The sequence below is a fragment of the Mytilus galloprovincialis genome, chromosome 1 (genome assembly GCF_965363235.1).
Source record: "Mytilus galloprovincialis chromosome 1, xbMytGall1.hap1.1, whole genome shotgun sequence".
NCBI lineage: Eukaryota > Metazoa > Mollusca > Bivalvia > Mytilida > Mytilidae > Mytilus > Mytilus galloprovincialis.
In genome coordinates, this window is record NC_134838.1 from 40812015 (window position 1) to 40956193 (window position 144179).

At 32.3% G+C, this 144179-nt stretch overlaps 1 protein-coding gene and 1 long non-coding RNA gene across 2 annotated transcripts; both read right to left on the minus strand.

Annotated features, from left to right (window-relative positions):
• Positions 1 to 30439: 30439 nt before the first annotated feature.
• LOC143074493 (histamine H1 receptor-like) lies at positions 30440 to 103332 on the minus strand. The gene is made up of 2 exons (XM_076249930.1): positions 102952 to 103332; positions 30440 to 32257 (listed from the first exon to the last, which is right to left on the minus strand). Exons 1-2 carry the CDS (start codon positions 103231 to 103233, stop codon positions 30758 to 30760), a joined length of 1782 nt encoding a protein of 593 aa, XP_076106045.1. The 5' UTR covers positions 103234 to 103332; the 3' UTR covers positions 30440 to 30757.
• Positions 43490 to 45898, minus strand: LOC143074507 (uncharacterized). The gene is made up of 2 exons (XR_012977902.1): positions 45686 to 45898; positions 43490 to 44324 (listed from the first exon to the last, which is right to left on the minus strand). It is a non-coding gene; the product is annotated as an uncharacterized LOC143074507 (long non-coding RNA).
• Positions 103333 to 144179: the final 40847 nt, after the last annotated feature.

A 144179-nucleotide genomic window follows, 5' to 3' on the forward strand; every position in this document is an offset into this window, starting at 1 on the left:
CACACTTCACTAAAAATTTCACAATAGTATATCTGGACTAATAATATTTTTGATAAATTTCATCGGAATTATTGGAAAAAAATACACAGTTCAATTGAAACACCAAGCTTTTTCTTTACAAAATTATTGATGTCAAACAAATTAAGTATTTTCTCTAAGATAAAAAAACAAATGGAACCAAATACTTTTTTACAATCAAGCAGAAATTGTTATCATGTACGACTTATGGAAAAGTTTCAATTTACTTATGAATAAAAAAAATCTGTATTAGTATAATACTTTTGAAACCATAGTACACGCAAATGTTTTTTTTTTTTGTTATACTGCCTATAGAACAACCATGTACCTGTCATCTTTATATACTACATAATTGTATAACTACTCAATGGAATCATGTATTACCTACCAAAATCGGATAGAGACTGAAAAATAGTGATCCCGCGTCTGCACCAAGTGAAATGAAAATATTACTTTTCTATAGCTGACGACAGGGGACTCTTAGCAAACAAGGGGTTGAATATATCGTGATTTTATTACAGGTTATCCATTAATGCCGATATTTTACCCTTCGCTTTATCGTAATTTTACCACGAGCTGTCCCTTTATGCAAAATATTTTACCCTGACCGATAGCGAGGGATAAACTATCGGCATGAAGGAACAACCCGTGGTAAAATCACGATATATTTATACCCCAATGAATTATAACGATTTTAATAGGACAAATACGGCAGTTCTTTTGGATGAAAGCGCTCTAGGTAAACAGGTCGGGACCACTATCTTATATGGAAATGTATAAATTAGCATACTTATGTTCTCGCACATGTAATTGTTTATTTACAAGTGACGCAAATTATTTTTACCTAGGTTTTTGACCAATCCACTAAATGAGTCACAATGCATGATGGACTACTACGTGTTTACAATCAACCAAGAACACGTGTTATTTACTGAAATACAACACATTTTTTCGTGCAATGCGTGATTCACAATTTCGCTTAGTTTTTCATTTTGTGTATCCTCATTTATAGTTCGTGATATAAAGTATTACTCCCATGCTCAGATTAACGAAGAGTTGTTTCTATGCGAAGAAAAAAGGGTTTGAATTACCCGATATATAGTCATTAACATGTTTGATGATGGCACAGATATTTCATGTATTTGTCCACCACACAGCAACGAAACAACAGCGAAAAAACACAATTACCCACGAAGCAAACTTTCTAGTGTAAAGTAAGCCGTCGATAACAGCCGGTGCTGATATTCACGAGTACAGCAATTTTCGTATAGATTATTAAAGGCAAATGTGTGATCCTTGAATTTTGTGTTCGTAAAAAAGGCGAAGAAATATTTACATACATGGCAGTGTTAACAAAATCTATAAGTATTTATTTTTGTCACATTTCAGTATATTGGACTTCCAAACTGTTCCCTTTGTGTTGAATGTAGTGAAGTCAGCAACTGTGGTTTCATTTTGTTCGTTTTTTAACGGGCTCGGACATTTGCCAAACTGAATAAAATCATTACAGCTGATTTCTTATACCTGCAAAGTAAAACTTTGGTTGGCTTGCTTGCTTTGTTTGTATAGTTGTTTATACAAGCTTTGAAAATAAGATTTACATCTTTAAACAATATATATATATAGGCATAGTTTAACTTGTATATTTTATATTTTGTACAATATAAAAACAAAGCAAGCAAGCTAACCAAAGTTTTGCTCTACATTCATTAGGAAATAAGCTGTAATGATGTAATCCATATGTATGTGCGACAAGGTGGAAAATTTGATATGTTTTGTGAAAATTGCAGCGTTGGATCTATAATAAAACAGAAGATGTGGTATGATTGCCAATGAAACAGCTGTCCACAAGAGACCAACATGACACAGAAATTAACATTTATAGATCACCGTGCGGCCTTCAACAATGAACAAAGCCCACATCGCATAGTCAGCTATAAAAGGCCCCGATATGACAATGTAAAACAATTCAAACGAGAAAACTAACGGCCTTAATTATATAAAAAAAAAAATGAACGAAAAACAAATATGAAACAAATAAACAAATGACAACCACTGAAATACAGGCTCCTACACAATATATGTTTTGTTATGGAATAGATTTCTTCTCCTTTTATATATTGAATTGGGCGGTTTTTTTTTTTTTTTTTTTTTTTTTTTTGTTTTTTTTTTATTGTTTTACACAAGTAATGTTTGGGTCATTTATATCTTACTTTTCAGCATTGAACCTATGACTGCTTACTTTACTAAATTATGTCTTTGTTGAAAAGATGTCTCATTTGGCACTCATACCTCATCTTCTTATTTATATATACAAAGCACGTTTTAGAAAAAAAATAATAGGTAATATGGCACGCACTATGATCCAGAGACTTTTAATATTGGAGATATTTTATATATGTCAACAGGACAGCAGCCGAACGATAACAAACCTCTGAGGCATATTTTGTGATAAAATTAGCAACAAACGGATATTATCGATGGATGAAACTATAAAAAAATGTATTGAGCTATAAACCGTACCCGCTCAGTGGCGGATCCAGGGGGCGGGGTTCCGGGGGATGGACCCCCCTTTTTTGGGACGACCAGTGCATTTGGATGGGGACATGTAGTCTGAACCCCCTCCCCTTTTGTCCAGTGTTAGGACCCCCTTTTTAAAATGGCTGGATCCACCCCTGCCGCTTTCATAACACTTGTTTTTAGCATACTGAAGATTATGATGTTCCTCAGGCTACTTTTAGTTCAGGTCCTGATAAAAAAAAATTACACATTCAGTACAGAAAGAAGAGTTTCATTGAAAGTATTCGTGTTTTTCTAGGCAGAAATGATTTTGGAATGACATTATACCGGTTTAAAAGAGCTCAAATGATTTTCTTATTGGACAGTGGTCACTTCATTGGATATTTCACTGTTTCATGTCGTGAAATTAATGCAGGTTCAATTCATAACAATGCACAAAACCGGTTCAACTATTAATGCAAGGCAACAACAAAAAAGTCGAATCGTGAAGCCAGTAAACAATTTTTTTTTAATCTGAGCATGCAAATTTAAGATTACGTTATATATTTTACATTAAGTATATTTGCAGAATAAAAACATTGGTAATTAGAGTCCCAGACAATATATTAGTTGACTGTTTCCCACTAATTCCACGTGTTTTAAGTAGTAGTTTACTCGTAGTAGCCCACAATGCATTGTAGTTCATTGAGTCGATTGGTCAGTTTTTCAAGGCCATATTGGCCTTGTGTTTTGGAAATTACTATGCAAATATATGACGTCAGAAAATCTAGAGTTCTCGACCTGATAAATAAACGCACTATCAAATTGGCGTAAACGAACGGAGCAAACTGAATAAGTGACATGCTTAAAATCTCTACAATAAAGTATTTAAATGACAATTTACCTTATATGTCTTAAATGTATAAAACAAAATATGGCTTATAACACAGCATCGTTTTTTAACAGTCGCTTGTTGTGATGATTTTCGGTTTTACAAGCGTATATTTTCCCGTAAAATGCTTATATTCTAACGTCATCGTTTTATGACGCCGGGAATCTCATTCATAAAAAAGTATATGACGTGGGAGTACGATCGGAACAGCCCAGGCAATATATTCAAATTTTAACACGGGTGTGTAGTCAACGGGTTTGAAGGACGTCATGTTAGAATTGCTAATTTTATATACGCTTTGATTCTTTTGGCTGACCGATATTTCTGCTGCAAACATTTAATGAATGGCTATTATCTATTTTGAATTTATTGAACCAATAAACTAATTTTTGACTCTTCACATTGAATAATCCGCGAAGCGGATTATGTAAAATGTGAAGAGTCAAAAATTAGTTTTATGGTTTAATAAAATCAAAATAAATTATTGCCATTCATTATAAATAAATTTCTATCAAAAATAAGGCTCAAAGAATCTTTTATATTATTTATATTAACAATAACAACGTACACACATGTTGGCGTATGAATACACATCGTCAGAGTGGGCGTGTCGCCATCAAAATTGACAACATTGAAAATAAAACTAATAATTTTAACCAATCAGAAGACAGTAAAAACACCAAATTTATTTATTGCTATTTATGTCGGTTAAAAGCTCAATAGAGATTATGTTATGTCCTTGTCAGTATATGCCTATTCTTAATAAAGCTTATCTATTTAGTATCGACATACCTAACTGAATCACACGCATATTAAAACGGTATACCTTTCGTATTTTTTTTTTTTTTATCGATTCCAGTTAAAATAACTGTATTTCCATAGATCATCGTATAAAAACAATAAAGTGAATAATAGAAGAGCCAATTCCAAAAGTAAGCATTGACTATCGACAAATGTAACTATACTATCATATGAAATATAGCACTTTCACAAGTTTTCCTTTATTCAATTAATTTGACGATTCCATCCATACAATAAAGCTACTGCGCAGAACAGAGAAGTCAGAGTGATGAAAGAGTCGCATTCATTATAGTTTTTAACAATGCATCTATCCATAAAACTGTCTGATAGGTCTCACAAGCTAAGTCCTGGCAATATTGAAAATTGGACGCGCTGGACAATGATTAGTATAATTGATAGTTGTCAGTGTATGTCATGGAAGACATCAGAACCGTATAATGTCTTTATGTATATACATACAATCAGGAAACATATTTCATTATAGGTACATGCTGATGAATTCGCTTGATTGATTTCTCGATCAGAATTCAGCCTAAGTCATTTTGTCTCGATCAGTCAGATTTTCTGAGTTTTGTTTTGTAAGAGATTTTTGTTTTTAAATATTCACGTATCAAACGAAACCTAGTGTTTTACGAATCATGTATTTGAAAAATGGAAAAATAGATTAATTTTGATCGCTTTTGCTACATTGAATTACGAAGTCGTGGCATATTGGTTAGGTCAATGATGAGTTTCAGATCAAAAGTCATTACTTTGGGACTTTCATGATATTTAACAATTTTTAAAAAATTGTCCGTTAATAAATTATGAAACTAAATTTTCAACTCCCTCAGGCAAAGATGCACCTGAATCACTGGGGTAAAGCTGATGACCGTAACTGCATTTACGGTCATCCCAAGATGTCGAATGAAAAATTAGGTCAGTTTCTGTATTGTCTGTTAAAGTGTTTCTATTTCATTTTCTTTACATAGCATACATTGATACGATGTGAATTTATGAAATATTCACACGGAAATCACAAATTACTACCGAGAAATGTGCATGAAACGGGAAATTCTATTTGAAACAAATCGCTAAGATGACCGTAAATCATCATCAAAATATTTTCAAGATGACCCCAGTGTGAATTGTTTTTACTATCTTGTTAGATCCTTTTTCAGTTTCGCTACAAAAGAGGGACGAAAGATACCAAAGGGCCGGACAGTCAAACTCATGAATCTAAAACAAACTGACAACGCCATGGCTAAAACTGAAAAAGACAACCAAAAAAACAGCACACATGACACAACATAGAAAATTAAAGAATAAACAACACGAACCCCCCAAAAAAACAAGGGATGATTTCAGGTGCTTCGGAAGGGTAAGCAGATCCTGCTCCACATGTGGCACCCACCTTGGCCTTCAAATATTTGACTAAAGGTTATTTCAGAAAAGCGCCTTGGACGCAGGATATGTATGTAGTGTTGTTCCAGAGTTTTCTACTTATATTTGATATGTTTCTCTCATTTTAGGTTTGTAACTCGGATTTGTTTTCTCTTAATCGATTTATGTCTTATGAACAGCAGTTTAGTACTATTGCCTTTATTAATTCCATTTAATTGGTTATAACAAACCACTTTTGAATTTTGAAGCATTTAGAAAGCTTAAAAGAGCCAGTTGTTAACAGTTGACGGAATGTTTAGGTATGAACGCAAAGATGAATGCGTTTGGAACAATCATAACACACACAGAATTCAATTACATTGAAATAACTCTGATTGATATAAAGCGATATTTAATTCTCATTCGTTATTTATGAAACTCATTATCATTTTTCAAAGTGATACTGTTTAGCTGACTAGAATGATAATGATTATGATTATTGTACACTTTTTTCACACAATTTCAAAAACTCAGATGCGTTTGTGTGACTTTGATATATTCCTTTCATTGCTCTGAAAGTTCAGTTCTTTTTTTTCTCAGTATGATGTTCAAATATTCTTATAATTAGTGCAGGCTGCATGGTTAAAAGAACATATGAAACAAATACACATTCTTTATCCTCGTTAACTTGTTTATTATCAGTAACAGTGTTGTTAGAGTGTTATGTACAATAAATATTAATTAAGAAAGGTTGATAATGTACTAGTTCTATTGCTATTGTTGCACTGAAACCTACATTTATGCCAATCATTTCTCCACTTTACATAACATTGTATCACCAGATAGATCTGTTTATTTATCTCTATTTAATTATTCCATTAATGTAAAAATTTCTATACAGTATCTTACTTCTGAACATACAAATAGGGAAAGGCGTAATGAGAAAACAATATTTAAACTTAATGAAGATTTAAGGTTTAATATCAAATAGTTTCATAAAACGCCTCTTTCTTTGTAATTAGTAATAGTTAAGTAATCGCTTATAATCTTATGGGTATTAAAACACTTTCACATTATTTTTATAAATAAAACGTATCATATATATTCTTTGATATTTTATGTGATATTTATAAATACGTGGTAATCGATCAATCAAATTTACATGTGCTACTTAAATTTGTTACAAATCTCCTGTTTTTTCTCATTTAATTCTTAGTTCGCAACAAATATACACGATAGTATCTCTATAAGACTATAATTAAGTTTTAGTGTCACTTTTAACAATTTGTAGAATAATCGTCTAGTCCATATAATGTACTTATATTTTAGCATTGGATTATGTTATTCGTTTCTGACTTTTTATGACATCTTGATACCAATCCATTGTTCCAATTGATACCTAAGTCGTCGGAAAACAATAATTATCAAATAATTGTAATGGGCTTTGGACTAGCCTTCAGTGTCTACGAGTACTAAGGTTTCGGTGCCCTGTTTGCATTGTTTTATGTTGGAAGGATGTGTTCATCGTTCCGGTCTCTTGAAGATAATTGCAATTAATTTCTACAGTTTGTTCCTTTGCTGTGACTTCACTGTTCCATGTAAAAGAGAGGGTTTAGATTCAATGCATAATGTGTCTGTCCAAAGTTGTGATCATGTAGTTTAGAGACTTTCGTTGGCTTAGATCTTGTCATATTTGTTTTTCGTAAATTGCTTTTATACAAATTTATAAGTTCTAAAATGAGGTCTATATAAAAACGTGACAAGTCAATAATACATCAACGGTGTTATCTAGCTTATTTTAAAAATTAAATCAAACTGACTTCTAATAGAAAAGTAATTATTAAATATTCAGCATTGAAAAAGATGGAAGCGTTATTGGATTGAGCGCTTTGTACCAATTTTATGACTCATTGATGAAGCAGGTTAGAGGGACAGGTGAGCGCTCGCATACACGTTGAAACTGCGCGACACTTTTAATTTGCCTATCATTATAAACAAAGACAACAAACTAGTGCATGTTTGCCATATTTGTTTTACGTTCATTGTTGTACTAGATTTATTCATGCCATTGTCTTTCCTTTTTGAACTGTTGAACTGTAATGGTTTACATGTTAAGCATCTGGTCTTTATAAATAATTGTCAATCAATATACATTTCCTTAATTTCGTATAAATCAGATAATAGTTTATTATACATTTTTAGATATTTAATTTCTATGATTGCTTTCTTTTCTAATTTAGCATGTACCATTTGGTAATTACAAACCTTTTTAGATGCCATCTTTTACAAGGTCGTATCTTCAGAAAACGGAAACACTTTGGTACCAATCTAACAGAAAATAGACGAAACGTCATTTTAATGGGGTGTGAAATATTATAATTGTCTGAGGTAAACATCAATAGAAATTTATTTAGACTGCAGAGTAAATACCTAGATTTGGTGTCACGATATCACAGTAGCATGGGTTCGAATCCCGGCGAGGGAAGAACCAAAAATTTGCGAAAGCAAATTACAGATCTAACATTGTTGGGTTGATGTTTAGACGAGTTGTATATATATATATATATATATATATATAGATTGCCTAACAATGTAATTTTAACACACTATTTAGTATGTAAATATAAGAATGTTTAAAATATTTACAAAACGATGAAAATAAACGCAATATTTCGCTAGACCAACTAGCTTTATCAAGCGTGCATCTATCCAGGTGAAATCGGATGTAGATGATAAGAAACTTTTGCAGCTCAACGTCTGTGTTGCACTGAACTGCCTTCAAAATAAGAAAATTTTGCAGCTCAATGTATATGACCTCTTGCATTTAGCTGCTTTGAAAATAAAAACATTTTGCAGCTCAATGTACATGTTGCACTTGGATTTAGCTACCTTAAAAATATATAATTGGTAGTTGAAGTTAGCAACGTCCATTGGCCAATATTACGGGATAAAAAGGACGATGCTTTGTTTTAAATTATTCTTTATCTTTCCTGTATCTTTTTTCGTCTTTTTCGTTAAGACCATCAGGTTCTAAAGTGTGGAGTTGGTGGATCCAAAAGTTTTCTCTTCTCCTTCTCGCCGTGGTGTCCCATTCGGTGTTGACTTCTATAATTTGGAAAGTGACATTATCAAAAGGATGTTTCGTTGAACGAAGATGTCTTATGAGAGGACAGTTTTTGTTGGTTTTGTACGATGAACGATGGTTATTGAGCCGAATATTAAATTTGTCCATTGTTTCTCCCACATACTGAATGCCACAAGTGTCACATGTTAATATATAAATTGAGTTCTCCGTTTTACAGTTGGAATAAGAGTAGATGGTATAATTTTGTTTAGTAACGGAGCTGATGAAAGAACTGCTTGTATTGGCAGCTTTACAACACAAACAATTCCTTCGACCACATTGTTTGTAGCAACCGGGCGATGGAGGCCATGACTGGTGGTGAAGAATATACTTTTTTTAGATTTAAATCATTTTCTATAATTTTCCAATGCTTCTGAACAATGGATGACACATTTTTAAAATCAGGATGGTAAGTGAGTACAAGGGGTGTTCTGTTAGCTGCTTTATTCTTATCTTTGTACTCAAGGAGTTCTTGACGACTAGTTTAGTATATATTGTCATTGCAAAAGGTAATGCATTTATTGGACAGTTAATGACATCTGTTCACTCAATCTGTTTGATGTGAACTGATGGATAATGAAGTCTAGGGAGGCACACTTTATTTATGAGGTTTTTTTTCTTTTGGTGTAATACGACCATTGATTATCCCCTATTAGTCTTGCTAAATTTGCAATTTCCAAAAAAGTGTTTCAAATAAAGAAATACTTGCCATGAGTAAAGTTATATCCTGTCCAGCATTATAGACAAAATTTAACAATATATTTCATTGCATATAAAAAAATAACTATCACTGGAAGTTAAACAATCAAATCTTTTTACTTGTGTGTTCAAGCTTTAGTAATCATGTAACCTCAAGTTACCAAAATATTCTATAGAAACCCCAAATAACAAAATAATGGTGCTTTGAAAATACCCAAGATAAATGGTGATGACACATAATTTTCTATTTCAATGAAATGAAGGATTAATTACCGACAACTATCAAATTCAAGGGAATATTTTTTTCGACCTATTTTCGTATGAAACGTACTATGATTTGGTGACATAACACCTTTTATCTAGCTTTAAGTAACCTCGAATACTCTTATTTTATTGAAAGATGATTTATGTGTATTTTTATGTTAGCAGTTTTTGTGCCTCGTACCGAATTCATCAGTTACGCTAATTGCAATTGTGTGGTTTTCTTTAAAAAAAAGTCAAGATGACAAGATATTTTTTTCAAAATAAATGCAGTTAATACGTACATGTACCTTTATTTTTCACATTGAATTTAAAAATACCGTTGAAAAGTCTTTTTACATTAACTGATCAACGTAGACGAAAGTCTGATGAAACCAGTATTGTTTTTAAACTTAAAAGTACTACTACAATATAGTTCTATATATTTACAGGAGTGATGTTACAAAGAAGTCTTAAGCAATCACCTCAGACAGTCATTCTCTTGACCACTTTCAACAAATCTATGTACTTCCGACAGAACTAACAGAGTTATACTCAACGGAAGATGTGGGAAAAATCTTGAAAAAATGAACTATTTGTTAATTTATATAAATCAGTAACTGTGGTTTTTCAAATGTACTTTTGGATGTAGAAATAGTAATGCATGTTTAATGTGTATATACACCATCAAGGCTTACTACCACTATCAACCAATCAATCAAAGGTTTAAAAGTCAAACTCAATCATGATTCGCTTTATGTCTAAATTATTTTCAGAATTTTGCTCGTTCATGTTGTTCTTTGAATTCCAAGAGGGTCAGCATTAAGTGAACTCATCAAAGACAGATCAGTGACCATAAAAAAATAAATGTACCGAAATTAAGTATGAAGTTGAAGATCATTGAAGACCCAAAATACAGAAGTATTTTCCTTATCCAGTTACAGTAATCTATTCTTTGAATAGAAAATCCATTATAATTCGAAAATCTCAATGTTTAGTTAACTGTAAATTTATAATCATGACCATATCAATGATAATTCATTTCAAGACAGAATACATGTGTAAGTGTTTATTACTGAGCTGGTGAACCCTAGGGGAGGAAACCTACACCAACAATGGTAACGACCTAGGGGTTGTAAAAAAACTCATGATAATAGATAGAAAAAAGTACTTTAACATTGTACAAGGAAGTAAAAATAATTTGTAGATCGGATTTTTGTTTTAAATAATCGACTGATTTGATGGGATGAAATATCATAACAATATATATTTAGCTCGTATTATATACTTTTATCAGTACTATTGCACAAATATTTTTCAATGCTAGTGAAGCAGCAATGTAAATGCGATGGAATTATTTATGTCGACTGGTTTCAAGTAAGCTGATTTACACTGTGCACAGCAAAGGGTCAAAGTCATTCGATGCGTTCAGCTAAGGACGAATGTACAAAATTGGCAGTTTTCTTTTTATATATCTATTTTATTCTGGGTTCAAATAAACTGTTAATTCTCTTAGCAGTTTATGTGAATTAATAAGGCTTATAATATGCAATCTTTAATTTTTAAATGTTGTTCAATTTCACGTCTCATAGACGCTTATATAATACTTTGCAATCAAGTTGCATTATCAACAGAAATGTTAATTCAAACTATTTTTGCAGTATTATAGTTAATTTGAATCGTAAATGAAAGTCTTTATTTTGTAATGGGCTTGCAATTATCATGATCAGAACTGATACGTTTTAGAAGATGTTCTCTAGATAACGTGAATTCCAATTACACCACAAGTTATACAAGGACAATAATAACACTTTATATAAAGTAGAGACTACAGTTACTGTTGATTAATTTACAGAATTTCATAATTGCCATACGCAATGTGACTCCGTGGATCGATAAATTATTATCTTTATTATTTCTGCATTTAAATGTGTGTCATAAATTAATATCTTGTAAATATTTATTGATATATGGAATCACTATTAATATTGTTTACAATCGTCAATTTAAAATAATTGAAATCTCTCTTAGCTCTTCAACGAACGGATTCAAATATCTCGGGCTATTTGTTGTCATTTTGTGAAAATTTCATAGCAGGATTCCAAACGTGCGCAGATGTCTTAAACTTATACAAATAGCGTTGGTATATGAGAGTACAATGTCTAGACAAGTAATATAATAACAGAGACTATCACTATCAATCATTATGATTTGCAATCGACATTAAACCTAAGAAGACAAACACGCTAAGATGTAATGAAATACAGAAATCCACGACTTTCTAAAGTTCAAATCCCATTTGTGTTTTTTCGATCAGTGGCTTGACAAGGGCATACAAACAAAACTTTATAAATAAAAATATATACTCATGCAACAATATATTAGATCTTCAACTAGCTATCAAAGGAAAAAAAAAGATTTATTTCCAAAATAAAATTGTAGAAGCGCGCAGTTATTGAAAGCAAGCTCTGCTTACCCTTCCGGAACACCTGAGATCACCCCCTGTTTTGGTGGGGTTCGTGTTGCTTAGTCTTTAGTTTCCTACATGTATGTTGTGTCTTTTCAATCCTGGTATCTATGATGAGTTTATTTGTGAGTTTGACGGTCCCATCTTGTATCTTTCCTCCCACTTTTTAAATCCTAAGCCTTTACTTTTAAAGCATGTTTAATTCATCTAACAACAAATGGAAGTTTTAACTACCTTGATTACCTATACATCCCTTGTGCGGTCGGTAATTCATCCACACGACGTGCAATCCCATTTGTACTTACCAAGCACCTCCATTTTTTAAAATAAATAATAAGTTCGAATAATTCCACAAGATAAAATTAATAATTTTAGAGATAAAAGAGGTATATTACAATATTTAACCTTCTATTTACATTACGTAAATAAAATTTTCGTTTTGATCTTTTACTACCAAACACATATGCTATTATTTCCCATTGAACATATCTATAAATCAATTTTAGATTTTAAAATTATGTTGTTAAGGAGAATAACTTACTAATAATTGTTCTGTTCAACAATAGTTATGATCATTGTATATGTAATTGTATTATTTATAGTTTATGTTTTTTATAATAGCTTAGCGTAATGGTTTGCTTATTGTGCGTTTTGACAATACTTGTATTCCTCACAATATATTGAAATTCAGTATCATTGATTTCGAAAAAACATCTGCTTATTCAATCTTCATTAGACATCCATTTATCTTAAATTAAAAACATATATATATATATACATGTAATTATAGATCATTCTGATTAATATTATTTTGAACAATATACATTTTAAAGAAAGGAAAAAAAAAATCGTTATTAGTAGTTAATAACACGAGTACTACGTGTGCTTTTTTTGTTGGTGGACACGGACTTGTGTGTTGTTACATATAAGAGACTGATTATTTAAGATACTCATTTAATTATAAAAAGAAGATGTGGTATGATTTCCAATGAGACAACGTCCACAAGAGACAAAAATGACACAGAAATTAACAGCTATAGGTCACCGTACGGCCTTCAACAATGAGCAAAGCCCAAACCGCTTAGTCAGCTATAAAAGGCCCCAAAATGACAATGTAAAACAATTCAAACGAAAAAACTAACGGCCTTACTTATATAAAAAAAAAATGAACGAAAAACACACATGTTATCCATAAACAAACGACAACCACTGAATTTCAGGCTCGACTTGGGACAGGCACATACATAGATTAGTCTATTCATACACTTCTTTTCATTAAGTATTTTCCATTTACAGTACAATGTGAATGACAACATACATGCATATGTTATATGTTTTTTTGAGTAACGGAACTGCGAGGAAAATACAAAACGGAAAGTTCCTAATCAAACAGAAAAATCAAAAGCTCAAACACATTAAAAAGTATGGGTAACAACTGTCATCCTGACTTGGTACAGACACTTTCCCATGTCGAAAAGGATGATTAAACCTGGTTTTATAGCTAGCTTATCCTCTCACTTGAAACACTGTCGCATAAAATGTCATTGCATTAACCATTGATTCGCCAATACTTACAGAAGAAAGACATACTTGTTTAGTTGTTATGCTAACTGTTTCATATAATTAAATTCAACTGAACGATGACTTAATTTAAGTTAAAGACAATTTTCCAAGATGTATATGGTGAAAGATATAACCTTTTATTAAAAACGTTTATCCCGATTTTCATGTATCGTATCTATATTTACCGGCTATAAAAGCCACCTTCTCGTAAAAGAAAAGATGTAATATCATGTTTTTTTACCAGATTGAAGTCGACAATTTTGAAAAGAATAATTAGAAAAAGTTGGAATTTTACCAGATATCTTGATATTTCTACAAACACATAGATAAATTAAAAACAATTACCGACAGCAGTCCGATAACAAAATATCGCACAATTTTACATGTTTTGTATACTTTTGCATTGAAGAATAGACGGAGTTTAGTATGATGTCCATTATCACTGAACTAGTATACATATTTTTAAGGGGCCAGCTGAAGGACGCATCCGGGTGCGGGAGTTTCTCGCTACATTGAAGACCCATTGTTGGCTTTCGGCTGTTGTCTGCTCAATGGTCGGGTTGTTGTCGCTTTGACACATTCCCCATTTCCTTTCTCAATTTTCTCTTCTTTACAAACGTCAATTTATGTGTTTCGTACGATGTAAATCCAAATACTAGTTTACTCAATATTTTCAAAAAATCTACCAAAATATGTCAAGATGTTTTAGAACCTCAAAGTCGAATACGGAATAAATAGTATATTGTGAATATAAGGTTTAAACTCCATCATACAAAGTTTACTATTTTTGTATGCCCTTTTGGTCGTCATATATCTTCCTTTGTTTTCAGGTCTTAAATATTCTTTAGTTTCAAGGTCGAGGGATATGAGCATTCCTGATTAAGGTTATTCAAGATAGTTTTCTTTAAGTTCTTCTTAATTGAAGTTGAAGGTAATTTTCAAAGATATATAGAGTTTAACTGATAACATTTCAGAAAACGTTTATGCACGTGATCGACAAGTTTCATGAATCGCATCTAATGCACAGGCTTTTAAAACATACCATACTCTGTTTGTAACTCTGTTGAATTTGATAATTGTTTACATTTAAATTTAGAAAGTTAATTTTACCAGAGATCAAAATCTGTCGAATTATGCAAAAATAAATTAAAAAGGAGTGACTGACAATCGTCCATTGAACATTTTCTCAAAAATGTTGATATTCACAGTGTAAGTTGGAACCTAATGAATAGATGAGGTCAAAAATTAAAATTAAATGTTCTACATTGAAGGCAGATCCCTCACCCTAAAATTAATGATAAGTGGGATAGGGTTAAGAATGAAGATCACAATTAACAAAAGGACTTATCAATGATGCATCAAGTCCAAAAGAAATATGTATATCAAGAGCTGTTTTCTTTTAAATTTATTTCGTTCACATTATAAAATCGTATCATTGTTCATGATTCATATCGATTTTTTTTATATTGAAAACAAAATTTAGTACAACAATTGAGCACATTGTTCAAAAGTCATTGGTCGATTGAGAGGAAAAACAATTCTGGGTTACATACTAAAACCGAGGGAAACACATTTGGTTTGGTTACAAGCTGAAATGTTTAGACGTGCTCTATGTTTATTTTTATTTTGTGATATGAAAATTGCCAAATATCTTTCAGATTTAAGACATTTGCAATATTAATATTAGAATTTCAAAGTACTGTTAAAGATATAGGAAGATGTGGTGTGAGTGCTAATGAGACAACTCTCCATCCAAATATATATTCTGATTATAAGCTTTCAAATTCCTTTTACAAAGACCACTTAGGATGGCTATGGTATTTCAAAGTACATGTATACTTAAGATGACCCATTGGTGGACTTCGGCTTTTGTCTGCTCTATGGTCGGATTGTTGTCTCTTTGACACATTCCCCATTTCCATTCTCAATTTTATTGCTATGTTTACGTTATTTTGTTTTAATGTTCCTAACGTTTTCATGTCTTATACATCCTTGGCATTCAATGTTTAAAGGATTTAAAAGTTCCTAATGAAAATTAATCCAGGAGAGCGCACAATATTATATAAATTGCAATTCTTATTTAGTAAAAGTAGTAAAACAAATGATTTAGAATCGTTTGGATTCAAAATAAAATTAACCAATTAACTTATTATATATAAAGATCGCTTTATTCTCTTCTCTTATGAAGGACAAAGGTCGTAGATTATCGTAATAATTTCATGTATGATCTCATAATACATGTATCACGAATTACAATCATTCATTACTAGATGTAAATTTTTCATAACCGATTTGAATTAGACCAATATCAATATGTTTTTCTTAACTCATTGTAATTTTCTTCAAATATTTTTGAGATTTTGTGTATAGTTTAACATGAGATTTTTTACAAAAATGAAGATTGCATCACGCTGTCTGTTTATCTGGCTTATTTCAAATAAGATGTGGTACGTTCATTAAGTTATCAATCACAATATCATTTTAACGGTTTGTGGGATAAATTGATAGATATCATCAGGCATAGGTAATATCATAAGTCAAAAGTTCAATTTGAAGCTGCTATGACCTCAAGTGATTACTTATTTTAACATCGATACCAATTATTTGTCAACACGTCTTTCCATTCATTTGATGTATTTTTTCTATTTTTAAATAAATGTTACGAACAAAGTAAACTAACAAAAACTCTTACTTATAGGAGTTATATCCAATTATTGGTGATCTTAACTATGTTCAATCTAATTAAAAACCGATCTTTCATCGCTCCTGTTTCTGATATGTCGCGTGGGAGATCTAACGAAACCGGCTTTGAGGTCACATGTGAGTGAACTAAAAGTTATGAATTTATAAAGATATGCAAATGAGTTCACGACCTATTAATAAGCCAATCAAAAAAGTTTATGAATTATTTTGACTGACGATTTCGTCGTAAATAAAATGAGTTACATCCCTTTGCCTTACGTTAACCTTCCAAGATCGTGGAAGACTCAATTTCATTGGTCGAAAAAGACACACCTACGAGGTCACTCACATGTGACCTCAAAGCGGGTTTCGTTAGATCTCCCACGCGACATATCAGAAACAGGAGCGATGAGAGATCGGTTTTTAATTAGATTGAACTATGTTTCTACCTAAAACCTTTAGTAGTAAAATAAAAAAAACAATAAACGACACAATGATCAGAAAGACGAGATCAACAAATAGGTCAACATAGCCGTAATTGTCAATGAACCATTCATATGACAAAAAACTTAAGATGACAGAGAGAAACTATTAACAGCAAATATGATTAGCAAGACAAAAAATTAATGCCGAAATTGTCAGTTGATTTTTAAAGAGTTATTACCTTTGAAAGACGTTATGGTACTATTTTCTTTTTTCAAGCAGTCTTTTGTAGTAAATTGTAAATTAAAAACAAGAACAAAAAGGATATTTTAGATTCGCGTTGAACACTTGTCTACCATGTTATAAAGTGGCCATTGAAGAAGATGTTTATACATGTACATTCAGAGTGACACTGGCTCGTTAGACCATATGGATGTCATTTCACTTTTTCGTCATGCCGTCGTGTAGTCTGACTCTCTTAGACTTTATCTGTTTCTTATATACATGTACCCCTTGCACACATGTATGACTCTTTTTTTTATTTAACATATGAAACATATTTGTATGTTATCTATCTAAGAAGTGTGTATCACTGAACTCTCAAAATCAGTTTGCATAGTACAATATTTAAACTCGTTCATATTATTCGTCCTTGAGCATTGCATTTCCAACGCACGATAAGATTAGGATAAACGACACAACCAAATTGGAATACGCTTGAATAATTTCAATTAACAGTTACTAGGTTATGACTTTCATTTTAAAAATAAACTTTGACATTAGCAGAGAAGAAAATTTTAAAAATGAAACCAATATGATCATCTAATCTAAAGTCATTAAGGTATATTTCAATTATGTCTACATGTTATGATTTTAATTTAATCTGACCTTTATAACGTTTTAGGTGATCACACAAAACTAATGATGAGTCGCGTGAATAGTTCCGGTGATAAATTCTGCAAATGGAGCCATATTAAATAAAAAATAAACGACAGGGCTTAACATGACAACTTTTTCATAATATAAACATGCAGCCCTTGAATGAAGGTGTCAGAGTAGATTGGCAGACGCGGGGAAATTTATCACCAGACGGAGTCGTAAAGGATAGTTCATGGCATATAAACGTTGAACATATGACGCACAGCCCTATATTTTGACCTTTGAAAAAATTTAAAGTGCATATGAACTTTCAATTCTAGGATAAGATTTCTAAACTTCATAGTAAAAGTGGTACAGTTTTAGCCGTAAAAGGAGTTCCTATAGGAAATGGCATTGTCAGTATTTACAGAAATGCAACCTATAGAGCTGATTTAATTTGATAATTCTATATGTTATCAACGGCTTTAAATTAGCTCTGAGTAAACAGAGTTATTGAACACTTCTCTGATGGCTGCAAATGAATTGTATATGACAGAATGACGACCATAAAATTATTGTATTATTCTACGTGATTATCAAAGGATATTTTGAATGAAAAATGGTTTTATACTCGACATTGACAAATAAGAATTATGTGTTTTTCTATTATAAAGCTGTTGTGTTCGCTTTGGATATTTCTCGGAAGTTTAGGTCTATGACAGAAAGTAATTATTTATCGTACGGACGTTCATCCTCAACTGTTGACTTATTACTGGCACTATTAACCTCTCATATCAAAAGTTCAGGCATCACAAACATAATAATCCTTTCAAAACCATTCACTCTTTGTCAATAGGAACATAATAATTAATTAAAAATCAAAACATCGTTCAATAGAATGAGATGAGGGTTTACTGGGTAAAGGTCAATGAGACAGTAACCTAAAACACGTTTAATCCAAAATTAATCTGGAGTTAAAACAAAGGATTACTAACAATAGATAGATGTGTAAACCACGTATTTGTCCACAAACAAAATTAAAATAAACCACGTATTTGTCCACAAACAAAATTAAAATAAACCACGTATTTGTCCACAAACGAAATTAAAATGATGAGTCCGGAAAAGGAGAAAAGGTCTCAATTATTTTAATTCAACAAAAAAAGTCGTAATTTTATCTGATTATTCACTTTTCAAATACTTAAAAACGCAAAATTATTTAAAAGATAGTAGAAGAATGTATCTTAGAACACAAATGCCGCTGCTCAAGCTTGCTTATAATATTTAAAAATATTTTTCAGACTGACGGTCAATGGTTACACTTAATGCACCCTTTCACTAAGCGGCGGGGGCGTAAAACATAATTAAGTTCAAAGATGGAAAGTTAAAAGAACATTAATTTTCCAAGTATACATGGTTAAATAAATGCATGTCAATTTTCTTTAAATTATTTAAATAACATTTTATAAGTTATTGTTTCTCCTAAGCTTCATAACAGGTGAAATAATATGAAAGGCGCCGAAAAGACGAACTAGTCCACACAAACATTACGCAAAAATACGTTATAGATAATGCATATTTAAGGTTTTTCTTGTCGTAGAACACACCGAGGGATGACAGGATTGATCAAATGAAAGACCGACCATAGGGAGGTCTTTCTTTGAGCAATCCTGACACCCCGAGGTAAAACTTTTGAAGGGTTACTTTCTGTTTGGAATAACCAATCTGTTTTTTTGGCATACAACGTCAGTCGTTGCAAATCACATTAAATTTCGACTTCAACAGAAACATGTAGTATGAAAATAAACTCATCATAGATTCCAGGATTGAAATTTTAATATTTACGCCTGACGCGCGTTTCGTTTACACAAGACTCATCAGTGACGCTCGAATAAAAAAAATAAAATAATGTTAAAATGGCCAAAATAAAGTACGAAGTTGAAGAGCATTGAGGACCAAAAATTCCTAAAAGTTTTGCCAAATACAGCGAAGGTAATCTCTTCCTGAGGTAGAAAAGATTAAGTATTTCAAAAATTCAAACTTTTGTCGTCAGTTAATTTATAATTATGAACATATCAATGATAACTAAAGTCAACACAGAAGTGCTGACTACTGGGCTGATGATACCCTCGGGGAAATAAATCTCAACCAGCAGTGGCATCGACCCAGTGGTTGTAAATAAACTTGGCATCGACCCAGTGGTTGTAAATAAACTCATCATAGATTCCAGGATTGAAATTTCATATTTACGCCAGATGCGCGTTTCGTCTACAAAAGACTCATGATTAATTGCAACAGGCAAACTCAGAAGTTTTCAAAACTTACAGGAAGGTTTTGTTTTAACAAGCAGCTTATTAACTTCACCTGTAGAACTAACATAGGCGTGTGCTCCACCTTCGACACACACAAACAAATGAGGTAAACCATACCTTTCTGCTATGAAATTGCACTAACTTTAAGTGCGGTACTGTTATCTGAATTTAACAGTACTTTTGTATTTTTATCATTAAAGTCTGCCCTGACCTCATGCTGACCAAATACTGATATCGGAAATTCAACAATATCATCTGTGAAAGTAAGACCCGTCTAGACTATATGATAAAAGGTTGTGCCTTATATTATCGGATAACCAAAGAAAGACAGCTGCTGGGTAAGACACAATGACATCCTTAAAATAGTATAATATGATTACTAAATCATTCTTTATACATATAGGCACTGTGATGATTATTGTCCTTGACACAGGCAGGTCAAATCTTTGGTTTTACTGAGGAATAGATACACCGCCATTGTATATATATACAATGACGGTGTATCTATTCCTTTACAGTGCCCGGATATCTAATATATATGTATATATATACATTCCTGTGACCTACAAATCAAAAATTGTAACATTTTTAAAGCAATGTAGAAATAGAATTCTTTTTATGTGAATGCAGTAGTTTGTATCGATTTCCCCTTTCACATAACATATTCTTATCAGCTATATGAGTTAAAGATTATGGTTTATCTCGAAAATATATTCTTATCAGCTATATGTGTTTAAGGTTATGGTTTATCTCGAAAATATATTCTAATCATCTATATGAGTTAATAAATAAAAGCAACAGTAGTATACCGCTGTTCAAAACTCATAAATCTATGAACAAAAAACAAAATCGGGGTAACAAACTAAAACTGAGGGAAACGCATTAAATATTAGAGGAGAACAACGACACAACATTAAAATGTATTACACAACGGACTAAGCATTAGACAACATCCGATGAGAATAACCAATATAACATCATTAAATATTATGGTTTATCTCGAAATTTGTAAAATTCAAGTCTAATGAAAAGCATACGAGTTACTAAGTAATTATAATTGACTGTTGAGGGCTCAGGATAACTCACTCCCTAGTTTTGATAACTATTTCAAATCTGTTAAGAAGTAATCGGAAAAAATATCGTTGGACTTGCCTCCCACAACCCCTGTAAAATAAAAACAGAAATAGGAAAACATTCATTACTTTTAACAATAATTACGAACTATTATATTATCCTAGGATATTTCGATTGATAGAATGAATTTGTTTAGTTGATGAAGTGTTGCACCTAAATACAAACCTTTCTATATATGTGCAGATTTTGTCAGCTGTAATAATAAATTACTTGTCAAAGGTTGATATTTGACATAGTTTTATAAATTATAGTTTCCTCCATGAAGAAACTCGCTCTGGACAAGTCAACAGAAAGTAATGTAAACCAGTTGCAATAATATTCTTGAAAACTTATTACATAATTTTGCATTTGCTACAACGCTGATATTCACACACATTATTTGTCACTCTGTCATGACAGTAATGAACACTTATTTACTGGATTTGAGGACAAATTCAGGATTGTATCTTGAGACAGCAGTCGTTTCCATAACAGTCTATGTCTCAGGGAAAATGAACTTGTTATTGTCCGAATTTCCATGTAATAAGCGTTTTATTATACAGAAAATACGGGACTTGAAATATTTGCTTCAATGCAATTTTTTTTTAAATTATTAACCAGTTTATAGTCTTTAAGCTGAAAAACGTTTGCTTCAAGAGAATAGTTAAATCTTGTAAATAGTATTTAAAACTGTCAACCGATTTTTTTTTCAGACAATTTCATGAAACTATTAAATTCATTCGTCTATAATTTTATGAAGAAAATACAAACTAAGGTAAATGTTCTTGTTCATCTCTTTTTCATCATTTTTATTATTTACAGCTATACGTGAGCATCCCTTATTATATAATACAACATAACTCATCGTACGACTCAAGCACCTCAAACATAATGTGTAAGAACAATTCAATCTTCTTACCATAACATAATTATAGTATTCGTAGGCAGACAATTCGCCAGTTAAAACAGTTTGGATGGTGTCATTCTTGAATAGATAAAGCGAACAAGAAATATTGTTATTTGTGTTAAATGGATTCGGTCTTTTGTCATTCTATCAGAGAGAAGTTTGTCGATGATCGAAAGTAAAGCCTAAAACTGATTGAAACTGTCACAGAAATAATGGAAAATAAATCGCAGAAATAGTGATTGCCTTTTGGTTTATGTTCGTTTTATGAATATGACAGTATTTAGTTTAACTCTAGAAATAAATAAATGAATGAATAATTTATTTTTTTTTTTTTTTAAACATGTAAGTTATTTGGACTTCTACACGTTGTCAATAATGACAATATTACTTGAATACGTTTGAGGTATGATGCACTGACACAATTAAATATTATAAATATTTCAGGAAACTTGATATTATGTCGAAATAGTCAGTATTTCCGAAATACGGTAGTATTTTTTGTGTGCATGTACTCGACAAAATCTAAATTTAAAATAAGAGTAGGCATTTAAAAAAAAACAATTCTATTCACGAAAGGAATTTAAATTTCAAAATATGTACAGCCAAGAAGACAAACGTTTACATACATTGTATCTGTCGAAGTGACGATGTGGGTATATAATTTTTATCTTACAAAATAAAGTAACATTTGGCATGAAACATTTAACTCAATGAAAAAAAAAGCGGAAACTCAACTTCAGATGCTTTAAAACAATAGTTTTGTGTCTGCTTTTAAGGTAGTATTCTTTATTTTAAGCTTATGATGCAATTTTGAATATTTTATGTAAACTTTAGTTTACTTAAAAATGCAGTACTTTTAATATTCGACTTACATCGAAAAGGAGAAGGGCTTCCTTTTTTTTAATTTTGCGTATAGTTGTTCTTTTATTACTCACAATTACTCGAAAATAAATTCATATATGTGTATCAGCAGTGCAGCATTTGTGAAATGAGGAAACCGATCGAATGACTAGATTACCCAGTTGGAATTGAAAATATTTTCAGTGCAAAAATTTGGCAGGTATATTTTTATTTCGCCCAAAACGTTGAAAGTTGAGAAGCAGCAAATATAAAAAGAGAGTAGATAAATTAACACTATATAGGAAGTCATGGAATTGTAAGTGAGAGGTTAAGCAAGCTATAAAACCAGGTTAAATCCAACATTTTCTACTTTTTAAAAAATGACTCTACCGAGTCACGAATTTGACAGTTATTGACCATTCGTTTCATGTGTTTGAGCTTTTGATTTTGACATTTGATTAAGGACTTTCAGTTTTGAATTTTCCTCACAGTTCAGTATTTTTGTGATTTTACTTTTTGATATTGTTAAAACAATTTCAGCGTTGACATTTTGAAAGGTGCAACCATCATGGTATACTACCTCTCCTATTACCGGATGGCTACTTAAACATAATCAAATCTTTGACATTCTTTTTACTCAAAGCAACGTGCAGTATTTATCTTCTTAGTTAAACCACATTACTGATATTGTTAAGTAATAAATAAAACTATTTATTGCTCAATGCTCATAGCTAAAGTGTAAAGTGTCAACATAAAACGTTTCAATGTCAAATATAATAAAGTGATTTGATTGTGATCATCCAGATGCCCCTTTTAAGAAGATTTACAAATAGTTTAAGTTGTATAATTGTCTTGCTTATCTCATGTATTCTTAAGCCTTGAACTCTGATTGAACCAAATAAATATCGACTATGTACCATTTATTTTGTAATATGGTTAATAACAGCATACAACAGACATGTTCAAAAACAATTACTTTTGTCATTGCGTTCCAATTTGTTATAATCAAAGCTAACCAGATTCAATAAAGAACAAAATAAGAAGTGTTGATACAATAAACTTACGTTTACTTATGTTTGGTTAAGGTTTGTTAGTTCATAGTGTATCTTTAATAACAGACATTTCCTTTTCATGTATTTGACATATCAGCCATTCGTGTCAAGTTCGTCCAGTAGAAAACTTAATTACCACAGCAGAATATCAAGAAACAAATATAATTAAACCATCAGTCGTAACAAAATTAAGCACAATACAAGATTTTCGACAGAACAATGGATTTCCAACAAACATAAACACATTAGAAACAAAGATGCCATTTTCTTTGATCCAATAAATTCGATAGAAGTAATACAAATAAATAGTTCTAAATAAAAGAATTTTTACTCCGTTGAACCTTATGACGTCTGAATCCTAGCTATGGCTTTTGTATTACATGCCTTACAAAGAAACGCATTGGATTTCAATGTTCGTCATTATTAATAGTTTTACACTTTTTATGAGAACTCTATTTCAAATCTATGTGTATATATTTATTTAAATTAGGGGAGAGTGTATAGGGTCTATCTATCTAAATGTCACCATTTTCATAAAAGACTTTAATTTTAACTTTGATTTGCTGTAGCACATCCTCGTGTTTGGTCTGTAGTGTTATGTGACTTACTATGTATTTTGACATTCTTAATCAAAACCCAAAATCTTGTTCAAAGTTATGCTGTCTTTGGAATACAAAATAATTTATTGTGTTAAAAGACGACATTCGTTTCAAAATGTCACCAAAACATCCCATGTAGGTTGCATTTCTGTAAATATTGACAACGCCATTTCCCATAGGAACTTCTTTTACGGCTAAAACTGTACCACTTCAACTATGAAGTTTTGAAAAAAATCTTAGCCTACAATTGAAAGTTCATATGCACCACAATTTTTTTCAAAGATCAAAATATAGGGCTGTGCGGCAAATTTTCAACGTTTATATGCTCTGAACTTCTCAGAGTTTAAACTAACACTAATTTTCTTAACTACCCTTACCTCGAATGAAAGGTTACCACAGATTTCAATGTGAACAATATGCACATGCAAATTTACTGGTAACATTCACAAGTTATATCTCTGTGAGATGGAACACAGAGAGCATAACTGGGAACCAGTATGTAAACAAAATTAATTTTCTATGAATATTCAAAGTCTCCCCAAAAGAGGCGTGTTTTGAGAAACAGCTGTATTACAAAGTGCAACCTGTATCATTAAAAACATTTTGATTTGATAAAAACATACAAAATAGCTGAAAAAGTTTTCAGTATATGATGTTCTCTATAATATTCAAATCCGACAAAATATGACAATTTTGGGATTTTATACATGAACATGTGAGTGACAAATACATAGAAAATTGACAAGGCCTCTTAAAATATTTGTAAACATTACGAAACCATTGCTTAAAACTTATATTAAATCATCACAACCTGTCAGTTTTGAGTTGTTTGTTTCCTGAATTCCAGAAATTTCACTTGAATTACAAATGATTGAACTCCTTTAAGCGGTTAAGTATTTCGTAATGTATTTACTGTTTGTGTTTTCTATTGACATAAACTTTTATTGTTAAGTTTAATTGGTGTTTAAATGTGGTATTTGTAAGACATTGCATAATGGTTATATTATTCATAAAACTCATTTATAAAATCAATAACACTTCAGAAATGTGTTATTTAAAGTCCCGATATATTGTGCTCCGTAATCCAGCAATAGGATGTTCAACCTAAAAGTATAGATTCAGTCGGGAATAATGCTTGACAATTATAGTGTGTGATAACATTGTGTGAGGGAATTCGACGTTTGATGTACCACTGTTCACTCCAGTGCAATTTATGACAATACCACTGCATCAATCAGAATTATTTTTTTTTTTTTGCAGTGTTTTAAGAAATGATTTTGCTTTGTTGTCGCGTATTATTTGTGAAACATTCAATGTTTTAAAAAGGCGAATTTTCTGTATAAAGTCAATGATTATGTTGACTTTTGAAGGCCAAACTTTCTACAGCCTTAAATACGCTAATGAAAGATCCAAAAACTATACCAATACATAACGACATGTTTATGAAATTATAACAAATCTATTGATTAACAAATTTTTACTCGTTATTGCAAAATAATGAACTTAATATATCTGACATTTTCTCCCTACCCAGTTTACCCCTATACATTTTATGATGTGGACTGGTCATTGTTATTGAATCGTAGGCAATTTGATTGGATTCAGTTGTTATTAGTTTACCTTCAAACTTGTTTATGCTTTTCATACTAGACTATTGATTAATTAGAACGTGCATGAATGTGTACGGTAACTAAAATGACCTTCAAACTGGACACTGGACGAGTCAATATTATGTTTTATCAATGAAAGTTAAGGTATGAAAGGTAAGAATTGCCACTTATTCGATTTTCACCAAATTTTCGGAATATACAGTTGAAAGGTTATTTTTTAAAAGCCTATTGTGAAGAGTAAAGAGAAAGTTTACAAATAATACGTTTTGTTCCATTAAACAAGTCATTTTCGTAAGAGAAATACCGAAATATATTTTACGCACGACTACGGCAGGTAAAATTATTATTTATCATAATAAAAAAAAGCATTTTTCAGTCTCATTGGAATATGTTGATTACAATTAATCCCAAACTTAAGAAGTAAGTAACTAAAGTCAAAATATGTCCGATCTGCCTATTTCTGCACATCAAAAGTCAATACGATCGTTTTAAAGTCAATTTCGTCTACCTCACAAAATCTTGTTAGGCACTATAGAAAACGTTAAAAAAGAATTACAGTACATACTCTATTCGAGTGCGATGTTGTTGATATAAATTAGAAGTAAACAATGGATCTATAAATACGCATGATACTTCGATCTTAAAAATACCTATTCTAGGAGCGGCTTGAGTTAGATGTTCATCCTTTGTTTCTAAAAATCGAAAGGACAACTTGAATAGAAGAACAAAGGTAACGATCAAGCGGATTTGAGAAGAAGAAAAAAACAGAATATTATCTAAAACTGACGTGTCCAAGATGCTTGATGTTCTTGATTGATAAACATATTTGTAATGTGTGAAGGACTTTTCAACAAACATTCATCATTCTTATGAGAACAACTTCTTCTTTCAAATTTGTTCCTTGTTTCCTGACTTCATGCAGGAGCGTTTTAGGAAGAATCAAAAGAAGCTAGCATTATCCGTTAACTTTACTCTCCGCTATACGAATAATGTCCTCGTACTTAAAATATTTACCAGTTTAAATAATTTTCAAGACCGTACTTTTCCTATCACAATTTCATGCATGGAAGATGGTTGAAATGGAAGCTATTGTAAGTGTTCCAAGTTGTGAATGATTTTCGTAAAGCATTACGGACGCCACAACGAACTGATATGTTTTGATTGACTTAACCATAATGCCGCTATGTTTTCCTCAAATGTGTTCTACCAAATTTCTGATGCCAATTGTATGGAATGTTCTATTAATCCTTCAGGAGAACCAATAATTAACATTGCCATTAAAGGGGGAGGTTTGGCATGCCAAAAAACCAGGTTCAATCCACCATTTTTATTTTAAAATGCGCATGCCCTGTACCAAGTCAGGAAACTGGCCATTGTAATATTATAGTTCGTTTCTGTGTGTGTCACATTTTAATGTTGTGTCGTAGTTCTCTTATATTTGATGCGTTTCCCTCAGTAACCCGGATTTGTTTTTCCCTATCGATTTATGAATTTCGAACACCGGTATACTACTGTTGCCTGTATTTAGATCAACTCAGTTTTTTTTAATTTCGTTGAGTTCGTGTTGTTCAGTCTTTAGTCTTCGATTTTGTGTGTTGTATACTGTTGTTTGTCTTTTGGTCTTGTATAGTGTTTGCAATTGTAAACATGTCATATCAAAATAAGAAGATGTGGTATGATTACCAATGAGACATATGCAACTAACGAGTTTGGATGGGCCTTTATTATCTTACGACTCTCTTTAATAACGGCAATGATTAAAATTTTATTTTTTTTTTCGTGTATCTCGTAGTTATATAAAAATAAAGTTATTCTTTTTATTTTTTCTACGTTGAAAATATCCACTCATAAATACTTGACGCTTGGTTCTGAATCGTGCCTTCCTGCATGGATAGATCAAAATGTTGAAATTACAACCCTGCGCAATAGAACCAGCACCAGAGGGGTTGTATGATTTATATATCAGTACGTAATCAGAAATTGCTTTCTGATACTGATATTTGATAAGTCGATTTTGTTTTTGAACCTACGTTTTGTGTCGTATTATACAGGTTGAATAAAGCAGATTTTCCTTATTCTTATTGTATTTTATTTTCACTATTAGTAGGCAAAGGAATGGTTTGCCTGAATGATCGAACAATTAATCCATCCCTTTCATATACTCATACATCTGTCTCATGATAAGAAATTAGTCACTGATTTCTTTCCTTGTTACTATATGTGACATACAGTTTGATTTGGGACAATGATTTTAAGATGCCTCAAAAAATCAAAACTGAAATTTACTGTTTAAAAAAGAAAAATAGCTGTTTAAACAATATTTAGTTTTCAGCTTCCATCTAAGTTTGCAAAGTGTCTGTATCAATTAATGTCTGATATACAACACTCGATCCTCATTTGATTCAATTAAAATTGTTTGAAAACAAATCCCCTGATATAATCTGTTTTCTAGACTTTGTATTTCGAGTTAAAATGTAGCACAGCAGTTATTACCTCACCAATGTATCTTAAAGCTGAGAATTTAAATCGAGAAGGGTCGAATTGGTGTTTTATTCATGATGCAAAATCAAGGACAATACAAAACCTAAGGAACTCGTACTTATATAAAACCAGGTTTATCCACTAATTTCTACATACGAAAAAACCCAAGTCAGGAATATGAAAGTTGTGTTTGAGTTTTTAATTATGCCATTCAAATGGTGACTTTCCACTTTCCTCGGTGTTCGGTGTTTTCGTGATTTTACTTTGTATCGGTGCGTTTCAAATTCACAGTCATAGCAAGGCTCCAACTTCACAAAAACATTAAGACGACCTCAATCACCAGTTTAAACTCATGTTTAATTCTTGAGTTCGAGCATGCTAGATCTTCGATTTGAGGTAAAACAACAGAAAATCACAATATTGCCGATTACAATCAAGCTAAACACACATACCAAAAGTGAAGTATTATACAAAAGAGGAGTATATTTAGATAACAAATGATTGTCAAACAATAACCAGTGCTTAAACTTATCATAAATACCAGGATTGAATTTTTATTTGCGCCAGACGCACGTTTCGTCTATAAAAGACTCATCAGTGACGCTCGAATAAAGAAATGTTAAAAAGACCAAATAAAACACAAAGTTGGAGAACATTGAGCAATGTTGTCGACCAAAAATTTCTAAGACAATTTGCCAAATACAGCTAAGGTAATCTGTTCCTGAGGTAGAAAAGCCTTAGTATTTCAAAAATTCAAAGTTTTGTAAACAGTTAATTTCTAAGTCCGACCATATCAATGATAATTCATATCAACAAAGAAGTGCTGACTCCTGGGCTGGTGATATCCTCGGGGAAAAAACCTCCACCAGCAGTGGCATCGACTTAGTGGTTATAAATAAATGACACAGAAAACTATTTCCTGCCTAAAATTTCGATGCTATAATGTAAATGTTTCAATTTGATTGTGGACATTTTATAACCGAAATAATGAGGATTTTCTAGAAAAAAAAAATCTTTTTTCAGCTGTATTACGGAAGTTTGGGTTATCACTACTCTTAAACTGTGTGCTTGATTTGTCCTTTAATTTGTACTCCTTTAACGAACGGCTATTATGAGTCTTTTAATTTTGCAAAATGTCTGTATCAAATAATGTCTGGAATACAACACTCGATCCTCAATTGATCCAATTCATTTTTTTTAAATTGTTTAAAAAAAAATCCCCATATAAAATCTATTACTCTTGACTTTGTTTTTTGAGTCAACATATAGCACAGGAGTCGTCACCTCACCAATATATTTTCAAATTGAGAAAGGCCAGACGTGCTTTTCGTCTTCAATAGACATCAGTGACCCTCAGATCATAAAACTTAGAAAGTAAAACAAGTAAGAGCTTTGAGGACCCAAAAAAAGATTACCCAAATACGGCTAAATATGCCTAAATAATCCTTAGTATTTCGAATAGTTCATTCATTGTTAAGATATCAATGTAGGCAGCTTAAGGCGGGAATGTGACATTCATTTCTTTAGTACTCATTCTTCATTGGTTCTCTATATACTATTGACAACAGGGTTATAGACAGCTGCGAAATTGTAGCAGAAAGTGCCTACTATGTTTTAGCCTATAGTTGCTTAAAGTTGTTGACCAATGAATAGTCTTTTTTATGTTTTTTTGTGTGTGTCTTATAAAGTGTCGTTCCTGCTTTAAATCTAAATTCGGTCACAAAACTATTTTGCATTCTTGGTTTTGATGTTCATTGATGCATGTATGCATGAACGAATTGTTCATCGGATTTTGTCTAATGCTTAGTCCGTTGCTGTGTGTGTTACATTTTAATGTTGTGTCGTTGTTCTCCTGTGATATTTAATGCGTTTCCCTCAGTTTTAGTTTGTTGCCCCGATTTTGTTTTTTGTCCATAGATTTATGAGTTTTGAACAGTGGTATACTACTGTTGCCTTTATTTATCGATATCTTTTGAGTGTTAATTTCAAACGAAACTAACTTAACTTAAGCTAAAAGATATCTATAAAGTGATATGTATCATGAATGCTATTACACATTCGAATATGTATGCTACTTTTATGAACACAAATTTACATGACTTAGTGATCTTGTGATATTTTTATGCAAATTGACCAGTCAGGATTATGTTTTAGATTGTCTAGTCCAAATGCAGCTTACATGTGATTAGCACCATTTTCATTTTACCAACGCAAATTAATCATATCGCATTGTAAAGCTATTTCGTTCTGTGTTATTGACATCAGGTCTATGTCTGGGACGCGATTTAAATCCAAACATCTTTCTAAATTTCCTTCGAAAATTTGTATTGCACAATGGATAAAGAAAAGGATTAAGTGTCGAATTAAGATATCCAATCCACGTCATTGCGGTTAGAAGTCCTGGATCAATACATCCATCACAGAATGCGACAACGAGAAATAAAATAAAGTATGGTAGAAAACAAAGCGTAAAAGCTCCCATGATTACTCCAAGCTGTCTTGCCGCTTTTATTTCTTTTGTCAATGAAGAACTTCTACGAATATTACGAAGACGGTGTCCAATGTTAAGTAATTTTGAAATGCGTCTATGCGAGTCATCGTTCAGTGTTGTTAAGCGATTTTTACCGTTTATATGGGCTTTCTGACTAGCAACTGAGGTATGGTCCATTATGTTCGTTGCCTGTCGAATTTGTTTCAAACCATTAGTGAGTGAATATAGTGACTTCTTTTTCTGTGTTAGCGGAGGCTCTAGCGACCTTACAGACTGTCGATCTTCACTACTAGAACTTCCCGTCGGTGTTCCGGAAGGAGGAGACTGATCTATACCTATATCACAGGCATATGATGTAGGTCCACTCTGACATGAACCATTCATTTGTTTTTTGTAATAATATCGCTCCAATTTTTCTGTTGTGGAATCGAATACACCCTCATCGTAAATGTATTCAATACGTCGTTTAGGAATATATCGCGTGTTAAACTCAGTGACATGGAATTCTCGATAGGCTTTTGGTATCACATTATTACGTCGACGAGTTCTATAAGTTGTTTGTTGACAATTATTTCCATGAACTGAGTAAAATCCACTTGAAAAATGCATTTTTGAATCTTCTTTGAGAGAAGTTGTTAAATTGTTTTCACTGCTATCATCTAATGTTTGGGAATCTAAGCTTGGTAAAAATTGAACAGTTGGATGTTTTGATGTGTGTCTCTGCCCAAGTTCTAATGCTGAACGTTTTCGAATTTCATGAAATACTTTTCCATAAAGACATATCATTATAGTAAGTGGAAGATAAAAATTAAAGAAAGCTGTTATTACTTTGAATGCTGAATCCTTTGCATATTCAGTCTCACAAACATTGGAAGGTATACTTCTTATACCACCGAACACAAAGAAATGCCATCCAACAATTGGAATTATCCACAGTGATGACAAGAACCAAACAAAAGATATCATAAATAACGCCCTCTTTTTCGTTCGTTTTCTAATATACTTCAAAGGTGACTTTACAGAACAGTATCTATCAACACTCAATATAAACAAATTAAATATAGACGCCGTGCTGGCTATGTAATCCACAGATATCCATAACTGGCATAGTCCTACACCAAAATACCATTGTTCGGTGAAGATATATATAGCACTAATTGGCATAACAAACATACCAACAATTAAATCGGCCACAGCGAGGCTTACTATGTACATGTTGCTTACCTGAAAAGATAAAAGAATATATATTTAACCAATTTTTTGATATATAAAAGTACCTTTTTTAATTACTATTATTTGTATTCAAATAATACCAACAGAAGTTTATTATGACGTCATAAGGAAAAAGCTTTTATTAATTTATGAAGAAACAAATAAAACTAACAAAAAATGATAAATAAAGGAACACGAATCAAAACGTTGGAACATTTGTTAATCCGGAAAACTTTAACCCCATTCGGTTCATTGTACTACCAAAAATGAAATTTGATATTGAACAAGATTTATTAATTTTCCAAGAAAATATATGATACAAGAGTGTTTTTTTTTTTTTTTTTTTTTTTTTTGTCTATTGTCATACAAAAACAATTAGACGAAGAAAAAAAAACTTTCGTCTATTTTAATTGACAATGCAAAGGTTTCCTTTGGGAAGTAGTAATTTATAACTTAATGATAATCAAACATAGTGTATTTTCATGTTTTAATTTTAAGTCATTCCATCAAAAAGAGCAAATCGCCTGCGCTCAAATTGCAGGCTTAATTGTTATTAAAAATATTCCAACAGACTTCTCGCAAAGTTCTTAACTGTCTTGATTATAATTGATCTATCAACAATTTCATTAACAAAAACATCGCAACATCAAATTTGATTTTTAGTTAAAAGAAAACTGTTTACTTGTTCAGTAATTTTCTTAATACGATGTTTAGACGGTTAATTTTTATGCTCAATTTTATAATATTCAACTAAATATATATTTTTGAGGTTTGCTAAAGATAATCTGCAAAAAAGGGAAACCATAAATAACTAGAGATCACAAATAGTTATCAAAGGTACCAGGATTATAATTTAGTACGCCAGACGCGCGTTTCATCTACAAAAGACTCATCAGTGACGCTCATATCAAAATATTTATAAAGCCAAACTAGTACAAAGTTGAAGAGCATTGAGGATCCAAAATTTCTAAAAAGTTGTGCCAAATACGACTAAGGTAATCTATACCTGGGATAAAAAAATCCTTGGTTTTTCCAAAAAAAATCAAAGTTTTGTAAACAGGAAATTTATAAAAATGACCACATTATTGAAATTCATGTCAACACCAAAGTGTTGACTATTGGGCTGGTGATACCCTCGGGGACGAAACGTCCACCAGCAGTGGCATCGACCCAGTGGTGTAAATAGTTATCAAAGGTAGCAGGATTATAATTTAGTACGCCAGACGCGCGTTTCGTCTACATGAGACTCATCAGTGACGCTCATATCAAAATATTTATAAAGCCAAACAAGTACAAAGTTGAAGACCATTGAGGATCCAAAATTTCTGAAAAGTTGTGCAAAATACGACTAAAGTAATCTATGCCTAGGATAAGAAAATCCTTAGTTTTTTCAAAAATACAAAAGTTTTTACAAAAATACGAAATAACATTACAACCAGACAGTGGTTGAATGGGATAATTAGGTCTTTCCACTTTTCTATGGAAAGACCTATTGTTTTTCTTTTTTCCGCCTTATTTTGTTCTTGCGATAAATATTTGTTTCGCAATATGTCGCTTAGATATTTGGTATATGATATCGAACAGTTTATGCGCTTTTGAAATTTACCCTGCGTAACCCAATACTTTTCTTTGTAGGAGTTATCCCCCAAACACTGTTTTCCTTGTGTCCACTATTCCTTAGCAACCGTAAAAGATTACGACAAATTTATTTTATTAAATTCCTCATTATATCCTTCGCATGATTTGTCCTATTTTGACCGAAGCAATATGAACGCTCCATATGAGAGTTATTTCCCCTTATGCATTTAATATAAGTGATATGCATCTCTATCTTGTAAACCATAAGTGATAGAGACCTAGGATCTTTAAATTTGAGGTCCTTGGTCTAGAAAAATGAAAATTAGGTCAAGGTCAAAGGTCAAGATATTAACAAATTATTTTTACTAAATTGTTAGTTGCGACATGTCCTAACACGTAAATTTTGATTGCAAGGGTACGTTGAATATAAAAGGGATTTTTCTCCCCTTTTGTATTTAAAAATATGCGTATGGTGATATAACTCATTAACCAAATATAATTGAGACCTATGGTCTTTTAATTTGAGGACCTTGGTTTATGACCTTGAAATTGATCTCAAGGTAATAGCTTAATTTGACGTTCTAGATTTTGACCTTTGCTTTTACCTCATATGTATACATGATCAAGCCATGAGACTGTTATCAAAAGGTATCAATCCATTTACTTGAAAAAAACAACCGGAAGTGATCTTGGGTTACCGGAAGTAGCTATTTTTGTACTTTATTAATATAAAAGTATATAGAACCAGATATTTTTGGAATCAGTGTCAAGTAAATATTCAAATATTATCGGAGGTTACATTTTTCAAACCGGAAGTAACAAATTATCTCCCTTCTTTAAAAAAAATATTGTATAGAAACCATATATTTTTGGAATCAGCGTACAATAAGCTATCATTTGACGATTGAAATGACATTTTAAACTTAATTTTACAACTTTCATATTAAAATACAATGTTTTTGGTGGAAATACCTTCAATAGTTCTCTGAACAATTCGTTTTTAATTCTCAATATAATTTTAATGAATCAGATAACAAATCCTTATGTCTAGATTACCAATGATTGCAACGCAACACATAAAGAACATAAGCTATGCAAACATTGTCTAAACATATATATCTTCATTCTTATAAAGCCAACGTAATACATCGGTACAAAGATAACAAATTACAATATCAACAACACAAGTGAGTGAAATGTAGAAAAATCTACTTTTGCTTATTAGCAGTACATAACAAACAGTCAGTTGAGCATGCGTATATTTTTCACAACATCTATTTATAATATTCAAAGATTGCTCTAATATTAAAAGTACAAATTGAGAATATATGACGTGAGAATGTCATATTTGGTTTTGTTGTATAACAGTCTAACCTACTTGCACTCATGGCTCATTTTGTCCAAGTAAATGATTGTTTCTTTATAAATCTGGCAGAATGATGTCAAGTATGCAAAATTACGGAATTCAAACAATCTTGACAACCCGGGCTCTGGAGAAAACGACCTTTAAGAACTAAACTATGTACAGAAGATATTCGATTAAACAAACGAAAAAAGAAAAAAAAAATAAGTGCTTAGGGACAAGATAGTGGTTGAATTGAAATTAATCGAAATATAATTGTTAATTAATCGGATTACAACTCGTAATTTCCTTTATAACTAATCATTAAAACACAACAAAGGATTCGCTAAAGGTTATGCACAATGTCGTGCCGAGTGAACTGTACAAACACAAATTTTGATTATAAACCAGTAAACGACAACACGTGTAACTTTACATTTTTTTAAATATTGATCAAAGTCAGCTCAGCAGTTCGTGTTTTACGTCATTTAATTCTACTATTTAACGATTACAGCAATTTCAAAAAGTACAAGTTTCAAATAAATGACATGAAGATGTTTCATATGGCTTAGTTGAATTATAGTCTAACCTATTTGTACTGACGTCTTCCTTTGTTCAAGTAAATGATTGCTCCCTTATAAGTCTGCTGTGTTGATATCAAGTTTTCAATGTTACGTAATTCAAACATTCTTGGCAGCTTACGCTCGGAAGATATATATTTCCGTCTTTTTAAAAAGACCTTTTAGAACTATATTGTATTTGAAAGATATTTGATGAGGCAAATAAAAAAAAACCGCTAAGGGACAAGATAGCGGATTATTCTATAATAAATCAGATTACAACTCGTAATTTCCTTTATTACTAATTATTAAAATACAACAGAGGAACAGCGAAAAGTTATGAAAAACATCATGCCGAGTGAATTGAACAAAATACATTTGAATTATAAACCAGAAAGCGACGACAAGTTCACCTTTAAGTATTTTTTTAAAAATAATCGAAGGAAACCCAACAGTTCGTTTTTTTTACAACATCTAATTCCAATATTTAACGATTACAGTAATTTTAAAAGTACAAATTGCGAATTTATGACATTAAGATGTTGCATATGGCTAAGTTGTATTACAGTATAACCTACTTGTACTCATGTCTCCTTTTGTTCAAGTAAATGATTGCTGCTTTATAAGTCTACATTGATATCAAGTATGCAATTTTACGTAATTCAAACATTCTTGGCAGCTCACACTCGGAAGGTATCTAATTTTGTCTTTTTAAAACGACTACATTGTGTATGACAGATATTTGATTAGTCAAAAAAAAAAACGTGCTAAGGGACAAGATAGCGGATGACTTGAAATTATTTTAAAATAATTGATAATAAATCTGATTATAATTCGTATTTTTCTTTATTACTAATTATTAAAACACAACAAGGAAGAGGTTAATGTTATGTTTAATTTCGTACTGGGTGAACTATACATAATCAAATTTTGAGTATAAACCAGTAGTCGACAATACGTGTACATTTATGTCTTTTTCAAACGGTGATCGAAGTCAGCCCATCCGTTCTTGTTTTTACGTCATCTAGTTCAAATATTTATCGATTGTAAGAATTTTAAAAGTACAAATTGCGATTTATGACACGAAGATGGTAATGTTGTATTACAGTAGTTAAACCTACTTGTCCTCACGTCTCCTATTTTTCAAGTAAATGATTGCTCCCTTATAAGTCTGCTGTGTTGATATCAAGTTTTCAATGTTACGTAATTCAAACATTCTTGGCAGCTTACGCTCGGAAGATATATATTTCCGTCTTTTTAAAAAGACCTTTTAGAACTGTATTGTATATGAAAGATATTTGATGAGGCAATAAAAAAAAACCGCTAAGGGACAAGATAGCGGATTATTCTATAATAAATCAGATTACAAATCGTAATTTCCTTTATTACTAATTATTAAAATACAACAGAGGAACAGCGAAAAGTTATGAAAAACATCATGCCGAGTGAATTGAACAAAATACATTTGAATTATAAACCAGAAAGCGACGACAAGTTCACCTTTAAGTATTTTTTTAAAAATAATCGAAGGAAACCCAACAGTTCGTTTTTTTACAACATCTAATTCCAATATTTAACGATTACAGTAATTTTAAAAGTACAAATTGCGAATTTATGACATTAAGATGTTGCATATGGCTACGTTGTATTACAGTATAACCTACTTGTACTCATGTCTCCTTTTGTTCAAGTAAATGATTGCTGCTTTATAAGTCTACATTGATATCAAGTATGCAATTTTACGTAATTCAAACATTCTTGGCAGCTCACACTCGGAAGGTATCTATTTTTGTCTTTTTAAAACGACTACATTGTGCATGACAGATATTTGATTAGGCAAAAAAAAAAAAACGTGCTAAGGGACAAGATAGCGGATGACTTGAAATGATTTTAAAATAATTGATAATAAATCTGATTATAATTCGTATTTTCCTTTATTACTAATTATTAAAACAGAACAAGGAAGAGGTTAATGTTATGTTTAATTTCGTACTGGGTGAACTATACATAATCAAATTTTGAGTATAAACCAGTAGTCGACAATACGTGTACATTTATGTCTTTTTCAAACGGTGATCGAAGTCAGCCCATCCGTTCTTGTTTTTACGTCATCTAGTTCAAATATTTTTCGATTGCAGGAATTTTAAAAGTACAAATTGCGATTTATGACACGAAGATGGTAATGTTGTATTACAGTAGTTAAACCTACTTGTCCTCACGTCTCCTATTTTTCAAGTAAATGATTGCTCCCTTACAAGTCCGATATATTCATATTATGTATGCAATATTACGCAACTCAAACAATCTTAGCAGCTCGGGCTCGGAAGAAATCTTATTTAGTCTTTTTAGACTTAAACGTGTATCGCGCTTAGGGGACAGTATTAACAATGAATTGAAACTATTCAAAATATCATTTTAAATAAATCAGATTACAACTCCCACTTCCGTAATTACTAACTATTAAAACTCAATAAAGGAAGAGCTAAAAGCTATAGAAAACGTGGCTGAACTACACGAAATCATGTTTTGATTATTTTCAAACAGGCGACAACACGTGTAAGTTTATCTATCACGAAATGTCAGCTCAGGGTGAGTATTTTTTGTTTAACGTGGCTCGGCCCTTTAACAGTGCGCATATTTTAACGCATGTTTTTTACGACGACTGCCTTGGGAACGGTCGCTTTTAGGGGTCTTCTCAAAAATAACTTTGACGACCTTGGAACGCGGGCGTGTATGAAAGCACCCTTGACGATGTAAACAAATGATGCAAAACGTTCTTCAAAACAGGAAATATGTTCGATCAGAAATTCAAAGCGCTTTCTTCACATTGAAAATGTTTTGCCAATGACGCAATGATTAACTGTAAACAAATGATAGCGATGTAAACAACTTCATGTCATCGTATAGCTTTCAAAAACATGTAAACGTGTGACCCGTATCAGAGACATATATGTGTATATATGTCTCTGTCCGTATAGTATGCTTTAAAAGCATCGGGGCGGGTTTATTTTCAAGCTATAATCCGTTTGGCGTTTTATAACAGTTTGTTTCTGTCATAACTCTATTTAAAACTTGAAATATCTTTATTTTCAAGTATTTTTTGGAGTTTATTCCCGAGTATGCGATATATTTTTCCACTGCAAAATTTTGATAATTATAGTTAAATATTTTTTTATTTTCCCCAAAACAAATTTGAACATGCCAATTTTCTAACAGACTTAATACTTGACAGGCACACCTAACATTTTAATTTAAAGATTTGTTTACCTGCACGAAAATCATTTGAAATTTTTTCTCGTATCACAATTCCATGATTTCCGGAACAATAGACTAAGTCCTATAATCTAAGACCTCGGGGCCAATGTTTTCTATTTTTATGATACTTTTCTTCTATTACTTATTTTGCTGAATTGTTATTTTGTTGATTTGCAATTTCCTGTCGTATCTATCAATATGTCAACCGAGTTCATATTAAAAAAAAAAAAAAACAAATATCAGCATTAAAACTAAAATAATTGAATCAGAGCACTGGGTTTTATTAAAATAGACTAATGGATCCAGCAACTTATTTAACTAAAATGATAATTTGTTTTCCTGCAGAAATAAAACGACACTTCAATAATTTGCTGTTTTCCGCCTTTTCATGAAGATGATAATTAATCAATCGGGGCGGATCCAGCCATTTTAAAAGGGGGTTCCCAACCCAGGACAGAAGAGTTAGGGTGTTCCAACTATATTTCCCCATTCTATCGTCCAAAAAAGGGGAGTTCCAATCCCCGGAACCCTCCCCCTGGATCCACCACTGTCAAAAGTAACCGGGACTGGCCTAGTATTCCAACCTTATATATCGGTCTATGATATAATTCCTCAATGCTGCATTCTTTGCGGAGAACCGCAAAATTTTTGGTTTCACGATGTCGGGATTTTGCTAGGACATACACACGCAGCGTGCCGGACAGTCTCAAATACTACTAAAGACTTTATATATAAAAAAATCTATACTACTACTAGGTTCAGGAAAAGTTTGGATTGTAATTTAAAAACTACGCCCAGTACACAGGAACGCTCTATTAGCCGGTGATGTTGGCAAACTTTAACTTCTATCTTAATTTTTGACATGCTCTTTTAAAAGGTAAGCTAATAAGAAAAGTTCTTGATTAAAAAAAATATAGTCAAGTGATGTCATTGCGGCAAAAAAATGTGAATGACAATTTTGTTTTGAACACTGATTTGATCTTACCGTGGCAAAGAAATGCATAACTAATCATCGATCTATGCGTGATGATAAAAGGAGATAATGTTTTTTTTATTTATAATATTGAATTTTAAATTTGAACTTTGGTGGATAGTTGTTTCATTGGCAATCATACCACATCTGCTTATTTTCATATCGTGTGGTTAACATAGAAATATGACAGATGATCCCTTGATTAGACAGGGTGTTCAAACAGCTGGATATATACATACGAAGCCTCGTAGGGTAAAAACGGGGAATTTTGCCTATACATGCACCAAGCATAATTGTCCATTCATTTTCTTATGGCAGTCCATATATCTAGCTCCTCTTACTTTGCATAACTTTCATAATTGATACTTATCTGCATGTTCTCATCCGTATTATGCTTGAAATATTTGCCAGTGATCATTCAGTATGCAAATTAAATTTTCATTATGTGCAATCATATAAAACAAGAATGTGTCCATAGTACACGGATGCCCCACTCGCGCTATCATTTTCTATGTTCAGTGGACCGTGAAATTGGGGTCAAAATTATAATTTGGAATTATAATTAGAAAGATCATATCATAGGGAACATGTGTACTAAGTTTCAAGTTGATGTAACTTTAACTTCATCAAAATTACCTTGACCAAAAACTTTAACCTGAACTTCGCACTATCATTTTCTATGTTCAGTGGACCATGAAATTGGGGTCAAAACTATAATTTGGCATTAAAATTAGAAAGATCATATCATGGGGAACATGTGTACTAAGTTTCAAGTTGATTGGACTTCAACTTCTTCAAAAACTACCTTGACCAAAAACTTTAACCTGAAGCGAACGGACGCACAGACGGACGAACGAACGGAGGCACAGACCAGAAAACATAATGCCCCTCTACTATCGTAGGTGGGGCATAAAAACGTAATTTCTGGTACTTTTATTTGTTTGACTATGCGATATATCAGTTTATGGTAATTGTTGAAGTCCGTTCGGGGACATAATTGTTATCTTCTATGTAAATTGGTCTCTGGTGAAGAGTTCCCTCATAAACAATGATACCCCATCTTCCTATTTGTATACCCTATGCAACGAAGTGGCGAAGGGTATAATGTTTTTAACCCGTCCGTCCGTCCATCAGCCAGTCTATCAGTCCTGTTTCTTGTCATCACAACTCTCAAACCGCCCAACAAAATTTCATGAAACCATTTCAGATAATAAGGACATACTATGCAGATGTGCATATCGACAGGAATTTACGAGTCAAGTTTTTTCTATGAGTTATGCCCCTTTGAACTTATTTGCTTCAATATACTACTGCATGTTTGTCCTTGCAACTCCTGTCAAACCGCACAATAGAATTTTATGAAACCTTTTTAGATAAGGACATACTATTTAGATGTACACATTTTTTTTTCTAGGAGTAAGGCCCCTTTGAACTTATTTGCTTCAATATACTACTGCAACAGTGTGTCATTGCAACTCCTCTCAAACCGCACAACAGAATTTCATGAAACCTTTTTAGATAATAAGGACATACTATGTAGATGTGCATATCGACAGAAAATTATCCTGATTCAATTTTTTTTCTTAGCTATTTTATTTCTCCAGTGGCAATGTGGGGACTGACTGCCAAAGCAGGACCGGCTTCAGTTATTCACAATATAATCAACCAATGAGCCTGCACCCCATGTCGGACTTTGTAACAATCATCCCATCAACCAAATATTTTGAAACATATTTAGAATTCAAGAAACAGACAAGTCCATGAAAATGAGTTTAAGTTCAGATAAACCCTGCAAGACAGACATATTTGTTTTTCATTCATTCTTTTTTTACATAAATCACCATTAGTTTTCTCATTTGAAATGTTTTAAATTGTTCACTTGTCATTTAAGGCCTTTAAAACCAACTATGCAGAATAGGTTTTACTCATTGTTGAAGTCCATATGGTGACCTACATGTATAGTTATTTCTGTGTTATTTGGTCTCTTGAGTCTTGTGTCTCATTTACAATCATATCAAATCCTCTTATTTGATATTTTAATTTGTTATAATTACATTAGATGTATGTTTCATTATAATATTTTATTCTGATTGGCTAACTGCACATCACATGTTATTCCGTAAGCAGTTGCATTGCTCAATACAACTTTTCATTCATGATAACACGTGCTCCAACAATAAAGTGCACAGGTGAATTAAATAATAAAATATATAAAATTCGTGTTTTCATAATCATAGCTAAATAAAAGGCTGCGCTTTAGCGCATGATACGCCCGTTGCTCTTTTAACTTGTCTTTTATTGGAAAATCCCCCCTTTTTTAAGCATTAAAATTCATAACACGGAAATGTAAAATCTGAAAGGGAGCTTACATCAAAAGATATAAACAATTCACCAAAGTTTCAAGGACATTGGTGAAAGCCTTTTTGAGTTATTGTCCGAAGTGTTAAAAATCCCCTTTTTTTATGAATAAAGCCCCATAAATCCAAAACTTAAAATTTGAAATTTATAAAAATTGAAAGGGAGCTTACATCAATAGATATAAACAATTCACCAAAGTTTCATGGACATTGGTGAAAGCCTTTTTGTTATTGTCAGAAGTGTTAAAAATCCCCCTTTTTTTATGAATAAAGCCCCATAAATCCAAAACTTAAAATCTGAAATTTATAAAAATTGAAAGGGAGCTTACATCAATAGATATAAACAATTCACCAAAGTTTCATGGACATTAGTGAAAGCCTTTTTGAGTTATTGTCCGAAGTGTTGAAAATCCCCTTTTTTTTATGAATAAAGCCCCATAAATCCAAAACTTAAAATCTGAAATTTATAAAAATTGAAAGGGAGCTTACATCAATAGATATAAACAATTCACCAAAGTTTCATGGACATTAGTGAAAGCCTTTTTGAGTTATTGTCCGAAGTGTTGAAAATCCCCCTTTTTTTATGAATAAAGCCCCATAAATCCAAAACTTAAAATCTGAAATTAAAAAAAAACGAAAGGGAGCTTACGTCAATAGATATAAACAATTCACCAAAGTTTCATGGACATTGGTGAAAGCCTTTTTGAGTTATTGTCCGAAGTGTTAAAAATCCCCCCTTTTTTATGAATAAAGCCCCATAAATCCAAAACTTAAAATCTGAAATTAAAAAAAAACGAAAGGGAGCTTACGTCAATAGATATAAACAATTCACCAAAGTTTCATGGAAATTAGTGAAAGCGTTTTTGAGTTATTGTCCGAAGTGTGGACGACGGACGGACGGACGGACGGACGGACGGACAGACGGACGGACGGACAACGGTATACCATAATACGTCCCGTCCCGGGCGTATAAAAATGTAATTATAAGTATTGAATGCTTCTTTTTGTAACTTTATAGGGTTGTAAAAGCGTTGACCGTGCGTACATTTTTAGAATGAAGCGCTTCCGCGCTTCATACAAAATGTACTTCGGTCAACGCTTTTACACCCCAATAAATTTACAAAAAGAAGCATTCAATTCTTAAATAATACATTTAATAATCATTTCATACACCAAATATACATGAAGATGACATATTTATTTCACAATATAGCATATTAAAAGAGGACTTACTGTTGACCAATGAACCATACAAGTGATTATGTGGTCAATGACATTGCCAGACAGAATTGTAAATTATTGCACGCAAATAGTTTATCTACTACATGTACCTTTTAGTATTTATTATTTTTGAGTATATGTCCGACATGTTGACGACGGACAGTCAATGGTATACCATAATATCCTGAAAACGAGCGTAAAAAGCCTCAACTAAATCAAATTTTTGAAACGTGATTGATTTTATTCCTCTAATATCTATATATATGAGATCAAATTTATAAAACATTTATTTATATAATTAATTTCAATGTACTAGTATACATGTAAGAATTGTTGCCATTTATACATCATGTACATGTACAATCATTAGCTGATCAGCTCTATATTTTCATTATTTTTATTCTCCTTCACTGTTTTTTTTTTTTATAAGACTCATATATATGATCTGTATTCATCATTGGGACAGGTAGCAATATATATAGGTGAAGTAGGTCCTTTTGATTGGATTTTTTTAAAGGATTTTGACAGCACTAAAGCATATACATGTAGTTCCAATTTATAGTTGATCTTAGCTCCTTAAGTGGATTGTGGCAACACATATTGCATATATACATGTAGAATGTTGTTCTTAAGTTTCAGCACTTTACGCATAGTTTCCGGTTGCAAGACTAGAATATGATACTGGCTTCTCATGAAATTCTGTCAGTACTTTGCCAATAGTTTCCAAGTAAAGTTGAACATTCCAAGATCACTCTTTCCATTTGCAATGTACATGTACAAATGTACTTGCAGCCTGAAATTAAATATCAGAGTAATTCTGTCAGAAAATCAACAATTATTGACATTCAAAAGCATATAGATGTACACTAGTTCATAATGCCGCTTGCACATAAAGAATGAAAAGAGTGACACCACTCAAGTTGGAGAACAGAAACCTAATTTGGGAGGTACATGCAAGTTTGATAAGACTGACAATGCAAGGGTAACCTTAAAAGAAGTAGAATGGTATAAATTAATATGTGTTTATTTGATAATACATGTTGTAGGTTCGTTTTCATGTGTTTTTGTTTTCCCTTGAGAACACATAAAATATTTTTTTATAATTTAATTTGGTTGAATATATATCGAATTCCTGAACAGAAAATAATGAAAATGAGACACAAAAAAATATAACCAAAAAAATAAACCTGTGATAATACTGCTTCTATTGGTACCAGGATGCTCAAAATCAATCCAAAATATTAAAAAAAAATGTAGTTTTATATACAATATACATGTACAGCTAAAAATCTCAAGTGACAAATACTTATGGCCACACTCTGTACATGTTTAACCCTGATACTTCTGTTACTAGACCTTAAGACATATTGGTATACCTAACTCCCTAGGGGGAGGGGGGGGTTATGGTAAACAAATTGTAATTGATCAAGACGAATCCTTCAATATGGTGTAGGGTTTATCATTTACAAATTAGGCCAATTATATCATATTCTCAAGAAAATAAACAAGTCAATCAAACCCCTTGAGGACCTTAATTGAGGGATGGACAGGGGAATGAGGAATCAGAGAAAAGGGGGTATCTTGGAAATATATTTTGTCATTTTTATTTGGTCTTGGAACAAGGAGATGGAAGTATTGAAATAAAAGGGGGGGGGGGATTTTAGGGTAAAAAGGGAAGGGAAATATAGTTAGGGCTAAGCCTAAGGAGTAGAAACTGTTCCGAGGGAAGTTATGGGGTACCCCACATACATATGACCCTGACTCGGCTAAGAAATTATATATTACAAATGATGATTTAAAAAGACTAATTCATTGACACTAACGGTAGCGTAAAAATGACAGTTGTGGTGCTTCATAGTAGATGTCACCCTTCCTCTTCGGCCGTTTGCACACGGATATTTTTTAAAACTGGCCAGACATGTTTACAACTTGTCTGTAAAGGGTAAAATAAACACATAAATAAGATACCAGCTATAACGATCTCTAACATTAAACATGGAACAGAAATTGAGCCCGTGCAAGGTTTCAGTCGCAGTGATTTTCAACAGTAGCGAGTATTTTGAGACAACCCCCAAGTGTGTATTTTTCGTTATACTGATAACATTTGGCTGCCTAATATATCGAAATCTATGTTTTCTTATGTAATAACTCTACCTTCATCGTTGTATATTCGCCACAATGTCTGTTATGCATGCACATGGTCGTATTCATCAATATAGTATGCTGCTCGGCAATGGCGACCTTGAAATTCCTCTGGTCCGATAATGGCGCCAAATAAGAGGGAAGCAACTCGCGCCAGACAAAATTACCGTATTTCACCAAAATAATCAAAATTTCGCTATTTTGATAACAAACAGTAATACGATAACCACATTTATATTCAGTCATCGTTTATTGACATAATTACAAACATTATTTTATTAAAGCCATCAATAAAGAATTCACAATTAAGTAATTAATGGAGTGCATTGAAATCAGATCTTATGGGGTAGAGGGGTTAAACAAAAGCTCGTAACTTTTTTAAAAGCCTGGTGACCCCCATTTTATTTTACCTTAAAATGTTCGAAAAGTTCATAGCTTTGACATATCTGTTTTTAAAAAAAATCTACCGGGGAAATTTTACGAAAAATCGATTAAACCAATGTTTTTTGCCTTAAACTGAAATTAGAAAATGCAAAATTTAGACATTAATCTGAAAATAAAAGGATTTTTAAGTCAAAAACAACCAAGGCAAAGGTATTAATTTCAAATTCTAATGTTCATACTGACTTGGTTTTAAAAGTCTTTGAATTTGATGTAACCGTTATTGTTGAAAGGGTGGGCATGTTTGGAAATAGGGTCAAAATCGCACATTTCGCTTCAATTTGAGGGGGAAACGAGCCAGGTGACCCCCTTTTTTCTTTGCATTTTTGGATTCAAAATAAAAAGATCTACAAAATATGTGAAAATAAAAAAAATCTACCGGGGGTCCTTATTGGGGTGAGCCACCTTAAACCATCGAATTCTAATATTTAACGAGTGTAGTATTTTTAAAAGTACAAATTGCGAATACGTGACGTAAAGATGTCATACATGCGTTTGTATAACAGTCTTACCTACTTGTACTCACAAGTAAATGATTGTTTCTTTATAAATCTTGTATATTCAGTTCAAGTTTGCAATGTTACGTTATTTCAACAATATTGGCAACTCGTGTTTAGAAAATTTCTATTTTTATCTTTCGAACTTTTAGAACTAACTTGTTGACAGATATTTGATTTTACATACACAAAAAAGCGCCTTTGGGACAGGATAGTGGATGAATTGAGAATTTTCTGAATAAAATTGTTTATAAATTAGATGACAACTCCTAATTCCTAAATAACTAGTTATTGCAACGCAATAGAGAAAGAGCTGAAATTTATACAAACAACTGTTCAAAAAATGAGACCGAATTTTATATAAGCCATATCAATTCATTTGGTAATTATCTTTTTAATTCATTCTTTTGTTCAAATAAGGTTGCCTATTGACAGTTGTTTTGAGTTTAATATCAAGTATGAATTAAAATATTACTACAGTTTAATTAACCAAATTTTAGTTTGACCGAATTGTCACATGTACTTATGAAATTATTTGATGTACTTGAATGTTCTGTTTTCTGCGAATCTATTTAAGGTAACAAAAGCGAAGAATGTTTAAACCAGGCCCTTTTATTGCGTTATACATTGCAACACTTGGGGCTATTTCATTAAGAAAATAGTATGCTGTCAGATGCACTATAAAATAAGAACAAACTGTCAAAAGTTTTGAAAACAATTATTTCGTATATAAATATATGGTTTCCTGCACAACTATTTGAAGAAATAATACAGAAAAATTGATAAATATCAGATAAAAAAAAACCGGGGGATATACAAATTTTATTATACATGTAGGTAGTACTTAACATCAGGCACTCCATGTAGACACTTTTCTGTCATTTAATTTGATGAAGCCAGACTAGTATTTTTCCAAAAGCACTTGTTCAAATTTGTACTTCTACATTTTTGGAACTTCATACGGAATTTCCAGCAATAAAAAGTCCTCTGAATAAATAATAATGCTATAATAAATTCAATCTTTGGGCAATATCTTTCGTTTCGGTTTCAGACAGTAATTGGTTACAATGATAATTTCCAATTAGCTGTATCCAAGTTTTTTGTTACTTTTTGCATCGAACTGATAGATTTGATTGATATCACATTTGCTCTGTACTTGAGAAACAATATGCTATTAACAGTCATTTACGGTTGATAGAAGAGACAAGACACTACAAACGATACCAGTCTTTCGCGGTTAAAAAAGCATTTTAGGTTGACTGTGCTTAACTAATTTTTGCAAGATACTTTTACGATATTTTTTTCTTTAAAACTTTGATATATGGTAAATGCACTGTTTGTATGTGGCGCAGTTATCGTTTTAAATTGAAAGCTTCATGTGATAAGGATAGTATAAAACTAGATTCTTCGTTCTATTCATGTGTCTGATATTTCTCTTTTGCTTTCAAATGTTACATTTCGTGATAAATAAAACTTTCATGTGTTGTCGCCTGTTTGAACATAATCAAAACATGATTTCACGTAGTTCAGCCACCATCACGTTTTCTCTAGGTTTTGGCTCTTCTTTATTGTGTTACGTGCTGTCGCCTACAGGTTCATAATCAAAAGTTTATTTTTCACAGTTTACTCTGCATCTATAAGCCCTCCCTTTGGTGTGTTGTGATAATTTTTTATCAAAGGAAATTACGAGTTGTTATCTAATTTATTAACGATTATTTAGGAATTAACTTGTATTCATTCACTATCTTGTCTCTTAGCGTGTTTTTTTTTTTTTTTTTTCTGCTTAATCAAATATCTGTCATACACAATGTAGTTATAACAGGACGGTTTACAAAGACAAAAATAGATATCTTCCGAACGTGAGCTGCCAAGAATGTTTGAATTACGTAAGATTGAAAACTTGATATCAACACAGCAGACTTATAAGGGAGCAATCATTTACTTGAACAAAAGGAGACGTCAGTACAAATAGGTTATACTGTTATTCAACAAAGCCATATGAAACATATGTATGTCATTATTTGCAACTTGTACTTTTTGAATTGCTGCAATCCTTTAATATTAGAATCAATGTTTTAAAAAAAAACATAAAGGTTCACGTGTTGTCGCCTACTTTTGAGTTCAGTATTTTGTGATTTTACTTGATCACGTTTACAGGTCACTAGTCTTACATGTAATGACACATGTTAAGATAGTCGGCAAGATAAAATCGTTACATACTGTGCTAGTGACCTAATAAAAAAATATGGGGTCAGTAAATTCGGTATGGTGATTCGAGCTTTGCTCTTACCCCACATGGAGTTGACAAACCACATGTATATCGTATAAGGTCACTATCACACTATGTAAATAATAATATCAAAATAGTAAATAATAATATCAAAATAGCATAGCTTGTAAAGATTTAGAAACAAGATAAACAATAGTTCTAGCTATTATTGGTACCCATAGACGTATTTACATTTTTATGCAAATGTGTCCACCATTACGTAAACTTTAACATCATTATTCAAAACATTTGACGTCACATATAAAAGTAATTGTTGCTTGACGTCAAAAGGTGATTCGGAGTAGATCTAAGGTCATTCGGAGGCAAAATACAGCTAAATACCAAAAGTGTAAATACTATACCAGCTTGATCCAGATATTTTATCTTTTAACTCCCCCATAACAAGATCTGTCAGTACAAGGAAATAATGAGATCATTATAAGAATACATCTCTGACACGTATGAATTAATCGAGAAACAACATTTATAACCTAAAAGAATCAATTTTTATCGCCGTGATTCAAAATTTGAATAAAAATTGATTTGATCTTTATATATTTTGCGTTAAATTAATTTGTAAACAGGTAAGGTAGTTTTAATTTTTGATAATTTTTATGATGTCACTATAGCGACAACTTACATAAATTATAAGAGAAAGAGATTGGTTTTAAAATTCAAATTGATTTACACATATAGATTTGATCATGGAATAATTTGCAGTTTAACGTCCATCGTTTAGGCGAATAGCGTTTCAAGACAGAACTTTTATCACTTTATGAGATTATGATTTTGACGATATGTAGATATTGCCATCAGATCTATCTACAAGAAAATAAATTTCATAGAAGTTTTGTTTCAAATTGCCTGCATCAGAAAATGGAAATAATCAGAATCTTTTTGCATACAATATCCTAGTTGTTATCTAAAGCTGTCAGGTTTGCCTTGACAAATTGTATATGCAAATTTCCTATCGTGTCTTTATTTTGAAATATTTTAATAAACAGGGGATGATCTCATGTACTCAGAAAAGGCAATCATACCTTGCTACACATTTGGAACCCGTCGTGATGCTTATTTAATTACAAGTCAATATTCGCATTCGATTATGGGATTAATTTGTAACTACGAAAAAAATGTAGTTTGTTAACGGTCGCTATATATCTGCATTAAGGAGTCCGTCTTGGTTGACAACAATGGTATATCTGTAGACATAGATTTTAATGTGTAATATTCGTCAAGTAAAGCTTTCATCCCATCCATTCCTAGAATCTCAGCATTTCCCGCATGTCAAGAACAAAATGATAAATACTAGGCAGGGAACGCGTATTACTTTGGAGCAACATAAGTAAACCGGTTTGATTTGGGGGTTCATATGCCCGAATCTGTAATGTTTTTGTTGGAAATTACGCACAGAAGAGAACGTAAAGCGGCTTTATTTTATATCTAACGTCGTTTACTTATGACGTTGTACTTTAGTCATCAATACAAATTCATACAGTTCAGACGTCTTTCTTATTACATATGCAGTTTTAATAAAACCACTTTACGATATTGGTACCGTGACCAGAAGAAGATGACTTCAAAGCTATACGAGGGGGACACAGAAGCGCAGTTTCTAGGATTTTAAGAAGATTTGAGGAGAGAAGTGAAACAGAAGAAAATCCGGAAGAGGACGAATTGGAAACTATTCTGGATACATTAAAGGAAAAGCAAGATAGTCTGGAGGATTTGGATACACACATTTTAGATAGCGTACAAGAGGAGGATATAGAGCAAGAAATACTTGACACAGATGAGTATAAATTTAATTTAGAGACGAAAATACGTAAAATTCGTAAATTTATTCACGTTCAAACATCTAATCTAAATGCAGCCGCTAGAAGTTTTTCGCCGCACAATGAGACACTGCAACCCATTGAAAATGTTGGCCCCGTATATAACATAAGAGATGACTCACAAAATACTGGCCTCAATTTCACGTCTTTGCGTTCAAATTCAAGCGTCAATAGCAGCAACTTTCATAAATTACCGAAATTGAATTTACCTACATTTGATGGAAACGTACTTGAATGGCAATTCTTTTGGTATTCTTTTGATTCCGCAATTCACAACAACAACACACTAACCGAAAATCAAAAGTTCAACTACCTAAAATCTTTACTAGAAGGAGAAGCGTCATATACCATTGCCGGATTTGCTCTTACGCACACAAACTACAACAAAGCTATCGAACGCATACATGAAAGATTCGGACAAAAGCATAAGATAATCCAATCGTACATGCAGGCACTATTAGACATTCCCGAACCACACAAATACCCTTTCACAACTAAGAAGTTACTATGACAGAACAGAAACATACATACGTGGACTAGAATCTCTTGGACAAGCCTAAGACTCGTATGGCTCGTTATAAGTACCAGGCATACTTAACAAAATGCCTGGTGAAATACGAAAAAACTTAACACGTGAGCACGGTTCATCAGATTGGTTTCTCGGTGATCTAAGGAGATCTATCTTTAAGGAGCTGGCCATTTATGAGTCTGGTAAAAGTACAGAAACAGGTGAGAGTCCGAGCGCTACAGCTACGTTCTACTCAAACACAAAATCACGTACAATCTGGCCTAAAAACACTTCAACCAATTCAACACAGAAATATCATACCATAAGCTGTGCATACTGCAAGGAACCCCACTATTCGTCAGAATGTACCAAATATACGGATCCAAGCGACCGCATGACAATTGTAAAAAAGGAAAGACTAAGCTTTAATTGTTTAGGGCGACACAGTGTAGCAGATTGTAAATCAAAATCAAACTGCAAGAAATGTAAAAGACGTCACCACACAAGCCTATGCAACAAAGACCACGATAAAGAAACTGCAACTACAAGTAGTACATGTACAGTACAAACACACAACGCGGAGGAAGCTGAGACAACAGTTTTATATTCATCTTTAAATTGTGATCGCCGAAATGTTTTATTAAAGACCCCAATAGCACCACTAAGCTAAAAAGAACAAACGATTGATGAAAAGATCCGTTTTGACGAAGGCGCCACAAGGTCATTTATCACAAGACATTTAGCGAGAAATTGGAGTTAAAACTACAGGAATTGAAGCCATTACGCTATCTAGATTTGGACACGATAATAAGAATAACTATATTGAACATCTAAACACAGCAACAGTGGAGATACAAACTATCTATGGCCAAGAAATACCAGTCGATGTTTTGAGTGTACCTAGAATGAAATTCAAAACAGTGTGGCTGTGGCCATTGATTGACACATTAAATTCATCCATTGACTGGGACAATTTAGGTGAACGTTTGTATGTAACGACCACTGCTCACTATGTACTTTTTAAAGACACTTAAACTATGGGGTCACCAAAGGTTCTCAACACCTTAATAAAGTTATTCGAAAAATTAATCAGAAATAACACGATGTTTTGATTTATATCAATTATATAAATCAAAACATAAAGGTTATTCCTGATTAATTTTTCGAATTATTTTTTAATTAAAGGCGTTAAGAAACCTTTGGTGACCCCACAGTTTAAATGTCTATCGTAGGTACGTCGTGAACAGTGGTCGTTACAGACAAACGTTCACGTAAATTGTCCCAGTCAATGGATGAATTTAATGTGTCAATCAATGGCCACAGCCACACTATTTTGAATTTCATTCTAAAATCGCCACGCCATTTAAGACTAACATTGAAACTGCAAAAAAGTTGCCGTATTTGCAAAACTTAAGATTGGCACACACCGTAACTGAGGATACATTATTTGAAATTGGACTGCTTGTTGGAGTTGACCAATATTGGGATATTGTCGAGGATGATATCATTAGGGGCTAGGGACCAACAGCAATAAAGTCCAAAGTGGGATACCTACTCTCAGGGCCACTCAAAAGAACCAATTCAATCAACGAAACACACTTTAGTACTATCAATTTAGGAGAAACGGAAGATACGCACACTTACGAGGATACAACAAAGAGGAACACTATTAACATAACATTGAACATATTTTTACAATTGTGGACAGTTCAAGGACAAAACAAAAAACTACTGGTCCATTGAAAGTAAATGAAACAGACAATTTAGCTTTAATGTGGACAAGAGACATTAACCAAAACAAATGCTTTTACGATGATTTTACAGGAATGGGAAAATCAAAATTTCAGTTCAAACAGCTCAACTTATATCAAGAATTGGATTACAGAGAGAAACTAAAAAGAAAAAAGAACGTGAAATAAATGTGACACCGTAATATAACAAAATGTGGTAAAAGTTTTGATTTTAATTATGGACTTTAAAGATAATTTTATTTTATTATTTTAACAGAGAGACTTTAATTATATTACAAGTTTTAATTTTCACTTTTCGTGGGCCGGAGAATGTTGGAAATTGCGCACAGAAGAGAACGTTAACGTAACGTTGCTTTATTGTATATCCAACGTCGTTTACTTATGACGTTGTACTTTAATCATCAATACAAATTAATACAGTTTAGACGTCTTTCTTATTACATATGCAGTTTTAGTAAAACCACTTTACGATGGTTTTGTATGTTACGTTTTTCTTTTTATCGTCTTGGCATGTTTCAGTCGTGAGGCATATGCACTCATTCTAGATACCATGCTTCAACTTATGTACACCAAACGAGCCTTCTGTCTACCAAATACCCAATAGTGACGTTTGAATAAAAACAGTTAAAATGTAAAAATAACAAAAATACCGAACACGAAGGAAAATCCAAAATGGAATATCACTTGTAATTTTTATTCTATAATTTTTTATTTTTTTTATTACTGATCTATAGAATTTACAAGATATAGTATAATAGCTAACGAAACGACTTTTAACAAATATTGCATGGAAATATACAGAGAATGTTAGCTCTTCATCGTTACCCCTTGTTCCTGTTGGGTTTTTTTTTCATAGATTGTAGCATGCTCAAAACACATTATTGTATTTGTATTTTTTGACGAAAGGTCTTCCCATAATTTAGATGATATATAAATTATGTTTTAAATGGACCCATTCTTGGGAATCAAGGAGTTTATCGTATCGGAACAAATTAAAGATAAATCAGATATCGGTGATGACTAGATAAATCTGAGGTTATTGAATAATTACATCTATATTATATTTGTTCACAGATGATTTATTATTTTAATTTCATAGAGTTCCTGTTGCAATAATAATGTAATATAGACAGATATAAACCGTGTGGCGCAGTAACGGCTGTTTTGGTTTCGTTTGTGGCTCATTATTAGATTTCATATTTACTGACTTACGTACCAGTGTATTTATGACAATGTGTCTCTTTCTTTGAAGTTGTTTGGTTTCTATCTATTTTTTTTATATCTATAACATGTTCAGAAAAAGGATACCAGCCATCACCGAAGATGTAGGACAGAACACAAAACTAGCATTTGAAACTGCCCTTCTAAATAGACATACAAACTGCTATATACAAAACATAGATGTTCCATATAGCCGACAAGCCGAAAATGTGATTGTGTTCACCCAGTCTCTCATGCGCACACATCTCTTGCGTTGGGGGCCTCAATAGAGAGTGTTTAGATAGTGCATCTACCGTTTCACGTCTAGTATATCAACACTAGAGTTGAAAATCAGCACATGATAGGTGATTGACTCCGATGTTAATTACTAGGATTTTCAGCTTCCCTGCTAATAAACTCATCATAATGTCAATGTTTCTCTAAAACTGACCGCTACGATATTGCAAATAGCTTATTAAAACCCCAAAATCAATCAATCAATTTTGGTTTTGTCTCATTGGCAATCATACCACATCTTCTTTTTTATATTGTTTCTGTATTCTATGTCTCGCAATAGTAAAACACAGTATAAAACCAAATGAATGACCACTAATTGTGTAGGGTTTTAGGTTTTAAAGTAAACTCGTGAGTTGTGTTCTTTTGTATAATGATGCAATTTGTCATATAATGTAATCTTGCAGTAGATGTAATTATGTTTCTAGAGTAAATTTGAGTTAAGCGTGATGGGTCGGTAAGAATATGACACCCCCATGTACGTAATGCTAATTTGAACGATTACTTGTTGTTTATCATGTTTATATATATAAAAGAACCAAATCAATTGAACTTGAACAATGAAATAAAATGCGTTTCCTGGAAAGAAGGTTAAAAGTAAATCCTAACTAGAACGAAATATTTGCAATTATTAAAATTTATCAATGTCAAGACCAAAGTTATAGAAAACATGTCATCGACTTGACTATAAATGGGAGAAAAGTAAATATTTGTCTTTGATGTCTCAGGGCGAATTGTGGATCTTTTCAATTCACTCTCTTTTATTCAATAATACGACCTTCGTCTGACAACTGATGTACAATATGGTTCAAGATCAATGTTTGCTGCAAATAAAGACAAGTTGATGTATCGAATCTTTCAATGTAGACTTCATCAATCATTATGCTGTAGCATTTTATTTACTTCGAAGCTTACATTATGTAATATATTTAAGATATTATACTAGTGGAATAAAGTTCAATTGTCTTTAGGTTTAGAATTTGAACACTTAGATTGCATATTAAACTTTTTCAAAAAATTTAAGATCATGTTAATTCTACCACCTGAAAAGAATGTCTGTTTTAGTATACAATTATCAGTTGAGATGTCGCAGTGACACTGTTAGTGTTAATTATGATCACTGTCAGAATACCAAATACTGAGCAAGACCTTTTATTTTGATTTCTAGGAGGCATTCATGCACAGCTTTATCCGGTTGAAATTTTGGCTTTTAATTAGGTAGACAGTAAGTTTGCTATCGCAACGGAAAATAACCATCACTTTCGCATCTGGTGCAGGAAAATTGGTACCGTTAATGTTATTATTTCAAACACGTTTGAAAGGACATTGAAAATATCCATATACAAATGTACATACATGTATCACCAACAAATTCTTTGAAAATCATTCGAATATGCTATTGAACTTACATTTATGACTTTTTCTAAGAATAGTTCTGCTCGCGGTCAACATGAACATTTGGTTTGAATTTGATTTGTGTCAATAGCTAATTAAAAATTGTGTGAGTTTGGACGGCTAAAACATGTTTGGCATATGCGTCATTTCCTTAAGTCTTTTAGCTACTGAGGTATTTTAAATCATGTGTAAAATTCATAACATACGTTGATAGCACCATGCCGATAAAATAGATATGTACTGCCTAATCAAGTATTCAATATCCGCACACATCAAAGAGTACAGATAAACAAGAGGACAATACTTCCGGGTAAATAAATGGTTCAAGGTAGTAGATGTAAAAATAACATTGATTTACCTTACTCGTTCACGTAAAAGATGTGTAATTGACTTTCAAGATATGATTTGTGTCAATAGCTAAAATTGTGTGAGTTAGATTGAATCTAGCAATACTGCTAGAAACATGTTTGGGATATGCGTCATTTGATTTAGTCTTTTAACTTTTAAGGTATGAATGTTTGGAAAAAGCACATTAACTCTATGCACTTGAAATTCCTATTTATAACAACTTATTTCAGGATCCTTATCAAACAAAATGTCCGTCGAGACTAAAAATGTTTCCTTATACTCTGCTTCTCATTCAAGTCGATCTGCTGCTACAGAATTACTAAATATGCATTGAATATTTGCTGCTAGACATTCACCACACAATCCATTTATCAATTTACCAATTGTAATAGTAATCTATCTGTATTATTTTGTAAGAGATAATGACATCAGTATGTTCGTTTTCCATTTAAGTATTTGCTACAAAAATCTTCATTACAAGTAAAATTTAATACATTCCAAGTAAAATTCTAGAGATTTAAACGACAGAGGAATAAAAATTAAGACATCTACGTGGTATTTAAAAACACAGAGAAAACGTTTGTTCTAATTGAAAATATTAATAATCGTATGTGCATATACATAATTCATAAACATCAATAAAAGTATTATGTTTATTTAATTGATATATACACAGGTAAATTATTATTTGATTCATTAAACACATGTTTATTTGTATTTTATCTTAATTAATTTCATATGAAACTTCTTTAATTGTAGTGTTAAATTAAACAGGGAGCAAGAACAGATATCTAAAGAGAAGATTGCTTTTAGGAAGTTTTAATTATACAGTGTTGATTTAACTAATGAATAAAAACATTATGATAGGGCTGTAACATACAATAAGAAAAATCATTCAACAACTTATTTCAAAGTTGTGGTTGATTGAATACTAAATAGAATTCAAAAAATGTTAATAAAAAAAATACAAGAAAAAACATACTTTTGATAACACTTTAAGCAAAAACCAAAAATGAAAAATAGAAATTAAACGTTAGGAAGACTCTAAATAAGTGTCATATGTAACTTATTTATTTACCTTTTTATCATTAAATGTGTTCTTTGTGTGTCAAGTGTTACAATCTTATTAGATAAGATATCGTCATACATTCAAAGACGTTTGATAGCGTCTTGAAAAGAGCTATGAGTACCCCCTGAAACTGAAATTATTTGGTGAAACAAACATCTTTACCGCCTAATTTGAAGACGTAGGCAACAAGTGTGACTGAAAGACAATTACATAATTAACAAGATTGTAGAATTTTAGTTCAGAAAGTTCGTTTAAAAGTACGATGTAAAACTGTTAATCTCGATAGGGAAACATTTCGGCTAATGAGTTTGAATGTCCCTTCTGCCCTTCTATTGGACATTGTCGTCTCCTCTATGACTTTTTAAAAAATAGAATAATGCAACCGCAAATACATTTGATGGAACAAGAAATTGGCACAGAAGGGAACACCTAAAAACTTTTTTTAAGGACTTTTGACTCAAAGTGCTTTTGTCTATGATTATATTGTGTTCATAATATAAGTTTATATGATAAGGTAGTAATTTTGCTTGGATTTTGAAAAGCACCAGCTAGTGTAAAGAAAATATAAATGATTGTAAATAAATATGTCAACTAACATAAGGGTTTGAACAATTTCAAAAGATATTTAAAAACAATGCTTTAAAATGATTAAACAAAATTTGACAGATTTATCAAAGAAGGGGCATAAACCTAATAAAATATCAAAATATCAAAGAACCCATGCAAAAATTAAATTATATCAGCAGTAAAAACATTCAGAATTATTTACATTTTGTCCTCAGGATGTTCTGCATAATTATACATAAAAGTGTAAAATTTGTAATATTAGTAAATTTATATAAGCAAATTGATTCCAAAAACATTTTTTTTATACATTTGTATTTAGTTTAATACAAAGAATAGATGTGAATAACGTTTTAATTTAAGAATTTAAGAAAAATTCCTTAAACTCTTTAAAAACATATGATTTCATTACAATAGGATTTAAATTTCCATTAAATAACGTAAGAATCACGATATTTACATAAAATTACAAGGAGCATTTGTCCTTCCTTTGTGTGGAATACGTTGAAAAAGTTTCTAGAACTAGCATACGAGAACTACAGTTGCTACACAGACAATTTAAAATCTTCCTTTTATTCAATCAACTTTAAGATTAGATGCGCAGAGTTTGTCATGCAGTCATGAGCTTAGTGGTATTTTTATAAGATTTAAGTCTAAAGCATATAAATTCGTGACATTAATGGGAATAGATATGTACAAATATACAACCATCTTTAAATCCGACAGATTATATATGGTTGTTTTAAACCTTTCAGACGTTGAAATTGTCTTTATGTAGTAATATCATTACGTTATATATTGTTTCTTTCGACATAAAAGGCGACATTTATTTGGGCTTATCTTATTCTGACATCCAACTTGAAAGTATCTTGTAAAGTAAGATTACAAGAATGCATACATGTACTTATAATTACGAAAACAATTGCGTTGTTGAAAATCGAAAACAAAAAACAAATCAGGCTTTAAATTATGGACCCCGTTAATCTTACAAGCTCCATATGGAAGATTATGGAAAAGTTAATAAGGAAGAGAATTATAAATGGCATGTACATTATATTGCTTATTCAATAATAACTGATACTACTAATTCTTAATTCTGATTGTTTTTTTTTACCTTTATCTTTATTTAGTTAAAGACAATTTTAATTAAATAATGGACGATATCAAAGTTGATGCATGATTAAAAGTGCAAGGCCATTGAACTTATATCATACCAAAAGAAGACAATATACTGATTTTAAGAAAGATTTTAATGTGGTTCCAAATAGATGTTTTAATGCATTTGGAAATGAATTAAGATCTTAAGGAATAATTGAACAAACGCGTACATGTAGCTAAATTCAGAGCTTTATCAATGGTAGAAGACAAAGAGTAAAAGTTGATGGTAATTACATATTGTAGATTTATGACATGGTTCTAATTTGTCAAAAGAAGTTCCCTTAAAACTCAATAGTTATATGTCTTGAAATGAAATTGTTCTGTATACCATTTAGCTTGGGTCTTCCTGTTTTCATACATGGTTATTTGAAAGAAACTCTTTTTTCAAAATTCACAGGACTGTGAGTGTGTTTTTTTAGTGCTTTGATACTGATATAATTTGTAACATATTCCTTTACCTATTAAAATTCTCTGACTTCCTAATGCGGCAGTGACATAAAATGAGTTTGACTATTCTATTAAGGCTCATTGTGCAAAGCTTTCGAGCAGTTTTAATTTAAACGAATTATGAAATGTTATTAAATACGGACATCAACGAATTTATTCATACAAAATTTAAGAAACTTAAATTTTTTATCAAATCTAAAAATAAAATTGAGAATGGAAATGGGGAATGTGTCAAAGAGACAACAACCCGACCAAATAAAAAACAACAGCAGAAGGTCACCAACAGGTCTTCAATGTAGCGAGAAATTCCCGCACCCGGAGGCGTCCTTCAGCTGGCCCCTAAACAAATATATACTAGTTCAGTGATAATGAACGCCATACTAATTTCCAAATTGTACACAAGAAACTAAAATTAAAATAATACAAGACTAACAAAGGTCAGAGGCTCCTGACTTGGGACAGGCGCAAAAATGCGGCGGGGTTAAACATGTTTGTGAGATCTCAACCCTCCCCCTATACCTCTAACCAATGTAGAAAAGTAAACTGCATCTTCCATCCAAAGATCCGTTACTGTAGCTTATAACGGGCAACCGTTTAACCACAGAATTCTTATGATGTAACTCATGTCAATTGCTGTCCAAATATAGTACAATGTATACGTATAACAAGACCAGGTGCTTTATTTCAAGAAGCCGCAACAACTTAAGCAGTTACAACAATAGTGTTTCTACATTTAAAAACAAAATATCAAGAATCAATAGATGTTTTTCTAAATTGTAAAGTATTACTCTTTTTTTTAAATTCATATTCATAACTCCAAACTGATGCGTATAAAATGCGAACATTTCATTAGTTATACATGTATCAAAACCACAAGGAAGTGTGATGATAAATTTCATAATTCTCTCAAATGTACACCAACAGAAATAAAACTGAGAAGAAAACTTCATACACGGACGTTATGAGTATAGCAATAGAACACACCCGCCACATATTTCGGGCCCGTGACTGAATACAAATATTTTGTTTAGCCTGGATATTAACTGTTTGTATTGACATCTGATAAAGTCATGATGATTGTAAGGTGCACAGTTTTCACTGCTTACATATCTTTCTATCTGAACCCGTCCTGGTTTTCTTACACAATGAACTAACCATAGATTAAATTTAATTTTTAAACTAACTTGTGAAACTGCGAGCTACTGCTCACTGATGATACCCCCGCTCTAATATGTCGGTAAACAGGAAGTTGTTAAGTGATTAATCTGAAATCGCATCACACGGTATATCTGACTTATATAAACCCTGAAACCAAATTTCAAAAATCCTTGTATTGTATTTTATCTTACCTCCTACACATTTCTAGGAATATGATTGGTTAAAAGCGTCCGCGTTGAAACCGTGTATATTTCATATTAGGTTAGTAGGGAGGCGGGGCTTATTTCATACACTGTTAGAAGTGGTATTACGTCCTTTTATATTCCAAATTAGGTTCGAAGGGAGGCGGGGCTTGTTTTATACACTGTTGGAAGTGGTGTTACGTCCCTTTATAAAAACACAACGGTACTGAGAAAAAATCTTAAAGGTTTCAACAGACATAGAAATTGATAATTAAGATTGAAATAAGTTCATAAAACAATTTTAAACCTAACAAATTGTTATTGTTGGCATCTGTTTTTGTATGATCAATGGAAGTAGTTTCTTAATGCTAACAGTATTGAAGACTTGCTCATTTTGATAGGTCACTAGTTTAAATTTCACATGTAAAGATATTCGGTAAGACAAATTCGTTACATAGTGTGCTTCGCTCTCACCCCATATGGAATTCACTGACCCCATATATACCGTATTAGGTCACTAGCACACTATAGTATTTCCTGAGAAAAATGTGACGAAAATTTTCAACTTGGCTATTATGTGTAAAATGATACAAGTGTTCGGTAAACAGGAAGTTGTTGAGTGATTAATCTGAAAACGCATCACACGGTATAGATGACTAATATAAACCCTGAAACCTTTGGTTTCAGAAATCCTTGTATTGTATTTCCTGAGAAAAATATGACGAAAATTTTCTTCTTGGCTATTATGTGGAAGAGATGGAAGAAAAGAGACCTGCTTTATAATGTACAATTATTGTGTGACGTAAAAACGCATCACATGGTTAGATTGGATGCGCAGACTTGTAGTCATGACCTTAGTGGTACTGTTATTAGATTTAAGTCTAACGCATGTAAATTCATGACATTAATGTGAATAGATATGTAAAAATATACAACCATCTTTAAATCCGACAGAGTATATAGGCTTGTTTGTTTTAAACCTTTCAGATGTTGAAACTGTCGTTACGTAGTAATATCATTATGATAAATTTATGATACTTGAAACAAAAAAGGCGACATGTATTGGGGCTTATCTTCTTCTGACGTCCAACTTGAAAGTATCTTGTAAAGTAAGATTACAAGAATGCATACATGTGGTCCAAGGACACAGTTATCGTCCTTTGGTTTTCGTTGTCTACGAATATAGTTCCTAGTGTAAACAGTGTATAACTTGCATGTTTTATTTGATACACTTTCCCAATTTATTTCTTGATATCAAATGCATGAAATATTAAGTAGGGGGATGTAATTACATGTCAAAAAAATTTGAGTGCCGAATCTTTATGTTAAGTAGTTATTTGGTCCAGTTTAAAAAGGTCAAATTTTATCACGGTTGAAGCTGTCAAACTGAAATTTACACCCCTTAACACAGAATTGACAATATTTTGAGTTAGAGCTGGTAGAATTTTCTATAATTTTGATATTATTTGTCTCACTGGTAGTACACTACACTGTAAAAATCTTTTTGAGAAAGAGCAGGTGCGATTTTTTTAATTTGAATTTATTGTCTAAAAGAAATGCACTACGAAATAACTGTGTTCTCGGGCCATGTACTTATAATTACGAAAACAATTGTGCGTTGTTGAAAATAGAAAAAAAAAACAAAAACGCTTGAAAATAGGGACAAGCTAGTCTTACTGTACCAGCTTCATATGGAAGATTATGGAAAAGCTAGTAAGGAAGAGAATTATAGATGACATGTACATTATACTGCTTATTCAATAATAACCGATACTACTAATTCTTAATTCTGATTGTTTTTTACTTTTATCTTTATTTAGTTAAGGACAATTTTGATTAAATAATGGACGATCAAAGTTGCTGCACGATTAAAAGAGCAAGGCAACTGAACTTATATCTTAGATAAAAGAGAACCAAAAAAGACATATATACTGATTTTAAGAAAGATTTTAATGTGGTTCCAAACAGATGTTTGATGCATTTGTAAATGGATTAAGATCTTAAGGAATATTTGAACAAACACGTAGCTTAATTCAGAGCTTCGAGCTTCATCATTGGCAGAAAGCAAAGACTTAGAGTAAAAGTTGACAGCAATTACAATGTACCGTAACATATTATAGATTAATGACATGGTACTAATTATCAAAAGAAGTAACCTTAAACTCCATTAATATATATCTTGATATCAAATTGTGCTCTATAAAATTTAGCTTTGGTCTTCCTGTTTCCATATATGGCTATTTGAAACGTATATTTTTTGCAAATTCACAGGCCTGAGATTTTTTCTTTCTAGTGCTTCGATACTGACATGATTTGTAATTCAAACTTTTCCCTAAATTGTATGACTTCCAATTGCGGTAGTGACACAGGATTAGTTTGACTATTCTAATAATGTTTGAATTAAAATGAATTTTGAAATGTTATAAGTAACGGACATCAACTAATTTATTTATACGAAATTTAAGAAACTTTTTATTTTATTAAATCAGCATCTACCATCTAAAGATTTGTTACTGCAGTTAATTACGGAGACCAATTTAATCACAGAGATAGTATGATGTAATTCATGTAAATTTCTGTCCAAGGATTGTACTTTATTTTAAGAAGCTGCAAGCAGTTATAATAATAGTATTTCTACAATTAAAAACCAGTTATCTAGAGAAAAATTGAAGATCTTTCCATATCAATATATATAAATTATTGAATTTTTTTTTCACCAACGGTAACACCAGCCCAGTAGTCAGCACTTTATAAATTAACTGTTTACAAAACTTTTGGATTTTTTAAATACTAAGGCTTTTCTACCTCAGGAATAGATTACCTTAGCTGTATGTGGCAACACTTTTGGGAAATTTGGTCCTCAATGCTCTTCAACTTCGTACTTTATTTGGCCTTTTTGAACTTCTTTGGATTCGAGCGTCACTGATGACAGTTTAAAAGACGAAACGCGCGTAATTACAAAAATTAATCCTGGTATCTATGTTGAGTTTATTTGATGAGAAGCTACTTTCGGTTTACTCAAAGTTACATTTGACGTCGACGCATGTTTCTTCATACTGATACAATAAATAGATGTTTCTATTATATGTTTGCCTGACGTAAGGAAGAGAACTGTCAAATTCCGGTTTAGGAATGGTCTTTTTACACTGATTCCAAAAATATATGGTTTCTGTATACTTTTGCCTGTAATATGGAGATACTAGGTGCATATAACCTTACAAATAGGTTTTGTGAAATACACTTAAGGTCTGAAATGAGAGGCTTATATATACATATTTAAAAATGTTTCGTTTCTAGGTACTTTTCCATGAAATAAGTGCAAAAATAGCTACTTCCGGTCTACTCAAGGTCACTACCGGTTGATATTTATCAAGATCACTTGTTTACCAACAGTTTCCAAAAGATCCTATGGCTTTATCATGTACCAGAGTTTGAGTAATAATCAATTAACCTTAAATTGAAACATTTCAGGTCCAATAACTCTTACAAGATGTCATTAAATTGTTTCAGACCAAGTGCATCATATCTAAATCACAATTAGGCAAACATTTTGCACTAGTTCTTTTATATATATATATATATATATCTTTAAAAGTGACGAGAGATCAAGGAAGAAAGAAAAGTCAAAATTTAGAAATTAACCTTGACCTTTGATATTGACCTAGTTTACGATTCTTTGAACCAAGAACCTCAAATCGATAGACTTTATGTCTCTATTACTTATGGTTTACTAGTTGCAAATGCATTTGGCTTTTTCAAATGTATTAGGGGAAATAACTTTTAACATGGAGTCTTCCTATCGCTTCCGTCAAAATTGACAAAAAATCCTCAGGATAAATTTGTTAAATAAATTTGTCGCTTTCTATTACAGTTACGGAGGAGATCTTACCACAAAGAAAAGTGTTTTGGGAGATAATTTTACAATTAAAAGTCTTCGTTTAAACAGGGTCAGTCTCAAAAGCACAATAACTGTTCGATTTCATATGCAAAAAATCTACATTTGGCGAAACCACAAAACAGGGCACGTAACACAATTTGGCGAAAGAAGAAAAACAATCAGAACAAATACAGTAGGTCTTTATACTTTTCTAATTAAATACAAAATGTCACGAATCAACAGACAATGTTCTAAAATGCAAAATATCACTCTTTTTATAGACTCATAAGTTAATTTACATCATGCATCAACACCACAATTAAGTTTGATGCCAAATGTCAGAATTATTGCAATTGTATGTCATAAGAATAATATGAAAACGTCATACACGGCCGTTAAAAGTAAGCACTATTTCGCGTGTCCATGATCGAATGAAAAAAACATGTTTTTTTGTAAACTCGGATTTTTAATGTACGCATTGTCATCTGATAAAGCCGTGCTGATTACAAGGTGCACCGTTTTTTTTTTTTTTGTTTTTTTTTTGCTTAGAAATATTTCTGCTTGAATCCGTCTTGGTGTTATTACACTAATTATACTAAATTAATAGTGGTAATGAAGTGAAAGAAAACAGACTTGCTAAATCATGGACTAAAGTATGAAGTATAAGAGATCAACTGGCTAAACATACTCATTGTTGATTTTGTTGTCAAGGAACGGACGATTAACAGTAAATCATATCTTTCGGAGCAAATTTATTATAGAAGAGTAAACTCAAGATATTCAATTCTCTATCCTTTAAAATCCGTCTTAACAACCAATCCTGTATATCTTAATCATTTTTAAAATCCTTCAGAATTAGGTGATGTGAATAATATGCCTATGTGAATAATAATATGACGGTTCTAGTTTGACTACATTTCCCTCAAATTGTTTTTTTTGTCGTGGAAGACTATTACAATTTAACCTGAAACACAACAATTGATTGTTTAGACGTCACTAAAGTAGGTTTATGCTTTCACACGAAAGTTTTTAATTAGTATAATAGATTAACAAACCGATCATCCTTCCATTTTAATTGATGACGCAAATTAAGCTGACAAGAAAACAGTTTATGGTAAGAAAAACAGCTGATTATTTAGGATACAAAAATAACACTTGATACCGTTGGTGCGCCAGTAACACATCTGCAAATGCGTACTTTAATTTCAATTACTAGTACCTGGGGTTAGAACCATAGAACTTTGATCAGTGCTCGAAATACAATAAAGCGTGCTCGAAACATGAAATCTAGCACTTTAGTTGGTTGACTTTGGAGTATGATTACAAAAAATTATGACTTCAAGGCCTGATATTCCTGTATTTTTTATGACAATTTTAAATAGTAAGGTTTCTGTTAAGATCTTTTGTGAAGTCATTTCATGTTTTGTTTTCTTGTTTTTCAGTTTTCCCTTGAAAAGATTTTTTGTTTAATAAACTTTTCAACATGGTCTATTTTCATTTTAGCGGAATGTCCGGGAATGACATGCACTTACTCGTTTAAACTACTTCAATTTATATACAAACGTTGTAATATTTATATCCGTATCTGAACAAATATACCATTTTGTACTTGAATAATTGTATATAGAAAATGCAATTTTCCTGGGTGTTTTTTGTCCTTTGTTCTTAAACTCCCCGATATTAGCATTCAAAAGAGAAAGGAGCAAACTGATTGATATACATTTTTCGTAGATTAGAAAATGTCTCCCCTATCAATGAGTAAAATCATGACAAATTTGAAATAAAGATAGATAATTATTTGTGTGAAAATTGTATTCAAGCTTTCAGAAAATGCTGTGCAAAAGCATCGAACAAAGGATAATTTGTAATCCTAGAACCTATCGAGAAAATATCTCACAACGAAACATTCAAGCAACAATCTGGCAGTTCTGTTAACAAATGGATCAATTTCATACTCCATAAAAATAATAAATAGCCGAAGGACAAACTGTCTTTTTTGTTCAATTTTATTATAGCACGTATCGTTTAAACTTAAAATATTTTGTATTTATCAAATCTTTAAATGAACAAGAAGGTTAGCTGATGCATTGAATTAGTTATACCGTCTGATAATAAAACGTATCTGTGGCGCTAACATTACCCTGATGGATCCGGGTGCCACATTTAGGTCAAAACCATAAATGAAAATGACTGTTTATTTGTATGTTTACAAATCTTTATAAAACAAGGAATTCGAAAGTGCAAAGTACTTGATCAAATAATACAGCTATATGAAACAAGACCCTTTTCTTGCAAAAGGTCAATATTCTCCAATTTTCATCGATTTCAGATAAAATTTTTGGTTTATTTTAGTGATTGGGATTGTAACACAATTTTGACTCCTCTTATGTCTGTTTGTTATGTTCACGCATCATTGTCAATATAATGAAATTTGATGCAAACGCCATACAAGTGAGCGGTTAAGCGATATAAAACCAGGTTCGATCCACCATTTTCCACATAAGAAAATGCCTATACCAAGTCAGGAATATGGCAGTTGTTATCCATTCGTTTGATGTGTTTGAGCTTTTGATTGTGCCATTTGATTAGGGATTTTCCGTTTTGCATTTTCCTCGAGTTCAGTATTTTTGTGAATTGACTTTTTATATAAAAAAAATAACCGTCTTTCAATATGAACCCACTGATTGCAAATCATTAAAATTTTAGAAAACCTTAACAATGAGCTCCCAATGGACAGCACTTAAAAGCCCTTGCTTTTCATTATCATTTATTTTCTAAATTGTAGTTGTAAACTTAAATGGCATTGACATGCTAACCAAAAACATAATGTTGTGGAATAACATTGTACACTTCCTCATAACTACAAAGTTAATACTTTTTAAGCTACATGGATCATTTCATATTATGGAAATATTATTTCACGAAAAAAATAACAAAAGAAGGATATTCGAAATTTCATCGTTTTTTATTTTTATTGTAAAATACTGATTGACCAAGAACAAGACATGAGTTCTCGGTCCAAGACCGGTTTCATGTACAGTAACTGTTAAAAATATCCTTGCTATTTACTTTAAAAGCATTCTACTTGAAATTATATTTATTTTGTTTTTATTGTTTCCGTCATTTCATCTTGAACGAATGTCTAATAATGAAAATAAAAGAATTTTAAACAATGTATCATGAATTTATTAAAGAGACAAAGAGGTTTCTAATTGTGTATTGTAGCACACTAAAGTGCGAATACATGTATCTCGTGTACAACCATTCACACCATCACACATGATATATATAATGTATAATTGTTTGAAAATATTCGCTTGTAATAAAATGTACATTGGAGCGCTAGAAGACTGTTTACTTTTGAGTATAATATTTGATTATCAAAGACTCTTCATTACTATACTATTATATAAAAATCGAGGAGAGGTGGAATGATTGTAAATTAGACAACCATCCACCAGAGCTAGATTAAAGGAATATATATGTATATAGGAAACAAATATCGCAGGTTATACGGCCTTCAATAATAATAAAAAAAAAACTCCATACAGTATAGCCAGCTACAAAAGTCCCGAAATGACAAATGTGAAACAATTCAAACGAGAAAACTAGCGGCATAATTTATAACATCACCGTTTACGAAAAACAAGTATGAGCCACAAACCACCTGATTTGGGACATGTACAGCAAGCATGCTGCAAGATACATGTGTGTGAGTCGTTAAACCCTCCCCAAACTTATCAGGACTTTTGTGAAAGTTTATGAACTATTTAACATGTTTAACCTCACTATGCCCCTTTTGAATGCCTATATATTAATTGTCCATCACGACTATCAGTCTATACTTGTTCTGATAGCTTCGTTAATCATATTCCAACTTTTTTTCGTTAAAATAGATTTTAAGAAACATTTGATAATAGTAAATTACTTTTTTTTTTATCTTTGAAAAAGCATTGACAGAAATTGAAGATGTTCATTGTTTTAATTCTTTTTGAGGTACAAGTTATGAAAATTGTAACTCCACCCTAAAAATTCAGAAGTTTCTGTGCATTTGATATTCTTCTCATGTACATAAAACTAGCTAAATGTAAAATATGATGTGTTATTTAAACTAAATCATGCTGGTAGTTCCAGGAGTTAATGAAATTATCTGCTACAATATAACAACAACAAAAAAACAACATTCAAGGCTACCAACCATACTACTTTATCATCCTTAACAACCAGTCAATGTCGTTAAAAACTTCCTAACTGTATTCAAGGTTACAAAACTGCATGATTCTAATCATTCGAATGGTTTTTTTTCTAAATTTTTAATTCGATTTTGATAGGCTCGATGACAAATTATCTATATTTAAAAGAAAGGTGAAAGATACCAAAGAAATATTCATACTCATAAAACGAAAATAAACTGACTATGTCATTGCAAAAATAAAATTAAAAAACGATCAAATGATAAACAACAGTTTACAAAATATTTAAAAAACCTACGACAGAGCAACAGCAACGCCGCCAAAAACTGGAATGTTCTCGAAAAGGAAGCTTTGGAGTTATTAATAGAGAAAAAAAGGATCACTCTACAGCTTGCTATCACAAAATTACAGTTTCTTGTTTACATCCGACACATTATTTTGTCCATAATTCTTTAAAGAGCTACTACCATTGTGAGGAGTACATCACCTGTTCCTTAAAGTATAATATTATGACTTAATGTGACAAGTACTTACAGAGCAGACATACATATAGCAATAAGATTCTTTGTCACCTTCCTTATTATACCAGCGATCATCAAGCCTATCTGACCAAAAATAACCATTTAAAGGCTATTTCAGAAACAGTAATTAGGTAAACTGTTAAGTATACACCACTACACCCCTATCATTCAAAGTATCGGAGCGATTCGGATGTACATTTAAGTGTATCGAAACGAAGAAACTTGTCTCTGAAAGGTACATTATAACTTATCATTACTAAGCTGGTAAATAATTAAGAAGTTCAACATATTTAGCGTTCTTGGTAGATAATCAATCAAAGTGGATCAGTTTAAAATCCTTCTAGATCCAAGGTTATAAATTGTTTTCTTCCGGAGAGTCCATATCAGGCTTTTACAATGTGCATTTACGCAAAGAAGACCTTATATACGAATAGTTTTTAACAAGGTACACCAAAAAACTGTTTACAGCGATCATACTTGTTTTCTACATCAGAAATGTATTGGACGAACTCGCGTCCAATGTAAACAGGCGCCGAAATTGGCGTTTGGCCCCTGCCTGTGTACACAAAGATGTGGCAGTGAAAGCTTCAGGATGAAGATATCATTATACTGTAACCCCAAAGCAAACTTAGTGCGTGCCAAAAAATTTAAAATCTCAGTCATGCACGCGTTTGCTAAATGTTTTTGACCAACAGCTGGAGATATTTATAAGGGCAATGCCCGGTTAAATAAAGCAAGTGTTATCATCAACCTCCGAACTCACAACAACATTATATGTATTACAAAAGCCTTTAAATTCATCACTAAGGATATATTGCACACGTTTGGACAAAATTGATAGATACGACCACCAAGGTCCTTGTCTGCTGAAACCTCTCAGATTTTTCCTTAACAATGTGTTGTTTTTACAAATGGATGTAACACCACTACTAATCGTGTATTGAAATAAACCCTGCCTACTACCTCATATAAAATATAGAGGTCTCCAGCGTTTAACCAATCCCATAGCAGAAGCATATAGAGGTCAATATATTGTCAAGACGAGTAAACAACTTTGAACATGTCTTGGGGTTAAGATTTGAGATGCATTTTTCTTTTAAAGTTTAATATATTTTAGATATTAAATGCAGAAAACCAGATATTGTAAAGAAATATTACAGGTTTGCTATAAATAGAACTTCAGACAATAACATGACACTACTTTTATGTGTTTACAATTTCTTTATATGAAAATAAAAATTACAAGTCAAGTACATGATAACTTAATACAAAAGATTCAGAATATTTACCAAACTTAATACTTTAACAAGTTACTATAGGATTAAACGTCTTCTTAAGGGATTTATTGGTGTATAAACTCGACCAATTCACTCACAAACAAATACAAGTCCGAAGGACTTTTATGAGATGTTTGTGAGTGACGTGGTCAAGTTTATACACCAATAATTTCCTTTAAAATGGCTTTTAATCCTTATAAGTCTTTAAAAATATAATTTTTTTTCCACACTCGTTACCTCTATCACACCAATAAATTCCTTTAAAAGGGCGTTTAATCCTTATAAGTCTTTAAAAATATATATTTTTCCACACTCGTTACCTCTATCACACGTAAAGTGTATATTTATGTCATTGAATAGGCCTGGAGCATGCATATATTTGTTGGTTAACGCAAAAATATGTACGCAATGAAATTTGCTATCTGGTTAAAAAGAAACTGCAAAAAAATCTTATTATCATTTAAACGAATATTGTTTTATTTTTGTATTAATTTATTTAAATTAACGATTAACGATTTGCTAGTAGTACATGTATTGTTGGTGTATAAACTCGACCAATTCACTCACAATCAAATACAAGTCCGAAGGACTTCTATGATATGTTTGTGAGTGACTTGGTCTACTTTATACACCAACAAATTCCTTTAAAAGGGCGTTTAATCCTTATAAGTCTTTAAAAATATATATTTTTCCACACTCGTTAAGTCTATCACACGTAAATGATATATTTATGTCATTGAATAGGCCTGGAGCATGCATATATTTGTTGGTTAACCCAATATGTACGCAATGAAATTTGCTATCTGGAAAAAAGAAACTGCAAAAATCTCTTATTATCATTTAAAGGAATGTTTTTTTTTTTTTTTTTTGTGTATAAATTTATTTAAATTAACGCTTAACGATTTGTTTGTAGTACATGTATACGTAACTATACTTATTGCCTAACTTGTCTGCATAGTGGCAGTCAGTTTTTAATTATCAAGGAGTACTTGGAGAGAACCATCAACCTTCGTCCAGAAAATTATCAAGGATCAAAGTCGTACATGAACGGGCTTTGAACTCACAGTCTCGGAAATTAGCAGGCTGAAGATCAATGAAGATGAAATACAAAGAACCCTATTAGAATGGAAAGATCTGAACTGTGCACGAAACAGATTTTGGTCAGGTGATTTCGATGTTGAATCTAAATATTTAAATAACATACTGCATATTTTAAACAGTAAAATAACAAAAATATCGAACTCCGAGGAAAATTCAAAAAGCCGGAAAAGTCCCCAATACAACGGCAAAATCAAAAGCTCAAAAACATCACACGAATGAATAAATTTATCTTCATATGTTCAACGTCCTTGAATCAACAATAATTTCAACTTTCTAAACAAATATTGCATCTATTTGTACTCTGTATTAATTTAAACAGAATATTCCGGAAATTATTCTATATTTTAAGTAAAATGTAGCAAATATTCATATATCCTTTATGATATCGCTACACTCCAGTCAAAGTTGTGACACGTTGGTTACATAAATAGTAGTTTCCGTTAAAAGTCTTTATACGGAGGTTTGAAGATGTAATCAGAAATTACATCATATAATGGTTTTACGTGACTGTATTATTATTTTAGTTTAAATTAAAGGCAAATACATCCGGTGATATTCCTTGTCCGTTGCAACACAGCTTTCCAGTTTTCTCTTCAATCCATCTTTTTGGCTGATGACACTAATACGTCCGACGACAACACACAGCAACAACAATTATTATCCATGTCAGCATAGGAGCATGATCTTGTGCCTCAATCAGGTTTGAGGTGCATGTATATACATGTACGAAGATGAAAATTGTATTGTCCATTATATTGCAACAGTGCACTATGTAAGTACAGCACTGCTGCCAAATATTTTTTCTAGATATAGTATCTTAGTTTTAAACTTCCTTAGATACAGTTAAAACTTTCAAAAAAAAAAACATTATTGGTTTCCAAAACTAGAGCAACAATGTGCAAGTTTCAAATTAAGTCCAACATAGCTTATTTGAATTAACACTTTGTGCTTAAATTTTAATACCCTTCAACTTCGTACTTTGTTTGACTTTACATTTCTTTTAATCGAGTGCGACTGGCAAACCAGATAACTAGTCCTGTATCTTTGATGAGATTTTGCCAATCCGGCATGTTAAAAAACCTTGTCTGTATTGTCAGGTCGACTGTTTGCGTAATGACTCTATAGTGCTATGGTAGAGACATTAATTCCGACAGTTCTGAAAACAAAAAGCTACATTTCAAAGGTGCCATCACATGTGTTTCCGTTTATCGTCTAAAACATTTCACTTTAAAATGTGAGACATGAAGCAAGCTACAGAAAGTGGACTACTTCATGTTGTCTAATAAGTTAAGTTATACACCGATTAATTTTAAGATACGAAAGTCTGGATTAAATAACAATCTGTTTCCAATAAATACAGACTCTTGCGGATTTTTTTCTTTTTTCAGAAGTACATTTTCATCAATGTATTAAGTCATCACATATAGATTGACTCTTGTACCAGTTGTTTATAGTTGTTAATATCAGACGTATATTGCTATCGTTACAATCGCATATCGCTTATTTTGTCTCTGATCGAATATGTAAAGATGACGTTAAAGAATATCTTACTAAGAAATTCCTTTCAGTAGAGGGGCGTAAAGTTTTTAATAAAGATGTTCCCTCTTTGACAGCGTGGAACCAGATTACCCAAAGTCTAACACGATGTGCTTTTGATATTTAGGATATAATGTAGATATAATGAAGATCACCCACCACTGCCGATTTGCAGTTATGTATAAATGATTTCAAATGTTTGATTTGTTCAGTTATTTTAATATTACAACCTCCATGCTGAGATACCTCCAAATGTAAGTATCTTGTAATATAATGTGATTCAGCTGGTTAGATTCCGTTTCTGTTTGAATGTCAGCTCATTCGCAAATTATTACAAATTTATACTATAACAGAGGTAATCAATATCAACGAAAATTATAGTTACAGGAATAGATGTACATTTTGTGAAATAGAAACAAAGAAATAACTGAATGAAAGAGGAAAAGAAAGACACAAAATAATAAGATTTATGAACATGCATCTTAATTTAATTGTTTTACGCGTGTATTTTCGAATTTTCAAATTTATCTATTTTTCTTTCGAACTTAAGAATAGTGTATAGACTTCGAATTCATATATTTTGAAAGACACTATGTTCACCCCGTTGAATATGCTGATTTTTTGTTGTTGTTCTTTCCCTCCTGTTTTTGGAGGTTGGAATCGAGGCTATGACAAGTTTAATCTCCTGTTTTTGGAGGTTGGGATCGTGGCTATGACTAGTTTAATATCCTATTTTTAGAGGTTAAGATCGTGGCTATGACAAGTTTAATCTCCTGTTTTTTGGAGGTTGGGATCGTGGCTATGACAAGTTTAATCTCCTGTTTTTGGAGGTTGGGATCGTGGCTATGACAAGTTTAATCTCCTGTTTTTGGAGGTTGTATTCGTGGCTGTGACAAGTTTAATCTCCTGTTTTTGGAGGTTGGGATCGTGGCTATGACAAGTTTAATCTCCTGTTTTTGGAGGTTGGGATCTAGGCTATGACAAGTTCAATCTCCTGTTTTTGGAGGTTGGGATCGAGGCAATGACAAGTTTAATCTCCTGTTTTTGGAGGTTGGGATCGTGGCTATGACAAGTTTAATCTCCTGTTTTTGGAGGTTGGGATCGGGGCTATGACAAGTTTCATCTCCTGTTTTTGGAGGTTGGGATCGTGGCTATTACAAGTTTAATCTCCTGTTTTTGGAGGTTGGGATCGTGGCTATCACAAGTTTAATCTCCTGTTTTTGGAGGTTGGGATCGTGGCTATCACAAGTTTAATCTCCTGTTTTTGGAGGTTGGGATCGTGGCTATGACTAGTTTAATATCCTATTTTTAGAGGTTAAGATCGTGGCTATGACAAGTTTAATCTCCTGTTTTTGGAGGTTGGGATCGTGGCTATGACAAGTTTAATCTCCTGTTTTTGGAGGTTGGGATCGTGGCTATGACAAGTTTAATCTCCTGTTTTTGGAGGTTGTATTCGTGGCTGTGACAAGTTTAATCTCCTGTTTTTGGAGGTTGGGATCGTGGCTATGACAAGTTTAATCTCCTGTTTTTGGAGGTTGGGATCTAGGCTATGACAAGTTTAATCTCCTGTTTTTGGAGGTTGGGATCGAGGCAATGACAAGTTTAATCTCCTGTTTTTGGAGGTTGGGATCGTGGCTATGACAAGTTTAATCTCCTGTTTTTGGAGGTTGGGATCGTGGCTATGACAAGTTTCATCTCCTGTTTTTGGAGGTTGGGATCGTGGCTATCACAAGTTTAATCTCCTGTTTTTGGAGGTTGGGATCGTGGCTATCACAAGTTTAATCTCCTGTTTTTGAAGGTTGGGATCGTGGCTCTCACAAGTTTAATCTCTTGTTTTTGGAGATTGGGATCGAGGCTATGACAATTTTAATCTCCTGTTTTTTGGAGGTTCGGATCGTGGCTATGACAAGTTAAATCTCCTGTTTTGGAGGTTAAGATCGTGGCTATGACAAGTTTAATCTCCTGTTTTTGGAGGTTTGGATCGGGGCTATTACAAGTTTAATCTCCTGTTTTTGGAGGTTTGGATCGGGGCTATTACAAGTTTAATCTTCTGTTTTTTGGAGGTTGGGATCGTGGCTATGACAAGTTTAATCTCCTGTTTTTGGAGGTTGGGATCGAGGCTATGACAAGTTTAATCTCCTGTTTTTTGGAGGTTCGGATCGTGGCTATGACAAGTTTAATCTCCTGTTTTTGGAGGTTGAGATCGTGGCTATGACAAGTTTAATAGACTTGTTTGTCTTTTAGTTGTTTTTCTAATGGCGGTATCGCTTTGTCATACTAAACCTAAGAGTTTAAATATACCTTAATTATATTCCGCATCTCTTTTATCGTATACCCAACATCTCCTTTTTGCATAGTTCTGACATTTCAGGCTCAATAAATTAATGCTCACAAAACGCATCAATGTCGAGATAATTAAAGCAGCGGCATATGCAAAAACAGTAGGTAGAATGCGATTGAGAGGATTAGTTTACGTCAATGTCACGAGGAGGAACAGGTTCTGACATTTCAATGGATTCTACCGCGGCAATACAGATGCATAATGTTTTAAATTTTGAGTAAGAGTTATCTAACTTTACTAATTGCGAACCATAGAATACTTCCGCTATGAATTATCTATCATTTAACAGAAAGATTTTAGATAAGTAACACTATTCCTCATATGATTTAGTCGTTGACAGTTCCTACTGAAAACAGTTTTATTACATTATATAACATGAAACGTTTGAAGTGCTATTTCATATAAAATTACATTGATCTTAATACTTTTACGAAAACGTTAAAGATTAACGACGTAATTGTTTTCTAGACTATTATTTTCTTTGGAAAAGTGCAAATAAACGGAAAGGATTGAATGTCTGTAGGAAAAAAGACAAGAAAAAAAGGTTTTTTTTCAAAAAATTAAGTCCTGTTTACTCTGTTAACTTTTCGCTAAGTGTTTTCCTCACATAATTCATTGACATTTTTTTAAGTATTATAGATCGTCTAAGTTGTATTTAAAAGCTTCATTGTTTCTACGTTTCTACATATGTGTTGGTTGGTAGAGTAGGAAAGGATAAGATAATTGGTTCTTTGTTGTATGCTCATACGTTCAGTGACAAATGTTTCATGCACATTTAGAAGCTAAAATATTTAAACTTAATCCACAATGTATAAATGGTCTATAAAGACAGTCGGTTGACGGAATGAAAAGCGGGAGTTAAGACTACCACTTGGAATAAATGTACAGGCATATAATATGTTCGATAAGGCAGACATTTTGCTTCGCAGCAAACCACATACAAACCGTCAAGCTAATCTTGCAAGGGTTGCGTAATGTTCAATGAGCAAAGTACTCAGCAAATAAAATATCGAATGGACATTCACGAATGCGCACTTTTACATACGACACAGTATCTTTATTGAAAAGGATCCCATTTAGTCCGGCATCACGAACGAAGTCCGTTAAAAAATCTACCATCTTTTAAAAGGATATTATACCGAGATAAAAAAATGATGTAAAGTTGCTTAAAATTGTAGTATATCTAAATGGTAATATTCTATTCATTAAAATTTCAAAGTTAATGTTAAATTTTAAGTGATTCTGAAATGTTAAGGGTGGATGATTACCTGAGTAAATGGTTCTATTTTTAATTTAGATTTTAACCAGCAAGTTGGTAAAATGACCCTATTACTATTCAAAACAATATTGCTCTCTTAAATGTCGGTCATGACCCCCACGAATGTCCCCAGAAACCATGAAGGGGGATTCTTGTGTGAGAAAGTAACTGAAATTTCAAAGTCTTATTTCGGGAATAAAAAATCTGCCCATCAGTTTGGATAAAATTGCATTGAAGTAATGAGGGAAATAATGGGGTTTCCGTTCAATATGGTGAATATGGACTAAGTAAGTTGCATTAATAAATATCCACTTTACACTCAATGAGTCGATAAAATACGGACATCACCCACAACACGAACACAATATTTTGGGCATGTACAACGGCATTTTTATCTTGGGAACTGTTTAATTCAACTTTTAACCAACAATTTATTTGGTGTGGTATTTTCATTTTAATTCCAATTCCAATAGGACTATCAAGACGTAAATAAATGTATATCTTAATGCGATTTCATTTCAATCTGACCCAGTCCTCTAGTTTTGCTGGTTTTTTTTATGATTTAAAAAAATGCAAACTTTATTGATTTGAAATTGCAGTTAGCATTATATTATGCTAATAAACCTGATTAATATAAATATTAAACAATAAATTGTAATGATATAATATATAATAATTGATGTTGGAATTTTATTAGTATTTTATGAGCAATCTACATAGAAATCGACATTTTCATTACGCAAATTCCGCCTATTTATGACGTACAATTGATTTCATGTTAGATATTAGTGCTAAACAATTTCTGCTGAGAAGTTCTTAATTATGTTTTATATCGAAGATCTGTAAATATTAGAATTGCATGTTGCTTTAAAGAAAATATTCTAAATGATAGGAAGTAACTTCATATTGTGCATGGAGCGCTTTCGTTTTGTTTAATTAAAAAATGCATTTTTTTTTGTTAGAACGAGGAATTAAGTATAAATGCATTTTAAGTGAACTGACATTTAAAGCATTATACATCTACATGTATTTGGTCAATTTAAAGATTACTTTATCATAGAAAGTCTTTTTAAATTAATTTAAAGACTAATTCCTTCCCAGATATTACAGAAAAAAAATAATCTTAATGTTCGATGGTTTATGGGACTTGATCACGTAAGGTCATTGGAGAAATGACACAATCTTATATCTAAACAGAAAACTTCAATCAGGATTAAACAGTTATTATGAATCCCATACAAAACAAAATTGAACTTATTTTTTTCTTTTGCACGTGTATGCATTGAAGGTCGTTGGTTACCAAAATGAATTAATTTGTGTCCAAAAGATATTACATAAATTTAAAACTGATTTGGGTCTTGGTTAAAGAAATGTGTTTTTATAAAAAAAAAAAAAATGATAAAGACTCAAATTTTACCAAAATTGCTGGTAATCTGTTAACAAATAAGATATTGTTAGAACATAAAAGTACATTCATGTATATTGAGATTTGATACTATATATTATATATGAATTTGAGTTAAATTAAAACGTTTAACTTAATAGTCCTGGTGCGAAATGCATTCCTGGGTTATCGTACCTACCTCTTTCAAGTTCCACATCTTTGTCAGATGTCATGCTTAACAGTTGTACAACAAACCAATGTAACTGTTGTTATAGCATTCGGGAAATTATCAAGCGAATGTATAAGTATGTAGAGCATCTAGATGTGTCTTCAATCATGCAACAATTTTAATACATTTCTCATTTACAAATACTAACTGTTAAATGAAAAAAAAATATGAAAGCCATTGCATTTCAGAAGTACGACACACGTATCTATCAATATACAATAATTACATTAGATGTATGTTTCATTATAATACTTTATTCTGATTGGCTAACTGCACATCACGTGTTATTCCGTAAGCAGTTACATTGCTCAATACAACTTTTCATTCATGATAACACGTGGTCCAACAATAAAGTGCACAGGTGAATTAAATAAAAAAATATATAAATTCGTGTTTTCATGATCATAGCTAAAAAATGTAATTATAAGTATTGAATGCTTCTTTTCGTAACTTTATAGGGTTGTAAAAGCGTTGACCGTGCGCACATTTTAAGAATGAAGCGCTTCCGCGCTTCATACAAAATGTACTTCGGTCAACGCTTTTACACCCCAATAAATTTACAAAAAGAAGCATTCAATTCTTAAATGATTTAATGAAAAGAAAGAATGCATGATATAATTGCACCATTTAGTTCTTAGTGAACTAAATTACAGGACATTTCAATAGTCGAAGTAAAATCAAGATATTTGATTACAGCTACATGTAATCTGTTCTTTCAGAATTCAAAATGATTACATAATAGCACTGTGGTTTCTTAATGTGTTTCAAAAGTACCATGTTTCTAAATCGACATTTTAATTTTTAGTACGCATAACATCAGTGTAATCAAATGACTCAGAATTAAACACGCGAAATTACTTGCACTTGAAATGGTGGACAAGTTTTTTTTAGATTCAAACCGTATCATGATTACAATTTGTATTTGCTTGGTAATCTTTTTTCCATAAAGTCTCCAAAATGAAAGAGTGAAGCTGCACCTTTTTGATTTCTACAGGCTTGATTCCTATATGATCCTATATACAACGTATAACAAAGAACAGACAGACCAAGTCACAAATTCAAAACAAAGTTAACTAAAAAGACATACGAGTTTAAAACAAAGCTTATTAATCTTTGCATTTAAAGAAATAAATGTAAATAGACAAAAATATATAACGACATTGCGTGTAATGCCTCGTCAATATGAACAAAATAAGCGTGTTGAAATTGATGTTCACAGAACAACGGATTTTAGTCACTATACAAATCATTGATGAATTTGATGAATCAAATTATGACTGACATTTCATGTTTCTGTCCAGTTTTACAGTTGGTATCGGCGATGTTATAAAATTTACGAAAGACGCATTTACATGTACAAATGTAAAATATAGAGATGTGTTTTTATCCTGTAATTAGGTGTTCTACTATACAGATACAGCCCTACAGATATCGCTATGCTGTATCTGCATACTATACAGATATCGCTTTAAAGCTCCGCCCACTGCCGGACTGAGTATTGTATGAACCTGCGTGACCTCGGAATGTGTATTGCAGTCGAATTCCAATGACGTATCAATTGAGAATTAACGATTACTTTTATCGTTCTGTTTGTTTTCAAACATTTCTTTAGAGCAATAATAATCACACCAATTTTCTAATACCATACACACATGAACGCTAGTCTTTTCTGCAATGACAACTATCGATTTCAAAACTTAAATGTGTACGATTGTGTAACAAAAACAACCATGTCAATTTCAGCTTAGTGAATGTCGAGTCTGAAGCGAAGGACAACTCGTACACTTCTGTTTCAAATTGGACAATGTTTTTCTATTTGTTTTTACTGTTGAAACAAGTTGTTATGTTAAAATAGATAATTATTCACCTTGAGCGATGTATTATTGTTGACCATTCGAGATTCTTTTTTTTTTTTTTGCGAACCCGCCTTCAGCTGAATGAGTGATTACTGTATCGTCCAGGGATTGCAAACGAAAATAAATGCAAAACGTTTGTTTTTGTGTCTTTCAAAACACAAATAATATACAGAATTAATTGCAGGATAAAGACAATAACTGTTTAGTGTCTTTAAATATCAGCTGTATTTGTACTCGGCTCGAAACAGGTGTAATAGCTCGCTAAAAGCTCGCATACACCTTATTCCCTAGCCTCATACAAATACAGCTGATATTTAAAGACACTAAACAGCTATTGTCTATATTTCCATCATTGTGCTTTACTTTTATCACTGTCCATGACTTGTGAAAAAGACGTGTCTCATTTGTGGTAAAATTGATAGGGTAATGAGAAGATAGAGCATAAAAACGAATTAGCACGAACTACAATGTAACTCTGATGTCGTTACCTTCGTAAATGAAGACTCAGAAGTGTAAATTTATTGTGCTAAAGATGAACTACCATACTGTCTTTTTCTAATTTAATGATTTAGCCATGCACATGGGAAAATAGAGCGATTGTTTATTGTACAAATATTTAAAATTAGTTGCATTCACGAATACATTTTCCAATTAATACACTTCTTTTACAGCAGTGATTAGCTGAAACTAGGAGCTGCGATATCTTGAATATAATATGAAGAATCTCCTCGACTTTTAATGAAATATTGTTTTCTGTTTAAAATACAAAAAAGAAATACACTGTATAACGATCGATGTGTGAATGAAAAAATGAAGATAAAATATATTTTCCAGTAATTAAATAAAAATGTTCAATAGCTTTAATAATGGCAGTATTTATATAATGTTATCTAGATTTTGTAATCACGGTCTTGGTGTTTCAAATGAACATATTCTTTACGAAACAATCACTTCAGCAACAAATCTAGACAGTGTATATTTATACAATAGTTGCATTGAATGACCTTAAAAAAAATCTTGAAAATAAATTAAGCAGACGAGTCACGTATTATTCGAATCCTTTATATGTCCGCCGTTTGTGGAGAAAAATCCGCAATTATCTCTTTTGCATTAACTAGTACGCTTAAGGAAACAGTGGACGGCATATCAATTTGCGTCTTCCAATTCTTACTGATCTTATCAATTACATTTTTTGTCATCTGGAACTTATAATCTAGACAATACATTGATTATAATTATTGATATCATAGCCAAAAGCTTTTCTTTGTAGTCATAAATAATAAAATTTATGATAACAATTACCGTTTACAAAACCTGCGTTTCTAAAAAAAAGAGTTACAACTTAGTGAATGCCCTAATCATACATTTTTTTATCGGACCAAAATTATCCACCAGTCATCCACGTGAACTTCTAGGGCCTGTTTATCGAACCTGTCCTAAAATCGGTCGTAAGAATTTCTTAACAGAAGTTAGGATAAAGTTAGGACCGACTTACGACACGTCTCAGTATGCGAATCGAAGCTATCTTAAAATTGTCTTAGCTAGGATGTCCTAACAGCTGTTCTTAGTATTGTCGTAAAGAAAATAGCAAATTAAAAGTGAAAAAAATGAAGATATTGTAACAAATTTATCCTATTACTATAATTTCAAAAAAAATATTAATAATTATAAAATAATTATTAGTTTTAAATTAAAGGTAATAAATAGGTTTCTATATTATAATTGTACATTTGAACTCTATGAAACAAAGTATACGACATAAAAAATAAAACTATCACGGGTAGTAAGGTCGTCATATTGTTAGTACAGTGATTTTGTCATACATGTAGTTTGGATAAGTTCGACATGACGGTGTTAAGTGTTTTTGATGACAATCAATGCAAAAATGTAAACATTCGGATATTTTGTAAAAGGAACTTCTGATCAATAATTCAAGCTGGTAAGTACCTTTGTATAAAGTAAATATGTTAGTACATCACAAGTTGTATCATATAGTTAATGATTTAACACAGAACAAAGCTTGCGAATGTCAAAATTTAAAAGTTGCTAATTGGTTTAACGTGCATAAAAAAAGTTATTATCTTTCTGTCTGTTACATCACATATTTCTTTGTGATAAAATACTGCCGTCAATTATTCTGAAAAATACCTACTTTTGCACTCAATTCAAAATTACTGAAATATCTGTGTCATGGTTTGGTTCATTCGTGTCATGGTTTAGATCGACATGTTCGATATGGTTCAGTTATGTAATTCTTGTCGTGTATAATGAAGAGTTACTAATAAAATTAACAACAATTGTTTCATTTGAAACACAAAAGGGCATAAGAACGTATATACAATGTAGTAATATGTTATAAGTTGATGCAATATGATTGCCAATGAGACAACTGTCCACCTAAGATCAAATGATGTAGATGTTAGCAGCTATGTGTCATCAAGAGGCCTTCAACTTTCAACAATTATCAAAACCATACTTCTTAGCAAGTTATAAAAGGCTGCGACAAAATTAAATGTATAGGAACTCCAATAAGAAAACCACCAGCCTAATTTCTGTTCAAAATAAATAGCAAAATATGATATACAGTTACAAACGATATTCACTGCACACTTAACTTGAGACAGTATATACAAAATATTGCGGAGTTAAACATGTTTGTGGGCTCCCCAACCTCTTCTACGTCTTAACCATGGCAGACATGTAAGATTTACCAGATCGGTTTTAAACAATAAAATCAAAAGTTGATTTATTGGGACCTAGTTTCAAACCAATGACAAATTATAAAAAATCATGATTACAAGATAGCTTCCTATCAAATTTCAGGATGGAATTCTGCTGCCAATATTGTGAGCTGTACAATAGTTCAATAATCAAAGGTACCAGGATTATAATTTAGTACGCCAATTTATACATATTTTCAATTCTAGGACACACCATACTAAATCATTGCATAAAAAGTAAAATATTTGAAAGAATTAAGTGATACTATACACGATGTATTTGTAAAATATTACTGCCATTGTATATAAAGTGCGAATCAAGTTTGTTCATTTTCACTGTTATGTTCACTGAGTATGACGGGGAAAACTGCGTTTGTTTACTTTTTGAAAGTACGAAATAATTGATTTAAATGTATATTTTAACAAGTTTAAATAAAGATTAAAGTCCAAACAAGTGTAATTTAAGCAGCTGAATTCATAATAGCGTTGACTGGATGCTATTCATTTTAACTATAGTTGCGATGAATTATCACTGAAAGTGCAATCATTTCTGCTGTGGAATTTTTGCAGGTGCGATGAATTTTCATTATTATTTTATATGATTACGTGCAACAACTGAAAATAGTCTTAAAAAATGACTTTAATACTGATGATATTTAAACAGCAAGCTGGTCGTAGATGATCACTTGAATATACACGGGTTTAACCAACTTATGGTTGATTTCGGACATTGTGTTCTGTTCATCAATATGTTTTCTGTACTTAATTTTATGGGGTTTTTTTTTCGTCATAGTTCTGTACCGTTCGTAAGTAAAACATCGAGAACATAGTTATGAGAAATTCAAACATATATCAAGGTGACTCGATTGTTGCTCGAACTTTCTTTACTGTATAAGATGTATATAAAATGGCATTACAAAAAAAAAAATATGCAGCCATCCAGACGTCAAATGTAAAGCAATTGTTTGTGCGAGACGAAAACGTTACCACTCATCAATCGTGAAATGAAGATCTTTATGTGACTTCTCTTTGATTTTCATAGATGCATCCATAAGAGCTATTTTCATAATGCTTGTAGTTAAACGGTTTGGATGGCATGTTTGCTTTTTTAGTATAAATGTGTGCTCTATCTCAAGTGCAATGTCTAGGCAAACATGAATTCAAACCAAGCAAGCAAGTCTTAAGTATGTTCTGTATATTTAGACCGAAATCGTAAACTGCTTTTCCGGTAGCAATCATTTGATTTTCGGGGGGGGGGAGTCACTTGAAATGGCACATTAGTTTATATATCTGAGGGTTTTTTGGAAGAAGATCTATATCAATGTTTTATTGAAGAAAATGAGTATAGTCTCATTTTCAAAATTTTCCTATGGGCGGGGGAGGACCAAAACCCTCCTAGCAGGCACGGATCACTACGTGAAAAAAAAATATTTGTTTTTGATTGACCCTGGTAAAAATTACAAGTTACTTTGCCTGGAAAAAAAATACAGGTTATTTTGCATGGAAAAAAGTTACTTTGGTTCCATGTTTAAAAAATCCAAAGCCCCCCTCTCCCCTCCCCCCATGAGAAAAGCAAATGGTTGATACTTTAGCTGTCCAAGATATATGTATACAATGATGGCGTGTCATAGGAAAGGATATATTTAATCTTACATATAGATCTGGGTCTGAACAAATTATCAGAGAATATAGAATTGACAATATAAAAAAGAAGATGTGGTATGATTGCCAATAAGACAACTCTCCACAAGAGACCAAAATGACACAGAAATTAACAAAATATAGGTAACCGTACGGTCTTCAACCATGAGCAATAAATGCCATTTTTACGACATTTATTGATATATTACCTCAGACTTTCACTCACAAAGTATGCATATATAATCAATCCTTCTGACTTCATAAATTATGTTAGAGAGTCAGCTAAATTACGACTTTATATGATGAAAATTAATTAAAATACTTCTGTGAAAATGCATCGCATAAACTACAGTTATGTAATGAATCGCTCTACAGTGAAAATGAAATGTTGATATCATCATTCAGCAATAAACATGAATCGCATCCCAAAAACAACAAAACGGAATTTGATTCAATATCAACGAGCTGAACAACAAACCATGTTTAAAGTTATACTACAATAATTACATTAGATGTATCATGTTTCATTATAACACGTTATTCTGATTGGCTAACTGCAGATCACGTGTTATTCCTTAAGCAATTGCATTACACAATAAAACTTATCATTCATGATAATACGAGGTCCGACAATAAAGTGCACAGGTGAATCAAATAATTTTTTTTTACAAAGTTCGTGCTTTCATGATCCTAGCTAAAAATGTAATTATAAGTATTGAATGTTTCTTTTTGTAACTTCATAGGGTTGTAAAAGCGTTAACCGTGCGTACATTTTTAGAATGAAGCGCGTATTGATTTGTATAATGATATCGAAAGCTTGTTTAAAAGAGGGACGAAAGATACCAAAGGGACAGTCAAACTCATAAATCTAAAACAAACTGACAACGCCATGGCTAAAAATGAAAAAGACAAACAAACAACAGCAAACACGACACAACATAGAAAACTAAAGAATAAACAACACGAACCCCACCAAAAACTAGGGGTGATCTCAGGTGCTCAGGAAGGGTAAGCAGATCCAGCTCCACATGCGGCACCCGTCGTATTGCTTATGTGATAACAAATCCGGTAAATAGTCTAATTCGGTAGGTCACATTCATGAAAGGGAAGGGGATTGTAGTTACGACGTAAGGAACATATCCGATATCATTTGTGAAACGGTTATTCCATAACGGTCAACCAACTCGTGATGGCGTCCGTAAAATTTACGAAGGGATGATTTCAACTTCACCATTTGGAACTCTTGGTTTAATAGCTTCCTTGTGAGCAGCAACCCTCTATCAAGAAAATCATGATAGGAAATGCAAGCACGGGAATATCGTATAAATTGGGAGATATATACCCCGTATGCAGGTGCTGCTGGAATGTTGCTACTTAGAAATGGAAAGTTCACAATTAGAAAGCTGAAATCATCTCTTTTGTCGTAAAGTTTTGTTTTCAACTGTTTTAAAAGAGCAGTGACTTTTAAAATTATATTGTAGAAAACTTACGAAAAGTACATGTAACATGACATGTTTAATTTAAGCTTTGAAAATTACACCCACTAAATTTGGTTAACTTGACAGGCAGTTAATATATAGTGTAACTTCGTTCAATAACTGGCGCTATCAAACAAATTTTCAGTATTAAAGTGAAACACATATATGTATTTATTTCGATCTAAACCATGACAAACTTGACCAAACCATGACGAATTTCTAGACTCTTAACCGAACCATGTCAATCTCTTAACCAAACCATAGCAATTCCGATATCTTGCTTATTCTGCAATAATTTCGTGAAACAACAATTCCAATGTAGATCGTTTGACCTCCAATACAGATTCAAACATCTTATTTGCTTTTCATCTGCTCGTGTGAATAGAACTGAGGCAATAGTTTAGGAAAGTAACATAAATTAACCATGTCAAACTTATCCAATTTATGACAAAATCACTGTACTAAACGTTCCTCGATATGACGACCTTACTACCCGTGATTATGTTTTATATCAATATAAGAATTGAACAAACTAACTGTAAATAGTTAAAAATTTAATATAAAATAGGTAAAATCATTTGAGTGAGCTGAATTCGAAGTGTCACGGTTTCATACTAAAAAGTTCAAAGGAAAATCTCGTGCATCGTTGCATAGTTCATATAAATTTGGGTACTTCAACCAATATATAAGCAAAAGACTAAATTCGAATTTCACCGATGCAAAACTATAAACTCTCCTCGACGACGTGGAAAAGAGTAAAGCGTTGCTTTTTTGGTTTTGCAACCACTGATGGTGGTGAAAAGAGGGCTAAGGATTAAACCATATGCTATCATTTGATTATTTATGAGGGGTGGAAAAGGAGGCCGGGGTGATGACATTTGAGAAAGGCAGGAATTTAAAAAAAAAGCAGGATGAGCAACTTTGAAAAAAGTAAGGAGGATAACAATTTATGTTAACAAAGTCAGGTCAAAACTTACAAAATAAGGCATGACCGTGTCGGGTGAAATATAAAAAGGAAAGACAGAGATTACAACAATAAAAAAATCCAAGCCTCTCCCCCCAAACCCTCATTTAGTTCCCCGCAATAAAAATCAAATGAAAACAATACCGAAGTCATATTTGTTTATAAAAAAATTAACCATCCTTAATATTTCCTAAAGTTCGGACCATCCTAAGACCATCTTTAGACACCTAAATTGGTATTCTAAAGTTAGGACAATTCCTAGGATTTTCCTATGTTGCGACATGTTTAATAAACCCACTTTGGACTCAGATATGTCATAAGTTGGTCTTAGGACACATCCTAATCCTAAGAGTGCTTCGATAAAAAGGCCCCTGGTGAGTAAATCCTGGTTTAAATTAAGTGGTAAATGAATCGTATCTTTATGACAATTTGAATTTTTCAAAGTGGTATATTTGAATATATGATTAAAGTTTATATGCAATACTTTTGAAAGTAAAGGCAGAATTAAGAGTAAATAATGGTTTTTTTTTTAAAGATGTCTACATTTTTGTATAATTGAAAATATTTAAACATAGAAAACTTGAAAATAAAATCAAGTTAAATTAATTCCAAATGCACTTGCAACTTAAGTGCATATAACGCTTAAAGTGGATCTTAAAATCTTTTCATAGTAAAATCTAACACATTCTTTCTGGTATAAAAATTTGATGTTGACTTATTTATTCAATAATCACAGCATCTGCAGAAGCATACATAACAAACATTACAGTGTTGATTTTGCATTATTTGTTTAATCATCCTGGTAAGAGTTGGAGCAGAAAAAAGTAACAATTCACGTGTTCTTTTCCAGTGCATTGATTCGAAGCCAGCAAGTGAACAATTTGATGGCTTTTTAATTCCTTATTTTATAAGTATCTGAATTGTTTTCTCATTTAAAAGACGACCCATGTGCAGAAACGTTCTCGGCTGTAATAATATGTATTGAAATTGATGTGTGTCAAACAGTGATTACTTGATAACAGTCAACAGCTTGACAGTTTGACGTAGACGGCATTTGTTGATGACAGTGGCAAATTTAGAGAAACCACAATGTCATAGGGTAGAGATAGTGGTTTATTCTAATTAAATGTACCGTCAAAAACATTGAGACTAATTGTTTTCAAAATATCTCATTATATATAACGTTTATATTTTCACGTATAGCTCAATCGAAGAAGAATTACGTATTAACCATAATATTAAATCATAGAAACATAAGAACATGGGCAGACAATTCTACACTAGATACAACATGACGTAGAAATCATTATGCATACTTGTCCAAGGAAAGATATTTTAATTGTTTAAAAGTACAACTAATTCGTTAATGAAGCGCCACACAATTGTGGAGTGGTTTGCGTCGGCAAGTGTCACATTTAGCAACGAATATTAAGTCCGTTGTTTCAAATTTAAAAAAATCAAGTTGATAAAAAGACAAGCGAAAAAGCGAAATAGAAGTATTTTGCACAACTGCTTTGACAAAGCGTTTAGATTTACAGACCAAATAGTTCAGATCGAAGAAAAGATTTTGGTGAAATTTGACAAAATAGTCCGGATTTAACCATAATTTAGGCCAAGGAAACATAGATCGCAGGTTTGGAAAAACTATATTAAAGTCGATATGTAAAATCTTCTGACCAACACATTATGTTAATAAATCTCTTTTCAGTCGACACATGCGTTTTTGTCTCAAGTCCAAAAAATCCCCAAAAAAATGCCTGCTTACCTTGATTTTCGTGGAAAATCAAAATGGGTTCTATTTTTGTCGTCATAAAAGGAATGTAGCAATTAACGTAAATTTTCAACAGATAGAAGAACCGGTATTTCCTGTTAAGTTATTGCTTTAGTTATGATTTATTATGAAAAAGGCCAATCATATCCAGAAATCAACGCCACTTTGCTTATTTGAATATTTTTATTTATACTTAAGAAATCGGATAAGGGTCATGGAAATTAAATTGAAATGATAGGGAATTTTGAAAAAGATGTCTGTTTTAACTTTAGTTTAAGTGATAGACAAGTTGCGGGGGCAGAAAATAAATATACACATCAATATACAAGCCAGTCCAGTTCAAACTATTATCACGTGGTACAATTCTCATTTACAAATTATGAATATTAATTAGCAAAAGTACTATTAATTTCTGGCTATGTAAATCCTCATTCGAAAATGGGGGCATAATCGAACCTACTTCCTTTTTCACAAGTCGTACTCTTTTGCCAAGAATTAGTCCAATTTGAGGGAGGTAATCCAATCTTGTCATTAAATTTATTTCAAAGACTGATAACTCGAGCATACATTGTTATCCCTCCATCCCAGCGTGTGTGGTTAAATGTCGAGGTCTGGCAGTTAGTACTTTGTACTTTTTGTCTCTTATCTTAAATTCATGTTATAAACATACACAACAAATTTTCTGATTATATCATGGAAATTGGTAATATATCAAGAACCGACTCTGTTAACATTTTGAATATAGTTTTCTAAAATCGTTCGTAAAACCCGTTCTTATGAACGTAGCTATAACAAGTTCTTGTCTCTATGACACATTCCCTATTTCCATTCTCTATTTTATTTCAGTTTTCATGCGTTAACTAGTTGTAACAATTTACAACGTGTCTTTTGTTTTCAAGTTTTATATTAATTTTATTTAAATTTAATTTTTCATTATCATTTTTTTTTTATCGAAGAATGCATGATAGGGATTTGTTTTACATATAATTATGTGTGTTTGTTAATACCACTTAACATTTCGCTTGTTAAATTTGGAGGTCGGTTTTTTGTCCTATTTTTTTACTTTTAATTCGTAATTTTAATCTTTGATATAAAAGTTTGCCAGTTAAATAGTTATAGCTCTCCATTCGTTTGCTCATTCAATAAATTGGCATTCCGTCTACGCGAGCAACATTCAACAAAGTAGTCGCGTAACAAGCATAACACAGTTGTATTTTGGGTTATGATTAAAGGATGATGTTAACGTCAATGAAACAGCAATCCAACGACTAAAATAACATAACAACGTCTAAATGGCATTATTCAGTCTACATATATATTGTTTTCTTATTCTATCGAAATATATCCCTTTTCGAACCCATTGTATAAAAAAAATCAAAGTGTGGTTGCCGGTGATCTCAGAAGATGATAGGCCGAGTTACAGAGTCATAACCTTTCTCAGCTCCCTGAAATGATCAAAATGTTCTAACCGGTGTTAATGAAATTGACAACTTTGTGGAAAGTGGAAGTCACTCGAAGGGGAACAAAGGTGACAAACGCAACCCCAATAATTACAGACCAATAACTATTGTGAGCTGTTTCGGAAAAGTCTTTACAGCGGTATTAAATGAACGCCTTAAAAAATTCTCAGAACAAACATCTCTTCTTAAAAAAAATCAAAATAGTCCCCGAGAGAAATACTCAACAATTGATTGCGCGTTTCTTCTGAACTCTCTAATTGAAGTTTTACAACACTCAAAAAAGAAACTTTTTTGCGCATTTGTAGACTTTGAAAAAGGCCTTCGATACGGTTAATCGTAATTTCTTATGGTTTAAAATGTTGAACAACAATATAAAGGGGAAAATGTTTAATACTATTTTTAGCATGTACCAGAATATTAAATCCAGCGTCAAATTTGTGAACCTTTCGCTTGTGAAATCGGTGTCAGACAAGGAGAAAATATGTCACCGTTTTATTTTCTTTATACTTGAATGACCTAGAAGACTATCTCATCTCGGAAAATGTTTTAGGTATGAACACAATAAGTAAAGATATAGAAGAAAAACTTTGAACTTTAAAGAAATGATTCATAATTCTCTATGCAGATGACACTGTAATCATGGCAGAATCATCTGACCAACTGCAACATGCACTTAACAAATTTAATAAGTATTGCGAAACCCGGAAGATGCGAGTAAATGTTGCTAAAACTAAAGATCGTAATTTTTTCAAAAGGAAGAACTACAAACCCTCCACTTTTCCGATTCAACAATCATCATATTGAAACTGTAAAACACTTTAACTACTTAGGAATTATTTTCAGCAAAACAGGCAGCTTTAAACAATGCAAACAACATCTAAAAGACAAAGCAACAAGTGCAATGTACGAAGTTTTAAGGAAGGGAAGAATTCACAATTTATCAATTATAATTATACTATTCTGCTATATGGATGCGAAATATGGGGTTACGAAAACATAGATATACTAGAAAGAGTTCAAACTAAATTTTTTAAGCTATTTTTACATCTTAAGTCATCTACTCAAAACGACTTCATTTATGGAGAACTGGGTCGGTATCCCCTAGAAATAGATATAAAAATTAGAATTGTATCTTATTGGACAAAGTTAATTACCGGTAAAGAAAGTAAGCTCGCTGCTGTAATGTTTAGATACCCTTTCAAGTTTAGTTAGCACAAGAAGCAACATTTCGATCGCGATCGTTAGACAAGATTAAAAGTATTCTAGACAATTGTGGATTCTCTTACTTATGGTCATTCCAAAACACATCACCTCACATTAAATCGATAATTAAACAAAGACTAGAAGATCAGTTTACACAGTCATGGTCAGGAAAGGTAAACGATTCGCCTAAAGCCCTGAATTATCGCCTATACAAGACATCACACAATTTCGAACACTTCCTTAACGTACATTTGTACTTGATGATAAAGATGTAATAACAATGTCGCGGTTTAGGACAATGAACCATAAACTGCCGATTGAAAATGGTAGATGGCAAACATTCCCCGAGAACAGAGAAAGTGTCCGTTGTGCAGAGTTGCTATAGGTGACGAATACCACTATGTAATACTGTTTTAAAATTTAATGCTATTATGAACCAAAAACAGAAATCTAAACTTCGAAAATTGTGCCAATTTATTAGAATTATAAATGACAAACTGGATTCTCTCTGATGTTAACCTGTCGGCTATACTGATCATACCGTTGTAAAAACTCATATTTTATGCTTCCTCAACAAATGTACATATATACAATGTAATGTAAACTAATGTGTTTTTCTGTATACCTTTGTCCAACTTAGGTGATACCAGAATAAAATTATATATAGTTTAGAAAAAAAGGTAAATTTATCTTTTAATCATTAGAGAAACAGATTATTACATAGTAGCGCGTGGATTATCCGATTTATCCAATCTCGATAGTTAACTCATAAATTTAATACGCAAACAGAAGTTATTCAGGGTCTATAACCATAAAAGCTCAATACTTAATACAATTTTCAAACTTTAATAAATTTTAAGCCTATGAACTCAAGTTTTGAATACTTGTACGCAAAATCTACTTAAAAGGGTTGTGGGATACAAGAGAAGATGGAACAATACGTTTTCAACTATTTCTGTAGATCATGATATATAAAGAAGCGTACAGTTGGTCATTAGAGTAGCCTTGGTTCTTCGTTGATTGATATAAAATAATAAATCATATTTTATATTCTTATTCTTGATGGCGTATCCGTTGGGTCTGTCTTTAAAAAAAAAGAAAAAAGAAGAAGACACTAAGGGGACACTTAAGGCTCACAAGTCGAGAAAAAAAAACCCAAAAAAACTAAAAAACCTAAAAACACGACAACGCCATACAAATAAGGCGTAAATTAGTAGACATATGGAATGGAATAAAATTTACATACAAATTGTTTCCATCGAGAGAAAAAAGGGGGGGGGGGGTCTTTGCCAAAAGCACCAATGAGAGAATTGTTATCTGAATTTTTCTTTATGAAGATATTGGCATAATAAACAACTCTAATTGAATAATCACGCTATGTTTCCACACCAAACAGTTTAATTATGCATAGTAAAGAACGGAAAAAAAACTCGATCAAATATGGGATGCGGTGATTAGAAAAAAATAGAACAGCAAAAAAAATCAATATTGTATTGATCGACTACCTATCTCCTTTATATTTTACATGTACTCCGCGAGAGGTTATCAAAGATTTTACCTTATAATATTACAAATGTGAATATTATTTATTTCATAAAAAAAGATTTTATAAAATTGTCATTCCCCTCTCTCATATCCTCTGTCTTTCCCATCCCACCACACCTTGTCACTCCTCTATCACATTCAAACCCCTTCATGTGCTCTCTCATACACACGAACACACTGTCCACTCAAACCCCTCCATGCGCTCGCTCTTCTCTTCACTCAAACCCCTACATACACTTTCCTCTCCAATCAAACCCCTCCATGCACTTGCTCTTCTCTTCACTCAAACCCCTACATACACTTTCCTCTCCAATCAAACCCCTCCATGCGCTCGCTCTTCTCTCTCTCACACACCCACTCTCTCATCTCCACTCAAGCCCCTCCATACACTCACTCTGTACTCTCTCACTTCTCTCCTTTCCCTACATACACTCACCTCTCCACTCAAAACCCCTCCATACACTCACTCTGTACTCTCTCTCACTTCTCTCCTCTCCTATCCCTACATACACTCGCCTCGCCCTCTCTCTCTTCTCCACTCAAAACCCCTCCATACACTCACTCTGTACTGTCTCTCACTTCTCTCCTCTCCATGCACTCATATCCCTACATACACTCACCTCGCCCTCTCTCTCCTCTCCATGCACTCCTATCCCTACATACACTCACCTCGCCCTCTCTCTCCTCTCCACTCAAAACCCCTCCATACACTCACTCTGTACTCTCACTTCTCTCCTCTCCACTCCTAAACCTACATACACTGTCCTCGCCCTCTTCTCCACTCCTATCCCTACATACACTCGCCTCGCCCTCTCTCTCCTCTCCACTCAAAACCCCTCCATACACTCACTCTACTCTCTCTCACACACACTCAGTCTATACTCTCTCTCTCTCTCTCTCATCTCCACTCAAACCGCTCTATACACTCAATCTGTACTCTCTCTCTCTCCACTCAAATCCCTTCACACACTCTAATCTCCCTCTCTCTTATCTCCACTCAAACCCTCCATACACTCACTCTATCCCACTCATAGTCTCTCCTCTCACGTACTCTCTCCACTCTCAATACTCTTTCTTCTCGCACTCTCTACAATCACACACACAGTCTCGATCTTTAGCCCAACCCTTCACTTTAGCCAGCCGAACTCCTAACTTAAAACCAGCTATTAACACCCCTCGACCTTAACCAACTGCAATATTCACCCTTTTTACCCTTAACAGACTTCACCATCATACCCTTAACCCTCTAAACCCTTCGCATACCTATCCGTTCATACTCCTAACTATACCTACACATAACCCATAACCCTAGTTACCGCTACCGCCAAAAGTACACCCCATCATTTCACCTGCCCTACACGACCCCTACTCCTCTCCCAGTGAATGCTTTGTATACGAATGTTTCCCATCCACATGAGAAATTTTAAAATGACAAACATTCAAATGGCTATGACCGTACAAAGTTCTACTCCTTCAGGACTGTGGACACCACAATCCATCGGGGAAACGCCGCTGGCTACCATTACCTTGGAAAGGTTGGTAATTGTCCCTTCAGATAACTTTCATTAGGTACGAGTATAACACTCGTTATATAAATATAAGTTAGAAAAATCTATGCTTTTTATTGCAATGAAAATGTCATACTTGACCGGTCTTTTAACATTTTACAATTTGCAATATATACCTATATGAAGATACAACTTTTTTTGTTTTCATTTTCATATCACTTTCTTTAATATACTTGACCCTTTTTATGTTCAGTTAGCTAAACAATTTCTTACATTTAGTATGCACAAAACATTTTAAATGGGATGAAATAAAGGGTGCTAACTGTGACAATCCTTAAGTCCGTGTTAATATATAATGTAACAAATATTTGCTAATTAACAGATTGTATGTCAAAAAAGTTCACTTGTCATCATAGTAATCACTGAACTGTAGAAATATCAACTGAACATTAATATCTTAAATTTTAATTTATATCATAAGGGTTTTTCGAATGAATTAAAAGTGGTTAATATATAACATTTTTTATCTGACTCTCAAAAACTCTGTTGAATAATTGATATCAGCCCCTGTTGTTTCTTTCTTCTTGTCTTTTTTTATAGCCCTTTAATTCAGCAATATTCGTTCGATGCCTACTTTCGTTAAAGACCAAACAGCCTATTTATTTCTACCAGTGATTTTTCCTTAAAATTTTGTGTGAAGGTATTTCATGATTTGAGGAACAAAATATGATGAAAAAAATTGGGGGTCACCGACTTAGTTTTGTCGCTATAGCAACCTCAGTTTCGTGTTTTCCCGAATATTAACATATATTTGCTTCTTAATTAAACTCTCCAAAAAATCCTTTATATCAAACCTACAAGCATGATTCTTGTTTCACGTTAAACAGTAGATTTGTAGCTATCAAATACAGGTTCAAGAATTTAAGACTCATATTGTTTTGATCTTTAAAAATATGTTTTATTTCATTCCCGCCAAAAATAAAACGTAGAGATGAAAAACGTTTCCAGTATTAAAAAACATCTACCAGTGATTTCTACATAATAATTTCAAGAAGGAAAGTGCCATGTGCACTCTACAAAATAAAGCCAAAAAAAGTGTATGTCACCGACTTTTCAAAAAAGTTATGAGTAATTTTCATGTTTTTTCTCGTTCGTTTTGAAGAAAAGAGTTGTCTTTCTTCAGAACATTGCATCTGACGTCATAGTACAAACTTTCCTTGCTGGAGCACTATTTGAAAACAATCGCAAATTGGACGTTTGAAACCCACATTTAAATTTCCAAGACTAACAACTATATTCACCTACTTTATTATCCGATAATACAAGAGATTAAATGCACGTGTCAGTATCAGATCTTATGATGTTGTTGCCTCACAATAATAACCTTCAGAAACCCCATCCGTCGGAATGGAAAATTGTTTGAAATAACCTTTCTCGCCGCTTTTGTTAGGAAAATCTGTTTTTGTCCTCTGCCCCTCATAAGCAAATTTATTGAAAAAAAAGAAATGAAAGATGGCACTGGCTAACTACAGAGTATTTGACTATATCAGACTATATAAGTGTGTTTTTTTTATCACGTCAATTTCAGAAGTTTGCCGTAACGAACTCATTTACTACTGTTGACAGACCGGATATACAAAAGCATGGACGGACTTCTTTATACCATTTTATTTCCCGACTAAGATGAGCGTATAGAAACTATTCCATCTAGTTTGTGAACTCATTATTTCTAAATATTTAAGATATAAGGAAATCAAAATTTATAGGTATAATATATGAATTAAAGTTTTTGATTCTAAAACGTTATACATCTATCATGAAATACAATCCCTGTTATTGCTACCTCACGTGTTTTGAATAAACCAGAGAGTAATATAAGTTACAAAAAGTTTTAATTCAAAAATTAATTTAGAAATAATTTTCTGTTGAAAACTACAAAGTAAGATTTCTCAAATGGGATAAAATATTATAAATCTAAACTGCTAATTTTGGAAATAAAAAAAAAGTCAAAATTGTTGCCGGCATTGAAAATCGAAATTTGTTTTCAATCTTTCCGGTCATAGTTTTAGCTAAATGAAACGGGGGATTTTATGTTGGATATTATCCTTGGAAGCAATTGTTTTTGTCATATTAAGTTAAATTTACAACTGTTTTATATGTTTTGCCTTACAGCTAATTTTCTAATGCATGTAGGGTGAAACTTTGGTTGGCTTCCTTGCTTTGTATGTATCAATGTTTATTCAAGCTTTGTAATTAATATTATCTTCATATATAGGTATGTAAACCTTATATGATATTTAAATTCAGTTGGACATTATCACAAAATATACAAACAAAGCTAGCAACTAACTAAAGTGTTGATCTACTTACATTAGGAAATTAGCTGTACGATCAGTGGGATCAGGCGAAATGTTTACCATTACTTCTTAAGACAATTTAAAATGAAACAAATGACAAACGACAATGACCCTTTGTCATAATTATAAGATTTTGTCAAATAAGCAGTATAAATAAATTTTAAATTCATTGCAAGACCTGACATTATTTAACGATAATCATCCAGACATCAGTTACATGCATACGTTGCCAGTATGTCAAAACTTCTAGGAATAATTTTTTATCGGCCTGACCTTCTGAATACTCAATTTTAAAAAACTTTGAAAAATTGACATTAAAATTAAAAGGATCAAATCACAGGGAACATGTGTACTAAGTTTTAAGTTGATATGACTTCAACTTCATCTAAAACTACCTTGACCAAAAACTTTAACCTGAAGCGGGACAGACGGACGAACGGACGGGCCAGAAAACATAAATTGAACATAAAAACTATCACCTATCTAATAACCGGTACCCTGTACACAATTGAAAGAATAAAAAAAAAATGAAATGCAGATCGGCGGAAATATAAGACAAAATCTACGCATGTGAAAGAATAAAAAAAAAAAAATGCAGATCGGTGCAAAAAAGTCGAGATCAAAATTTATATGTTATTGTTTTTATTAGAACGAATGTTAAATATAGTGTCTGTATCCATTTGTGTTAAATTTCCACAAGCTATCAGCTCGACGTTTAATTCCTCTTTTCTTGGGAGACGTACTTTTTTAAAAGCGTGCACCATGTTGGAATCCGTGAAAAACGCGAAATAGGACGTTATACTTTGACGTTTTCTCATTGCTAGAAACAACGTCATAGAGATTTTATGTCACTACCAAGTTGCGTTAGTTGATGCGCATAAACAATAGGCTGTTTGGTCTTTAATTTCGTGCTTTCATGTGAACCACAAATTTTATGTTCAACACATAATCTATATTTAAATATCCACGAAAATAAATGAATTTACAGTTGTCAGGTTTGTGATTTTATCTGGTAGGTCGTTGATTTGCGCTGTTATAATGTATTTCGCACATTGGTTATTTTCAACAAAATAATCCAATCATTAATAAAAATCATAATGATTACTTTATTATGACTTTTATCAATTATAATTGAAATTATTGGTTCTAACACTATTGGTTTATACAGTTTTACTTTTTTCACAACCAAACAGAAACTCCGCGAACCTTTTTTTTTATGTTTGCGAATGTCAATGTTAAAGGAAAATTAGCTACGAGATAAAACGAAAAATCCAAACATGTTTTTCTTAAATATGTTCCATCATAAATGAAAGTCAAAAAGTAAAATAATAATTCACTTTTTGCAGCCAGTTTGGTTAACAAATTAGATAAAAAAAATATGACTATAAAATTTAATCCATTCAATTCTAGCAAGAAGAAAGGAAATACATAATTTTTCTCGGAGTTCGGTATTTTGTGATTTAACTTTTTATCCCCCCCCCCTTTTTTTTTAAAGAGCAAGTGAAACAAAAGTCCGGATACACGCCTCCTGATATGCAGTATTTTGTCTTCTTCGTATTTTATTTTGCATTCGTTATCTTTTTTACCTCCTCTCTCTTTCAAAAAAAATATTGCATTATTCTGAATCCCTTTGAATTTTATATCCGTTTTCAAAACGTATTTATTTTAAAACCTTTCAGTAATCACTATACAAACATTTTAAGTAGCAACACAATTTACAACAAGAAATGAGCTGTCAAATTGAGAGCAAACCCGTTTTTATGTATTTAGATGGTAACTGTTAAACTAATAATCATGGTAGCTAGTACGGATGAAATAAATGCATTCTGATGTATAGCATGTTCAGGCTTGTTTGACCTGACGCGTTGTCATTCTATTTTCTAATCTATCAAGGAACAAATGTCCTTAACAATAAAAAGGAAAATATGCAGTATAAAACTTCAACTCCATTTTGTCATTTATAATAACATATTACATTTGAAAAGCATTGGATGAATAGTTCATAAGTAATTGCATGGTAACGTTATTGGATGAACAGTTCATAAGTAATTGCATGGTACCGTTATTGGGTGAACAGTTCATAAGTAATTGCACGGATACGATATTGGGTGAACAGTTCATAAGCAAATGTATGGAAACGACTGAAAGTGCCATTTTCCAATTTATCAAGGACCGTAACTCGTTCACGGTAAAAGTGAAAATTGTCAATATTGAACTTGACCTCTCTTAAGTCATCAGTAACAAATTAAAATTAGGAAAGAGTTGGTTCAAATGTTCATAAAAGAGAGGTGAAATAATAAAATAAACGGTACCAATTTTCTTGCACCAGATGCGCATTTCGACAATACATGTCTCTTCAGTGATGCTCGTGGCCAAAATATTTAAAATCCAAAGCTTATATAAAAGATGAAGAGCTATAATCCAAAAGGTCCAAAAAGTATAGCCAAATTCGTGAAAGGAATCAGAGCTTTGCATGAGGGAGATACATTCCTTAATTTATAATAATTTCTAATATTTTGTATCAGCAAATGAAAGATACCAACTGGACATTCAAACTCATTAGTCGAAAATAAACTGACAAGACCATGGCTGAACATTAAAAGACCAACAGACAACATTTTTCAATCTGCCATGGACCATGACTCTGGATGTCATCAATAACAAGATATCTAAATGTGGAAATCAATAATTGAACGATTTATAAGTCACGTCACGGAAAAAGCATCAAGTGCCATTTTTCAATATATAAGGGACCAAAAGTCATGAATGGTATAGGTCAATTTTTAATCGTCATTATCGAAATTTACCTCAATTTGGCATCGGTAGCAAAATGATACAGTTTTAAAAGTATTGGCTGAACGGATCATATTAATTGTTGCACTTAAATGTTTGGCAGTCGCCACATGCCGTACGTCACCACTTTAAAAACGGTTACCGATTTTCCGTTAAAAAAAAACCAGGTTACATTCTAGTACGCACTAATTAGGTGACTAAATAACCTCGATAAGTTCTCAATAAATATTTGCCACAACGTACCTAACAAAGCTGAAAATTTGCATGACATTTTGTACTCCGTGTGTTCCGATTTAAACGATACAATTCTTATAGAGGTTTTTTGTTCAACTTTTCAGAATCCGGTTCAGTGATTTACATGACAATGATTCTAGGAATAGCACGATTTGATTACAACTTGAATGTTAGACATATTTATTTTTTTTGCTGATCAAATATAAGGCATAATTTATACATTAATTTTAACAAGTGGAATTGTGATTTATCTAATAAGTACCGTACGATGAGGTTAAAAATTATAAAGGGAATTGTTACATATAAATGTTTTGAACTTCTAATAAGTAGATTGTTTGAAGTTATAATCCACCAGAGAATCGAAACCTTCAATTATCCCTACCGTTGTTTGTGAAATAAACAAACCGAGTCAACCACTATTTCTGTAATGAATAAACTTGCAGTATGAAAACAAATATTAAAAATAATACTTGTGCAAAATCAGAACGATCAAGAACTAACATCACATGATGTACAATGTATATGATAAGACACTAACAAAATAAAAGTCGGAGGAGATAACAGTCACGATGTTATGTGGTCTGTTTTTTATATCTCTTTAATTTATATTGATACGGCAATCCATGGTTTAAAGATGCACTCGATTATGTTATAATGTTATGTAAATCTGGTTTATAGGTGCACTCCTTTATGTTATAATGTTATATTATTTATAACTAGTATTACATTCTAGAAAGATATTTCTTTTTTCACTCATTGTCATATAAAAGAATATTAAGTATTATTACATGTATACTATTTTTTTCTGATTATACAGTTCACTTTTTCAGCCTTCTGCTTCCCGGACAGTTGGTTTAAATGTAAACGGGAATCCACAGTTTGCATCCTGGGCAACTGAGGAAATTGTAAACAGGAAATATTTGGAATAAACAAGTATCAATTTAAAAAAAAAAAAAAAAAAGTCGGAAAAGGAATAATTTAATATCGAAAATGTTCCCTCTCTAAGACAAATATCGGACACCTTGATGGTTGACTTGGAATATAATATAATAATTCCTTGACTGTAGTAGGACTGACTACCAAAATGACATAGACATTAACAACTATAATAGGTCACCGTATGAAGGCCGTACGGTGACCTATAGTTGTTAATGTCTGTGTCATTTTGGTCTTTTGTGGATAGTTGTCTCATTGGCAATCATACCACATCTTCTTTTTTTATATCATCATAGATAGATACAATGTTCTAGGATTGAAATTGTGTATTTTCGCCGGATCTTCGTTTTTTATATCATCATAGATAGATACAATGGTCTAGGATTGAAATTGTGTATTTTCGCCTGACGCGCGTTTCGTCTTCAAAAGACGAATCAGTGACGCTCGAATCAATAAAAGTTCAAAAGGTCAACTAACTTACGAAGTTGAATAGCATTGATGACCAAATAGTCTTAAAAGTTTTGCCAAATACAGCTAAGGTAATATAATTCCTGAGGTAGAAAAGTTTGGAAACAGTTAGTTTATTTACTGTAAACCAACTTATTTTCGCGAATACTTTATTTCGCGTTTATACCCAGCTAGTCAACTTCGCGGCGATTTTATTTCGCGATTTTCTTATTTACTTATTATAATGTAGTTGAATAGGGAAAGATCCAAGTTATTCTTTTTAGCGACGATTTAATTTTGCGTTATTTTTCTACTCGCGAAAGTCGCGAAAATAAATCGCTCGCGAAATTTAGTTGGTTTACAGTATTATGACCATATCAATGATAATAAGAAGTGCTGACTACTTGGGTGCTGATCATGCCCTAAGAGAATAAAAACTCCACCAGCAGTGGCATCGATCCAATTGGTTGTAAAAAATCTCATCATAGATACAAGAATCCGGCAACGTTATTATTTTTTTTTTTACATCTGACCCATTGCAAAGAAAATTACTACCTCTATTCAGTATATTATTAGTAACCTTGTTTTCTAGTAGCAGTCCAAATTTCTGCTCTCCATCTCTTCAAATTTACATTGCATAATCTATTATGTTTATTGTAAATGTGTTCTTGTTCTGATTGTGAATGAAATATTTTCAATTTGAATTCAGAGCAAGCAACAATGAATCAATCAAATATAGTGAAAGAGCTCAAGTAATATGAATTAACATAGATAAAACGACAAAAAATAAAATAAATAATTTGATAAAAATTGCCATGTTTTACTTTGAACGATTTGATGAAAAAAATAAGATAAAATAGAGTAGGTTGCGTGCATGTCTTTGATTCAAGTGGTTAAATTATCAAACTTTCGATCAGTAAAATCTAACAAGAAACATACGAATGGAATTGAAATGTCATACATCTTAATTAAATAACAAGAATTTAAGATTGATTTGAAAATATCTTAATTTTCATCAGAGGAAACACACAGGTTGCTTGAAAAAATAAATTTAATGCTTTTTTTTTGTTTTTTTTTTTAAAAAAACCCTAAATATTGACAAAACACTTTTAGTTATAAACGTAAAGTAAACGTAAAAAAGCAAAGAATTGCAATAAAATTTTAATAAATCGAGATTTTGCATGGTCAATTATATATTGCAGATAGCGATAGAAGAAAAAGAATCATCTTGAAAGTAACATGAAGAAATTTCAAAAGCTGCTGCTTTTTGTTTACTAATGACAACATTTAACCAAGTAACCTCTTCATTTCTTTCATTTTGAAATTGTGTAAAATTGGACAAATGTATTCCCCAAACATTAATATTTCTGAAATGGGTATCATACAGGTATATGTAAATAAAACAAATCTCTGTGTGAGCAAGTAAAAACCCAAACGCACACGTTAGGCTCGTGGGAAAAAACTATTCAATTCTTTATAACTTTAAACAATAATTTTAGCAGTAGTACTATGTGTGTTTGTGTACTACTTACCGTTTGTAATCGTCTTTCTGTCCTGACAGCATGAAGCACCAAAGCGTTTCCAACAAGGGTCAACAAAGATAAGATGGTTAAGGTACAACCGAGCGGTATGTCTCGCCATAGCTCACGGTTACTTTTTAAAGTAAGTATAGCTATCGCTGTCGATATGTTAAAATCGTTATAGGATCCTGTCGTATTGAACTCGTCAAAAATTTGAAACGGATTGATGGAGGAATTTTCAAAACCAAACAAAGATATACTTGCATCAAACTCCGACGTCCAATTTATTGTCATCGTTAGAAGTACATAAATCCTTTTCTGAATGCGTATACTTATTCTCTATATATTATCATCCATTCATATATTCTATTAGATTTTAAAACTAAGATTATACCAAACATGTCTCTTTTGTTTTATTCCTTTCTGAATTTAAAAACTTTCTCCAACAGTTGCTTAGTTGTTAAAACGTCTTTTATACAGCAACTAAACAATCAATTAAGAAGCATTAGCATTTCAATAAGGTAAGAAGTAGTCTATATGATGACATTCCCAACAACCAATAGCGGGAATCTGTTCACAAAAGAAATATTGCTTACAATTAGCAAACTGTCCCGTTGTGATTGGCGTTATATTACCATATCAAATCGACCCCTTTTAACAGCAAAGCCACATCGATCACACAAAAAGATATTCTATTCCATTACTTTACAGAATCGTACAATATGACATCGATTCACTTCATTCATAGATGTATATGTATGATAACTAATAGAAAGTGGTGCTGAAGGTTATAATTATCCAGATGATTGCTAAAACAAGTTTTAGTACATATCAGTTGACGTGCATGAATCGTTTGTCCAATTATTTTCTTATTGTTTTTCAGCATCAAAAAATTATAGATATCAGTAACTGCGAGGAAAATTCAATCTTTGATATTGTATAATTTATTGAAATATTATATCTTCTATTATACTGATATCATTATTATTGTTATTCAGTCATGTGTTCTTATGATATTTATACATGTTGTAATTTTAATTTTTTTGTTTTATTCTGTAATTATGCATGAAAAATTTTCCAACTGAAGTTGAGCAAATAGAAATTGGAAAAGTTTTAGTGAGGTTTGTTGGGTTGTGGTTTAATTGGTACATTTACAAAACTAAATAAAGGGGTACAGAACATAAGCAAAATTTTGCTTGTACAAAACTGCTGCAAACATTTTCGATATATATGTAGGCCATCATTTTATACAGACAGGTTAGTTACACCATAGAGGAAAGCGACGATGTAAGGCTTCATTCGACTATCGAAAGCTGGGTAGTCTAGTTGGTCAAGTGGTCTTGGGACTGTAGCATTTTTAATAAGCGTTAGGTTCAAACCCCACTGAGGGAAGCTTATACATATTTTATCGCAAAGAAGAAGGAAAACTAAGATATTTTGAAGTTTTCAGACGACTTATTGTCACAATATGGTGATAGATAGTCCATATAAAAAAGATGTGGTATAATTGCCAATGAGACAATTCTTAAAGAGACCAAATGACACAGAAATTAACAACTAGAGGTCATCGTACGACCTTCAACAATCAGCAAAGCTCATACCATATAAAAGGCCCGAAAATGACGAATGTAAAAAATTTCAAACGAGAAAACTAACGGTCAAGATAGTCCAGCATTCTTTCGCTGTTTAAAACTTATTGTTGACATTTTAAAGTTATTTTGAAAAATGCATTTCTGTCGGATAATAAACTGAGGTTTTACGAAAAAAAGATATTATGTAATTAGTAGTTAGAGTACTTCGTGAACATGAAATCATTTACACTGGGTCTGGAATAGAGTGGTACGTAGTAGATCCATTCGACTCCAATCTACATCGACTATAGGATAATTAGGTTTCCTGCTTAATGTCGGTGGTTATATCTCCTGTCCTTCTGGCTTTCACTACCAGCAAAAGGTTGCCGATACTGTACAATTACCTCTCGTGTCCTCTATATTGCAGCAACATAATTGATAAAGCTACTGCCCGAATGACAGTTGTGCATTTTGAAATTGTCCTTTAAAAAAGGTGAAAATAATCATGCAAACATTTTTTATACTAGATTACAATAACATAATGTCGTTTATATAGACAGAATCAATAGGAAAAAAATCGAGAAATCAATGAAACCAAGAAAACAATGAAAAAAGGAAAAACAAACTAAAAATGAAACAACATAACACAAGAATATTGTATAACACGTAATTCTGCGGATAGACAGAACGTGAAAAATAGATGCACATTGACCCCTTGTTAGGTTGAGGGTCAACGCAGACAAACGTTCCATCAATTTCTACATTGTCCTATCCAAAGCCCTAAGGATACTGCAATTCAATGGTTGTCGTTGGGTTGTTGGATATTCGTTTTTCGATATGATTTTTTTTTTTTCGATTACTTTTTTCTTCCTCAAATTTTGTTATGTTGCTGCCGTTTACTGTACGGCCTTGCTCATTGTTAAATGACGTATTCATTATACAAAATTTTTTGAATTGTCTATTGTCAACTTGGTTTTCTCCTATTCATACATTAAATCTATCTGGCAGTGTATGGAATGATTATAAATACCATTTCCCTACGTCGAACAGGTTTCATGCTGCCTCCATGTTTTAAACTTGCCTACATATAAACATCAAGTTTTAAACTTGACACTCTACCTATAAAGACACAATGCATGTATGTAGCATTGCATATGTATAACACATTTAAGTTACTAGGTAATGTTCTCATTATATCCTGTCTGAAATGAAGAAGGTTTCAAAATGTACGCAACAAAAGTCACAAATTAAAACGAAGTGGTTAGCATGCTTTGACTTGATCGTATTACAAAAGTGTAAGCATCAAAGGTTTTACAAAGAAACTAACCGTATTAACAAACTTCAAAATACCACGAGTATGAAGAATGGTGAATTTCTATTATAAAAATATAATTAGTAGGCAACAAATAATGAAGTCATAAAAAATATTTATTGACTTGTCTTTTCTGATATTTTAAATAAATGAACCCACTAAAATGCATAGTTAGTAAATTAATAAGCTCAAGTAATTGAAGTGAATTCCCGTGCTGACAAATTGTTAATATGAACAAAGACAACAAGGAAAAGATTTATAAAGATCAATAAATAAGGAAATTATAAATCTTTTGAACGGAATTTTAATTTGCATCTCGATGGTATATCGGTCTTGATAATTAGAAAGGTCTTAAACTAACTGCATGTTCGTAATTAAGTTTAAAAGTAATATTATGTACTATTAGACATAAAACCAATAGGAAAGTAGGACAGATGAAAATAAAAAAAAAATGTGGAAAGTTTTCTTGAAAAGTTAACCGACAGATACACTAAGTCTTTTTAACATAAATTATAAATGTGGAATGGGACGATTATATGATAACCAATGCGTTATACTGCCTACATGTAGTGTGATCTTATTTTTACTGCTGAATCAATAACCTTTGCAACTGATGTTACGTTTCCTTTCGAAAATCCTGTACTTAACCGTTTCATTTGTTATGCTGATTTGATGTTTCAGTTAAAGGATTCATATTATTAGTGATTAACAAAGTAGAAAACAGATATATCTTATATTTGCTTTTCTTGAAAAGCATTTCATCCTTAAGAACTTGATCTCAACAATAACGTTATCCAACATGTTTTTCAATAACCGCCACGTCAGCAGTAACAAGACGGTGTTTAATTCATTTTCTGTCATAAGTCTTTTTTTTTTTTTTTAGGGGAAAAGGGTGATCGTGGTGGCATTTAATCAGCTTGATACGACTGCAGAGGTCGAACTATGGACAATTTGGGCCGGTATGGACATAACATGTAAGCTTGATACAGCTCTGAATTTTGATTGTGATTAAATATTTGACACAGCATAGGTTTCTGACGCAGAATGAATGTGGTCTAGTGAACTTTTAAAATTAAAATTTACCTATTATGGTCCAATATACAATGAAAATTTAAATACATGGATTGATTCAGCATATCAAAGAACCCAAAATATTCTATTTTTGATAAAATCAAATCATGAAAGTTTAATTTAGACCCTTTTGACCGCATGTGGACCAATTTGATAATGGGCCCAAAAACCTAAGTTAGATTTAGCATATCAAAGAACCCCATATATTCAATTTTTGTTGAAATCAAGTTTAATTTTGGACCCCAATTTGAACCAACTTGAAAATTCGGCCCATAATCGAAAATAAAAATACATGTTTACATTCAGCATATCAATGAACCCAAAGAATTTTTGTTAAAATCAAACTAAATTTAATTTTGGACCTTGGACCTCAATGTACAAAAATTTAGACCAATTTAAAAACAGGACCCAAAATTATAAATCTAAATACACGGTTAGATTCGGCATATCAAAAAACCTCAATAATTGAAAGCAAATAAAGTTTAATTATGTACCCTTTGAACCTCATGTGGACCAATTTAAAAAAAGGGACCAAATTCCAAAAATCTAATACACGGTTAGATTCAGCATATTAAAGAACCCCAAGAATTCAAGAACAAAACCCCATTGAAATTGGTCAAGAAATAAGCAATTTATACCAAGTATTAGAAAAGTATTGTTTTTGGCCCTTAATTCCAAAACAGTTTAGGCCATAACCCACATAATCAATACTAACCTTCCTTTTTTGGTATGGAACCTTGTGGTACAATTTCAGAAAGATCCATACACTTCACTGAACTAGTATATATTTGTTTAGGGGCCAGTTGAAGGACGCCTCCGGGTGCGGGAATTTCTCTCTACATTGAAGACCTGTTTGTGACCTTTTGCTGTTGTTTTTTTCTATGGTCGGGTTGTTGTCTCTTTGGCACATTCCCCATTTCCATTCTCAATTTTACTTACACACAAGTTATTGTCTAGAAAATAGAAAAATACTTATTTTGACCCCTTCTGGGCCCCTTGTTCTTAAACTGTTGGAACTATAACCCCAACAATAAATCCCAACCTTTCTTTTGCGGTTTCAAACCTTTTGAATAAATTTCATAGAGATCCATTCACTAAAACTAAAAAAAAAATAAAAAATTGCGGGGTCGTATAAAAATCCATAATGACCTTTTTTCAAAAATAGTATCAGTCTCCAGAGTACAAACCAATATGACTTCTTTACTTAAAATAGATAATCATAGGCTTGATTAATACGTGTTGTATTGATGGGAATAGCGGCCTTTCAAATTACACCTACATGACTCCAAGCAATTTCCAAATTAAGGCCATACGAAGCTACAACTGATCAATGAAGAGCACTCGTTGAATACTGTAATTTATATAAAAATAATACTAAATTTCCAAAATCAACTAGTCATAAAACAAATTATTCGTCATATTTTTAGTACACTATATATATTTCTATTGTATAAAAATGAAAAATATGCAATTGTTTAACAATAATAACATTTAACAGTACACATTTGACTACACCCAAAGCGCATTCGAATATTATTATCCCTTCAGTGGTGCAAATAAAAGTGAAAATCCTTAACCTCAATTAAACTTGAATGGGGTGACAATAATCGAAAATAAAAATACATGTTTACATTCAGCATATCAATGAACCCAAAGAATTTTTGTTAAAATCAAACTAAATTTAATTTTGGACCTTGGACCTCAATGTACAAAAATGTAGACCAATTTAAAAACAGGACCCAAAATTATAAATCTAAATACACGGTTAGATTCGGCATATCAAAAAACCTCAATAATTGAAAGCAAATAAAGTTTAATTATGTACCCTTTGAACCTCATGTGGACCAATTTAAAAAAAGGGACCAAATTCCAAAAATCTAATACACGGTTAGATTCAGCATATTAAAAACCCCAAGAATTCAAGAACAAAACCCCATTGAAATTGGTCAAGAAATAAGCAATTTATACCAAGTATTAGAAAAGTATTGTTTTTGGCCCTTAATTCCTAAACAGTTTTGGCCATAACCCACATAATCAATACTAACCTTCTTTTTTGGTATGGAACCTTGTGGTACAATTTCAGAAAGATACATACACTTCACTGAACTAGTATATATTTGTTTAGGGGCCAGTTGAAGGACGCCTCCGGGTGCGGGAATTTCTCGCTACATTGAAGACCTGTTGGTGACCTTTTGCTGTTGTTTTTTTCTATGGTCGGGTTGTTGTCTCTTTGGCACATTCCCCATTTCCATTCTCAATTTTACTTACACACAAGTTATTGTCTAGAAAATAGAAAAATACTTATTTTGACCCCTTCTGGGCCCCTTGTTCTTAAACTGTTGGAACTATAACCCCAACAATAAATCCCAACCTTTCTTTTGCGGTTTCAAACCTTTTTGAATAAATTTCATAGAGATCCATTTACTAAAACTAAAAAAAAAATAAAAAATTGCGGGGTCGTATAAAAATCCATAATGACCTTTTTTTCAAAAATAGTATCAGTCTCCAGAGTACAAACCAATATGACTTCTTTACTTAAAATAGATAATCATAGGCTTGATTAATACGTGTTGTATTGATGGGAATAGCGGCCTTTCAAATTACACCTACATGACTCCAAGCAATTTCCAAATTAAGGCCATACGAAGATACAACTGATCAGTGAAGAGTACTCGTTGAATACTGTAATTTATATAAAAATAATACTAAATTTCCAAAATGAACTAGTTATAAAACAAATTATTCGTCATATTTTTAGTACACTATATATATTTCTATCGTATAAAAATGAAAAATATGCAATTGTTTAACAATAATAACATTTAACAGTACAAACTTGACTTCACCCAAAGCGCATTCGAATATTATTATCCCTTCAGTGGTGCAAACAAAAGTGAAAATCTTTAACCTCAATTAAACTTGAATGGGGTGACAAAAAAAAATGATTATACATTAATAGCGGAACATAGTACAATCTCCGGCGCAGAGTTCATATCCGTTCCATACATGCTCCGCAATACTGCACTTAATCTCCGGCGCAGAGTTCATATCCGTTCCATACATGCTCCGCAATACTGCACTTAATATTGAGTGTAGTGTTACAAAGTATTGAACGGAACGGATATGTGATCTCTGCGCCGGAGATTGTCATATTGAGTGTAGTGTTACAAAGTATTGAACGGAACGGATATGTGATCTCTGCGCCGGAGATTGAACATAGTACACAAAGTTTTTCGGCACCAAACTAATAGGTCCTTAAATTGTTAAACAGCATGCACTACTTGTAATCTCCCTTTTTTTAAATTTTATTTCTTTTTTAGGGAAAAGGTCGGAAATTCTTTGATATTACAAAGTAGTCGAGATATTCTCTGATATATTCACAAAACTAATGGTTTATATTTTAATCGATTAAGATGGCGTTATTATTTCTGTAATGAACAATACTGAAAGGATATACTTTAAATAGTGTTTTTTATCTCGTAAATAGGGACAAACACATATTTTCGAAATGATTATATATGAATTTTACCCATAAAAAGTTCAGTTCAAGCATTTATATTTATAAATTAAAGCAGTTTAGCTCTGACCGATAATTGATTGCAGTCTTACATTTAACGTCCAGTGGGAAAAATTTGATGCATATTTATTACAACAAATTAACAATGAATAGCCTTTGACCTTAATATGTTGGTATTTTAGATAGGGTAGACTTTTTATGACGGTAGGTAACCACTTAAACACAAATATGCCGTGGAAGTAAATACACCGTGTTTAAAGAAACTGAGAAAGTTCATAATCTGTTCATTATTCGGCACTAGTTTTCCGTGATTACAAAAAAAGTCATGACAGATGTACAATCAATCACGATGTCTTGGGCCTCGCTTAGCTTGACTGACACGTGTTGCTTGTTTAACGTCATATGGAAATTATGTTATACATTTTCTGGACTCGAAACAATTAACAATTGATACAACAACTAGAGTTTAATGGTAGGCTGACCGGGATGAAGGGCGGAAATACTGACTATTACTGATATAGATACGGAGCAGAAATTTTGCCTTGTAACATGCCAGAATCAGAACTCTCAGCAATGGTGCAAGGGTTAACGTACAGAGCGTTGCACACATATTACACAAGGTATCGCGATCGGATGTAAAGTCTCCAGGATATTCGTTCATAAATTACGGACGAGAAAAACCAATATTATCTTTCAGTCAAGTTATGTTGATATATGATTATTTAAATAGCTAGCAATATTTTATATTGTAAAGGCAGTGTCATCGTCGGAATATTCAGTTCATTCACACCCCATCCCGATCTATTCTCTCTCGCTCTACGGTTTAAACTTGTCACACTTTATTGGAATGAAATCCAAAATTGGTGGATAAACTGTTTCATCAATCGGACTGATATTAAAAAAAAAAAGAAAGAATGATACTAAAGTCGTTTATCTATTTTCATCTATTTCTTTTCACATTTATACAATGTGCATGTGGTACATACAAACACTTCAATGTCAAAACTGCAAAACAACTACAATAAAAAAGGCAAAATTATTCTGTCCTTTATTCTTCTTTCAACAAAATGTACAATGCGATAAATTGAATAACCTCGATGAATGCTTTTATATAATTCGTCAAACTTGTTATCCAAGACCGGCTAGTATGAAAGCATAATATACAATGAAATATACTACTTTCTTGACGAGACAATATGGAACGTTGATTTATTTCATTAAATTAAACGAGATCGGATTTGCCTATTATTTGTCATGGGACTGGGTGCAGTCTGAAATAATTCCAATTCATCAATCAAATCTTTGGTTCAGAGAGTTAAACATTAGATAAATATCAACAATTTCGAAACATCAATGTAAAAAGAATACTTAACAGGAAATTCACGCTAAATAGTTATCATGTAGATACATGTAGCTGCATTCGACATGAAATGTTTATAATTATTAATAATCAGAGTATTCGAAATAATTTAAGTGAATTTTAATACTTATCGTGTTACTGTACATCTGATATTTAAAAAAAAAAAGACAACCTTGGAGAGTTAGTTCATTCTACGTGGTATTCTTAATACATTTTATTTTTACTTTCCCCCGCCAAAATCGACAATGTAGGATAGCCAAGAAGTATGCATATATATATATATATATATATATATATATATGTTACATGTTTGTATAACAGTCAACAATACTAGCTACACTGAACTCAAAACTTTTAAAAATGAACTCCAGTTTCAGGCGGAAGACCAATGTTAGGGGACGCTACTATAGTATCACCGGTACTCTTTTGTCAAGCCTTTTCACTGGCATATTCTAAGGTTTTCTTTAACACAGATTATTTTATTTCTCAAACACCATATAGATACAATGGTACAAAGAAGTTCATCGAAAGTTATAACATAACATAAAGTTTGCGAACACGTATGACAAGATGAGTTGAAAATATAAAATAAAATAAACGGTAGTATAGCGAAGAGTGGTGATTAACCAGGAAGACTTACTTGAAAAGTAATAACCCTGATAAATTTGTACAGCTTTTTTTACTTTTTATTTTCAACTGAAATACTTTTCCAATCTTTATTATGTTACTTCTGTGCAAGAAAAAGTTATCCAAATATTTATGGAAAGCCAACGGGATCAAAACTCTTACTTCGTAACTTGTCAATTTATAACTGTGTGATTTGTCAATCTGTATATTGAATTTTTGTAACTTTTCGATTCGTAAATCGATGGCACGAGAGAAGTTTCTGAACGGCTGTCAACGCTCGGTGTGCACACTACAGTTTCTTCAAGGTGGTTCCATTCGAAAACTGTTTTTACGAAAAATGAGTTAGAAAATTGTGGTATTTTGCTCGTTTAGATCTCAAAACACTTTGTGTAGTTTTTGATCTGCATGTTTTTTCACAACATTTCTTGATTGATAATTGTTTTATCGGGCCCTTGGCAGCAATTCAGTGTTCTTTTTGGACGAGCTTTTGTTTTTAATTGTCTGGTTCTATAGCACTGAGAAACCAGCCCCTCGACCACCTTGTACAGAAATACTAGCTTCTGCATGGCTTGAGCTTCTTGTCTGTATGTCTTGTAGTTTCAGTTTGGTGAGCGTGTTTGAGACGCAACCAACTTCTCTGGATTTGTAGTCTCCTGTCATAAATTTCACATGTTGTCGCTGTATTCTTTCAAGCTTATTGATGTTTGTAGATTTGTACTGGTCCCATACTATTGACCATATGATATCCCATTATTGACCTGACCATTGCAATATATGCGGTTTTCTTGCATTCCGAGGGATATTATCTCAAATTTCTTATCAGGAATCCTAGTGTTAATTTGCGTTCTTGGCTACGTTTAAAATATTGGTAGTCCATTTTAGGTCCTCGTTTAGTTTTCTCGTTCCTTTAGATTTTATAACAACATAGTGCATATTCAATACAGTTTTAATACATAGTATTATACATTAACTAAGTGACTCATTTAAAATATTTTTTTATTCAGTTTGTTTTGCAAAGTACAAATATGATATAATAAAACATGTTTTATCTTCATTACTCAGGAGCCAAATAAATAAAAATTGTTCTTATATTTGCTTCTTGTATTAAAACATTATTTATTTAGATAATTTCATTCTTTTCTGAACTGTTCATATTGAGATTATAATATTAAGGAATAATGGGTGTCAAACCATTTCTCCTAGTATATACATTTAGTCCCGAGCCAAAATTTGCGGCCCAAGACAATATTAGTATAAATGTTCGAGCATCGTCTTATATTTCATGTATTTAGTCATATTTTGACCCGGTTGAATATAAAGTATAAATTTCTTGCCAAGTGAAAGTTTTATATTTGCGAAGTTGATAAGAAACCCGTTCCAGCAACACATCGATATATACCTTAATACTGGAAGTGACACAGCCCATCCCAGGTTTAGTGACATGTACAGTAAAACAAACATGTTTATTCGAGGTCACCTCTACATTGTATATAAAACCGAGTCCCTGGTATACATGCCATACATCAATCAGTCACGTCTCAGTCATTACAGCTGAACGGACGTGCTGGGCCAGCTCTCCTTTACCCGCTATCTTCGATGAGGGTTTACAGTTAGATATCAACGACTTACTACTTAAGATGACAGAAACCGATTCATGCCGTACAGATAGACGTAGTAGTTGGCGTACCCGCGTTAACATGCACTCCAAAACCATTGTATTATGGGGAGTGTTATGCCGATTAACGTCCGAGGGCTGTATTCTAGGCTGTTGGGTGATACGACCTTCATTTCACTGCCTCACGGCTTTGGTCCTGATAATGCTTCCTGTCATCTTTCGAACTACGTCCGAGATCATCTACCAGTACTCCATCATCGAGGCTAGCGGGCTGCCAAGCTGACCAAACTGGCCCTGAAAGCAGCCGTTAGTGAAGAATAAACAACAAAATAGTCAAAAACCAAAAACAACTCACCAAAACCAAGATGGCGGCCTCCATATTGCGACCTCCACTACTTGTTCCTGACCCATGGCACCAGAAAATTTAAAGCTCACCAAACGCCTTCGGGCACCGAGCCGACCGTGCGAGGGCTGAAAGGCCAGTCAAGGTCGTTAAACACCACCACATATATATACATGCCATATAAAACAAACAAATATATTTATCTATTTGTTTTCTTTTATATGTATGTGGTGTACATATTAATTGATTTAAATTACTTTGGTATTTATATTCCATATGGGGTGCACATACTTACAGGAGGATTATACACCTAAGAAGAAACCGAGGGCCATCTGTCGTCACAATGGCCGTTAGCATAATACAACGATAACATTTCACACATTGACATTTTACGAATCGACAAGTTAGAAATCATCAATATACAAATTGACAATTTACGAATCGACAAGTTACAAAACATTTTATTATTCTTATACAAATTGACAATTTACAAATCGACATGTTACAAAACATCAATATACAAATAGACAATTTACAAATCGACATTTAACGAATCGACAACTTACAAAACATCAATATACAAATTGACAAATCACACAGTTACAAGTTACAAATTGACAAGTTACGAATTAAGAATTTTGACCCTGTTGGCTTTCCATAAATATTGTGCTCGAATATTTGCCAAAAATGTATTGAAATTCATCACCAATCTTGTTACAGTGATTTAAATTACAATATCTATAGTTACGTTAAATTTAATTCCATCTATTAGTTTTGATGGGTAACTTGTGGTTTCCCGTTCTAAATCTACAATATGTTATTCTATCTTTATCACTTAAAATTTTAAGATATAATTCCTCATATTCAAAATTTTGTTTAAACAATTTGTAGGCAAAACCTTTTGATGAACAGTCAATATAAATGCAGCTCTCTATTTCAGTTGAAATTGATCAAATCAATTTTGCTTTCAACTAATACCTAACCATTTAGAATTTAAATTTCCTTGTGACAATCATATATTGCTATATCAACCTAAAGTATCTTTAATATATTTCAACCAATCTGACCTAAATTGTTTGTCAGAATTCTTCAAGAACATGTATCTGTATAATATTTTAGCAATCCTGTTATCCCCATTTATCATTTTTAACCAAACATTAACCATACGCTACTGCATATATAAAGACATGGGATAAGTACCAATTTCAGAATAAATCATAAAATTAGGTGTCGACTCCTTAAGGTTTAATAATAGTTTACAAAATTTTAAGTGTACTCTTTCTATAATATCAGTATTATTGAAACCACAAATTTTACACCCTTATAGTAGGATTGGCTTCCCAATTTTATCAAACAGATCATACAGAGATTTCACTGACAAGTTGTGCAACCTCCCCTTTTTCAGTACTTTATACATAGTTATGAATGTATGAAAAGCAGTAATGGAAATATCTATTACAACCGCATTGCTGACTGTGGGAGTTAGGTAATTTACAAGCTCAACCCTTAAACTTTATAACAGAGTATTAGTTTATACATCTTTATCGGAATGTTTATCATTTAGTCATTTAAGGAATGACTGTAATATTTTTTCTGTCTATGAAGAAATAACATTAAAAATTTGGTGCACACTGAATAACGCGCGTAGCGGGTTATTTAACAGTGTGCACCACATCTTTTATGTTATTTCGAATATACAGAAAAAAATATTACAGTCATTTCTTATAATTTAATTCTAAATTCCACTTTAAACCGTAGAAAACCATGAAAAAACGTTGATGACGTCACGGTCACATGACTAAATTATGTCTATGGGCTCATAACAAAATAACGTCAGCCAATCAGAAGACGCGTTACATTCAAAATTAAATTATACACAAATATTAACCAGCTACTACAAAACAAAAAAGTTATGATAAATAATCTTACGTATACGTTCATTTAAAAAAAAACTGTGAACCCGAAACGTTTTTTTAATTACATTCAGCTGGTGAAACGTTTTTTTTTTTAATTACATTCAGCTGGTGCACTTCAGACCAAAACTTTCAGTTGGCGAAAATGCGATTTTTTTGTCTCGAGAATTACAATAAAAAGTGCTCAAACGACATTACCAAGCCCAATTTATTGCAGTTCCAGTCTCATTTTTTGTTAAATTGCATAATATTCAATTCTATATCATGTCAGTACCATGCATTTGTTAAAAACATTATATGATAAAATGAAACACTGGTGCTATATCCGCCATTTCATTGACGTAAAACATAGTATTGGAAATAGTAAGAACATGATCTAGAGATTGTATTTTAAAATATTTCTTTGAAAACTATAACTCAATATTGTAAATGTATTTGTTAGCTGTAAATGTGAGATTAGAATATCCATAGCCTTGAAAAGTTGAACCAATTATCAATTATCATTGTTATATCATAAAGTTTTAAGAAAACCAGGAAATGAAAATGCATGCATTGGTTAGATAGTCATTCACCTATTTTAGATGGATTATTAAATAGATTATATTTCCATCCTGTTATCCGGAACAACCACAGCTGTAGGTCTATTCCGAACGGACTTGAATAAGAACTTTTTCTTCTATGATTAGATGGAAGATAAAGATTCGTGGAAGCAAATAAGTTTTATTAGTTTTGAAAGTAATATAGTTTGTGTGTTGTCCCTTTGAATTCCTTTCTTATATATTTTTTTTATAATTTGATTTGGTTAATCATTTTATGTACAGGGATGGTTCTCATCTTAATCTCGCTGTGCTATTTATAAAGTCCAATTATATTCATTTGGTAACTAAAAAGAGAGATGAAAAGGGATTTGTTAGTGACACTAACAATGTTCCTGTAGAATATTTTGATGATTGTAAGGTGATTTATTGTAAAGCAACATAATTTTCCATAAAACGTTTCGAAAAGATAGCGTGCAATCTTCTATGATATCGCCTTAGTGTAAATATAGCTTTAAATTATCGACATCGTGAGTTATGAATAAATGTTTGAAACTGTTAATCAAGCTTATTACGTACAGTAATATTAATAGAGTTCATGCATGGATAATGGTGAATATTATTCCTCGCACATATTTCGAGTGCAATATAACAATATATATTCAAGCCATTTTTATTCATTCATATTTATGCAATATGATAGGTCTTATATTATCCACATGAGCATTATGCTGTAAAGTATTCGACAGAAGTATTTGTTCGATGAATAAATTAAGCATAAACATTATTTCCCAAAATCCTGTCAAGACTTTTTTTTACCTCTCAATATTCTATTTAAAACTTTCAATCTTAAGTTATAAACATAAACTTAATAATCTTTTAACTGATATATATGAACAGTATACGAAATCTGAAGTAACATTCAAAGAACAGTGTGAATTTTGTGAAAATGGCGTTAAAGTTCATAAATCTAATGCAGACAAGCCTTGATTTACTGATGAATGCAAAACATTATATATACAATATCAAAATGCATTAGACAGTTTCAACAAATACCGCTCGGATGAAAACAGAATTAACTTTAACCTTCAAAAAAAAAGTATTAGTGCTGCGAAACAAGACTTAAAAGACATTATAAGAACCAACGAGGAAATATGCTGTCGTCACTAAGGAAGAAAAATCCGAAACGTTTCTATAAGAATTTTAAAAAACGTAAAAAGCGAGTTATAAATAACCTTTCATTGGACCAATTCGAGGAACATTTTAAAAAACTTATGTCTAAACCTCCCGAAGTGAATGTTGGAACGAGTGATACTCCGGAAACAGTTTTTGAGGAAATAGATCTTCCGTTTACAGAAAAAAAACTTGATTCGTGCATCAAAAAACTAAAAGGAGACAGGTCGACTGGTTATGATGATATAATGAATGAGTAAATACTGTTTGGTAAAACTTTATTGAAACCTGTACTTTGCAAACTGTCCAACAATATTTTATGTCCTGGAAATTTTCCTGAAATATGGATGAAATGTATTTTAATTCCAATTTTTAAGAAAAGAAATCCTGACGATCCTGGAAACTCAATTCTTTATTTACTTTAAACAATACAGTTTATCAGTATAACTACAGAGGTATTTCGTTGGTGTCACATTTATGAAAACTATGAACGTCGTTGATTAATTCAAGACTTGTAACATGGTGCAAGATTAACAACACTCTGACAGATGCACAATTTGGATTCCGTCCTGGATATGGCACTTCTGATGCCATCTTCTGTCTTCATTCTTTGATTTCTAAGTCATTAAGTAAAGGTAAACGCTTATATTGCTGTTTTATCGATTAAATTAAAGCGTTTGATAGTGTTTTTCATGTAAAATTGTGGTTGAGATTAGTGAGATGTGGCGTTACTGGTAAACTTCTTACTGTAATTAAATCTATGTATTCTAAATTGAAAACTAGTATAAGGTGTAATGGAAAAATTTCAGATTTTTTTAATTGTAATACTGGCTTGATGCAAGGGGAATCTTTATCCCCTTTATTATACTCGTTGTATGTCAATGATATGGAAGTAGATCTAATCAGTAATGGCTATCAGTCATATGAACTGAAATCCTCAAATTTATTTTTACTTATGTATGCAGACGACACTGTTTTATTTAGTGAGAACATAGATGATCTGCAAAATATGATAAATGATGTAAACTCTTCTGCAGAGGAATATGGTTTATATATTAATATGTCTAAAACTAAAGTGGTCGTGTTTAGAAATAGAGGTAGTGTAAAAAGTCAAGAAAAATGGTTATTGAATAACAACCAAATAGATATATATGGAACGCCATAGCTGTCTTCCGTTGTTCATATTTAGTATATGCTGTGATCATTTAATTATTTTCAGCGTTTTTTTCTTGATTATGAGTGCCCTTTTCATTATGTTCAGTAGCATAACAATTATGTTGAGCAGTAACATCATAATGATCAGTAGAATAATCATTATATTGTGCAGATCTGGTATTTTATTCAGCACTTTAATCAATATACTTAGCAGTTTTGACTTTATGTTCAGTAGGTAAATTATTCTATTGAGTAGATTTGTCTTTATAGTCAGTACTTTTGAAAATATCTTCTGTCAACATATTTTTATATTATGTAGATTTCCCATTATGTTGACTACAGAAACCGAAATATTCAGTGGTCAAACACACTTTATAATCAGTACTGTTATCATTATGTTGAGTGAAATGAATATTATGTTCTGTAGACTGATCATTATGTTCTGTAAAATAAATATTATGTTCAGTACAAACAACTTTATGATCAGTGGTCAAAATGTTTTATGTTTGGTTCAAAAAATATTATACTAGGTGGTTAATCAATTATCTTGAGTGCTTTTTTCATTATGTGGTGGTGGTAGATTTCCGAAAATAACCGAAAACATACGAAGCCGGACAATTTTTTCGGGTTTATTTTCATACTGTCAACATGTCGTCTGCTTTACAATGTGCTCTTGCAGAACTTAATGTATATTGATTAAAGTGCTGAATATAATACCAGATCTGCACAATATAATGATTATTCTACTGATCATTATGAAGTTACTGCTCAACATAATTGTTATACTACTGAACATAATGAAAAGGGCACTCATAATCAAGAAAAATCCGCTGAAAATAATTAAATGATCACAGCATATTATACAAAATATGAAAAACGGAAGACAGCTATGGCGTTCCATAGATATATGTGACAGTTTTGTATATTTGGGTATTCTTTTTAATTATAATGGCAGTTTTTTACATATGTTAGCCAATCAAGGAAGAAAAGCTGTTTTTGCTTTATGTAGTAAAATTGTAGATGAATATTATAACTGTGTAACATTACTGTCTTATTTGATACTTATGTATCTAGTATACTTAATTATAGCTGTGAAGTGTGGGGTAATCATAAAGCTGATGATATAGAGAAAGTACATTTAATTTTTTTAAAACGAATTCTAAAGGTTAGAAAAACTTCTGTTAATAACATGGTATACTGTGAATTAGGACGTTATCCAATGAAAGACAAAGAAGACTGATTCAGTTTTGGTTCAAATTATTAAATACTGATAACTGTATACTTAAAGCATGTTATGAAGATATGTTGGAGAGTTCATTCAAAAGACCAAATGACAAATCGAATTGGGCATGTTCAGTCAAAGATATTTTATGTAGATATGGTTTTCATGATGTATGGCTAAAACAAAGTGTAAATAATGTTGATATATTCATACATGAGTTAAAACAAAGAATGAAAGATACCTTTATTGCTGATGTTAATGCTTTTTTTTTAATAATTCATCAAAATGTATTCTTTATAGATATATATATATGACACAGATATACTGCAATTTTATTTAGATAGACCTGTTAATCAAATATATAAACCTTTTATATGTAAATATCGTATCTTCGCCCATAGCCTCAATATAGAAACAGGCAGATATTACAATGTAGATAGAGAAAACAGATTATGTACTATGTGCAATGACAATATGATAGAAGATGAATACCATGTTATTCTAGAATGTAATAGATATAGTGACGTAAGAAAACTATACATTAAGAAATATTATTGGCAATATCCATCCACGTTTAAACTTATACAGTTGTTATCAGTTCACAATGTGAAAGAACTTAATAATTTAGGTAAATTGTTTAACATTGAAAAAGTTCGTAATATGTAGTTGTATTAATTATTTATCATATGAATTTATTTTCATTCTCCGCCATACATGTATTGTGTATAATTATTGTATTTATTTTTCACTGATGCATTCAAAAAAAAATATTGTAAAATTGTATATTCTATAAGCTGTATTGCTTCTGAATAAAGTATTATTATTAAACAGTACGTTTTTTCTTCTTCATAAAAATGGATAACAGAAATTACCAAAGCATGCATGTATGAATTTAAGAAAATATGAGAATTACTGCCATTTCAAAATGAATTTTGGTGCAAACAAGTCATATGGTGGATGGTGCCAATACAGTGTAAATTTCCCCCGAGCAATTACAAATTAGTTTTAACAGTGATGTTTTTTTCTTTTAATTGATAAACAACATAATTATTATTTTGTATATGACCAAATCGATTTTCCAGACGCAGATATTAATTTCTTTGGTTAGCTGAACTAGATAATTAAATTTTGTTTTAAGCTAAGTAAGATTGGTTAGTTCCACTAGTGAGTCTTTTGTTTTTGCTATCATCGCTGAGAATTATAATGGTTTCCATCATTGAAAAGGGAGTAAGATTGTTATAAACAGATGAACATTCTGTTTAAAATCTTGAAGTAAAACGCCGTAATGAAGCAGAACTCATACGGGTACTTTGAAAACAAAAATATCCAACTAACAAATATTTAAATATATCTATCATGAACGAAGATGACACCTAGAAAAATTTATCTTTTCGAGAACAAAATATGGTGAATAGTTTTGATACTATTGTAAGCAACAATCTGTATGGTATACGTCTTAATAATTACACATTCACAATTACTCAAAGGCGACATTCGAGTGTAACAGAACACGACTTTTAAGTTCAGCAGATCAAGTTAAATTTTTGCTAGCCACCTCCACACTTCAAGTAACAAAAAGATTCAGCTGAACAATCTATACTTGTCGTTTTGTATAAATAGATGACAGCAAGACAAATATGTTTCTGAACTGATCATTGTTGCAATTTAACGTTTCTTTTTTTTCTACTCCATTCATCAGGATGAAAATTGATAAGATTACGAGCATTCAAATGTATCAAAAAGTTGTAATCAAGTGTTTATATTCTACACGTTGCATTGCAACATCTTCGAAAGGCCTAATGGCTGATTATCGTTTTTTTGTTTTTTGAAACAAAAATTAAAAATAATACAAGACTAACAAAGGCCAGCGGTTCCTGACTTGCGACAGGCGCAAAGTTGAACATGTTTATGAGATCTCAACCCTCCCCCTATACCTCTAGCCAATGCAGAAAAGTAAACGCATAACAATACGCACATTAAAATTCAGTTCAAGAGAAGTCCTAGTCTGATGTCAGAAGATGTAACCGAAGAAAATAAACAAAATGACAATAATACATAAATAACATCAGAGTTCTAGCAGTTAACTGACATGCCACCTCCACACTTCAATTAAACTGATTGAAAGATGATGTCTTCATCGTATGAATAACAGGCACACTCCTTCCCGTGTTATACGTGAATTGGATCGGGGATTAGGAACTTGGTATATTGTTATGCCGACTGCCTGTATTTATTCAGTGTTGTTTTGATACATTTTTGTCGTTGTTTATATGATCCATATGGGACGACATCAAAGGATCAAATAGTTTGGGGTGGGGGTTGATATTGCTGCAAATTTTGTTTATCCACAATCAATTTTAGATATCCTTATTGGTCAATAAATTTCTCCAAATTTAAGTTAAGAGGGGTGGAAAATACTATGTGAATTAAGTTTTTTTAAATTTTTTTATCCAACATTGAACTTTTGATGTCGTCCCTAACCAGAAGTTGGTTATCAAAAGTGTTTGTACTTATAAAATTATTATGTCGAGTACTGTTTTTAATACATCTAGTGTTAATTTTTGTACTGTAAGAAAGTAAAAGTAGGCCATAGATTTGTATTTACAGCTGTATATAATAATAATACGGTGCATCATGCTGATATAATTTTAAATTTTCATCTTATAATTCTTTCTGTTAGGGTTGCTTTTGTGTATGATTGTTTAATGCACGGAGCAGTTGTAAACAACTCTCGTTCCGATTTTTGAAGTTTGTCACTGATATAGGTGATATTTGTTTGATGTGTATTGATCATAATGGTCGTTATCTGTTGACCATCAGTTGCAAGACACAGTTATCTTTTATTTGTTTTTATCTCACATTTTGTACTAAAACATTTGTTCATTGTTAAGCTGTGCCTTTTTTATGTGCTGATCTAGGTTGTTTTAGGTATTCGTTTTTATTCTGTAGTTAGTCACCACTTCGGTGTTAACATGTATATGAATTACATAGGCATATTGATTTACTGTTTACAAAAATATGAATTATTTTTTATACTAATGATTTTCTTATCCCAGGCAGATAACCTTAATCGTATTTGGCACAACTTTTGGAATTTTGGGTCATCAATGCTCGACGAAACACGCGTCTTGCGAATAAAATTATAAGCCTAGTAGTACCTTTAGTAACTATTAGCTTGTCGTAATGTTCTATTGTATTGTTTTTTTGTGTGTTTTTCTGTCTTGTACAGCTGTTCTTCCATTTATTTGTATTGCATTTATTGTATTGTAGTCCTGTCATGTAATGCCATTTAAGTGTTATATTTAACATGGCCATTTAAGCGGGAGGCATGGCTAGCCAAAAAAAAAAAAAAAAAAAACAGGTTTATGTGGTCATTTTTATAAATTTCCTGTTTACAAAACTTTGAATTTTTCGAAAATCTAAGGATTTTCTTATCCCAGGCACATATTTATTACCTTAGCCGTATTTGGCACAACTTTTTGGAATTTTGGATCCGCAATGCTCTTCAACTATGTACTTGTTTGGCTTTATAAATATTTTGATATGAGCGTCACTGGTGAGTCTTATGTAGACGAAACGCGCGTCTGGTGTACTAAATTATAATAATCTGGTACCTTTGATAACTCATGATCAACCCAACATTTTTCTTATTATCTCCAGTACCAAGTCAGGAAAATGGCTATTTTTATCTTATATTTCGTTTCTGTGTGCGTTGCATATAAGTGTTTCTGTTGTGTCGTTGTTCTCCTCTTATATTTGATGTCTTTCCCTCAGTTTTAGTTTTTACCCGGATTTCTTTTTTCTCAATCGAGTTACTAATTTCAAACAGCGGTATACTACTGTAGCCTTTATTTATATGTATGCTTTTGCATGGCCCAGTCGGAAGTCAAGGTTGGTTATTTGCCCTCGGGTCCAATATCGATAACAGCCCTAGAAGTACATATCGAGCTCAGCCATTTGACTTCTGGTAACCTGTCAATCAAAATTATTTGTAAACAAGATGTCATCTGAAGCAGTTAGATAGTCAAGGGGTTTCTCCCAGTATCAATTAACGATGTAAGTAAATTCATAAAAGAAATGAAAAATGAGAACACAATGAAAAAAACAATGAAGTCTTTAAAACAATAGAAATATATGAAATATGTAAAAACCAACAGTGGAAATAGTTATTTGTTCGCCATTACTGGACATCACAATAGTTCCAGTAAAAGTTTGACGTCATTGTAGAAAAATATATGACGCCACAAAGAAAACGTGATTGGTGTATGACATCAAAAGTTAAAGCAGATTATCGGGTCAAGCGGAACAAATTTCCAATTAGCCATAAGCTGTTTTCTTCCTCAGCATTAATTGGAAATGTAGCACTTATCACTTAGAACTCTGAGAAATAATATGTTAATTTTATTGTTACTTATTTGTTGAAATTTACACAAAACTTTGTTTACTCACTGTGATACAAATTTTGTTAACTCACTAAAAAAAAATTCAAAATATTAAACATAATTTGATATATGCTTGAAAATATGTGATAACTAGATTATTACATGTCATTTTCTATATTGGCCGTGGCATTTTAAACACATAAATTATATTTATTCGTGAAGAATATTGCATTGTTGACAATAAAGTATTTAACGGTAACTGCGGTACCACTTTTTGTACATGCACACAAACGCTTCCGGACGGCAATTTTTAATTGTGTCGTGTTTAAGTGTTCTAACTGGCAAAATTACGTCTGATAAGGAGAATAGTTGTAAGTTTTTTCGTTTCCAAAATGACGCGAGGAAAAAAAAAGCATGGATAAAAGATGTATACAGGGCAGACTGGGTTCCAAACGAGTACAGCAGGATTTGTTCTGCACATGTTTTTAACGGGTGGCACATCGATTACACCAGTAATATGTATTTCAGGTCAACAATTTGTCCTTACAAAGAAAAAGACCCCTCTGTGTCTGAGCAACATAGACATGTCAGACTTGCCAATAGAAGTTTCTTGCAGGTAAATGTTGTTTTCAAATACTCTTTTTTCAGTGTTATAGTCATAATTCCGCAAATAGAGATCTACTTAGAGTTATTAATATTATTCCTATAATCTGTTCATTATTTTTAATTCATTCTTCAATGTTTTTTTGTACATTTTCCTGGTTCACTTTTAAACTAGATATACAATAATATTATTACAGTTAAATATAATTACTGATGGTAATTTACCAAGTACATGTATTGCAAAGCTGATTACTATAGTACCTCATTTTTTATGGATTATAAGTTTAAAGAGAAACTGTCTTTGAAGCCATAAGCCACATGAAGAGTACCTCTGGCAGGGACGAAACAAGTTTTATTTAACCACAGTACATTTTTGTTTAAAATGTTTTAAAATGGTGTATAAAGCCTAAAGGACAAACTCATGTATGTACATTTGTAGGTCACAACAATATTTCCTCATTGAAACAATTCAGTGATTTTTTATTAAACACACACAAATTAAAACAAAAAGACATTGATAGAAAAATAAATCTTTTTCAGATTTAAAAGTATTTTCACATGAATTTTTTATCCTTAACTTATTACCAATATTATTTCAACTGATCGGGCGGAGCTTATGTTTTAATTTGCATAAGGACAGTCTATTTGAAGATGTGTGTGATAAGGATGATTGCCATTATAATTTTAACTGATTTTTAATTACCTATCAGTGTCATCAAAGGAATTTACAAAAGAATGACTGGACATTGATGAGTTTATTCTAAAACACCTATCTATAGATGGACTGGTATATTATGAGCGTACCGGTTAAACTCCGCCGAGTCATGTGAAATAAATTGAGTAATACATGTATATAAAATAATTGGCCCAGGTTTTTAGTAAGTTTAGCTCTTTCACCTAGCCAAAAACCAATGCTTGAAACAGTTTATTTTGAATAACTACATCCTATAATACACCATCCTCTGTATTATCTCATCTGTGAGCATATTTAAACAAAGCCAATAATATGGGGTAATATATAGAAATGTTATAAGACATAAATAAACTTATAGATACCAGGATTGAAATTTCGTATATGCGCCAGACGCACATTTCAGTGACGCTCGAATCAAAAATTGTAAAATAGGTGAAATAAAGTTCGAAGTTGAAGAGCATTGAGGACCAAAAGTTCCTAAAAGTTTGCCAAATACAAGTAAGGAAATCTATTCCTGATGTAGAAAAAATTAAGCCTTAGTATTTAAAAAATTCAAAATTTTGTCAACAGTTAAATATAATTATGAACATATCAATGATAACTCATGTCAACACAGAAGTGTTCCTGGCTTCTCTGTTCCTTTCAAGACCATATTTCATAAATGTTTTGGTAAAATGTGTTTCATGCCAAATGAACCATACTTGAAGGATAACATGCACACATATATTTTTTTTATGATAATTCTAGGATGTTAAAGATCAGAGACAGCATGCCTAACCAGCTTAGTCATGATGCATTCACCATATGTCATGACTAGAACAGATTTAGAGATGGAAGAGTTATATAAACCTCCAGTCTATGACCAACTCGACAAAAGTCTGTTAGATACAAGCAATGCTACTTACATCCATTGGTGGGAAGGAATAACACAAGCTTCATTGGAATTAGACAAGCACAAATTAAAAAGAAAAAGGCAGATGTCTTTGCAGTTACCCACTAAAACTCCAAGTAAAGTGGCATTTCAAATAAACTATTTTAATGAATAAATATTTAGGTGAAACACCAGTATAATTTCCTCAGATAGAATTTTCTAATACTTTTTGACCTAGTAATTGTTAAATATTTGGTATCTATCATTTTTTTTATTTATATACACACAAATTGAATATTGAGATTTATTTTTTTCTTCTTTATTCCCTTGAATTACTTGCAGCTTTCAGAATGCTATTCTTATGGATTGAAAAAAAAATATGTATCTTTACTTATTTTTAAAAGTTGATGAAAGCCTGAAATGCCAGTCTCAATGTGATACAGATCCCTTATTAAAGGAAAATATGTTGCTGAAGAAAGAAAACCAAAAATTGACAAAATCACTTCAACACCACAAATGGACAGTACAGAAAATAGCAGACAATGACCAAAAGACCATGTTCTATACAGATCTACCTAAATTTTCAGAGTTCGTTTGGCTCTTCAAGTAAGATCATATTAAAAAAATCACAAATTTTTATAAACACAAGATTGCACTCACTCAAATGTCTCCTTGTTTTACTTATTACTAAACATTTTGTAGAAACTCTGTAATATTTATATAATAACGGTCATTCACTACAAGTACAATGTATCACAAGTTAACATTGAGTAAATCTCGTCAGAACTATGAAAAGTTGCAATTGGCTAAACTGGAAAAGACAAGACACAAAGCACTGAAATAAGAGAACTAATGCATTTATTATAATTGCCTGTGCCGTTGCTACTTCTTGGATGTCACCAGCATCATAGTGTTTAACTGCCTAATCCAGGCCATTGTTGTAAAAAAAAATCCTCCAGGTCATGCCATTGGAGTCCAGATCTCCAATGGATGACCTGTATGATTTTTTATATGCCAGATATTACGATGACCTCCATTGCAGACCATTCTACAACAATCTTATCTGCCATTTCCCACTACTTGCCGTTAGACACCCACAGCATTAACATCTTTACCATCTGTAACTTCTGTCAATCCAATACTCAACTGTACCAACTACCACCACCATGACCTATCCAGGATCTTCCATGAGACCGAAAACACATATGTCAACTACATCAAGTCCTGATCAAGATCCCTACTCTCCTGAAATATCACCATAAGTCCAGTACATCTTCGATCAGGATCTAATACAGGAAGGAGTACATCCTACGACAGATTTTGGGGTCTGAGGCACCTCAAACCTCAACGAGTAGTGCAGACTCCTCCACCTTCTTTTGCCCAACCTGCTACATCTAACTTTTAACTAGCAACTCAGGAATTATAACTTAAAGAAAAAGCACACAATACCAATTCAATTCAAACACTCTACAGATATTGCTTACCTTCGTGGGCAGGTTAGACAATTTGAGACATTGCAGGGTGCCAACAGACCATCCTAGACAGTTTGGGTAACCTGTCCAACCGCCCATTTAAACCAATAAGAGGGAGCCATACTTGAACAGACCCAAACCACAACAACCGCAACCAAAAGTGAAATATGTCATAGGAAAGAAAGATGCCGACAGTAAAGAAAACTGTAATTAACTATCACTATTTAATTTATATTGTATTTGCTTATTCTCTAGAACTTTTTAATTTTGGCCTACCTTCAGTAACTGTTAATTAATAAAACATTTAACTAACTAGTTTTAGTATCAAAAGGTAATAAAAAATTGTATTTATAAAGTTTAACTTATTTGACATTTGAAGTTGGTATTGTAAAGACAAATTTGTTAAGTGAATTTGTCCAGCTAGAAATTATGTTCTTATAAGTGGTCAGTCAGATTGTAACGCTTGTGGTGTTACTTTTGAAATATTCAAAGTTTTAGTCTGCCATTTTAGAAATATTTCAGAAAGAAATTTAACTGTAATGATCAATTCTCCTTATAAGGGCAACTCATGACTATACCATCTATGTTTAACAGCCTCAGGTTTCTTCATATTCCGTCATACCATGATAGACTTTTAAAATCTGTTAAATGGTTATTATTTGATGTTTGTAATTTTAACACATTACTTTAAATAGGAATAAATAGGCAATATTTGGAATTAGGGATTATGGTTTCTATAAGGTTTGGAAACCATAGTTAAATTCGATACCAGTTAGAAAGGATCTAACTAATATCTTAAAATAGGTACCGTTTCAGGAAGGACCTGGCAGTTGCCTTGATTTTATGGAATACGGTATAAAAAAGGGACGAAAGATACCAGAGGGACAGTCAAACTAGGAATTAAGTAAGAACTAGTATAAGGAAGGACCTGACAGTATTTCTTTAAACAACATTTTTGTATCTGTATCAAGAAGGGCCTGATAGCTATTTAAACATATTTTGTACTGATAAGGAATCAGTCTTCTAAACTTATTTATCTTAATCAGAAAAGGTTTTTGATTAACTTCTGTTGAAATTATTAAACTATATAATTTTATTTATAGAAATGTTAGTTAAATAAGTAAATTATATAGAAAGACTCAAACATGTAAAAATTCGCACATATAAGTACATTTCTTTATATAGTACTACAGTATTATATTGGACTAGATCACAACCTCCTCTTTCCATGAATTTCAATACAATTAATAATTCATTTGGTGTACCTTATTAAGAATTGAGGAATTTTCAAAAAATAAAGAGTTCCTACATTTTTATTGGGAGCTCTGAGACTGATTTAGAGAGGTTTAGAGAGGTGCTAGAAATTTTAGTATTATAAAATTGCGGTGTACTTATATTGTATTGTAAAATACATATTTGATGTGGAGTCCTATAGTATATAAAACTTAATAAAAATGGAAACTTCAAAACTTGTTTGGTGTTCTTTTTACCAGGATACATACACATGTATAATCTGATTGTCCGGCTTTTTATCAAAGCAGGAGAACAACTTATAATTCAGTCATAGAATATTCAGTCTTCAGACTTGTCAGAAATAGTCTTGAGTCTACTTTTCCAAGTGGTTGGAATCTAGAGACTAAAATTTTGTTTTCTGTCGGGTGAGTCACCCCTGACTCGCTACACTACTTCTTCGATGTCACTAGCATCATAGTGTTTCACTACCTTATCCAGGCCCTTGAAATTTTGAGTTGTTGACCCTGAATACGTTGGTCTTGTCACCATAAAATCATAAATCTGTCCCAATTTGATCACTGGAAAATTTGGTCTGGTCACAGATAGTGCAAGTTACTGCTCGATGCTTCTGCTGGTGGACTGTTAGTCCCCGACGGTATCACCAGCCCAGTAGCCAGTACTTCGGTATTGGCATGAAAATACGGATTTTTTGTGTTATTAAAATTTGCTGTTACAAAATGTTAGAAATTATTATAAATTAAGGAATGTATCTCCCTCATGCAAAGCTCCGTTTCCTTTCACGGATTTGGCTATACTTTTTGGACCTTTTGGATTATAGCTCTTCATCTTTTTTATAAGCATTGGATTTCAAATGTTTTTGCCACGAGCATCACTGAAGAGACATGTATTGTCGAAATGCGCATCTGGTGCACGAAAATTGGAAAATTGGTACCGTTAATGTTATTACTCTGTTGAAGGGCGAGAGGTTTTCATTTTCTTGACTCAGAATAGTTACATACAACTGATCACCAAGCTTTAGTTTGGCTTTTCAGTCTGAAAGACCCCAAGGGTATAATAGCTCGTTGGTTGAAGATATTATCTACCTTTGATTTTAGAGTAGAATATAGACCTGGTCCCAAACAAGGAAATGCTGATGCCATTTTAAGATGCAGCAATCCCCGTGAGTGTCTGTCCCGAGACCGATAACATGGAATATTTAAAATGTGGGCTATGTGCAAAAAGCACGAAAAGAGCTCTTCACATGGCTACTTCCATGAAAAATTCCCCAAATTTAGAAAAGTTAAAAGTTTACAGAAATTAAATTCTGTAAAACCCGGAAACCAATCAGAAAATATTTGGGCTGTTTGGAAAGTCTGGTTATACCATAATGCAATTAAAGCATTTTTAAGAGTCTAATAATAATAAAGGACCCATACTCAAATTGAAAACAAAAGGTGACAGACCTTCCTGGAAAGAGCTTGAACGGTAAAGTCTAGCCACCAGACATAATTGGCATTTATGGAACTGCCAAATCAAAGATGGCTTATTATTTAAGGAATTTTAAAAACGTGATGGTAGTGGTCTTACACCAAATCTGCTGATGTTGGGCAGGGAGAAAAGACACCCATTAGAGGTTACCCTACGGACCAGTCAATGTGTTAGCAATGACCTATTGACACCTGGAGAGTGTGTCCATAACTCAAAAGGCAGATTAGAAAAAAAATACCATATTTTTGCCAGAAAACATTTGGCAAACAATGCCAGTTACATACCAAAATTTTGACAAAGTTTGGTTCAGTCATGGGACCAGAAAAGAAGGCATAAGTCAAAACTCTTTATATGGGACCCTGTCTTATTACTAGAAAATTAAATGGCTTAAATTATAAAAATCCAGCTGGATAGCACTGGAACTTGTAAAGTTGTCAATCATGACAAGTAAGCTGTATCGGGAGGAAAATATCCCTAAATGGATGAGAAAAGTTGAACATAAAAAGATTTGAGGTGTTCTGAATTACAGTACCTTATATACTGTTTTCAAATATTTTAGTAGATTGACTGTACCAAACGTTATTCTGATGAGCTGAAACATATTTGTTCACATAATCAGTAAAATAAAAATTTTTGAATGTATATAAATAAAAATTAATTAGTTAACAATTTGTTTGTAAACTTAAGAATGTTTTACTATAAGAAAGCATAAGATGTCTAATGAATCAATGAAATGCAATTGATAATTAACGTAAGCTAATGATATCAGATAGATAATTTTTGAAGTTAAAATTTTTACAATTGATGATTAGTTCATCGTACTGTCAGATGATTATCTCCCTTTTATAAACTGTTTGACTTCCTTTTCACGGCACACATCAGTATTGCTGTGTATTGGTGGATATATACATTGTCAGCTGATTTTTCCAATTCATGGTTTGTGGATATTTTGATCAACAGATAAAAAAAATATATAAATAAATAGGAAATCTAGTCCAAGTTTCTAGCTGATGAAACTGATTTTTTTTTATCTCCAGATGAGCAAAATGTTGGGTTCTTATCTTAATAAAAATAAGTATTTAGACAAGTTTCTAAGGTACTATGTTATTTTCAGATGACTACTTACAGCTTTGACTGTAATAAGGCCATTAGAAGGGCAACAGTGTGTCTAAGGTGTCCTGAGGAGGCGCCTACCTGGGCCTAAGATATAGAGTGATCGTTCACATTCTACTGAAGCACGTAGAGATAACCAAGGTGCCCTACTACTGTCTGCTTTGTGGTTATAAAACAACGAAGGAAAGTCAGCTGAAGGCCCATCCAACTTTTCACCGTCAACATATTGAGCAGAAGGCAGAGGCCATTGCTGCCCATACGTTGGAAGGAGACCAGTTTTATTTCCGGAAGAGCGAGCAACCATACCAGCCTAAGCCAGAGGAAGATTTTAAATTAATGGTAGAGTAGTAAAGGCACCCAGAAAGACCCTATAATAAGCTGCTTTCTGTTGAAAGCACCTCCTCTTTGGATTTAACAGCTCTTAGACCCTACATACTTAACTATGGTCCACCAAGAATATATATGTGAAACTTATTTTAAAATATGTTTTAGCAATTCAAATGTTCGATTGTGCTATGCCAGAAGCACTGTAGCACACTGGTGCACATTTGAACTCTCAAAAGGTCAACGGTGTACTTGTGTAGATAGTTTAAACATATTTTATTGTCCAAAAAAAAACATTGACAATAGGATTGGACACAAGTTTTGCAACTTAGAACGTCTTCTCCATCTACTTGTGTCGATGATTTGATTGGTTATCGATCTGCAAATACAGTTGACCTAAAAGGGGTGAAATGTTCGGCGCGGGTAGTATAAAAGGGCCCGAAAACGCTACTTCTACGTCACTTTTTGCATATTGACATAAGGAAGGACTCTTGTCAAATTTAAGACCAGTTATTTTCTGTAGAAAATATTTAATGTTAACGTTTATCTCTTGTAGAAAACGTTATTTTATTCCTTTTTGGAACTTTTAAATGAAAAGTGCATTAATAAAAATGCTTAACAAATTTAAATAAAATTATTCTATTTGGAAATTATCAAAATGTTTACATTCACGTTCACGGCAGTGAAAAATTATCTAGAAAAGTATTAAAAACTTTTTAGAGCATACAACCGTTGGTTGTTTTAAAAGAGTCCTGTTAAAGGAATAGGTCCGGTAAGGACCGATTTTGGCCTCAAATTTCAGGTTCATCTGACAAAAGATTTTGACCACTTTTTAAACACTTAAGTGTCTATTTCATTTGATTCGATTAGTTTATGTGAAAGATTTTAACTGATTATGCATTAAAAAACGATCCGATTCAAGGTCAAATATGAAAAATCTACCAAATATGCCGGAAAATGTCACTTTTCGGATGCTTTTTGTCAGAAATGAAAGTGGCCGCATCCGTGTTCATCCCCAACCTTTATATATGTTATGTATTATCATCAAATACAACTTACATTTCACTTACATTTCAATATTAAGGATGAACACGAATGCGGCCACTTTTGTTTTACACGGAAACCGTCTAGAATTTAACTAAAATGCTAGAATTGTGAAGATTTCAGTAATTTAGCATGACTAAATGGTGTTAGTACTCGATATATGTGCATTGTATTGTCAAAAACAGCCCATATTTATGTCCAATAAATAGCTAAAAGTTTACATTTTAACAATTTTGTAAAATTGCTATATTTTGGGGCCAAAAAGGGGTCTTACTGTGGACCTACTCCTTTAAAGAACAAATAAATAAAGATTCAGAGATAGAAAGATTATTATTTATTAAAGTAAAAGGGTATCTGAGTTTACCATTCTCATTCTGCAAGACTAGTATTTTAAGAAAATCTCTTTATGAGAAGCCTTTATCATTAGTTTGAATAAATCTGTAAGCAGTAGGATTTCATGAATTTAGGCACACATTACTAGTAAAGTTTCTAGTATTGTGCATTATTATTTTAGCACAATAAATAAACGTATTTTATAGTAAGATACATAAGGTAGTAAGCTCTAGCTGCGTTTCTGATCATAAAAGGTTAACTTTATTAAAAAGGTGTTTAATATTTATATCAAAATTCATTCTATTCACAATTCTGAAAAAGAGCAATATTTAAGTTTTCAATACATAGGAAGATTGGCAGTGTAAACTGGTTAAACATTACATTGTATGTGTTTAGATTCTAAACACTTAGGGATACACCTTTATTTTAAGTATATTTACATTAACCTGTACAGTTTGCTTATAGGTTACTTGTGACCCGTTACTAGTAAGTTTCTAGTATCCTTGTCCATTATTTTGGATTTCATTATTTGTAAAGACTTCACATGTACGTGACTGGTAATGTTTCCAGTATGAATGTTATTCAAAATTACCCCTTTTAGTGACAAATCCGAGTAACAAACTAAAACTGAGGGAAACGCATCAAATATAAGAGAACTACGACACAACATTAAATGTAAAACACACAGAAACGACCTATAATATAACAATGAGCATTTCCCTGACTTGGTACAGGGCATTTTAACATAAACATGGTGGGTTAAACCTCGTTGTGTAGCATGCCAAACCTCCCGCTTTAATGGCAATGTTAATTATAATAGTTATCAAAAGTACCAGGATTATAATTTAGTACGCCAGACGCGCGTTTCGTCTACATAAGACTCATCAGTGACACTCAAATCGAAATATTGATAAAGCATAACATGTACAAAGTTGGAGAGCATTGAGGATCCAAAATTCCAAAAAGTTGTGCCAAATACGGCTAAGGTAATCTATGCCTGGAATAAGAAAATCCTTAGTTTTTCGAAAAATTCATAGTTTTGTAAACAGGAAATTTATAAAAATGACCACATTATTGATATTCATGTCAACATGGAAATGTTGACTACTGGGCTGGTGATATCCTCGGGGACGAAACATTAAATAACATTAAAATGACAACATTACATGACAAGACTACAATACAAATAAATGGGAGAAAATATAGGACAGAGAAACAAACGATTAATAGTCAACGAAGGCACTTTGTTAAAAATTTAATACGCCAGACGTGCGCCACGTCCACACAAGACTAACAAGCGACGCCCAGATGAAAAAAGTTTGAAAGCCAAAACAAGAACAAAGCTGAAAAGCAGCGAGGAAAAAAAGTTTTAAAAGTCTCGACCAACACGGCCAGGGTTATCAACCTGGGACAACAACATCCTTTAATATTATGTAGAATTTAGAATAAAACATACCTTTGCAAACAGTAAATTTTATAAAATGATGACTATACAATAGATATACATGATAAACCTGAAGTGATGACTAGCTACAGAAAAAAATTGGATAAAATACAAAAATTCAGTCTTCTTAGCCATAACCAGTGTTACGCTCAAAGTGACGTCGCATTTGAATTAAACGACGAGTTCCCAAAAATTAAGAAAGAATTGAAATAATATACAAGATTAGATTTGTATGACTTATCGAACGCTTATTATAAACAATGAACACTACAATACTAATTAATATCAAATCGTATTAGCAATTAGACAACCAATTGTATTATCTAGCTATGTCAGTGTTCCTCTAAATAAAACTGTAAACCAAGTATATAGTGTAAATTTCGTTGATCCAGACTAAAATCTATCAAATAAACTGGATGATCAATTATCTTTACCATAACACACGAATACAACAGAAAACAAGAGGCTCTCAAGAGCCTGTATCGCTCACCTGACTTTTCTTGGGTTTTTGAAATTATATAAAACAAGAGGCTCTCAAGAGCCTGAATCGCTCACCTGGTAAACAATGCCTTATTGAACATATTGAACCATGCCAGGCAAACATGTACAGCTAACAATTCTTCAATATTACAAATATATATGACTTACTGTTTATAAATAAAGAAAATGAGACCAAAACACAAACACTTAAAACTTAGCAATGGACTGTGAAAATGAGGTCAAGTTCAAATAAAACCTGAGTAACCGACATATAGATCATAAAATATTTTCATACACCAAATATAGTTGACCTAATGCATAAAGTATTAAAAAAATAGACCAAAATAGAAAATAAAACACAAACTTTATTTTATACACCCTACTGATCATTCAGTTGAAGTTTGGTTGAATTTGGTTGAGTAGTTTTAGAGGAGAAGATTTTTTAAAGTTAGCAAATATGATGAACAAATTGTGAAAAAATTGTCATTAAAGGACAATAACCCCTTAAGGGGTCAATTGACAATTTTGGTCATATTTAACTTATTTGTAGATCTTACTTTGTTGATCATTTTTGCTGTTTATAGTTTATCTTTATCTATAATGATATTCAAGATAATGACCAAAAACTGCAAAATTTCCTTAAAATTACCAATTAAGTGGCAGCAACCCAACAATGGTTTGTTTGATTCGTCTGAAAATTTCAGGGCTGATAGATCTTGACCTAATGAACATTTTTACCCCCATGTCAGATTTGCTCTAAATGCTTTCGTTTTTGAGATATAAGCCAAAAACTGCATTTGACCCCTATGTTCTATTTAAAGTAAGGGCGGCCATGTTTTTTGACGGATCAAAAATCGAAGCACACACTTTGTGCAGGATAATCTAAGGAACTATCATGCTAAGTTTCATCCAAATCCATTCAGTAGTTTCAGAGGAGAAGATTTTTTAAAGTTAGCAAATATGATGAACAAATTGTGAAAAATTGTCATTAAAGGACATTTACCCCTTAAGGGGTCAATTGACAATTTTGGTCATATTAACCTATTTGTAGATATTACTTTGCTGATCATTTTTGCTGTTTACAGTTTATCTTCATCTATAATAATATTCAAGATAATGACCAAAAACTGCAAAATTTCCTTAAAATTACCAATTAAGTGGCAGCAACCCAACAATGGTTTGTTTGATTCATCTGAAAATTTCTGGGCTGATAGATCTTGACCTAATGAACATTTTTACTCAGTCAGATTTGCTCTAAATGCTTCCGTTTTTGAGATATAAGCCAAAAACTGCATTTGACCCCTATGTTCTATTTTAAGTAACGGCGGCCATGTTTTTTGACGGATCAAAAATCGAAGCACACACTTTGTGCAGGATAATCTAAGGAACAATCATTTTAAGTTTCATTCAAATCCATTCAGTAGTTTCAGAGGAGATGATGTTTGAAAAATTGTTAACGACGACAGACGACGACGACGACGGACGCCAAGTGATGAGAAAAGCTCACATGGCCTTTTAGGCCAGGTGAGCTAAAAAGATAAAATTTGGCTACAAAGTAACAACACTTGGCCAGCACCTCAAAAGGAAAGGTACAAACATGTTTGGTTTCATTCAATTCAGTGGCTCTCTAAAAGAAGAAATTTGTATGTATTTTCCATAGGGTTCTATGTTAAACTAAGTCTCCCGCTGGCGGCCATCTTGGATGATGGATTGGCTACAAAGTAACAACACTTGGTCAGCACCTCATAAGGAACATTCATATAAAAAATAAGATGTGGTATGATTGACAATGAGACAACTATCCACAAAAGACCAAATGACACAGACATTAACAACTATAGGTCACCGTACGGCCTTCAACAATGAGCAAAGCCCATACCGCATAGTGAGCTATAAATGGCCCCGATAACACAATGTAAAACAATTCAAACGATGAAAAAAATTAACGATAAACAAATATGTAACACATAAACAAACGACAACCACTGAAATACAGGCTCCTGATTCATGCTTTGTTTGGTTCCATTCCATACAGTGGTTCTCTAAAAGAAGTCATTTGTATGCATTGCCCACAGGGTCCTGTGTTAAACTAAGTCCCCCGCTGGCGGCCATCTTGGATGATGATCGACTACAAAGTAACAACACTTGGCCAGCACCTCATAAGGAACATTCATGCCATGTTTGGTTTCATTCCATTCAGTGGTTCTCTAAAAGAAGTCATTTGCATGCATTTCCCATAGGGTCCTATGTTAAACTAAGTCCACCGCTGGCGGCCATCTTGGATGATGGATCGGCTACAAAGTAACAACACTTGATCAGTACCTCATAAGGAAAATTCATGCCATGTTTGGTTTCGTTCCATTCAGTGGTTCTCTAAAAGAAATCATTTGTATGCATTTCCCATAGGGTCCTATGTTAAGCTAAGTCCCCCGCTGGCGGCCTTCTTGGATGATGGATCGGCTACAAAATAACAACACTTGGTCAGCACCTCATAAGGAGCATTCATGTCATGTTTGGTTTCGTTCCATTCAGGGGTTCTCTAGACGAAGTTCAAAATGTAAAAACGACGACGACGGACGCCAATGATGAAAAAGCTCACTTGGCCCTTCGGGCTAGGTGAGCTAAAAATATAATAAGATGTGTAACTACAAACGTTAAGACATTCAACAAAATCCGATGACAATAACAAATATAACATCAAAACTAAATAAATGAATTTGGGATGGAAAAGTACCATGCAACGTCTAATAGCAATGCGAATACACACTCAGCAAACCAGTCACAATCGGGGATAAGTCACGTTCGGTAATTAAAAGATGAGAAGACGTAATGACAAACCACTATCTAACACGTGCTGAAATGTCCTTAGTTAGTTTGGACAAAGATACATCGTATGGATCACCCAATTCGTGATGGTGTCTGAAATAGCTCTGGTACAGTCAATCTAGTAGCATTTTAATGTTCGTCAAATTGAGTATATTGAATGAACAAAGATACATCGTATGGATCACCCAATTCGTGATGGTGTCTGAAATAGCTCTGGTAGAGTCAATCTAGTAGCATTTTAATGTTCGTCAAATTGAGTATATTGAATGAACATTCTGCCTTATCAAAATGTTGAAATAAAGTATTGAAACTTGAAACGTATCCATTTCTATTGACATAGAGACATTATATAGACACTTTTCGGTGTTTATTGGTTCTTTTAGTTAGTTCTTAAATAGTTTCAGGGTCTAATAGTGTTTAGAGATTTTGCTGGTCATTGATACCCTCTATCATCAAAACCCCTTGCGCGCTACAGTATGTTGACCCCCCTCTATGTTGTCCTACGGAAACTGTAAGAAATTAAATAAATTTTCCGATTTCTCACTATTTGCATTTTTTAAATGTCATTCAACCTTAACTTAAAATAATAGTATCAATGTGCGTACTTTGAGGTTGTAACAATAATGTTGTTTTCCTTTTACATACATATAACATGAAAATATCTTATATTGTTCATAGACAAGTGCTTGTTTTATCGGTCAACAGTCGGTAATGGGAAGTTGACATAAGATGGATTAATCTATTCTGTTAACGTTGTTTCCGGCTAGACACAAATGTAACATAGTTACGTATGGTATCATGCTTTTGCCCCACTTGTCTGTATGTCCTTCCCGTAGTCATTTTCTTGTTCAACTCAACTTTTCTGAAACCTCAAAACAGAATTTCAACATCATTAACAGATAATGAGGACATACTATAAAGATGTGCATATACCTGTCCTATGTCAGGAATCTGATATACAGTAGTTGTCGTCTGTTTATGTAGTTCATACGTGTGTCTCGTTTCTATATAGATTAGACCGTTGGTTTTTCCGTTTGAATGGTTTTCTCAATTGATATGATTCGAATTCTCTAGAGCTAGCTCAAAGTACGTTGATTTTGTTGAACGAGGAATACTGGTTTCTCAAAAGTTGCTAAGACCGGGCTATGATCAATCAAATTAAGGTAATCACTCAAGAAATTTTACGGTCGCCATCATGAGCTGATTGGCCATTATGACAAAAGTGTGTCAGAAATCATATATGATATTCTTCCTCAGTCATAATAACCGTCCATATTTACCGAACTGAACAAAGAAATTACACGACGGGTGCCGTATACGGTGCAGGAAATGCTTTCCCTTCCAGAGCACCTGATTTCACTCCCGGTTTTTAGTGGAGTTCGTGTTGTTTCTTATTTATTATTTAGAACTGTTGATGTAAATGTCCTTTGGTTTTTTGAGTTTTTGTTTACTCCTTGGTTTTGATTGTTCTTGTCTTTTACACTAGTAATTTTTGGGCCCCTTTACAGCTTGCTGTTCGGTGTGAGCTAAGGCTCCGTGTTGAAATTTTGGCGTAACATTCTACTGCAACAACTTGTCATCGCAATTCCTCTGAAACCACTCACCAGAATATCATGAAACTTTATAGATAGCGAAAACATATTATGTAGATGACCATTTCACCCAACAACATTTTTATCTGTTGACAATTGAAGGAGTTAGGACTATTGAACCAAGGAGTCTTGGCAAATTGTTTGTTTTTAGCGTTCCTAATACAGGTTCGGGCACCAAACTTTCAAAGTATGTTCTCTATTTTTTGCTTTGTGTTTATGTTCGTAAACTATACCGTAGCTAGGTTTATGACATTTATCTGCCCATGTCAAAGTTTGTTAATGAATTTTCTAGTATTATATGAAAAAACTTAAGTGTATGGAGTAACAACATTAACGGTACCAATTTACCTGCACCAAATGCGCATTTCGACTATACATGTCTCTTCAGTGATGCTCGTGGACAAAATATTTGAAATCCAAAGCTTATATAAAAGATGAAAAGCTATAATCCAAAAGGTCCAAAAAGTATAGCCAAATCCGTGAAAGGAATCAGAGCTTTGCATGAGGGAGATACATTCCCTAATTTATAATAATTTCTAATATTTTGTAACAGCAAATTTTAATAACACAAAAAATCCGTATTTTCATACCAGTACCGAAGTACTGGCTACTGAGAATTTATCAGACGTCTATACACTATTGGAAATTTAAAACATAAATTGTAAAAAAAATTGAAGCTTTTATCGTCAAGTAGTCTCTTGAAACACATGAAAACAGTTCTTAGTTAATTATATATTTACAGTGATCATAATTTGTAATGGATTAAAGTAATAATACAAAGCTACCCTTTAGTGTCTATGTAAAAGTTCATTATTTCTCTTTTAAACAAATAACCATATGATACCAAAGTGAGTTCTTTAATGTATTTTCATTTTGTCTTTCGCACAAATGTAATAAAACATTTCTAATATCCATTTAGAAGAGATTAAAATGCGCCGTTAATTACAATGTAGCTATTGAGACTGTTGAATTAGTGTCTATCACAATAATGGAAACGTTTTATATGTTTAAGACAAACTTGTTATGGTGCCATATGAATTTGATGGCACTATTTTTGCACATCGAAAACATAAGACGGTTTTATAGTCGCTGCTGTACAGGAAAAGTGCCATAAAAGTTATATGGCACCACAATCCTAAGTAATACAAGCACACAAAACCTAAAAAAGATAACTCCAACTCATGGTCTGTTTATTGCAGCGTTTTAAAATTACACGCCATATGCAAGACTTTAAAAGATCAAACTCAGAATGCTTACTTGTTACTAAGAACAGACGTACACTATACAAGGTATTGCTATTTAACCAATCTTCAAATAGTTACAAATTTTCCATGAATGAATCAGCAAAGCGACCAAATAGGAATATTTAAAGGCAAAGTTAATGTAAAAAAGAGAAACAGGAGGTCCAATTTTTTTTCAAATGGGCAAATAAAGGGACACAGAAAAACCCCGAGGTATATGTATTTGGTATTTTCAATAACCACTACAATTACATTCATGATTAATACAGGCAACATTAGTATACCGCTGTTCAAAACACAGATATAGATGCAGAAACTGAGATAACCGATCCCCGTTATATATGGGAAAGAGAATTGTTGAAATCGGTCTTCTTGCATTGTGAATGTACTGTTGTATTTGCAAGTGTTCTTTCCACCTATCCAATACTTTTGACGAGAATTGCGGGAACGTTATGTGTTCCTATATGTGCCGTCGCGTATCTATGCAATATTGTAACTATGAGTATTTGCTCATGTTTGAATGAATATTGAACTGCATTTTATTAAGAGTCAAACCTAGTCTAACAGAACGCGAAGTATATACCTCAAAACCCAACAACAGTAGGGGAAAAGCTATTTGGGATAAGCGCCATTTTAATGATCTGTTGTGACCATTGTGCCATAATGACAGATGTCCAGACGAGGAAAAGAGGACCAACTGGAAGCTTTGATACAAACACAAAAGCAGCTAGTTAATTCAATTTTTAGCAGAAACTATAAACATACATAATCAAGTTCAACCAGGCAGGAATTTTCTATAGCTAGTATAGGAAGGCTCTTCTCTACTCATGCAGGTTTATGATACATTGTAGATTGTACCAGGCTATATTCCACTCCCTACTCAAAGCTTGAATGCAAAGTCTTTAATCCAACTGTGTGCAGAACAAGAAACAGGTTTGAATTTGAGTCTAGAGAAAGGCAAAAAACAGAGCGAATTAATAAACTTTCATAAGCCATGACAAGCACTTCATCCCCCCCCCCTTTTCCACTTCAGTAAGAAAGGATATTGTCAGTCATTTCGCACAAAAGGAGGGCCAAGGCCCCCGTAAATCCGTCTCTGTATAAACATGTTTTAAATATTGGTCGTCGGCTTGTTAGCAATAATTTTAGATTTCTCCTACCCAGGAATTAAAAAATTTAAAGGTAAACTTCTCAAGAAAGATTTGTTAACAAGCTTAACATGCTTAAGGTAATAAAACTAGATATCTTTAGTTTGGCTTTGACAAACTTATCCATGAAATATGTTTCTTTTTAACATTAAGCATGATATTATACAAATGCCACACTAATGTCTTTAATAAAGCAGAAAACATATACCCCTTATGCAGACAGATTTTAATTGCCCTTATGGCAAATCCAGCGCAAAAAGGATATTGAAACATCATTTATTTCAAAGAGGAAAAATTATAAAGGAGATACAACCATTGACAAAGCATTTTAAAACTAGCAGACTATATGTTGTCTCCGTGCATATGCGTAGATATGAATATTTTAACACCCTGAAGTTACAGCTTATCGCTAGTACTTTATTATTCAAAGGTAAGCGAACCGTCCCAAAGGTCGAGCGGTAACGGAATTGGTATCGTAAGCGGCTATTGAATATGTTTGCTTAAAAACGTCTTTGTTGTTTATCGTCTGCCTCCGGTATGTACGTAATGCCGGTCTGTTTCTACTTTCACTAAATTATTATACCTTACTGTGGATCCTAGTGACCAAAATACATTGTTGAGAGAATTTAATACATGGAAAACAGACAATTTACAACATTATCTAACACGAAGAGGTCCAACGAAAGACGAGCTGATTGCTGTTTTTCTGCAGCCAAGTTGGGTTTGCCGGTCAAACACAACCAGAGTGAAGTATTGCTGGACAATGTTCAATGTTATAAACGTATTTTGTCTGACTGTGATATTCCCTATCCCCTCACTTTACATAGCGGCTGGTTCGAGGAGAAATCTGGTATTTCAAAGTGGCCTCTAATATATCTACATTTTTAATTGATCATGGTGATGTTGCCTCTTTACGCCAGGTCCTTAAAGATTATAAAGTAGGCAATTCGAATGGGTAATTTACATGCGACTGGTTCCGGGTAGTTTTACAACCCTCTGGAAAGAAACCCTTGTATATCAAAGGCTAAATGCTGCACATCTCAAAGAATTGAAAATGACTTTCATTATGTTTGGGTGTATATCCAAAAGACTGAAGGCACCGTTAAAGGAGCATACTGTTCTTGTACTGCTAGTTGTTATGCTTTTGCTCACTTAAAATTAATGGTGCAAATTAGGTTCACATAACAACTGTTGATTAAAAACTTATATAAATATATTATTAACTAAACAAAATACAATTTGTTTAATGACATTGCGCATGCTAATAATTTTCTAGTTAATTTACTCTTTTTACACCTAAAACTAAATATTATAAACTTCTCTCCAGAGGCTATTTCAAGAGTGGAAAATGCACATACTGCGGACATTCAAAGCAAAATTATTTAAGAAAAACTCCGAGGAAAGTCCCTAATCAAATGTCATATTTAACAGTTATGGATCACTAGTGGCAAACTTTGCATGCTTGTCAAACAAGATCAATTCTACGATGTAACTTGTCCAAGCAGTACCTACCGTAGACCCGTCCTACAATACAGCA

What these genes read in the sequence shown, in the direction of transcription:
- LOC143074493 (XM_076249930.1), bottom strand. Translation starts at nt 103,233, where the DNA reads ATGACAATAAATTGGACGTCGGAGTTTGATGCAAGTATATCTTTGTTT. An exon ending in CAGAAAGACGATTACAAACG is followed by an intron (nt 32,258 to 102,951) that starts GTAAGTAGTACA and finishes TTATCTTTTCAG; the next exon opens with GTAAGCAACATGTACATAGT.